At 47.9% G+C, this 142,038-nt stretch overlaps 2 protein-coding genes across 5 annotated transcripts; both read left to right on the forward strand.

Annotated features, from left to right (window-relative positions):
• Positions 1-11,347: 11,347 nt before the first annotated feature.
• Positions 11,348-75,663, forward strand: ALMS1 (ALMS1 centrosome and basal body associated protein). 4 transcript variants are annotated; one of them, XM_030492448.1, is made up of 19 exons: positions 11,348-11,498; positions 25,556-25,690; positions 27,648-27,843; positions 34,154-34,271; positions 35,533-37,729; positions 40,223-40,382; positions 41,365-42,741; positions 43,539-43,669; positions 50,875-52,591; positions 53,053-53,178; positions 55,373-55,543; positions 60,002-61,182; positions 63,272-63,383; positions 64,473-64,727; positions 66,398-66,642; positions 67,822-68,005; positions 68,214-68,271; positions 70,948-71,047; positions 75,183-75,663. In XM_030492448.1, exons 2-19 carry the CDS (start codon positions 25,646-25,648, stop codon positions 75,225-75,227), a joined length of 8,418 nt encoding a protein of 2,805 aa, XP_030348308.1. In that variant the 5' UTR covers positions 11,348-11,498; positions 25,556-25,645; the 3' UTR covers positions 75,228-75,663. The 4 variants fall into 4 exon arrangements, with proteins under 4 accessions (XP_030348308.1, XP_030348307.1, XP_030348309.1 ...); XM_030492447.1 differs by lacking the exon at positions 11,348-11,498 and adding an exon at positions 12,810-12,888; XM_030492449.1 differs by lacking the exon at positions 11,348-11,498 and adding an exon at positions 12,810-12,888 and having other exon boundaries at positions 64,473-64,595.
• Positions 75,664-82,875: 7,212 nt separating this feature from the next.
• ADAM33 (ADAM metallopeptidase domain 33) lies at positions 82,876-114,374 on the forward strand. The gene is made up of 24 exons (XM_030492451.1): positions 82,876-83,047; positions 85,825-85,907; positions 93,243-93,319; positions 96,182-96,257; positions 96,917-96,993; positions 97,324-97,510; positions 97,903-97,968; positions 98,073-98,144; positions 99,008-99,174; positions 99,287-99,371; positions 100,023-100,165; positions 102,252-102,429; positions 102,775-102,864; positions 103,190-103,385; positions 104,353-104,461; positions 104,966-105,170; positions 106,454-106,531; positions 107,778-107,886; positions 108,215-108,365; positions 109,125-109,215; positions 110,212-110,442; positions 110,746-110,909; positions 111,660-111,677; positions 113,228-114,374. The coding sequence occupies exons 1-24, from the start codon at positions 82,927-82,929 to the stop codon at positions 113,277-113,279; spliced, it is 2,826 nt and encodes a 941-aa protein (XP_030348311.1). The 5' UTR covers positions 82,876-82,926; the 3' UTR covers positions 113,280-114,374.
• The last annotated feature ends 27,664 nt before the right edge of the window (positions 114,375-142,038 follow it).

Consider the following 142,038-nt stretch of genomic DNA (forward strand, 5'->3'; position numbering starts at 1 on the left):
AGAAGCTGAGCAGACGGATGGATGCATGCAGTCATCAAAGCCTTGTTTCCAAGGAAGCCAGGCTCATAGATGTCTGAGGTAGCTCAAGGAATTAGGATGGACATCTTACACCTCTCAAGTGTTGATTCACAAGCCCCCACACTAGAATTGACCTGCCAGACAAAAGTCAACATCATGCTTTCTTGGTAACAGGCTCTGACAATGAGCCTGGGTGTGAAATACCAGCCTGGCAACATCGGAACAGGCACGAAAGGGAATAAAATGTACTTTTTAAAGCAATCCTTGGTTTAGATTTGTTTCTATATTGAAAGGAGTGGGGGAGAGCATGAAAAGGTTGAAGTAGCATAGGCAAGGTGATTCACCAGGAAAGTGAAGGTCAATAGGTGCGGATGGGTTCTACATTTAATCTGTGCTGGGCTTTCAAGGATATAAATGAGGAGCTGATGACTCTTTGGGACATAAGTGTATATGCGACTCCTTCTAAGGCTTCATTGTGGGTTTGTATTTTGTCTTTGCAACTAAAAATTACAGCTGAAAACCTGATTTGGTTCAGCAAACAGAAACTGCAAAGGGCAGTTACAAATTTAGGGGTTTTTGAAGCAAGTAGATGAAGTTCTATGCTGTTATAAACAGGGTCTATGTCTGTGGTCCCACAAACACCTGAGCTGCTCAGATGGTGTAAAGAAGAGCACAGCAAATGTAAGCACATTGCCCAGAGAAGCTGTGGCTGCCCCATCCCTGGCAGTGTTCAAGGCCAGGTTGGACACAGGGGCTTGGAGCAACCTGCTCTAGTGGAAGGTGTCCCTGCCTGTGGCAGGGGGTTGGAACTGGATGAGCTTTAAGGTCCCTTCAACCCAAACCAGGCTGGGATTCTATGATTCTGTTATCAGCAGATGTTTTCTACATGGGCCCCCTTCTTTTTCTTCAGTCTTGATCTACACCCCAGAATCTTTTCAGGTTTTGGATACAGATTCACTCTAGAGAAATCTAACAACAAAATAAATAGTTATGACTTGTCATTGTAAAAGTCATCCAGAACCAAAGTGCTGGGCGCTGCCCAAGTGGACGAAGGAGGTCTTTGCTGTACAGTTACCCACCAAAGACTGAGACAAGAAGTAATCACCAAAACTGGTGGGGACAGTCATCTCTCTGGGGCTTTGGCTGTAGAAAAGACCCTTTTGAACCTATGCTTCACCACCAACCTGCTGGAAGGAGGTTCCCCTGTAGTTCCCATCGTGAAAGCACTTATGAGCTTTTCCTGATGATCACCACACATTCAATCCCAGGCTTTTCTTTGTGACAGGTCACCTCTGCAATGGAGACAACAGGTTCTCATGGAGGACAGAGCAGAGCACAAGGACTTGGAACTGCTTCCCATGGTACCTAAGCCTGCCTTGAAGGCACACACCAACCAGTAGCTCTCTGAAAGGAGAGTTTGCGTGACAACACCATTAACTTCCCAACATCTTGAGAAGAGAGAAAATGATCCTTCTCCATCACAGCAGTTTGCCAGTTCTAAAGAAGAAGAATTACTGCTGAGGAATAGTAAATGTTTCCCATTGGCAGGTTTCCTTCTCACAGCCCACAGCTCCCTGTGAGGGTGGCAGCCACTTGCTTTGCCTAAGCTGAGAGCCAGCTTTGGTGAAGGAAATGATATTCAGGTCTGTGCTATCATAAGTTCTAAACCATTTGTGCCCATTTCAACCTACAGATGGGATTCTGGTTCAGTTTACAACATGGTCTCTTCACTGCCTGGAAGATCTCACTTCCTCATCTGTGCCATTGAGAGCCATCCAGTGACGCAACGTCCATGTAGATGGTGTGAGGACCGCCAGTCTGGAGCTGAAAGGTGATAAAAGAAAGATGAGATGAAACGAAGTGAAAGAGGATTGATAAAAATATAATTCCACTGATAATTCCATCTGTCAGTCTAATAACTCACTTGTAACGTTTTTCAATAATAGTAACTTGTGCTCGAATAACAGCTCCTGTATGTGGGGTTTTAAGCAGTTTTTATTAACTAAAGCCCAAACCAGGCATGTGAGGCAGGTGGGAATTCACATGGAATAGCACTAGCATCACTTCTTCATTCCACAGGCAGAGAAGTTGGCAGAGCTGGTGACAGCCTTTGCAGCACTGTGGGCAAAATACAGTTTGCTCTGAACAAAGTAGTTCCCCTCAGTAGTATCCAGAGACACAGGCATGGAATAAGGTTGGATGAGCAGGCAGCGGGGTTTGGGCCACCTCTTGCCATCACTGCTTCATTCAGACTTCAGGTCCCAAGGTCCCTGAGGGGAACCTCTGCTGTCTTGAACAGGCAGAAGCTGGGCAGAGCTGTGGTCACTGTGATGTTCAGAGTTGTCTTCACCTTGCTCGAAGCTCAGGTTCTGCTGCTCTCGGTAACCACCTACTTCATGTCTAAAGACAGTGCTGGCAATGGGCAACCCAGTGCTGGGTAACAATCTGTAACCAACCCGTAGAACCAGCACCCTTAATCCTAACCCCTTTTCAAGGAAATCCTGTTTCCTTCTTGACTGTACTGGGAATGACCAACTGGGACATCTGGATCCTGTAAAACCCTTGGAACTCAGTTGCTTTCATGCTATTCTCCCTCAGCCCAACCATCCCATCTGTGGAAACGTTCCTGTATCTGTTATTTGCTACACGATTTCTTTTAATTGCTGCATTTAATTTCTGATGCTGTTGCATGCGAAAATAGATAACCTGCTTGGCAGCATGTGTTCCTGAAATAATCAACTTCATTAATATGATTAGGAGCAAAATCTTTACTGCTGTGGGCAACCAAAGAACGAGCATTTAAAAAGACAGTTTCTTGTTTAGGACTTTTTATTTTTACATAGTATAAAAAGATCAGCTAATTTTAAAGTTTTTTAGCCCCCCAGAATAGTGCTGTATTTTAATAGTAAAGTCATAAAACCCCCCTCATTCCATGAATAAAGAAACAAAATATTAAATATTGTATGTTCTCACATATTCATTCCATGAGTAATACCTGAATGATGACTTTTGACCGGTCAAAACCCAAGATATACGGATGCTTTATAATATCAAACCATGAGAAGAAGATGATTGTTCAGTTAACACAGGCTGATGGTTTAGGATTTGTAGGATTTCAGCTACTGTGCTAAATTTACATCCTTAATTTGCTTAAATTACAATTTCTCAGTCTGCTTACAGCCTTTTCTTAGCCAAGCCTGAAAATGAGCTACAGTTGCATGTTATTAGTCTTATTTTGGAGGTTTATAAGCATAATGACAGTGATTTAAGGAGGTTTGGATGGTTAAAACTGAGGTAAACTGAAGAGGATTTGGGAAGGTCAAAGCTTGTACAAATTCAAGGCGTCTCCTTCTTGCTTGTGTGTGTCAAAGGCACATTATTGTGTGTTCAATAAAATAAACTATCATTTTATTGCACATTTATCATTAAAGTGATTTTAGCTCTACTCACAGACAAGGCCACGCTGTGCCATGCACTGCACAGACACAGAAATAAAAGGACAGTCTGTGTCTCGCAGAGGCTACGGTCTAAGGATAAGGGAAGATATAACAGATGGAAGCAGACAGATGGAGGCAAGCAAGAAAACAATGATACAATGTCAGCCAGCGTGACGGGAAGTCAGCTCAGCACCCCAGGACTCTGCTAGGCAGCTTTTTGCAGGAATCACAGCAAAAAAATGCTGGGAATGGTGAGGGGAAAGAGCATGAAGGTGCTTGTCTGTGTGGTAGGAGTGAGATAAGGAATGCTGGCACTGCTGGCAGAGAGAGCTGGCTTCCTGATGCTGATGAAAGGTGAGGGTTGCGCTGGGAGTAGGTAAAAAAGGCTTTGAAAATGAAGAGCAAGCCTTTGAGCTGGAGGCAACAGAGAGGAGGAGCCAAAGGATGCAGAGCATCAGAAGTAAAATGTTTAGGTTCGCAGCTTTCCCTTGGGTAATAAGTAGTTGTAAGTATTAACTAGAGCCCAAATCATGCATGTGAGGCAGGTGGGGTTAGGCTGTGATGTCCAGAGATGGGGATATCACAGCATTTGGGATGGGAGATGGTTGGGTTGGGTGACTGTATCTTCAGGTGGAAAGAGTCAGAAGCGTTTAGACAGCTTGAGCAAAAGGACTAAGAGGAAGACCTAAGGTGGTGCCCAAAGGAAAGGTCTAGGTGATGGCCAGCTAAGAAAAGTACAGGAGGGCTGGCAGGAGCCATTCAGAGCTTGAACTGACGTCCATAATATGAGGATACTAAATGCAGGCTGGGCTTCTGCTCCAGATGGAGGAGAGCAGGTGGAGTAAAGGGCTGGACTTGTGGGTTGCTATCATAGGGGCAGTACCTGGGTTTGTGTCTATGAGATTGTCCCAAAGGAGATGTGACAAGGAGACAATACAGCATATAGAGCCCCGTGAGACCTGCACAGAGAGCCTGGCAGCAAGAAGATAAGTATTCTCCCAAGTCTATACTGAAGAAGCCACAGGAGAAGTAGGAAGATGCCAGAGAAGGACAAGACTTCAAGAAGACCAGTGTAATTTCTGGAATTGATTGACAGGTCAGGGAAGGTGAAGATGAAGTATTGGTTTTGAGATTTAACTTTAAAGAAGTCATGAGGGGCGCTGGAAAGAGCATTTCTTAGGCATTGAAAGGGATGGACACTAAGAATCCAACATAGGTTTGGTATGTCCATCCTTGGAGATATTCACAACTTCACTAGATAAAGGCCTGAGCAAACTGGTCTAGTTGGATCTGTTACGTCCCTTCCAGCCCTGAACTATTCTGTAATGAATCTGTGGCAGCAATTGTTCAGTGTGTTCGTTGAGCTTAGAAGTGGAGAGGGAAGGCAAGGCGGAGCAGGGGTGGAGGTGGTGGATGGGTTTCAGAATGGAGCTGATTGGGATTTGGAGGAATGGGTTTGGAGATGATAGAACCTAAAGCACGATTGTACTGAGATTGTACTGAGGAGAAGTTAGCAGTGAAGAATGAGGGTGTAAGGAGAGAGTGGGAGATGGGATAAAAGTGAGTGCAAAGGAGACAGCTTGAGACATTTGAGGCAAGTGTGGGGAAGTTCAAGAAGCCCCTACACTGGTAACCACAGAGGAGAAGAATGAAAGACAGATGGAGGGCAGGGAAGCACAGAGGTAGGGACAGGTCACAACATATGTTGTCCATAAACTCTTAGGAGTATTAGGCAAGATCCTGTCCTTGGACAGAAGCAGAGCAAAGAAGAAAAGGAACCTCAAAGAGTGAACAATGCAAGAGTCTAACAGTGCATTAGCCAGGTAGAACTCGAGATTGAGTGAATTCACTCAAAAGAATGAATACACAAAGGATGAAGTCATCCTTGCTCTTCATCATTGCGATTCATCAGACCAAAGATAGACTTTTCATAGCACACATATCTCCATTTGAACATGGGTTCCGTTAAAGTCAACATAGAAGAACAGAAACTTTAAGGGCATGCTTCATCTCCTCCTAAAATAGACATCTAAAACAGATCTGCTGACTCACGCCCTAAAAGAGTATGATTTTTCCCCACAGATTAGAAAGGGAGCTCAAACACAGGAGTTCAGATTAGAAGCCTGTGCTGTAGGAATATAACTTTGATAACTGCTGTGCTGCTGATCCACCCCAAACACTGCAGTGTGGACATAGGAGCAGAGAGCTGGGACCAGGGAGGGAGCTAAGACTGGGCAACCTTGCAGTGGGAAAGAAGGGCAGCAGAATTAAAGGTAGAAGAGTTGGAAGAGTGGAGATAAGACAGAGGTGAGATGGCTGAGCATAGAAGACCATTAATACTGGTCATCTGGACATCATGGAAAAACTGACTGTGAGTTTATGGTCAATGCTGACACAGAGCAGATTGCTTCAGAAAAGGCCATCAGAGAAAACATGTCTCAAGTATTGAGTGTGCGGCTCCTCTTGAGAGTGTGAAAGTTGACTGAGAGTTGCAAGCACAAGGCTGGGGCTCCTGAAACAGAAGCATGTGAACATGTGAACTTCTGCATCTGAGCATGGTTTCTAAGCTTCCTTTACAGTCAACTAAAATCTGAGGATCAATTCTGTTGCCCAAGCATAGGCACTGAGTGCCACTTGAGATGCCCAGCAGTATCACATCTCCATTTCCATAAGGGCACAGGTCTCCATAGGTCTGGTGTCGGATTTACCATCTCTTCATGGATGTCTTGGGTACTCTGCTCCATCTCAGGTGGCACTAGATATCTGTGGGTAAGTAACAAGAGTTGAGCCCAGTGAAGTGCAGGAGTGATTGAACTGACCCTAGAGTAGATTCCCAAGTTCTGGCAGTTGAATGCCTCAGGAATCACTGAAAGCTGCTATTGCGGAAGCATGAGGGCCTTTCCCCCACCAGCTCCATGCAGATGTGGAGGCACCTCAGGCTGAACTAAATGCTATTTTTAGGCAACTGGATCCCATCCTGCATTGCTACCAATTGTAGAGGGGTTTAAACACACAATCCGCATGTAGAAACCTCTGTGTAGAGACTTAAACTCAGGTTTAAGTCCTCCATCAGCTGACTTTCACTCTTGGTCTGTAATTCAGATATGCTGAATGCCAGCGCCTGAGGGCATTGGTGTGGTGGGTGGACTAAACAGTTTGCTACTGAAGAAGACAGATTGAACACTTAAATAGACTCCTCAATGTTTCAAACATAAAACATGTCTTAGCTTCCACAGACACAGCCTCAGAGCCCTGATGTTACTGCAGATCTTATGGGGAGGTCAGTCTGAAGAACTAGGTAGCCCTGGCACAACCAGGTCCAAAATGCCTCAAAGCCACCAGCACACTTAGCAGAGATGAATATACTTCTGGCAGCCCCTTGCAGCACAGAAAGCAAGGTCTGAATGCGTGATGGAGCACAGATGATTCCACTGTCAGAGCAGAAGCACACTGATGGGATGGCACCGGCAGAGAGTGTACTGCAGGAGCTATTCTGGACCTGTGGGTAAAGACTTCAGTTCCCAGCTCATTTGGCATTTTTCATCCTCATTCAATTAACTTTATTTTCTTGTTTAAACTTAGCACATAACTCAAAAGAACGTAACATTTTAGCTTGGCAAGTAGTTTATTCAGGCAGCTGATTTACCAACTCAAAGGCTACTCCCTACTGACTCCTACCAGAAATGTATGTTCAGTCATAAACCTCTGATTTCATTAAAGAAGGATTTAGATCTCCACACATTATCCCAGCTGGAAAAATCTATAATTAGTTGTACACTTTTCCAAAGGAACTTTGCCCTGCTTTGCCTGAAACCTGGGGAAGGGCTCCATGCATCCATCACAATTTCCTACCACTTTAGAGACGCTGTGTGGGCAGATTTAATAGGTTCTCTCTCGCTTCCTGGTGAGGAGAAGGATTGCATAAGATGTGAGTCAAGACACCGGTCCTGAAGCTGTGCCTGTGATACTTGCAGAAGCTGCACTGTCTGCCTGGCATGTCAATAAACAGCACATTTTGCAGCAGTGAAATCAGCCAACTCTGGGTCACTGGAGAAAGGTGGACTCAGATGTTCTCCTTGTGCTTGAAATTGGGGGCTCAGCATTACCCACTCATTGGGAGGAAGGCATTGGGGTTCCTTTTCCACCCCAGCTTACCCTTTCACATTTCTAACTCCATCCTAAGCTTTCTGACATCATGAAGAAGCTTTCTCGGGTGATGAGTCCTCTTGATCACTCTCTGAAGGTCCCTGTTTATTCCTAGTACTCAATTTGTGGTTGTTTTTCACCCAGGACCAGAGCCTTTCCACACAGGGTTTTCCTCTGTGTATATGAAATTAGATTTTAAACAACTTACACACCATTGATAGCGAGAAACTCCAAACTTTCTCCATGTTCAGTCCCACAAAACTGAGTCTATTTCACCTAATTTTGGGTATCTTACCAGAGTTCCTAACTTAGATGTATAGTTATCCTAGGTACCTTCTGGGGTCACTGGAAGTAACCATGTACCCTCAAAGAATAGGTCTTTGGCATGCTGAATCATTTCTTCCATGTGAGGGTGCTGAGGCGCTGGCACAGGGTGCCCAGAGAAGCTGTGGCTGCCCCATCCCTGGCAGTGTTCAAGGCCAGGTTGGACACAGGGGCTTGGAGCAACCTGCTCTAGTGGAAGGTGTCCCTGCCCGTGGCAGGGGGTTGGAGCTGGATGAGCTTTAAGATCCCTTCCAACACAAACCACTCTATGATCCTACACCTCAATAAGGGACTGTTGGGCAACCATTGTCGCAGCCTAAATACCCAGTTAGGTGCCTGAGGTTGGCAGAGTGATGCTGGGCCCAAGTTCTGCAGGTCATTTTATCTCATTAAAGAGTGTTCTTGGTTTAATCCTGATTTGCTCTTTTGAGATTGGAAATGTCAGTTAAGCCCAGATTCTATTTATCCCTCAATCTGATTAAGACAGAATCAGCTAATAAACCCTTCTGCTTTCTCTGAAAGTATTTGAGCAGTTATCATAGGATCATGGAATGGTCTGCACCCCTCCACACATTTGGACATTCCATAGAATGGAAGGACTCCCAAGTCCTTCTCCTCAGGGCTGCTCCACCGCATCTCCCCTGGACCGTGTTTGTGCTGGGGTTTACCCTGACCCAAGGGCAGGACTTTGCACTTGGCCTTGTTGAACTCCATGAGGTTCACATAGTCCCACCTCTCCAGCCTGTCCAGGGCCCTCTGGATCCCATCCTTCCCCTCCAGCTTGTCAGTGTCACCACACAACTTGGTGGAGTTGGCAAACTTGCTGAGGGTGCTCGATCCCACTGTCCATGTTGCCGACAAAGATGTTAAACAGCACCAGTCCCAACACTGCGAGGAACACCACTCGTCACTGGTCTCCACATGGATATTGAGCCGTTGACCCCAACTCTTTGAGTGCAACCATCCAATTCCTTATCCATCAAGTGGTCCATCCACCGAATCCATGCTTCTCCAGTTTAGAAACAAAGCAGATTAGGGCAGATTGTTGGTGCCACTGCAGACACCAAGGAGAAAAATCTTTTCCCAGCTTTCCTCCAAGTCATATTGACCTACACTGGTTCTGTTCTACCTCTTCCAGCTCCTATTTCTCCACCTAGTAAACCAAGACATGTAGTGCAGCCTTCCCATTCACACATTCATTTCCATGTTCCCTGAGCAGCACTGACTCTTTGGTGCCTGTGCTCTATCATAAGCTCTATCATGAGCTCTACCTCATTATTATCATTATCTTAATGCCTGGTTTCATGTCCTGCACCCGCAGTTTGAACTCCTTCACTCACACTAATACATACACATTTCAGCTCTTCTTTTAATGGAGCACTCCCACTGTCCTTTCACTAATTGAATCACCTAATCAGGCTTCTCGTGTATGAGCATGTTCTTTCTCCGTGCTGCCCACCCTTCTACTCACTGACATACTTTATCTTCCCTTACTTGCTTTTTTTGACTCATTTTTTTTAACCAAGTCTAGGTGTAGAGATCACCTCGGTCTCTCCCACTAATCCACATACATTCTTTCAATCACAAACCACGAAAAGGCAGAGAAGAGCTGGTGCCATCAGGTGTAAGTGTTCTTGAGACACCTCAAGGGAGGGGATTCTCCCCATCCATTGTGCTCTGGGGAGACCCCCTCCTGCAGTCCTGATCCAGCTCTGAGGCAGCAGCACAAGAGGGACGTGGAGCTGCTGGAGCGAGGCCAGAGGAGGCCCCGGAGCTGCTGCGAGGGCTGGAGCAGCTCTGCTCTGGAGCCAGGCTGAGAGAGCTGGGCTGGGGCAGCCTGGAGAAGAGAAGGCTCCTGAAGGGGACACCTTAGAGCAGCTCCAGTGCCTAAAGGGGCTCCAGGAAACCTGGAGAGGGGCTTTGGACAAGGGCCTGGAGGGACAGGCCAAGGGGAATGGCTTTAACCTGCCAGAGGGGAGATTGAGATGAGCTCTGAGGCAGAAGCTCTTCCCTGTGAGGGTGCTGAGGCGCTGGCACAGACTTTCCCAGAGAAGCTGTGGCTGCCCCATCCCTGGCAGTGTTCAAGGCCAGGTTGGACACAGGGGCTTGGAGCAACCTGCTCTAGTGGAAGGTGTCCCTGCCCATGGCAGGGGCTTGGAACTGGATGCGCTTTAAGGTCCCTTCAACCCAAACCATGCTGTGATTCCATGAATTAGCACATTCAATTCTGTAGTTTAATACATTATATTTCATCTTTAATTACATTTCACCATTGAAAGCCCTTGGGCTGTACAGGGCTTTGGGGGATGCAGAATCCAGAAGGGCTGGTCAGGTCTGGATCTCTCTAAACATCTTCCACAGCGATGGCCTTTTATCAGAATTCCTCTCTGGTTCTCATGTCGAGTGACATTTCACTGGGAAGGATTTTCACATATTACATCTCAGACTGAGTAAGACTCTGGATATTGTTAGCAAATTAATAAAGACTGTGAACAGCTTCCTGTGTGATGTGTAAGTGATAAACACTCCGAAAACCCTTCCTCCTCCCCTCCCTGCCTGTGAATTGCTCTTCTAAAAATAAAGGGAATGACAGAATTCCTGTATTGTATGACAAGAGGGGCCCTTCAGTCACTCGCAGCGGAGAAAAGCAAATGTATTCTCACAGATGACATTTGGGACTGTTATTAGTGCTATGGGCTTAATCCTGCTCCCCGCGCTGCTGTAATGAGGGGGAAATGGCAGTGAAATCGAGCAGGCTATTCCTTGTGCTTCCCAGGGAAAGCAAACATGGAATCTCTGCTTCTTGCAGTGATATTTCCTTTCTCATTCCTTTTCCTCACCCCGTCACCCAGGCACACCCCCCCCATGTGTTGCTTTCTTAAGCCTCACTCCTAAATTATGAGGTGATGATTTTGGGGCTGTGCATAAACCAGGCGTCTGATTCCAACACATTTAATTACATTTGTAACAGGAGATGGGTTTGGATCTGAAGCTGCATTTTCTTGTCAGAGCTTTAATTATTTTAAGGAATGTTTTGCCTTGATGTACTTCAGCGGTCCCATTTATCCGCTGTGGAATTAACACCCGGTTCAGTGTGGAATTAATGCAGACAAAAATGAACATGCACGCTGCCTTTTGGGAGATGTTACGTTGGATACATGGCTGATAACTGCTACGAGGGGAATAAATAACTCCAGAGACAGAAAACATTATGGAGGAGCCTTCATTTTTCAGTCTGCTTCAGCTTTTCCCTGCTTCTACCTTATTTATTGTCTTCTATGGACAGTCTGGAGCTATATTCACATGTACAGCTGGATGTATTGCTTATGCCAACCCCACAAAAGCTTAATTGCTTTTGAGAAGGAGCTCAATAGCTTTATGAATGATTAAATGGTGTTCTGCTTGTGAAACATGGGTTGTGAAGCTGCCGTACATGACCCTGGAGACTCCTCTCACTCCTCTGTAGCTCTTGAGCCGTGGGGAAGGACTGTCAGTTCCATGCCAGATCAATGAGCTGCATCTTCTGCTGTTCCAGCTTCAACTGTCACCTGCTCTTAGTGCTTTAGAGGAAGGGTAAGTACATAAAACACAGCTGGATGATTGTGGTTTTAAGGGGAATTCCTCCCTTGCCATTGCTGACAGCCAGCTGAAACATTAAATGTTAGTACTGAATGCCCCAGGGAGCACATAATGGCTGTGTCAGGGGAAAAGCAGAGCTCCTCCTTCCTTCACGGCACCCAAAGGGAAGCTGGGGATGGCTGCAGGGAGCCCAGACACCCTGGCATAAAGGGGTCCTTGCAGAGGTTTATTTCACGTGCTCAGCCTGCCCAGGCAGCAGAGCATCTCCCCAAAACTGGGGCCTGTCCTTTACCAATCCGACTGGGAAAACAGTCCCTAACAGAGCGGCACTGACTCACAACCTCTGTGGTGGAGAGGTCTGGGTAAGGTGAATGGGCTTCCCGCTGAGAATTGCATCTTATTCCTTGGTAACACCAACACTATAGAATCCCAGACTGGTTTGTGTTGGAAGGGACCTTAAAGCTCATCCAGTTCCAAGCCCCTGCCCCGGGCAGGGACACCTTCCACTAGAGCAGGTTGCTCCAAGCCCCTGTGTCCAACCTGGCCTTGAACACTGCCAGGGATGGGGCAGCCATAGCTTCTCTGGGCACCCTGTGCCAGCGCCTCAGCACCCTCACAGGGAAGAGCTTCTGCCTAAGATCCAAGGATAAGATCCTGCAGAAGGATCATTTCTCTTCATCAGGGACTGTAGCAATAGGACAAGGGGTGATGGGTTAAAACTGAAACAGGGGAGATTCAGGTTAGATATAAGGAAGAAGCTCTTCCCTGTGAGGGTGTTGAGGCGCTGGCACTGGTTTGAATCTTAAGCTCCTTTCCAACCCAAACCGTTCTATGACCACCTCATTACCCCCAGCAATCACCCCTCCACTGCCACAGAGGAGCAGGGAAAACCATTCCCTGTCCCTGCAGCCACCACATTCATTTGCAAACCCCTCTATTCACATCCATCCCCGCCCACTGCCCGGCTGCTTCCACATCGCTCTGACTCAGCGGGCAGCTCCGAGGCCGGTTTCTGTGCGGAGACCCCATTCCCATTCCCATCCCCATTCCCATTCCCATCCCCATCCCCATCCCCATCCCTATTCCCATTCCCATTCCCATTCCTCTCCCCCCCGCCCCATTGCGCGCCAAAACGCCGCCGCGCGCGCTCCCTCAGCCCTTCCCCGCCCTCCAACGGCCGCTCGGGGCGCCATTGCGCACGCGCGGGAGGCGGGAAGGGAAAGGAAGGGAAGGGGGGGGGGGAACCCGGCAGCGAGTCCCTAACGACGGGGCGGGTTGCCATGGCGGCGGCGCATGCGCGGGGCGGGCTCGCCGTGAGGAGAGCCGGGGCGGGCGGGCTGCGGCCATGGAGCCCCGGGAGGAGCGGGGCGAGGAGCGGGGTCCGGTGAGTACCGCGTCTGAGGAGGGCATGGGGCAGGCGGGGTGCGGGAGGGGTGTCATGTCAGGGAGGTGCTGGCAGCTCTGAGGAGCCCCTCACGCCGTCTCCGGCCTGGAGGAGCGGGGTGGTTCGCTCGTGTTTATGCTTTCGCCCGGAGTGTGGTGGAAACTGACCTGGTTCTGCCGCGGGAAGGGGCTGTTGGTGGGTGGTTGTTGTGCCTCGCATAAGGGGATGAAACTGACCAGAGCCCTCTTCTTCTTCGCTGAAGAAAAGGAGGAAAGTGACCGGCTTGATTCCTCGCCATTCCCTGTGTTATCCCCTGGGAGAAGGATGGATGTAACCGGTCTGATTCCTCATCTCCTCATGGGAGGAGGGGGTGTGTGTAGCTGGCCTGTTTCCTTTGTGCCTTATTGTGCCCTGGAGAGGGTTAGAGACCAAGCCGGGGTGCAGCAGGCTTGGTCTGTGACCCTCCTGGAAGCTCAGAGCTGGGGCTGGAGTGGCCTCATGGAGACATTCCTCCCCTAGAAGGGTTGTTAAATACCTGTTTCTGTGCTCTTTGCTGTGTTCACATCAGTGCTGGAGATGGGGAAGAGATCTGGGGAGAACCTGTGTGTCCCATTGCATCCTGCCACATTCTGGAATTAGTGTCTTCCTGAACTTGTCCCGTCCGAGAGCAGTGGGAAGCTTGTTCCTGTGGTGTTGTGTTGTTCTGGCATCTGGTCTGAAGTGTCTCGCTTTTCTCATGGTGGTTTCCAGAGGTGCAAAGGGCTTGTTGCACCTGCACAAGTTCTCATTCTTGCAAACTAAGTGCAAACTCAGGCTGAGAGAGCTGGGCTGGTTCAGCCGGAGAAGAGAAGGCTCCTGAAGGGGAGACCTTAGAGCAGCTCCAGTGCCTAAAGGGGCTCCAGGAAACCTGGAGAGGGGCTTTGGCCAAGGGCCTGTAGGGACAGGCCAAGGGGAATGGCTTTAACCTGCCAGAGGGGAGATTGAGATGAGCTCTGAGGCAGAAGCTGTTCCCTGTGAGGGTGCTGAGGCGCTGGCACAGGGTGCCCAGAGAAGCTATGGCTGCCCCATCCCTGGCAGTGTTCAAGGCCAGGTTGGACACAGGGGCTTGGAGCAACCTGCTCTAGTGGAAGGTGTCCCTGCCCGTGGCAGGGGCTTGGAGCTGGATGAGCTTTAAGGTCCCTTCCAGTCCAAATCATGCTGGGATTCCGTCTAACTGTTGGGAAGCATATTTGTGCAGGGTACTTGAACAGCTGGTGTTGGACACTTGGGTTTGGAGATGTTTATGGATGTCAGTTCCACAGTTCTGTATTAGGAAAAATATAATAGGAGAACCCAAAATGAGAAGTTAGGAGGTGTTGATCACTCCAGACCTTTGTCCCAGAGCTCTGAAGGAACTTGGAGGCACAACAGCCGACTGGTAACCAGTGATAGATGCCATATCAAATTTTACAAGCGTTCCATGGAGGGGTACAGATTCAGTCTTAAAAGAAAAACAATAGGAACTGAACCAAAGAATGGAAACATCCGTGTGAGTAAATATGGCGTGTTAAACACAAGTCTGGCCTTAATGAATGTGTGAATATGGGAACTCAGAGTAGTCTTAGTTCAGTTTCCAAAAGCCTTCTGCTGAAGGACCTTCACCATGTGTTTTCAAGAAGGCTGATTTGCCACAGAGTAGAAGAGGGGGCTCTTTCACTAACATGTGTATCTTGTATCTATTCTAAGTGAAAAAGAAGTTGATTTGAGTGCTGATCTACAGACCAGTTTCACACTTTATGATTCAAAGTTGTATATGATGTTATAGACCCGTGACTTTGCCTCTTGCTTCTTACCATAAAGCTCATCCAGCTCCAACCCCGTGCCATGGGCAGGGACACCTTCCTCTAGAGCAGGTTGCTCCAACCCCTGTGTCCAACCTGGCCTTGAACATTGCCAGCGTTGGGGTATGTATCACAGGCCTCTTTGTTTTGATCCTTTTTAGGTGTCAGCTTGGCTGTTTCACAGTGGCCGTTGCTTCCTTGTCTGTGTTTTGCACTGGGGTTAATTGCTGCTCTGACAACCAGAGCTCAGCTTCTGGGAATACCCGATGGAGCCGAGCCAAGCTTGCTGCTAATGTGCTGCTGTTCTTCTGGGTCAAGGGGATGCAGGTGCAGACAGATAGTAGGCCAAACAGTCTTATTCCTGTTGTAGTATGGCTCCTCTTACACCTTTAGTGTCTATTTCTGGTGCAAGAGACTGTTTTAGCTCTAATTTCAAGGGACAACGAGAGAATAACACTGAAACACAATGTATCTTGTGCCATGCAAGGCTGTGGTTTCACGAGTGCCACATAAATCAGCAAGCCCCAGCTCACCTATGGAAAGACGTGACCTGTGCTGCTGTGCCTGAGTTACATGTTGTTGCCTCTGTGTAGTTTTGTCACATATTACAACAGCTAGGCCATGGACTGTGTAATTATGCTTAAAATTGCCTAAAGAAACACCTACTTAACGCTCACCTCAAGTTTTTGCTTACTGAAGACAGACTGGGATATTTTCCTGCCTGAGTCCCAGTTTATGATAACTTAAAGGCTTTATGGAACTTCTGGCTTCAGACTGCAAGAGTGAGAAGAAATTCTGTGGCCAGCACAGTGATACTTTGTACTGTGTGTGCTGTTTGTTGTTTTATCAGTGAAAATACTTTGTCTGTTTCCTCTTTCAGTTTGCTTTTGATGATGAGGATGATTTGAGCCCTCTCCTGCAAACTCATTGATCCTACCTTTAGCAAAGCATTAAGTATTACAAATAAGATCCAGGAGGATCAAGGTTTTGGTTCTCATTCTTTAATGCTGCAAATTGACAGCTACATCCCAGGAAGTCAATCATTAATAGAACTTCTTCTTTCTGCTTTCTCTGTTTCAAAGCTGAGTAGCAACATCAAAGTGCTTACTGACAGAGGCACCTTTTATTTCAGTGGCAGTTTAGTGTGGAAAAGATCCAGGAATGAGCATTTCCTTGAAGTTCAGAGGACAGCACAACACAAATTACAGCTCTTGCAAGTATGATCTAAACAAGCAAACAAAACTAATTCAAATATCTGCTTTTTCAGTGGCCCAAACCTGAGAATACAAAGAAGTAGTTGAGCTTCTCATTACATAAAAACACTTGGGAATGCTGTTAAATGTTCCTATTGGAGTTAGGATTTGGGCAGCAAGCTGTTAAGGGATTTTTGCCCAGGAATGGAAATAAGATGGCCAAGCCAGCTTGTGTTAAGCTGAATTTTGTCTTTAGTTGCAATAAGCAGAGAATAGGTTGGTGCTTGGGGGAAAATTGGAGTTTTCATTATTAGGTTGCTGAGGTGGCTGTAGCAGTGTTAACACGTTGGGAATTTTGTATGTTCTTGTAACTGGAAATTACGCTCTCATCTACACTGCCTTTCCCATGAGAGATTGGACCAGGTGATCTTTGAGGTCCCCTCTGACTGAGCTGTTCTGTGAAACCCAAACTAATTAGTTCTGAATTAACAGAGTTGCCAAGGAATGGGATAAACCTGTAGTTTCATTTTGATCTTCCTCCTTACTCTGTGTGCCTGGTAGAAGAGCTTGTGGGTGAGTAGTGCCTGGTGTGGGGGAGGCTTATGGAAGTCACTGCTGAGGTAAGATGGGCATACATGATCCATAGGGCTGGATGGGGTGTATCTGCTGGGGTGGTGGAGCTGGCTGGTGGCATGAAAGGCCCCTCTCTATCGTCTTTGGGAGGTTGTGATGACTGGGAAGTGTTTGTAGTAACTGCAGGAAGGTTGATGTTATGCCCTTTTTCAATAAAGCAGGGGAGAGGACCTGAAGAACTACTGCCCAGTTAGCCCAGTCACATGTTCAAAATCCAACTGGTGGTGTTCCTCTGGGGTCAGTCCTTGGCCTAGTGCTGTGTCGCATCACCACTGGTGACCCGGGGGATGGGGGGAATGCACTCCTCTTCAGTCTGTGCGTGACAGCAAGTTGGAGGCAGTGGATGGTACACTGGAGGATAGTGCTACCATGCAGAGGGACCTTGACAAGCTGGATTAATGGTCCAGGAGGAATCTCATGAGCTTCAGCTATGAAAAATACGGAGTCTTTCTCACCAAGAAAGAATATCCCTGGACATCAGCACTGACTGGTGGCCCTTTGGAGAAGAGCCTGAGGACCTGGTGAGCAGCAAGTTGAATGTGAGGTGACAGCACTCTGCAGCAGTGAAAGCTATCCATGCACTGGGCTGCATTGGTAAAAGCTTATTTAGCAGTTGAGGGAATTGAATATTCCCTCCTCTGGACCACGTGGATCCTGTCTACTCTTCTGGGCTGCCAGTACAAGCAAGAGGTCAGCAACGTGGCCTGAATTTGGTGGAGGCCACCAAAATGGTTGGGGCCTGGAGCACATAGTGCATAAGGAGAAGCTGCAGAGGTTGGGTTAATCTGGCCAGGGAGGAGGAGGGTGAAGGTGAGGGTCTGGAAGTGGTGCTTCCCTGCTGGAAGAGGGATTTAGGAAAGGCAGAGGAAGGCTTTTCTTGGAAGTGCACAGTGACAGGACAAGCAGAGCTGTGATGTGTTACAGTAAGAAGTTCTAACTGGGGACAGGGAAACTCTTTTTCATGAAGAGGATGGTAAAGTGCTGGACCAGGGCTCCACCTGCATCCTTGGAAATAGTCACAAGTTGACAGGATGAGGCCTGAGGAACATGATCTAGCCTGGAAGTTAGCCTTGCTTTGAACTGGAGGTTGGACTATATGACCTCCAGAGGTCTCTTAACTTCAGTTACACCCTGATTACATGAATAAAACTTCTGTTTCAGGCATTAGTGTGTATTACAGTAATCAGCTTTCAAATTGTCTTAAGAGTGCCCATGGCTGGGGTATGGCTGAACAGAGAGTGCTGCCAGCCTTGGAAGCCCTGCATTCCTGGGAGAGTTGTTGCAGATCAGCAATGATGAATTTTCCACTTGTTTTGGGACACTCCAGAAAGCTAATCACAGAATCCCAGACTGGTTTGTGCTGGAAGGGACCTTAAAGCTCCTCCAGTTCCAGCCCCCTGCCACGGGCAGGGGCACCTTCCACTGGAGCAGGTTGCTCCAAGCCCCTGTGTCCAACCTGGCCTTGAACACTGCCAGGGATGGGGCAGCCACAGCTTCTCTGGGCACCCTGTGCCAGCGCCTCAGCACCCTCACAGGGAAGAGCTTCTGCCTCAGAGCTCATCTCAATCTATTGATGTTATAAACTTGACAGTGGAAACTACTATTTTTAATAGATTGAAAATGGTGCAACAGCGATGTTTGCAATGTCAGTGTACGTGGTGTAAATATAAATTCCGTGTTTATTGTGTAACAAACCCACCAACCAAACCCCAAACCTAAATTTTATTATGTAAAATTCCTTTTCTGGAATGATTTCAGCACATCACACAGTTTATTGTGTGATGAAGCAGGGTTGATATTGACTATAAAGCCACAATGAGTGGAATTGTGGGGTTATTTTGAGATGCAGTTGCATTGATGTAGCATGAAGGGAACTCTGAGCTTGTACATAGCCTCTGAGGTGCTTTTTTTGCACAACAGTCACTTTGCTTTTCCTCAACCCTTCATTACAAGCCAATAACTGCTCCATGAAATAATCAGGTGGTATAAGACTGACCTACATTCTCTGGCACAATAGTTCCTTTAATCCTCAGGGGCAGGGTGCTCAGTTCCATGGGTTAGCTGTAAAGATGTGCCTGTTTCTCCCTGTTCCTTGCTCCTTCTCTGCACTGGGGCAGCCGTTGCCCTGCAGTGTTGCTGACTCCAAGTGGCATGAGGCTCACATTGCACTGTCAGTACATACAGGTGAGGGTTGGGAGCTCACACCTTGGCTTCCTTCTTCTTCCTCAGCCTTCCCATACCGGGGTAAGAGCCAGGCTACAGGCTGGAAACCTTCAGTTAGGTATTGTGACAGCTTTTTATAGTCATTACCCCATAATGTTTGAATATAAACCAATGGACAAAGGAAAACAAGAGCCTTTTAGAAGGTAATATGAGTTATGCAGCTCTGAAGGAACCTCCAGTGAGAGGATTTCAGTGGTACATCCTTTGGGTCCAGTTATTCAGCAAATGTGCCTGGGCTTTGTAGGATGGGGACTTCTCTGCATCTGTGTTTAAAACTAATCGTGTATAAAGTAAAATTCATCCTTGTCTCAAATATGTTTGTTTAATTATTCATTAATTGTGGTTGTTCTATCGTAGGCTTCTTTATCCACTAGGAATAGAACATAAAAGCTCAGAAATGCAAGAATTTAGCACGAACCATTTGAAACCACTTGAAATAAAGTAAGAAAATACCTGGTGTGACTGTTAGGGACAGTTCATTTCAAACCTGTTTGATGACCATCTCTGAGGGTCACTGATCTAGTAGCTGAAGGGGTGGTGGGGTATGATTGTATTGTGACCTTAGAAGAGCTTTTGGTCTTGGGATGAACTAAGAAAATATGCAGCATGATTGGGAGGCATTTCAGGTGCAGTTTTTGATGGTTTTTTTCCTGGCTCATTCCTGTTATGTGATTCATCAATGAAAATACTTTGTTAGTAGATGGTGAGACTTAGTGAATAACTCAATAGAACTGTGCTGAAGTGATAAATGCTTTGGGAAATGGTATCAGAATGGGGAATGTTCTTGGCAGATGGGGAAAAATAAGTCCTGAAGTTGGCAAGATGAAATCCAGCAAAGGCAAGATCAGAGTGGGATCTACCTGCACTGTTAGTGATCACCTTTAATTTGGTGCAAGTACTTCCTGGTGTGTGAAGAGCTGGTCCTGAGCACTGCTGCCTGTTTTTGCAGCTGCATGTGCAGATGGATAAGGGAAGTGAAATGCTGATTTATACTGAATTAACCATGAACCTCTGATTTTTAGGAGGGAGAAATGAGATGAAATGAAGTATTTGGAAGAAATTAGTGTATTTCATAGAATCTTAGACTGGTTTGGGTTGAAGGGACCTTAAAACTCATGCAGCTCCAACCCCATACCATGGGCAGGGACACCTTCCACTAGAGCAGGTTGCTCCAAGCCCCTGTGTCCAACCTGGCCTTGAACACTGCCAGGGATGGGGCAGCCACAGCTTCTCTGGGCACCCTGTGCCAGCGCCTCAGCACCCTCACAGGGAAGAACTTCTGCCTCAGAGCTCATCTCAATCTCCCTTCTGGCAGGTTAAAGCCATTCCCCTCGTCTTGTCCCTACAGGCCCAAATATATGATGTTTTGAGAAGATCACACTGTTAGAACTACTCATCTAGGGAGTTCTTTCCCATATAATGGGGCTTTAATGGTTGGACATGATAATCTTAAAGGTCTTTTCTAACCTAATTGATTCTATGATTCTATATCTCTCTAGGTCTTTTCTCTTTGTGGTTAGAATCCCAGACTGGTTTGGGTTGGAAGGGACCTTAAAGCTCCTCCAGTTCCAACCCCCTGCCACGGGCAGGGACACCTTCCACTAGAGCAGGTTGCTCAACACAAGACCTGTCTTTTTGTCGTGCTGTTTTTTGTTGTATGATATTTTTACTGTGATATTTCCATTGCTGTGTGGCTCAGAACAAAGTAAGGAGAGCTGAGGCTGGATACTCACGTTTCCAACCTGAGAAACATTCCTATTTCTTTCTATGAAAGGTAGCTTCAGTTAATGCCAAACAGTAATTGCCGTTGCTACCATTGAAGTTAATGGCACTGTGTTGTGTGGGGGTGGTTGTAGTTGTTCAGCTTTATTTTTGTCTTTTCCTCTCATTATGGATTTAGCAGCAAGATCTATCTTTGATGTATTGGATTTAAGGAAGAAAAACCTTGGTAAATGCTCTTCATTTGAGTTTAATTACATGGAAGCCCTCAGAGATGATTATACTAATTTACTAAACCCTAACTTCTTGCTTGCAACCGCTTTATGTCCCCTGGTACACACAGTCCTAATATGTAGCAGATTTCTTCCATTATGCTGATTTCTTAATATTGCTCTTTGGTATGAGGATTAAACATGAAATAATGAAGCAGAACATGCTGCTGTTTATTTACTTCCTTCCACTGCAAACCCACCAGGTCCCAGTGACCTGGTTCTCTTGGAAAAGGAGAGATTATTTCTTCTCTGGTGTTTGGTTAATGTGCATCAAGTTCCTTTAAAGAGCAATGCTAAATCCCTGAGGAAGCAGGAGAAGCTGCAGCTGAGGAGTGTGTGGGCCTGGAGCACTGCCACTGCTGGGGCATTTGTTAGGTGAAAACACAAATCCAGCTTGGGTGGTAGCAGGAGAATCCGAAATGTGTGGCAAGTATTTAACTTCAGGAAGTGATCCTCTTTCCTTAAGGTCCTCCTGTTATTTGGGTGGCTCAAGCATGGTTGGGTTTTGGTTCTCTTTGATTTCAGAGAATAAAATTTGGATATATGTAGTGGTGTAAAGCTTCCATTTGGTTGTTTTCTTTGAAGGAAATTTTGAAGGCATAAATTCCAAAGAAGTCTTTGCTTTTTTTCTGGGAAGATTCTATGAAATCATAGAATCCTAGAGTGGTTTGGGTTGAAGGGACCTTAAAGCTCCTCCAGTTCCAACTCCCTGCCACAGGCAGGGACACCTTCCACTAGAGCAGGTTGCTCCAAGCCCCTGTGTCCAACCTGGCCTTGAACACTGCCGGGGATGGGGCAGCCACAGCTTCTCTGGGCACCCTGTGCCAGCGCCTCAGCACCCTCACAGGGAAGAGCTTCTGCCTCAGAGCTCATCTCAATCTCCCCTCTGGCAGGTTAAAGCCATTCCCCTTGTCCTGTCCCTACAGGCCCTTGTCCAAAGGGAGATCAGGAAGCTCTTCCCTGTGAGGGTGATGGGAAGGTTGGAACTCGATGAACTTTCAGGTCCCTTCCAACCCAAACCATTCTATGATCTGATTTCATGTTCTCATTCATGCTTTAACCTCCTTGGCTCGTGATGCTGTAGTTGTTCTTTTTGACTTTCTCTCACTACTTGCAGACAAAGACAGATGAAATCTTAGAGCATCAAATAAGACAAGTGCCACCATGGGCAGATCAGACTGCTCAGGGAGTGAGCTGTGCTGCTGATTTGCTCTATTGCTGTACACTAAGAGAACTTAGTGTACAACAGGAAGATAAATATTTATCAGGCACACTCTAAAGTCATGCTGTGAATCAGTGCTGCTAAAATATTTTGGGGCCGTTGCATGGAAGGTGCTACGTGAATGTGCTCAGCAATAGTAGTAATACTTCAATTCCTTCCTGCTCTTTTGGGGGACTGAGTAGCTGAGCCTTTGGGAGCACTGGTTATAACTGTGCCTTGAATCTTCTAGAATATTGCTATTTGTAGGAATCGCATCATAACTCAGTAGAATTTCTTCTGGAGGATTCTGCATATGGTCCACTTCTGGTTCTGGTTCCCCAAAATAAGTCTGGTCCAACCTATTTGAAATTCTAATGGGAGATGAATGGGGTTTGAAAACGGAGTGTTGGGGAGGAGGAGGCACTTTTGGGGCAGAGACGTCCCCAAAGTAATGCTCAGTTGGACTTTATCCTTCTGTACTCTCATTTCAGCCCCGTTTGCCTAAGACTTGGGGAACTGTCAAAGGAAGTTTCTTTCTGACTCCTGTTGAGAGTGAATTGTGCTTTTCTTGTTCATTCTATAATAAAATATTTTAGTAAAAGATTAAGATATGAAGCTACAGGTAGAAGAAACCTGTTCAGATGATGGTTTTCTCATGTTATTTGAAGATACCACACCAGGCGCATTGAAACTGTATGGAAAAAGGCTCAGATGCAAAGTTTGCCTGTAAGGTTTAATGACATTGTTATCTTGGTCACCTTTTCTTTAGGTTGCCAGTTTCTCTCTGAGAGCTGGTTAATCAGGAGGCTTTGGGAAGTGAGGAATTCTCTTCATGCCTAGTACTTCCTCTCCATGCTGGTGGGTAGAGTGAGGGAATGCTGCGATGCCAGTGCTGCAGCACAGAAAAGGGATTACAACTGAGGTGGCTGACAGGTACATGAGTAATTAAATGCTTTGGAGAGGAATTGCTCACCACAGGCTGAAGAAGGTCATTCTAAAGGGGAGAATGAAGAGTAACCTGCACATAACATGCACAGTTGGCTTGTGTAGTGTTTTGTTCATCGTGTGCATCTTGAATGCTGTCATTACTCATCCCTTCTGATACCCTCTACAACACCCACTCCATCAGCTCTGCTCAGCATATCTAAATACAATCAGTACCTGCTTTTGGAATTGTTTTTCTAATCACACCAAGTCCTTTACCCAACGCTGTTCATTTCCAGTTGGATTAATAAAATTGCCCTTTTCTGAAGATGCACATTGTAAACCCAAATATTCTCTAACAGACTTTAATTAAATTACCAAACAGCTACTGGAATGCTTTTACCTTTGAAGCTATTGTCACACACACTTCAGTGCTCCTTTTAGCTGATCAGTATGAACAACAGGAGCTAGGGGAATGCAAGAGGGATTGAATATATGCAAACAGGCTGCAATTATTATGTTTAGTCCCTCTACAAAGCCCAAACAACCTTGTTTTGTGCAGGGAATTAATTTGGATGAGTAGTTTCTGCCTGGTTGAGCCCCAGTTCATTGGTGTGATTTGCCCGTGATCAGTAATAAACATTTTCCTTTCGAGTGCTACAGCTCTTCTCAACTTGGGCAAAAATATTCATGAATTTCAAGTAATCTACTTGACATTGACCTGTACAGAAAGTTGTGTGTCTATTTCTGTGATGCTGTTTTGTGGAAGGATTTAAGGTGGCAAATGGTAGTGAAATTTTGGAAGTTCATGTGAGCAGCAGGTCGAGGGAGGGGATCCTGCCCCTCTGCTGTGCTCTGGGGAGCCCACCCTGCAGTCCTGATCCGGCTCTGGAGCAACAGCACAAGAGGGACGTGGAGCTGCTGGAGCGAGGCCAGAGGAGGCCCCGGAGCTGCTGCGAGGGCTGGAGCAGCTCTGCTCTGGAGCCAGGCTGAGAGAGCTGGGCTGGGGCAGCCTGGAGAAGAGAAGGCTCCTGAAGGGGAGCCCTTAGAGCAGCTCCAGTGCCTAAAGGGGCTCCAGGAAACCTGGAGAGGGGCTTTGGACAAGGGCCTGGAGGGACAGGCCAAGGGGAATGGCTTTAACCTGCCCGAGGGGAGACTGAGATGAGCTCTGAGGCAGAAGCTCTTCCCTGTGAGGGTGCTGAGGCACTGGCACAGGGTGCCCAGAGAAGCTGTGGCTGCCCCATCCCTGGCAGTGTTCAAGGCCAGGTTGGACACAGGGGCTTGGAGCAACCTGCTCTAGTGGAAGGTGTCCCTGCCCGTGGCAGGGGTTGGACCTGGAGGAGCTTTAAGGTCACTTCCAACACAAACCACTCTGGGATTATTCACATAGAAGTCAGGTTTCTATGAAGTAATTTGCTTCTTTCTCTCTGATCCTCTCCTTAGTCTGTGACCTCTTCTGCCTTTCACACATAACTTGCCACATTTTGGGTTGTTGTAACTCTCACAGCAGGTAGATACCACCAGATGGAGGATACATAATTCACGGTACAGGAGTAGGTGTTGGGGAGCTTCCCCCTGCCTCTGCTTGCTCTTGCTGCAGTGTTCTTTGGATTCCCCTGTTCACTGCCTTGGACGCTAAAAAATACCTCTAAGGTTGGCTTGGCTTTAAAAATGTTACTATTAATGAGTTAAACTGGAATTGGAGTTGCCATGAGGAAGAGGAGGAGGACAGGGAGGGTATTAGAGGTGGGGGGAGCCACAAACCCTCCTTGTTGAGGCTTCATGTTAAATTGCTGCAATAATATTAGCTGATGTTCTCCTGTGCTAATCTCTGGGGGTTTTCTAAGCCAGTAGCTACTTTGCTGGAACATTTTTGTTTGGGCTAAATCTCAGCATTCCAAAAAAGTCTATTTTCACAGTTATAGACCATTGTGTTTGGAGCCGGCTTTGTCTTGTCTGTGGAAAGCTCTTACAGAGACCTCAGGCATGAGGTATTCTAGAAGAGAAAATCCATTCTCACTTCAGAGCAGCTTCCTCAGTTACTTCGTGGGGAGGAAAATGTTCCAGCTGCTTTTCTAGGCACCAGTCCAGTGGAACTGCAATTCCTGCCCTCCAAGTATGGCAGGTATTGCTGAATTACAGTATAGAAACCAACCTAGACTTGCTCTAAGCTATTTACATAAGGTGGCTCTTAAAATTTGGTTTAAAGCATTGATATAAGTAAAAACCTTTTGGTTTTAATATACTAAATAAATAAATTTGCTGTTAAACCCCCTGTTTTAACAACCACTGTTAATAAATCATCAGGACAAGTGGCAGGACCAGACTTGGATCATGGTGATGGGTCTCTGTGGTATGTCGTGATTTACTCAGAGCTGCATCTGTATGGGTTGGGAATGAGAAATACATTTGTGGCCCTCAGGAATGATTGGCTAATGTGCAGAAAAACACAATCCCAAAAAACTGGATTTTGGGATCTAAAGTGGTAAAGAACATCTCTTCTTAGTTAAGTTTTGGGACTCTGGATGGAATTAAGTCACACATGGAGGTAGACACCTCACTTTTAGCATTGGGGATGCCTTGAGTACCTAAAGTATTTCATTGCCTTTGACTTAAATATATACATATATTGAAATACCAAGAAATTACTTTGGTTTTAAACCCACGTGTTGTTTCTTTTAGCCCATTGCAACAACTCCACCACATCACGGCAGGGAAGAGGAAGCCTTGAGCTGCAGCAGTAGCGAGACCCAGGCATCAGCTACCAGTGGGATGTCCCTGGGAGAAGCAATACGTCAGGAAACAGCCATTAAATGGGTATTTGCTCTGTGCTTTCTTTTTGCTTATGGTTGAATGATTGAAAATAATAGGAAGTGCTTTATCTTTGTAATTTAGGCCTCCACTGTCCTCACCCTGTAAAGGTCTGTGGTTCTGTATCTAGGGACTGCAGAGAAATAGGACTGTTGTGAACTCTGAGAAGTCATCAATCTAGTCTTGATCCAAGTGCTGCCAAGCTTTTTGACATTTGGAGTGTGAGCAGCAGGTCAGGGAGGGGATCCTGCCCCTCTGCTGTGCTCTGGGGAGACCCCCCCAGCAGTGCTGATCCAGCTCTGGGGCAACAGCACAAGAGGGACGTGGAGCTGCTGGAGCGAGGCCAGAGGAGGCCCTGGAGCTGCTGCGAGGGCTGGAGCAGCTCTGCTCTGGAGCCAGGCTGAGAGAGCTGGGCTGGGGCAGCCTGGAGAAGAGAAGGCTCCTGAAGGGGAGACCTTAGAGCAGCTCCAGTGCCTAAAGGGGCTCCAGGAAACCTGGAGAGGGGCTTTGGCCAAGGGCCTGTAGGGACAGGCCAAGGGGAATGGCTTTAACCTGCCGGAGGGATGATTCTATCATCTGTTCTGTGATTCTATGAAAACTGAATCTCCAGTAGTTCAGTGATAACTTTTTGGGGTTTTTTTTTATACATTTTTCTTCCCTCCCCCCTTCACCCCTTTATTTTCTGGTTATAAACCTAATATATACACTAGTATAAACCTGGTGTAATATTTTCATCACAACAGGACCTGTAAGCTGTAATTTGTAATTTTTGCTGTAACCTTAGTTCTGCTACTGCCTCTTAAGTTGTTAGATCTGTCTACTTCCAAATAGAATCATAGAATGGTTTGGGTTGGAAAGGACCTTAAGATCATCCAGTTCTAACCCCCAATTTGGATGTTAACACAGAGCCCTGCTTCAGTTCACATGAGATCTGACTCCTCTTAGACCTTGGTTTTAATGATGTGTTCAGTGTGTGATTAAAGACTGTACTCACATCAGGATACAGTCGCAGTTTTACCTGCTGGATGTGCTTTCCAGTATTTAATTACTCTGAGAACTGTACAAAGTTGCTGTTTTGAAACAACTGAAATGATAAAAACTTGTATTTCCAAATAATGAGAAGACTCTCGTGCAAAACGTACAGTTCATTTCACAATTGTGGTGTGCAAAGTAACTTAGTAGTACTTTAAAAAGTAGAAGAGCTTGCAGCTATTGAGTAGTGATAGTGCTGTGCTACTGTCAACTCACTGGGACACTTCCTTGCTTATATTAACATATATGTAATTATAGATACTGATAATCATCGTTTGTCTTATCTTCTCAATATCTGCACTGAAGGCTGGTCTGTGCCTCTTCTGTAATTAAGATTTAGCTGGTTTAATTACTTCCCAGTAATCCCAATGCAAACTAATGAATAATGTAAACCAAAGATGCTCTATTCTGCTTGAGCATGAACTGGAAGTCTTTTTCTTGCAATATACCAAAGAGTTGGCTTGGATTCTGTGTGAACTCAGGGTTTTGTAACTAGAAACTTCATTTAGAGACAAATCAAACTGTTCTGCTTGTTAATCCCCATTTGTACAATGCAAACCGTCTTCACCAGCCAGTGCCAAGAGCTATGTTGCCCCAGCATCCTGCTGGAAGTGTTTGTCCTGGTCAGGATTTATCTTTCTAAGTGGGAGATTTCATTCTGGTTTGGTACAATGGCAGGATCTGGAGTTGGAGTTTCAGATGTGATGGGAAGCTGGTGGTCAGAGAATGACAACTCAGGCAGTAGTGAGAACTGACTGCGCACTTCAGCAGTTCACAGTGCATCATAATTCTTTTAAAATCTGAGTATTTCTATATTAAATACAATTTAGAAGCAATAATTCCATTGTTTTACAACATAGTCCTTTGGAAATACGTCTTATGAAGCTTTCTTCATGCCTGAACACTTCTGTTTTCCCCTACCTGTCCTTAGGGAATCGAGTCATGGTATCAGCTCCCTGCAGAAGTAGATGTCAGCCGGTTAACTGCTGCCTCAGAGACCAAGCTTGGCCTGACTGGTGATAGAAATGACCTGACAGAGTTCCCTACCCTGGAGGAAGGAGCATTGCCTTCAGCAGAAGCATCTAGAAAGCAGTCACCTGGAGAAGCAGCACATGGCTTACAGCTGGGTATGGTCAAAGCTACCTTGGTTTAACTGCTGAATGATTAAGATTTCACTTTTAAATCAGTCTCTAACCTGGATTTGACTGGTTTTAGTGAGAACTGGTGTTTACAAAACACATTCTGTGTAATTTGGGTCGGGGCAATCCCAGGCACAGCTACAGGTTGGGCAGAGAAGTGAGTCAGAGCAGCCCTAAGGAGAAGGACTTGGAGGAGAAGCTCCCCATGACCAAGCTTCAGTGTGTGCTTGAGCCCAGAACCCCCCTGTGTGCTGGGTGCACCCCCAGAGCGTGAGCAGCAGGTTGAGGGAGGGGATCCTGCCCCTTTGGTGTGCTCTGGTGAGACCCTACTTGCAGCACTGTGTGCAGTTCTTGTGTCCTCAACACAAGCAGGACATGGAGCTCTTGGAGCAAGTCCAGAGGAGGCCATGAGGATGATCAGGGGCTGGAGCACCTCCCGTATGAAGACAGGCTGAGAACATTGGGGCTGTTCAGCCTGGAGAAGAGAAGGTGCGTGGAGACCTCAGAGCAGCTTCCAGTGTCTGAAGGGGGCTACAAGGATGCTGGAGAGGGACTCTTCATCAGGGACTGGAGTGATGGGACAAGGGGTGATGGGTTCAAACTGAAACAGGGGAAGTTCAGGTTGGATCTAAGGCAGAAGTTCCTCCCTGTGAGGGTGCTGAGGCGCTGGCACAGGGTGCCCAGAGAAGCTGTGGCTGCCCCATCCCTGGCAGTGGTCAAGGCCAGGTTGGACACAGGGGCTTGGAGCAACCTGCTCTAGTGGAAGGTGTCCCTGCCCGTGGCAGGGGGTTGGAACTGGAGGAGCTTTAAGCTCCTTTCCAACCCAAACCAATAAAAATGCCCTGATATTTGTAAAGGTTTGTGTTTTAAATGCAACTGGAATTAAAGAGAAAGCAAAAGGCTTTTTAGTATGGTACAAAGATCTAAGAACTTTCTCTACTGCTTCTCTCTCATTTGTTGCTCTCTAGAGAATGTGCCAATAGCTACAGGCTTTTTGTAGACGCACTTAGAATTCCAGCTATGGGAGGCAAGGTGAGAGGGAAGGGAGAAACAGAAGCTATAATACTAATTTATTCCTTCTCCTCCTCAAAAAGTGTTTTGAATTTCATTTGGAGGGTGGAGGGGAGAGAATCACAATGACAGTTGTATCAGAATTGCTCCTGCTCCACTGTGGAACAGATTGACAAAGCCAAGAAGGTTTTGTTTTTGTTTTGCTTTCCTTTTTTATCTCCCACAAATGGCAGTTTGACTCTGGCATTCAGACTTGTCAGCAGGCTGGAAGATGAAGTAGCATGCCCAGCTTTGCTTGTGCAGGGAATTCAAGTGTGAGGAAGCTTCTGACCTTCAGAGCGACAGCGGGAAGAGTCACTGTTTTGACACGAGATGCTCGAGGAGTGTTGTACTGACGTCACTTGCTGCTTTAAGCATCCAGCACCTGCTTCTCTGCCTGCAAAACCTGGGTTATGCCTGAGCAAAACGAGCCCCTAAATCACAGCAAGTATCCGGGATATGATAGCCCTGATCTTTCTGCCTCCTGAATAAAAGAAGTTACAGGAAACGTAAGAGTTCATGTGCCGTAAGATTCAGAAAAGCCAGAGGATGTAGAGCATGTGGTGTGGCTGGAGTTATATTTTAGAATGATAGAATCTCAGACTCGTTTGGGTTGGAAGGGAGCTTAAAGCTCCTCCAGTTCCAAGCCCCTGCCACGGGCAGGGACACCTTCCACTAGAGCAGGTTGCTCCAAGCCCCTGTGTCCAACCTGGCCTTGAACACTGCCAGGATGGGGCAGCCACAGCTTCTCTGGGCACCCTGTGCCAGCGCCTCAGCACCCTCACAGGGAAGAGCTTCTGCCTCAGAGCTCATCTCAGTCTCCCCTCGGGCAAGTTAAAGCCATTCCCCTTGTCCTGTCCCTACAGGCCCTTGGCCAAAGCCCCTCTCCAGGTTTTCTGGAGCCCCTTTAGGCACTGGAGCTGCTCTTCAGAAGGTCTCCCCAGAGCTGCTCCATCCAGTCTCCCCCAGCCTGTGTTTGTGCTGGGATTGCCCCAACCCAGGGGCAGGACCTTGCTCTTGGCCTTGTTGAACTCCAGAAGGTTCACATGGTCTCACTTCTCCAGCCTGTCCAGGTCCCTGTGGAATGTTATATATATAATAATATATTATGTATTTTAAATATGTATTTTAAATGTATATAAACTTGTTTCTGTAGTCCCAGTTAAATGCCATCTATTGAATTCCATAAGGATGCTTTTTCAGGTCATTGCAGCAGGGGCAAGCTGGGAGAGAGGGTTTCCACTGAGGATGTGTCAGCAGTGAACCTTGACTATTCTCCTCCATCCTTTTTTTTTCTCCTTTTCCCTTTTTTAACTCAACTCTTCTTTCCTGGCCTTGTCACTCATCTGCTGCTTCAAGGCAATGATCACACCCACAGTTCTCCAACTGGAAACCTCTGGGGAAGGCAGGGAACTGTCAGCCTGAGGCAGATTTGCATGGCAAAGCCAGAACGTTCTTTGGAGAAGCCAGGGGAACAAGGCTGCCTGGAGTGGAGGTTTGTCTCAGTCTATTTAGTGAGCTAAAAGCTGCTACTGCAAAGGAAAAGCCTGGCTTTTCCTGGTCCTGCAAACTTGCTCCTGCTGCAGTCCCTGTGCTGAACCCACTGTGTGAATCAGTGCAGTCAGATCAACTTGCTGCTTATAGAATCCCAGCCTGGTTTGGGTTGGAAAGGACCTTAAGATCATCCAGTTCCAACCCCCTGCCACGACCAGGGACACCTTCTGCTATGCTTTGTTTCCAGGTGACCCCGAATGCCCTCTGTGAATGGTCTGTGCAGTGAGACTGGCAAATATCTGCCTCATCCATGTGTTTTCCCTGTAAGACCTCAGGGATTTCTGCAGTTTCCCATAGGGAAGAGCCAAGAGCACCCTTGAAAGGCCTCACTAGATGCAGTGAGGATTTCCTGTTTATAATCCTACTTAGAGAATCATTTTTCATCTCATTCAGTGCTGGGTTGACTTTAACACAAATGCTGAGTGGTACTTATGTGTTTGTTGATATAATATATCTTTAAAGCATTGATTTATCAGCCAAATGGTGTGACTTCCATTGCGTGTGTGTATAGATGTGTATAGGCACATTTATTTCACCAATATATGTGTAGATGCATTAAATTCTTTGGCAAGATGTATTCTGGATAGCATTTGACAGCTTTGTTTCAATTACACTTAGTTCCCTCCCTCAGTCTATTTTGTTTCTTCATTTACAAAGGCAGCACCCCCAGAATTACTGTGTGGAAAAGCTTTTCCTTTAATCACTCCTGATTTTAGTGTAGCTTTAAAGCACGTTTTCATTCAGAGTGAAGAAGTTCAGCTGAAGCTGAGGAAAGCTGATTTGCCTCTTCTATTACATGAATGAAAGTGAGATGCTGGTTCTGCAAACACAAACTGTATCATGATGTGAGATGAAAAGTCTAATTCAATAACAGCAGTTACTGTTGCCTTTGTTCACTAATACAATTTTCACTGTAAAACAAGATTTGGGAGTGCAATAAAGTCCATCTAACACAGTTATGATAGTTTAGTTCCAGCTTGCTTAATGCTTCTTAAAATACATGTTCTTGCATCTCTAATGCAATTCTGTAGCCAAGGTTTGTCTCCTTGGTCTTTTCAAGTGAGACAACAAAGAATTGTCTGAGTAAATGTACACTGAACAGAATAACCACATTGGAAATGCTGTGTACTCCCAATTAGCAGCTGGGAATAAGGAATCTAATGTGCAGCCTTAATTTGGTTCTAAGTATCAGCCACTGAAAACAACCCTCTTTGTGTTCTGTGAAGTCCACATGAAATAACAGATAGAGCAGTGAATTAGATCAGTCTCCTCTTCCATGATGCTAAATCGTGGTTCAAATTGCGATAAAATCACCTAAGTACCCATCAGTCTGGTGCATTAGATCCCAGTCTTGGTTGTGCCCTACACCAACAGAGCCTGAGGTGCTGTTATGTTATAAATGAGACATCTCTGACCTTGTTCCTTGTTTTCTTGGCTCCCTCTATGCTGATGCTGCCGTTTTCTCTACTTTTTTTACACTTCCATGTATGTTGCAGTTATTTTTTCCTCCAGCTTTACACAGATGCATATCAGTCTACACCGGAGCCCCTTCTGAATGGCTCCTCTTGTCAAGGAGTAGCTATTAATACCTTTTTATTTTTTTTCTTGATACATATAATTTCTCTTTCTATAACCTTCCAAAAAAGGAGGTGGCTATTTTTATTTTCAATCCTGTTTGGTATTGCAAATCATAGACTCACAGAATGGTTTGTGTTGGAAAGGACCTTAAAGCTCATCCAGCTCCAACCCCCTGCCACGGGCAGGGACACCTTCCACTAGAGCAGGTTGCTCCAAGCCCCTGTGTCCAACCTGGCCTTGAACACTGCCAGGGATGGGGCAGCCACAGCTTCTCTGGGCACCCTGTGCCAGCGCCTCAGCACCCTCACAGGGAAGAGCTTCTGCCTCAGAGCTCATCTCAATCTCCCCTCCGGCAGGTTAAAGCCATTCCCCTTGGCCTGGCCCTACAGACCCTTGTCCAAAGCCCCTCTCCAGGTTTCCTGGAGCCCCTTTAGGCACTGGAGCTGCTCTAAGGTGTCCCCTTCAGGAGCCTTCTCTTCTCCAGGCTGCCCCAGCCCGCTCTCTCAGCCTGGCTCCAGAGCAGAGCTGCTCCAGCCCTCGCAGCAGCTCCAGGGCCTCCTCTGGCCTCGCTCCAGCAGCTCCACGTCCCTCTTATGCTGCTGCCCCAGAGCTGGATCAGGACTGCAGGGGGGGTCTCCTCAGAGCGCAGCAGAGGGGCAGGATCCCCTCCCTGAGCTGCTGCTCACGCTCTGAGGGTGCAGCCCAGCACATGGGGGGGTTCTGGGCTGGTTAAGGTGGAAGTGCAGTGCAGTGGTGACTGGTGCAGTGCATTCATCTGGTAAGTCAAGGGGAGAGTTTGGCTTTAAAGAGGTGCTGGAAAAACAAAGACTCCCCACTTCAGTTGCTGTAGCATGTTTGTACCATCTGTATTAGAGATGCTTCCTCTAGGATGCAGTGGGCTTGACCATGTGTTGGAGACAGCTGCTGAGGTAGAAGGGGATCTCTATAACTCTACAGTAATCCTACTCTCATTTTTCTAGCTGCTGATGAGGTGGGAGTAAGGGACATCCAAATTTTGAGCCAGCTTTGCTGTGTTGATGTAGAATTATTTCTATCTCACTATGTAACCTTTTAAAGTCATTAAGAAAATGGTTATTGGAGATATTAAATTAAAGATGAATCAGATATTTCGCCTTGTGGTTGGATCCCACTCATCAGGTGATGTAACAGAGGCTGTAGAAAGCCTCAGGATAAAGCTGGTGTGATGTAAACTTGATTTTTGTATGTAATGGTCTTGTCTGATGTGATTATGGTTTTGGAAGTGATGCAGAGTATGGCTGGTCTGAGATGGTTGAAAACTAATGAATCTAAGTTAAATGAACACAGATTCTGGTTCTGAAAGTCATTTTCTTGACCACAAATAACTTATTTTGCTTTAAAAAAAAAAAAATCTTAGTAAAGTATTTGAAGTAATTTCCTTTTGCATCCATCAAATGTGTAGGTAGACATTTACACTGGTCACATCCCAGCTTATAGTTGTTTCTATTCTTGTGGTATAAACCATTTCCATTTGTAAGCAGTGAACTGAAAGTGCCAGCTCCCTCCAGGAATGAGGAAATATGGTAGAAACTAAGATTTATTGCTGGTGTGGCACTATTGTAATTGTGATGACTGGGGTTTATTACTTGTATCTTGAAACCCTAAAATAAAAACCTTATGCAGCCTTTGCTGTCATCAGAATTCATGGAAAAATGGAGACTGGGAAAGGTATTGCCTGGGATTCTTGGTTTTTAAAGCAGTGAATGGGGTAGAAGCCCTGTGGATATCCTCTGATGCATACAGACTGCATGGAAATCCCCAGGGAATGCTGACTAGTGCATGGAGAAGGACAGGGGTGTGCAGAAGGAGAGCTTTAAGGGTAAGAGAGTAAGTTGGAGATGTCAGTGTCACGTGGATTTTGAGGCTGACAAGAAGGAACCTGAATTTGATGCGTGATAAGAAAGCTGGATTTAATCCATGAGGGAATATGCTTCAGCAGGGGATTTAAGTGATGGGATTACATCATTTTCACTGCAGTTGGCATGGGTTTGGGTTTTGAAGGCTGGATTAGTTGGCAGAGCAGTTTAAAGAGGGATTGCCTGGCAAGCTTTTATTGCTATGTTCTTGTTTTGAACAGATGCTCAGGACACTCATTTCTCTCCCTGTCTTCCACGGCTGATGTATTTAACACAAGGCCAAAGATTTTCATGTGTGACACTTCTCCAGCAATCAGAAATGGATTTTATTCCCTTAAGGTAGGATAAAGTTACCTGGTGTCATGACAGAACATAAACCTTATTCCCTCAGTGGCCATAAATTATCCTACACTTGATAAATACTTACAGTTTTATGGTCACAGAACTAAGACAAACATCTGGTGTACTCCTTGTGTAGAGAAAAGGCATTGTCAGAGTTCAACTCATTTTGCCTTCAGAAGAGTTTGAACAAGGGAGAACCCGAACTTGTCATCCTAAAGCACCTGGTGAAAATGGGAGAATGAGGAACTCCACCCTCTCAGGCATCTCTTTAGACTCTGAAATAAACTTCATCATATGTTGCAGGCATAAATCAGATACATGTAATCTACTATGGTAAATACAAGTTGTATTTACAGTAAATACATGTAATAATACTGTGGTTTGTACGTGGTGGAGTAGTAGATGTGATGTCTAATTGAAAATGCATCTTTTTATACAAAATATGAACACATAAAGAAATAGCTATTTCACTAAAAGTCTTTGTCCCAACCTTCACTTCAAGGTGTAACAAATGGTTTCTTTTGTGCAAGAAATCCTCTGCCTTTATTAAAGAGAGAGAAAAAAGCAAGTGTGCCTATAAACACACATATTTCCAGTGCCACTGATATTTAGGCTTCCTTGTATTTTACTTTGGTCTCTGACAGGAGACAGGTTTGTTTCCTAATGGGATACGCTGTGACTTCGCTTTGTGGATCAGAACTTAGTTCCACCAGAGCTGGTGATCTGCTTGCATGGAGAAATAAGAATTGGTTTTTGATGATAATTTTCATATAAAATAACCATTAATTCAAAATCCCCAATGGTAATATTAGAAGTCTGTGGGAGTTTGTTACTGCATTCATCCAATACTGGCTTATTTTATATGCTTTAAAGAAATCATTAATATAATGAAACTGAAGTGATTTATAGTGGAAAGAAATGACACATAAACTTATATCTGGGTGAGCAACTCCTGTATTTTATATAACAAACATCCTGGGACTAAAAAATACTTCAGTCCTCAATGGGTTAAAGAACACTGACTAAGTAGAAACTGATGTGATTTTCCAACCTTTGTTTTATAGCTTTTTGATATTGTTTGGACTCTCTTTACAGTTCTTCCCATTTCAGCCCATTTGGGGGATGTGTTTCTGTGTGTGTTGCTAAACCCCAGTTATTCCAGTGAAGTTCTACTTTTGCCTCATACTAAAGCAGAGAATGTGGATGTTGAAGTGAAAGATCTGATCAGAAATTCACTTACTTTTCTTGCCTCTTGCAGAGGAGTCCCTGATGTTTCTGGTGTCTCCGAGGAGCATTTAAAGCCATCATACATCCGTGAAGCTCTCTCACTGATGGACACAGAATCCCCCTCCAATGCACCCAGTGACTGCTTTCCTTTGTCCCAGCATCCTCTTCCACTTGGACACATGGAGCCTTATGATGCCAGTTGTGGTGGTTTGTCTCAGCAAACCTCTTCTTCTGGACAACTACTTGTGAGCAAGGAGGCAAATGAAGACTTTAAACCTGGTACTCATGAGAGAGCATTGATCCCCTCAACAAGTGACACTTTAGCAAAATCCACGTCAAAGGTGATGCCAACAGAGGCAAAGAGACTGCACCAAATGGCAGCTTCTCTTGCAGAGCAGATCTGTGGTATCTCTGTAAAAGATGAACATTTCTCCCATGACAGCAATGTACCAACTATTGGTTCTGAGCTTGCAGAGAAAGAAAAAGGGTTACTGAGGCATAATGAGCTCTCATCTTCAGAAAGCTCCTCTTGTAAAACAGCACTGACTAAGAGCTTGGAAAAGAATGAGAGAGAGATGCAAAAGGAAGAGGTAAAAAGGGGTGAGAGTGAGTCAGAAGGGTGCACGAGGCAGCCGGAGAAGCTGCATGAAGAAGAGAAGGTTCCTGAGCTTGATTTATCTATTAATTTATCTGATGACTTGAGGAAAGACAGTTGTAAAAATTCAGATGCTCAACATGTTTTTTCTGCAAAGGCTTCTGAAACAGGCAAAGGAATGTCAAAGGAACATGGAGTGGATTTAAGTGGCTCTGAAAGGCTGAAGTTTGTAGCTGTTACTGAGGAGCTCCAGGGAGCTTTGCTAGATCATCAGCAGAAACAACCATCTCCTGCAGTGAGGTTTGAGAAAGAGGAGTTTATCCCTGCTGTGACAAACACCACTGATGGTGCACCTAAACAACGGGTTGTGACTGACACAGGAGCTCCTTCCTCATTCCATGAGGATGCCTCAGTGGATGTAGAACCTGGAGGAAGCAGGAGTGAATTAACCATCTCGGACTTCTCCATAGAAAGGGGCCATAAAGTAACAGGCATTTCCCCTTCCTTTAACCTTGTGAGTGATGGCTCATTCTCTGTCCACCTTCCTCATCCAAGCTATCAGTCTACTCCAGGGATACTTCTAAGGAAAAATATTAAGGCAGAACTTGGTGTCCTTATGATCAAATCAGGTATTCAGGCCTCTCCTTCCTGCTTAAATGAAGAAACTTCAGAGAACTCCTCTACCATCACACCTGCATCTGATGAGAAGCAACAGTCACTCCAGCGTGCTCAGAAAGCAAGCAATGAACATTTGGAGTCCTTAAAACATCCTCACACTGGAAGAATTCAGGCTCTGCCATCACTTAGTTTCATGGAGAAGGTAGGGGCTTGGAACATGAGCCAGCCAGAGGAGGCATCTGATGTGGTGACTTCATGTGAAGTTTCTCCAGATGGAGTTTCTCCTAGGAGAGCCTTCAGTGCAATTGCCAGTTCTTCAAATAAGATTCTATCAATACAACAAAGTGATAGAGACCCCAAAGATGACGTTGCTTCTTCTTCCAGAGCAACAGGTTCCTTGGGAAGTTTGCATTTCCACACTAAAAACTTACTCCTTGCTTACCCTCTTACCAGGTCTCAGTCTGACAACACTGTGAATGTTTCCAGTAGGAAGGCATCCTTGGTTGAAGTTCCTCTTCCAGCAGACTCAACAGAGGCAGTGCAGCCTCTGGAAGCCAAAAGTAATGTTTTAGGAGTGTCTGAAAACAGTTTAGGAGGCTCCATGATCCAAAAGGTTACAGCTGACGTGGTTTCTGGATCTAGCAGTAAAGATGCACAAGGTAACAGTACAGGGCAAAGTTCAGACCCAGATGTTCTTGTTTCCAGTGAAGGAGTTGCTCAGCTCCTTAGAGAGGATGGAAACTCTTCAGCTGATGACCAGAAGAATTGTGATGCTCTGGAAAATCAGTCTCACAAGTTAAATATTCCTACTGGCCTTGTCAGAGTGGACAATTTGGGAGATATTTCCCCAGATAGTTTGAATCTTCCCATTAGTTCTGGGGAAGGAAGGCCAAGGGGCTCTTCAGGGATTCCCAGGCACTTCTTTGCCAGTGCAGAAAACAACTTCATCCCTGTTGGAGCAACTTCTTTGGAAACTCCAGAGGAAGAAGAGCTTGATATTGAGGAGAGGATCCCAGTAAGTCGGTTTCAAAGGAAAAACTGTAACTCTTCTTTACCTTTTGATTGTGAAGAGATCAGAGAACACTTGGCTGTCATAGAGTAGGACACTAGTGTAGAGCTATGACAGGAAAGAGACACAAGCAAGCTTACAGTTAGTTTCTGATATTCCTCATGTTGGGAACATGTCATGCCATAGTTCATAGAGTCATAGAATGGTTTATGTTGGAAGGGACCTTAAAGCTCACCCAGTTCCCACCCCCTGCCATGGGCAGGGACACCTTCCACTAGAGCAGGTTGCTCTAAGCCCCCGTGTCCAACCTGGCATTCCATGGTAATGGAATGCAGAAGAAATGTAAAGGTTGGTGGTGGATGGTGATGGAACATAAAGGACACAAGAACAGGACATGATGATAAGCAGTGCAATCTGTTTGATAGCACTCCTAAAGGAATTGGTTCTAACTCTTTTAGCAGAGCATTGATAAGCAATTTTCAATCTTCCAGAGTCTTTCCAAAGGTCAGGTTATAATTATCCAACCATGAGGTTGAGACTCAACTGCTGACTAAGGAAACACTGGGCTGCAGAAGAGCTGAACCTCACCCACCCACCATCTGCAATAATAGCAAACCCAACACAGGATCCTGGCAAATCAAACTGCCTTTTTCTTCTATAAATACTCACTTTGCATGTTCACTTTGTTCCTGTATCCAAGGCATAAATTCCTGATCCTTTATATATTGCTCATAAAGGCTTTTGGAAGCCTCTGAATCCATTTCCTCCTTTAAATCTCACTTAATACAGATCCCTCCCTTCCCCATTTCAGGATGGTTGCTGGGATCGGAGGGCAGGTTGTGGGAGCCATGTGAACTGTGCTCATGGGTGCTGAGCGTTAGGGGAAAATGAGATGCAGATTTATGTTAATGATAAACGTGTAATTATCTCCTGAGTAAGTGGCTGTTCCTCTCACAAGATGACTCCTGTAATCATTGGGTCTTTGGAGCTGGGGTTTGGAGCACTCTTCACTTGGTTGTCTTGGCAGATACGTGGTGAAACAAATATAAATATTGTAGGGAGGCTATTTGAAGTGACATGTATGAGATGCAAAGGTTGTCTGCTCCCTCCTCTTATGACTATCATCAGGCCTGTTCTCCAGCACTAGTTCTGAGAAGTTCTGCTCTCATAAATCACTGCACAGCTAAAGGAGATTGGGTCAAATATATGGCTGTTATATGGAGGGTGTTTTAGATAACAGGAAATGAGACCCCGCTGGGAGCACTGTGTGCAGTTCTGGTGTCCTCAGCATGAGAACGACATGGAGCTGTTGAAGCAAGTCCAGAGGAGGCCACAAGGATGATCAGGGGCTGCAGCACCTCCTGCATGGAGACAGGCTGAGAACATTGGGGCTGTTGGGCCTGGAGAAGAGAAGCTGCGTGGAGACCTCAGAGCAGCTTCCAGTGTCTGAAGGGGGCTACGAGGATGCTGGAGAGGGACTCTTCATCAGGGACTGTAGTGGCAGGACAAGGGGTGATGGGTTCAAACTGAAACAGGGGAGATTTAGGTTGGATCTAAGGAAGAAGTCCTTCCCTGTGAGAGTGCTGAGGTGCTGGCACAGGGTGCCCAGAGAAGCTGTGGCTGCCCCATCCCTGGCAGTGTTCAAGGCCAGGTTGGACACAGGGGCTTGGAGCAACCTGCTCTAGTGGAAGGTGTCCCTGCCCGTGGCAGGGGGTTGGAACTGGATGAGCTTTAAGGTCCCTTCCACCACAAACCACTCTGGGATTCTATAATGTTTTCTGTGCAGCCATTATTTGGGGAAGAAAAAGGTTTTTAAACCAAACCTTTGTGTTCTTCCAGCTGCTAAATATCATTTTAAAGAGGTGAGGCTGAATTTTACCAGCCTCCTCTGAAGTATCAGATCTCTTGCTCATACAGTGTATGGAACATGTGAGTAAAAAGACTACAAGCAGTTGGTTATTGTCACAAGAACAAGATCTGTGACCTCTTTGTCAACCTTTTCCATTGTTTTTGGGTCCTGTGGAAAGGGCTGGCACTGATTTGGTGGCATCAGGCTGCTGCCAGTGTCCATCTTTGGCATGTGCTGAAGGAAAGGCCAGGAAAGCCCCAGGAAAGAGCTGTTGGTGAGTGCAAGCACAAGCTCTCACCACCAGAGTGGTTCTTACAACTTATTGCTGAATTGCTTCCAAACATGAATGAGGAATAGATGCAGGATACACCAGTTGTCTGCTGGGCTGCCCATGGCTTGTGGCATGTCTGCCACATAGCTTTAGTCATAATAGCTAGAAAAAAGGCTTGTCACTCATGATATAAAAGATAGAATAAGATGGAAATGTTGTCTCATGTTTTGGGTGAACTGATAGTGAGTTGAACATGATTTGGGCTCAAGATGCTTTAAAGCAAGTTGTTTGCATTTGTGATGATGCAGAAAATATGCAACTTCAGAATCTGATGTTCTCTAAGAGTGCCATGTATCTTACTTATTTCTTCTATTGCCAGGTATATCTTCACAACCTTGGCATTGATCAGTCACCTGGAACTATACTGAAGCCATTTGTGCCCCGAGGACCCATAAGAGAAGTTGAGTTTTCCCCGTCAGAGCTTAGAACACTGAAGGACTCCACTGACACGCTGGCATGGTCTGCTCCACAGCCACAAGGTATGGGGAAGGAGGGATGGACCTTGTGTTGTGCAAGGCTTGGAGAGCACAGAACTTCAGGTTCACCTGCGAGGTTGCTCTTGGCCTGGTAGATATCAAGTGTCTTCTTCTGTGGTGCTCTGTTTCATTCATATGAGTTGAGCTTCTCTCATCTCACATGAGATAGTTGGCATTGGTAAAAGTAAGCATTAAAACCATGGAAAACACACCTTCTCTCTAAGGAGTGAGGGCTGTGTGGCATCTTCCAGCAGTGCAGTGGTGTTTTATCTCTTTTTATCTTTATTTCTCATTTTATAAGAGGTCTTAAGAAGGAAATGATTTGTCTCCAGCCCTCACAGCAGCTCCGGGGCCTCCTCTGGCCTCGCTCCAGCAGCTCCACATCCCTCTTGTGCTGTTGCCCCAGAGCTGGATCAGGACTGCAGGGGGGGTCTCCCCAGAGCACAGCAGAGGGGCAGGATCCCCTCCCTGACCTGCTGCTCACGCTCTGGGGGTGCAGCCCAGCACACGGGAGGTTCTGGGCTCAAGCACACACTGAAGCCAGGTCACGGGGGGCTTTCTAACCAGTACTGGGAAAGAAGCTTATCCATAGCGTGTCCTTTGCCTGTTTTCAAAGGCATATTTTGGAAATGCTTCCCTAGGGATGCTCTTATAACCCAGGTGTTCATTTGGGTGTCCAGGCACCACTATGTCAGGTATTTAAGAGCATTTATTTAAAATATAGTCTAAGCATTTATTTAGAAGAAGGTTATTTAACCAAGTTCTGTCATTTCTTTGGCATTTATCCCAAATGCTCTGAGAGATTTTCAGTAGCCAATTCTCATGGAAGTCTTAGTTCAAGTCTCGTTCTAAATATAGTTTCCTAAATGTCTTCAGGATGTGGATACTTCCCTCCCTTTACAATCCCTTTACTACAAGAAAAAGTCTTTCCTGATGCAGCTGATTTTGGAGCCCCGAACTTACTGAATCTTCCATTTCTCTGTAGGTAAATTGCTGTCAGCAGTTGAAATCACTCAGACAAGTTTCAACTTCGGCACCTCCGCTCTCAGTGTGTCTGTACCAACGCATCCAGAGGTTGGCTTTGACACTCTGTCACCCCGTGAACTCTCTCCTTGCTTCTCAAGATCTCTTGGAGACAACCCAGTGAGTCAGTGCAGTGTGTCATGCCGTCATCTGGAGACAACAGCTCCCGAAGCAGAGTGTTCAGCTGTCTCCAAAGCAGCTGGAGCAAAGCTGCAGAGTGTTTCACCTCGCTGCCATGCTGACAGGGAGAGTCCCAGCCTTGCTGCAAAGAGCACTCAGGATCTGCTAGCTAAAAATGAGTCCAACGATGCAAACAGCAGCCCACAGAGATGGACGGCTGGTTCTTTGGCTGGAGTTAAAGGTGAAGTGGAAGTTGACAGAGGATCGCAAACTTCAAGTGTAGGGAGTAAGAGAAATAAGGATCAAGAAAGTGGGTCTTTGGTGGGATCTGCTGCATTTCAAGAAATACAGAAGCTTTTGGCAGAGGCAGAGGATATAGCTGGCAGGTGGAGTGAGCCTGTCTTCTCCACTACCTCTTGTAGAGAAACTGGTGAGGCTTCCCCAGTGCTGCATAGAAAGGAGGATGGCTCTGAAGGTTCCAGGGTAGGGAAGGACAGAGTCCCTGAGTTCCACAAGATACTGCCACAGGATGAGGCTGTGACCCAAAGAAATAGTCAAGAAGAGGGGTTGGTAACAAACCCTCTGGACTATAACACATGCAATTTAAGATGGGAAAACTCTTTTGATGTCAGTTTGCACAATAGTGAAGAGATGATGAAGGAAATGACCAAAATGCTTAAGACAGGAAAATCTGTAGGAAGGTCTGAGCCAGAAGGCTGTAGCAGTGTAACTACAGACAGAAACCAGCCTGGGTTTGTGGGTCTTGCACAAAGCAGTGGAAGCAGTGAAGTCAGCACTGGAACTACTTCAGAGGCAGGGAATCCTTCTTCCTCAGAGCCCCCGGGCAGTGTCACCGGTGTCCCAGGAGGGTTCCAGAGCACGATGTCTAATGCTGGTGTAGCTGGAAGCAAGGCAGGAGGCACACGAGAGAGCGACGACAGTAGCAGCGGAGATTCCCTAGCTGCCCATGTCAGAAACCTCCTGATGAGGAATCCTCGTTCCTTGGAGCCTTTAGGCAGCACCACCAATGTCCCAGGAGGCTTCCAGAGCACGTTGTCTAGTGCTGGTACAGCTGGAAGCAAGGCAGGAGGCATGAGGGATAGCGACAACAGCAGCAGTGGAGATTCCTTAGCTGCCCGTGTCAAAAACCTCCTGAGGAATGGATCACCTCTGACACAAGCTGTGAAGAGTGCAGATGAAGAGGAGAGGAAAGCACGAGGTAAAGAAATGTCTCAGTTGTGTTTTATGAAGTGTTAGGTTAGAATGGCACATCTTTAGTTCGTGTATGTTGAAGAGATGGCTTTAAAGTGGTTGCCCAGAGAAGCTGTGGCTGCCCCATCCCTGGCAGTGTTCAAGGCCAGGTTGGACACAGGGGCTTGGAGCAACCTGCTCTAGTGGAAGGTGTCCCTGCCCGTGGCAGGGGCTTGGAACTGGAGGAGCTTTAAGCTCCCTTCAACCCAAACCACTCTGTGATACTATGATAACCTTGAAGCGAAGGGATATGGATGTAAGACAACCCGAATCTGTTCCCCTGATTTAAAATGTATTTATATTACATTATTAATGATAAATATAAAGGGTCAGGGCTTAAATAATCAATGTTTTAGAGTCATCTGGTGTAGTATGATGGAATGGGATAGAAGTGGACTTCTCCAGTTTGAATACCTTCTTTTGCCTAACATTGGTGCAACAGTATTTTGTCCACATAGCTATTAGCCATGTGCTAGGTTATGGATTTGGGAAGGGATTGTGTGACAGAGTGATGACTAGAGTCTGACACTGTAAAGATGTTGGAACCAGGTGATGGGTCCTGGATCCATCTTTCCAAAGAAATATTCAACAGGCCCATTTCAAATTGTATTCCTGGTCAGTCCATGAGCTCTGGTGTTTGTGTTCTTTGTTCTCTCAGTCATGACAGCTAGAGCAAAGTTTGGATTTTAAGGAATAAACCTGTTCTCATACATGATGTAACAGAATGGAAAGGGAACTGCTTTCTGTTTCCTGTTCTTTGTGTAGCCTGGGTGAAGCTAAAACTGGCCAGTCGATCCCAGGAGTCCGTGTCAGACCTGAACCAAGAGGACCAGCAAAGGATCCAGGAAATAAAGGCAGAGCTGCTTCTGAGTGCCAGGAAATCTACACGTGCCAAGGTACAAACCAGCTGCTCTGGGGAGAACAGTTGAAGTGGGGGATAAATGCTACTGTCCTGCTTCTGATCTTAAAATGATGAGTTATATTCCTGCAATACTTTTGAGGATTGGTGGCTGCACAGGGAGAGGGGGATGCAAACAATGAGAGCTCTGGTTAGTGGAGATGCTTGTCTCGGCATAGCCAGTTCCTGTGTATGTTTTGGGACCAGCCATGACACATGTTTGTCCGCAGATGGTAGTTGGGTGTCTTGGTGGTTTGAGGTGTTGGGAGTGACACACAACTAAGATGTTCTGAAGGAAAGTGTGGAGAACAAGAGATGTGGTCAGTGATGGAGCGAGGCCAGAGGAGGCCCCGGAGCTGCTGCGAGGGCTGGAGCAGCTCTGCTCTGGAGCCAGGCTGAGAGAGCTGGGCTGGGGCAGCCTGGAGAAGAGAAGGCTCCTGAAGGGGACACCTTAGAGCAGCTCCAGTGCCTAAAGGGGCTCCAGGAAACCTGGAGAGGGGCTTTGGACAAGGGCCTGTAGGGACAGGCCAAGGGGAATGGCTTTAACCTGCCAGAGGGGAGGCTGAGATGAGCTCTGAGGCAGAAGCTCTTCCCTGTGAGGGTGCTGAGGCGCTGGCACAGGGTGCCCAGAGAAGCTGTGGCTGCCCCATCCCTGGCAGTGTTCAAGGCCAGGTTGGACACAGGGGCTTGGAGCAACCTGCTCTAGTGGAAGGTGTCCCTGCCCGTGGCAGGGGGTTGGAGCTTTAAGGTCCTTTCCAACACAAACCTTGCTGTGGTGATGCGATGGGACCATTGCTATTGCTGAGGTGAGAAGCTGCATACAGCTCACAATTCTTAACAGGTCCACATCCTTCTTCTTAAAATGAAAAATAGTGTTTTAAGAGTTTGCTTTTATAGTTTTTATAGTGTTTAAGTGTTTGTGCTTATAGTTTCTTGGGCATGAGCAATGTTCTTCATCCAGACATCCGCTTCCAAAAGCCATCAGACCAAACTTCTCTGTTATTCCCATTTTGATGTAATATTTGACTGGGAAGCAGGGAAAAAACCCCATATTTCAACCATTCTATTTAGTTTCAGAAATTCAGACCAATTAGAAAACCAAATCACAAATACATTTTTGCTTCAATCTCCTTGTCAAAAACTAGAGGCCTGAAGCTGTTTTTTTCCCCCCAACTTTTGTCAGGTCACAGCTTTATCCCTGACATTAACTTGTTACTGACTGAACCAAGTCTTTACCTTCATGTGATTGTGTCAAATATGAATCGCTTTATCCTGAATTAGAATAGGCAAATATCAATCACAGTTTTTTCAAACCAAGATTCCAAGAAACTGCTTTAGATCAACTACAACATTCTCTGCTTCGAGCTTGAAAATATCTTTGCTCCACGATGGCTTTGAGGTGAAAAGTGACTTTGAATTTGCAGCATGAAGGGGGTTGGTTTTTGTTAGATTTCAGCTCAATGTTTTTTTCCCTCCAAGCAAAACAACGTATCACTGAAAAATACAGATTATTGACAACTATTTAAGTGGGGAAAAAGATTGCACCCAGCTTTGTTGCTGACAAAATAATTGCTATGGATTTAATGGAACTGGTTCTGTACCATACCTGTTGAATTTACAGAGCAAACCCGGGTGCTGCCTTCAAACCCAGAACAAAGATTCGGGAAAGATATTTTCCTTCTTCTAAATTAGAAAGGCTGAGGAAGACAAACTGTTCCCAGGCACTCAAGCAACCAATTCTTTCGTCAGACCATCATCTTTATTTAGTGCTTCTGATGCAGGCATGAGATGAATGTTCTTTTTGGAAAGATTAGACTCTGCCTCTCATTTCTCTAGGTGACAACTCAAGAAATATAATGTACCACTGCGAGATGTTCTTGTTTCCTGCAGGAAGCATGTGAAGCTTCTCTCTTTAAAAAAAAAGCCAAGGCACTGAAGGAGTAGGACAGCTTGGGAGAGTTCTTCTCGGTGATCTTTTGCATTTCAAGATTGTTCCATCTTTCGAGGTAGTCAAGGAGCTGTTTGATAGATGTTTGTCACTGGTGATGTGTTAACAGACGCTCGGAAAGAGAAGCATCATAATGATTTCTCAAGTTCTAGCTGAGCAGAGTGTTTAAGGAGGTGATTGGGACATATGCACATAAATGGGCTCTAAACATGTACTCAAGGGCTCTGCCGAAAAGCGGCCCAAAATATTCACTAGGAAAATTGTGTTTTGAAGACTTTAAGATCTTAATTTTTAAGCTCCCCATGACCCCTCTTCAGTGTGCGCTTGAGCCCAGACCCCCCCGTGTGCTGGGTGCACCCCTAGAGCGTGAGCAGCAGCTCAGGGAGGGGATCCTGCCCCTCTGCTGCGCTCTGGGGAGATCCCCCCTGCAGTCCTGATCCAGCTCTGGGGCAGCAGCACAAGAGGGACGTGGAGCTGCTGGAGCGAGGCCAGAGGAGGCCCCGGAGCTGCTGCGAGGGCTGGAGCAGCTCTGCTCTGGAGCCAGGCTGAGAGAGCTGGGCTGGGGCAGCCTGGAGAAGAGAAGGCTCCTGAAGGGGACACCTTAGAGCAGCTCCAGTGCCTAAAGGGGCTCCAGGAAACCTGGAGAGGGGCTTTGGACAAGGGCCTGGAGGGACAGGCCAAGGGGAATGGCTTTAACCTGCCAGAGAGGAGACTGAGATGAGCTCTGAGGCAGAAGCTCTTCCCTGTGAGGGTGCTGAGGCGCTGGCACAGACTTTTCCCAGAGAAGCTGTGGCTGCCCCATCCCTGGCAGTGTTCAAGGCCAGGTTGGACACAGGGGCTTGGAGCAACCTGCTCTAGTGGAAGGTGTCCCTGCCCGTGGCAGGGGGTTGGAGCTGGAGGAGCTTTAAGGTCCCTTCAGCCCAAACCATTCTATCGTTTATTAACCTCAAGTGCTTTGCAAAGGGGCCTAAGAAGTATGACATTTCAGATTGTCCAGAGATGAGTCTTGTGAAACTGAAGATAAACTGATGTCTCTCTCCTATAAACTTGTGACAAGGGGTGCCAGAGAGTTTCCAAGATGTTCCTGTAGACCTTTTACTGTTTGGTCAATAATTCCTGCATCTGTGGTGAGGCTGGTGAGGTTGTGGAGATCTGGTTTTGCCTGAGCAGGTAAGTTGGCAGTACTTACTCTTTTGATAGGCTGAGCATTTTTACTGTAGGGATGGGTGATGCTTTCCAATCAAATGAGCCATGAACTACATATGATATTTGTTGGGATTTTAGGAAAAACATACAAAAAGCCAATCCTAAGCTCCAGATATCAGCCCTGTTACTGTTCTTCCACTGAAATCATGAGGCTCTTTCAGGATCAGAAGAATTTGAAGCATAACAGGGAAAAACCAAAGCCTTGTAGGTGCTCTTCCATTCCAAGAGCATTGTTTTTCACATCTAACCTTCTTCTTGCGCTGTATGTACATTTGCTTTGGTCCCCAGTTGAGATTGAGGGGTTCGAGTTGCTGTTAGATCTAAGTGCAGTTTCAGAGTATTAAACCTATGAATTTTCCTTCTCCATTGAGGACCTTTTTAACCTCACCTTTATTTTCATGGATTCCAAATAGTCACCTCTTGTCTGAGAGCATTCCCCCTTTGTAGACTGCATTCTTCCAGATTATGCTGTATTTTTCCACTCCTTGTACTTTCTCACTTTTTCAGGAAGTTCACTGAGTTGTAGCTCTAAATTTGCACTGCAATCTCTTGTGGATCATATGCCATACAGATCTTTTTTGGAAAGATGACACATAACAAGCACAATAAAACATGTGAAAGGCTCGGGAAGAGGAGTTTATAGCAACTTCTGTGCTTGCTTTCAGTAGTAGGAGTTGCTCGGTATTACTTAGAATCAGAATCATGGAATGGTTTGGGTTGGAAGGGACCTTAAAGCTCCTCCAGCTCCAACCCCCTGCCACGGGCAGGGACACCTTCCCCTAGAGCAGGTTGCTCCAAGCCCCTGTGTCCAACCTGGCCTTGAACACTGCCAGGGATGGGGCAGCCACAGCTTCTCTGGGCACCCTGTGCCTGCTCCTCAGCACCCTCAAAGCTCACTCATGGCCTCACTACTTCAGGCCATTGAATTGGTGTGTGGTTTGGGAAAGAGATGTCTCGGGAGCAGCCTCACCCTGGCACAGAGCTGCTCTGTGTCCTTGTGTTCTTCTACAGACCCTTGTTTCCCTCTTGCCTATAGGAAACACAGGTAACCAAATAAACTGGTTTAGTTGCTTCAACAAGATAAAGCCACTGAAAAGTGCTGCTTGGGAATAATAATCCAGACCTTGCTGGTAGAGTTCCCTGCTACTGACATCTGGGATGTAAAAAGGATAGAAAATCAGTTGTGGAATACTTGTTTATACATTGATTTACACCAAAACTGTTGTTGACTGAGTTTGCTATTTCCAACCTCCAACTAGCAGCTGAGCTATAATCATCCAGGGACCTGTGAAATACACTCTGCTGTTTCCACAGTTATTCCAAACCAGTAGGAATATATAAATATAGCCAAGATTTTTATCATTATCACTTTTTAAAGCAGCTTATCTGGCCCATCTCCATGGCACTGCATTTATCTGAGCTTTGCTCTCTGCAATTCAAGTATTGTGGTTTTTAATCACACTTAAATTAAGGAAGGGCAGATACTGATAAATTAATGCTGTCCACACTTAAATCCTCTCTAAGGAAGGCTGGTGGCCGTAGTTTCACATGCACTAACATGAGATCTATTGATTTGGGTGTAAGGTTTGGATGCTGCTGAATTGATTTGACTCTTATCCTGTCCATTCCCAGTGGTCACTAACCATGATGCTGCTTCTGATGCTAAACTGACCCATCACAAAGAATCGGGGTGGAATAACGTAAGAGGGAGCTGCTTTCTGCATGGTGTGGTTTGTGTCAGCGCTGGGACTAACTGTGTGAGACCTGGTTTAGTTAGTGCCCACCTAAGTGAGGGCAATCTCACTGTGTAGATAAATGTTCCTCTCTAGAATCAATACAGCTGCTTCCAAAGGTTAATGTTGTTGCCTCTCGTTGGAGGTGCAATGTTAAAGGACCAGGTGAGTAGTTGTCTTCATGTGCTTCAGGGTAAAATCTTGCAGTTTACAGTGAATAGTATCTTAAGGTTTTCCCAGTTGTACTTGCAAGGCTTTCTCTGTGTGTTCTTAGAGTGACAGGTTTTCTGCATGCATCTGGGAGTGTGATGTTTTATTCACTTGTTTGTAGTGTGATCTTTAATCTAGAGCTGTTTACATTTCTTCTCTTCCAAACTGCCTTCTCCATATGCCAGTCAGGTAAGTTGTTGCACGGATCAACTCTCAATATTTGGGAGCTTCTGCTGTCATGAGAAAAGTCTTAGAAGCAAAGGTCCTATCCATCCCTGCCTCCCGATCCCTCCACATGCACAGGGAGTTGCAGAAAGTAGGGAAATCCTAGAATCAAGAGAGAGGTTTGGGTTGAAGGGACCTTAAAGCTCCTCCAGTTCCAACCCCTGCCACGGGCAGGGACACCTTCCACTGGAGCAGGTTGCTCCAAGCCCCTGTGTCCAACCTGGCCTTGAACACTGCCAGGGATGGGGCAGCCACAGCTTCTCTGGGCACCCTGTGCCAGCGCCTCAGCACCCTCACAGGGAAGAGCTTCTGCCTCAGAGCTCATCTCAATCTCCCCTCTGGCAGGTTAAAGCCATTCCCCTTGGCCTGTCTCTCCACCCCTTGTCCAAAGCCCCTCTCCAGCTTTCTTGTAGCCCCTTTAGGCACTGGAGCTGCTCTAAGGTCTCCCTGGAGCCTGTCTCCATAGCAGAACAGTTTAAGACACAGCTTTTTATACTGCTGTGTAAAACACATGCCAGGGATGCCTGAAAACAAGTAGTCAAATAGTGGAGTCCTTAATCTAGTGATCCTGATATTGGAGGGATGGTACAGATGTGGCACAATTTGTATGGTCAGACAAACATGTAAATGTAAGCTATTTTAAAGAGACTTTATGAGCATAGACAACTGACAGTGAACTTCCTTATTTTTTGTGGGATTAGTGTGTTATGTGGGACTTCTCTACAGTACCTTCTCTTGCTTGCAGCATTGTCACCAGCATTAAAACCAATAAAAATCCCCTTTGTGGCAAACGTACCTGTTTTGATGGGAGAATGAAATGATCTGCACCTGAGAATGGGAAAGTTCTGACGAGTTCTCATTGACCTTAAAGAGCAAATCAGAGCTCTGATGGTTTTCAGTCACTTTTGAATTACTGTCAGCAGTGGGTTGGGACCTTAAAGAGATTTATTGCAGCTCGTGTCTGGGGGGAAATTGGCTTCTTTGAGGGAAAAGAGAAATATCAGTTATGGAAAATTAAAGCTTTTCTAATTAAATATTTTCTCATTATTATAAAGAGCAGCTTTTTCCCCCCCCCCCCCCCTTCTTCCCATATAATTGAGTTTCATTTTGGTTCTCCTTCATAAGCACTAAAGTCAAACAGTTCAAGTGCAAGGGAAAACCTTTGATTTCAAGTCGTGTTTCATACAGTGGTAGTTATGGCAAAGCAAAGTCAGCTGCAGAAGTATCCCCATAACCCTAAAATGTCCCATAAAGCAGCGCTTTGGTAACATGGACTTTATTTGGTCTCTAGTCCAAAGCAGAGGAGTTTTGGGGTGTGTGTGCGCACTGCTTGTTGGCTTGGAGGTCGCCAATACCTGGTTAAGGTTTGAGTACTTACAACTAGAAGTAAACATCGTTTTTGTGTTGGTTGGTATTTCCATGAAGCTATGAAGGGGATTCTCTTCATCAGGAATTCACAGATCACAAGTAGTTGACTCCCATGTGAGTTCTCCATCCTTGGACATTTTTGAGACTTGATGGGACAGTCACTCTTGATGAAGGTGCTGAGAGAAGCTGTGGCTGCCCCATCCCTGGCAGTGTTCAAGGCCAGGTTGGACACAGGGGCTTGGAGCAACCTGCTCTAGTGGAAGGTGTCCCTGCCCGTGGCAGGGAGTTGGACCTGGATGAGCTTTAAGGTCCCTTCAATCCAAACAACTCTGTGGCTCCATGATTCTATGATTAGTTCCATTACCAGATGAGTTCCAGAGAAAGCGTGTGCTCACACATGGTGACAGACTTTTGATTATTGACAGCACGAGTCCTCTGAATTCCACAGTCCAGATTTTGGCAGGGGCAGGGAGTTACCCACGAAATCTACATGAATTCTTCTCTGTTTTTCAGGCTCTGTGGGTCCGTGGTTTGGAAGCTGCTTCTGAGTACAGTTGTAATGGGGAACAGGACGTTGAGCATTTCAAAGCTCCAAGTAGCAGGAGATTTCAGACTGACAAGCACAGACAAGCCATCAGGACTGAGGAGCTGTTAGAGTCAAGTTTAAGACAAGCTGTGCAGTTACATGGAGCTGATCCTTCCGATTGTTGCCTGCTGAAGGATACTCAGTTTAAATCCTTGAGTACTGTTCCAACACCTACCTGCAGCCAACATCAAACAGGTCCAACTGGTCCTTCTGATGCCGCTGCTGAACTTCACCCACCATTGCAGATGGAATGGGATACATCTGCAATGAGGTCTGCAGCTGCTTCTGATGCACAAACAGAAGCCCATTTGTTGTCTCAGAAGAAGCTGTCGATGGAGAAGTGTTCTGAGGATCTGACCAAGCAAATCACTTCTATCACCTTTGCCTCCCGAAAACGTTTGCAGTCTCCATTGACTTCCATGGCACTCAGCAATAGCTTTACTAGAGATGGTTTTGATGGGATAATGCCTCTGGAGGTTGACTGTGCTAGCACTGAGGCACACAGCCATGACACACAACACTGGGAGAGATCTAAGACCTCTCCTCCAAGCGCAATGCTTGCTGGCTCAGTGTCTAGTAAGATTGCTTATACTGCTGAGAAAGACAGGTTTCATCATGTCTCTGCTGACAGTAACAGAGTTGGAGCTCGTCAAGAGACAGACTGTTTGTCAGATCAGGATTCTGAAAGCACCCATGTTGATAAAAGACAGACCCTCAGTGCAAAGAATTCTGGTGTTCTGCCTCAAGATGTGACTGACTCGGGCAGGCGAAGTGCCAGACTCTTGGGGCTTGGCTGTGATAGGAGATTTGGTCCAGAAATGAGTAGATTTAATGAACCCCATTCCATAAGCTCTTTCCAGCAGGAGAAAAGCAGCCCAGCTGGCCATGTCCAGTTCTCTGAGAGCTTAAAAGGTTCAGATCCAGCTCTACAAACTGATTTGATGAAGGACCATGTTCAGCTGTCAGCAGAAGAGAAGGGAAGTCCTTCTGATGAAGTACCTCTCATTCAGAAAGTGAGAGACCCCATCGATGCATCTCACCACTCATCTAGAGATGAGATTTTATCCACCACATCTGTATCTCCTTCCTCACCAACTAAGAAAGTATTGTCTTGTGTCCACATAACTCTTTCCTCAAAGTGTAGTAACTCAGAGCTGCATAGGGATGTGAACACTGAAAATGAGATGAGACTGTGGGATAAACCTGAAGTTAATACTCAACCAGTGTCTTTTAAAACTCCAGAAACTTTAATAGAAGCTGTTTCTAAGTTATCACCTCCTGATCAAAGATCTTCATCTTTCCCAATGCCAGTGTCTTCAGCAGATCCCTGCCTCATGCTCTCCTCTGTCACAAGCACAGCAGGGCAAGAGCTGCCTTCACAAAGCAGTGAGAGACCACAAGTCACTGTTCCAGCTTCAGGGCAGTGCAGTCTGAAGAATACCTTCAACTCAGTAGCTCCTGCAAGCACTGTGAAAAGCACTTCTGATGCTGCCACACAAATAACAACAGAAAGTCCTGTAAAAACCACCTTTTCAGCAGAAATCTATGTTAATTCACAAGACAGTGGAAATGATGTTCACAAACTGCCTCTCCAGAAAGCACATGAGCTTCCCAACAATACAGCTTCATACTCAAGGCATGGTGGTGAGTACATGTGTCTTATATCTAGATCTTCATCTATCAAAGTTTGAGATGTTGGATGGGGCTTGGAGCAACCTGCTCTAGTGGAAGGTGTCCCTGCCCATGGCAGGGGGTTGAAACTGGATGAGCTTTAAGGTCCCTTCCAAACCATCCCATGATTCTATGTTGATGTCTGAATTGGTCTTTTTACATCAGTATTTGTCACTCTAGCCAGAGATTTAACGTTCAATAGGTCAGTAAGCTGGTTTTGATGGCTGAACAACAGTCAACCTTCTAACCATTGGGTGGATATTAAATAATGAAACTAAATTAATTAAATAGCTAATAATGGCAACGTATTTTCCTAAAGCATAGGGGATTTCTTCAGCAGTCTCCTTGGGTCCTGAAGAGTTGCTTTTATCTTCAGTTGCGTTCAACGATTAAAGTCTGATTTCCATTAATTGCTTTGTCTTCCACCCCCACAGATCAGCCCTTATTGCTGCCATATAAACCTTCTGGAAGCACTGGGATGTATTATGTTCCTTACCTAAAGGCAGGATCCAAAACGTCTCCAGTTGGGTCAGAAAGCAGCGTGGAGAGCTCTCACTCAGGTACGTGTTTCATAGCATCATTTATCTGTATTTATCTTAAGTTTCCCAAGTGCAAACTGATGGTTGTAGCTCATGGATCAAAATATACCTATTTCATGTGCAGAACTGTCTCAGTGGAGCTCAGAACTCTTCTGTCCTTCCAGTTCAGAGTAAGTGCATTGATTTTTAACAGCAAAATGTCTTTGTTCATGTTCACACTGCTTTATAACACAAAGCTATACGAGTCCTGACTGGAGGCTATGGTTTCGATTGCTTTGATAAAAGGGATGGTAGTACTCCATTCTGGCCCTGAAAAGAAACAAGTCTTCATGTTTTACAGCTTGATAATTCTTTACTTTCCCCTGGGAATGACTATTCAGCTTGGACTCTTTCATATCTCTGCCAGCTCTTCTTTTTAGTTGCCTTATTTATGGACATTTTCCTCCCTTTTAATTAATTTGGTATGTGCGCTCTCTGAAATAGCTGCGTCATCCAATGTGCATTTCAGAGAACAGCTATTTCAGTACTGATTTTTCCCTCCCTGTCAAGAGATTCCAGTGTAGAAAGCTTCTCTATAAACAGTATAACTCAAAACTGTGATTTAAAGTACATGTTCACCTCTTCCCCACGTCCTCCCAGTAAAAAGCACTTCTCATTTAGTGGAGGAAAGGGTACTCAGTGATTCATCAGCTTCTTTTTGCTTTGCCTGCTGTCTGTTATTTGTCAGTTCTCTCCTATACGTGCAGAATGCACCACTTAAGCATTATAGGTCTTACTTGCAGGTTGCTTCCAGTCAAAGCTTTTTGACATCCAGACTTATTTGTAGACAAAACTAATATTGCAGAGATGTCCTGCCAGATGTGCCCCAGAGGAGTAGCTTGGTACAGCAGTGACAGTAAGTGCACAGGTTGGTCATTAGAGCCACAAATTGTGCTTGTAATTATTTATGCCTCTTTCCTCATCATCTTTGTCATAGAATCATGGAATGGTTTGGGTTGGAAGGGACCTTAAAGCTCATCCAGTTCCAAAAGCTCATCCACCTTCCACTAGAGCAGGTTGCTCCAAGCCCTGTCCAACATAGCCTTGAACACTTGGACACTTTTGTGGCCTTGAATACTTGGATACTTAAACACTTTTCCACTCTCTTTTGTAATATCCTCACAATAAATTCAAATATCCTTCAAATTGAAGGGAAACAAATGTGGTGTGAGTCTGTTGTTTTGCAGAAGCTATGCTGCTAGATATAAAATCTCAATATGCATAAGAGGCAGTGCAAGGTTCTAGAAAACATACAGCAGAATTTAAACATATATTTTGTCTTTTAAACTCCCTGCTGTAGTTGAGATTCTCAGCTCATGACTAGTAGCTGATGGTAATTCAGTTAAGCTCACTGAAGTAACCAGGTGGTGCTGACAAGGAGGATAATTCAGTTAGGGACTATTTTAGGAGACAGCGATATGATAGTAAGACAGGTCTGCTGGTGGTGTCTTGAATTCTTGTTTAGAGGTTATACAGCCCTGCTCTACTCTTCCAGTTTTCCTCCATTGCTATTCTGAGCCCAGAAAATAGATATTTACATCAGTCAGTAAAAATGTCTGGAATTTTGATGTGAGCAGGAGGGAATTTGGACATTTCAAGTCCTGTGTCTGCCTTTCTAGCAGGCCTGTCTAATACTCGTTTTCTTGGATTGGATTGGATTTACCTGTTCATCAATTGAACAGGTAAAACTTATCCACCTCTCAGGGAAGAACCTTATAATAAATGGCTTGAATAATAGAATGTTTTGGGTTGGAAGGGACCTTAAAGCTCCTCCAGCTCCAACCCCCTGCCATGGGCAGGGACACCTTCCACTAGAGCAGGTTGCTCCAAGCCCCTGTGTCCAACCTGGCCTTGAACACTGCCAGGGATGGGGCAGCCACAGCTTCTCTGGGCACCCTGTGCCAGCGCCTCAGCACCCTCACAGGGAAGAGCTTCTGCCTCAGAGCTCATCTCAGTCTCCCTTCTGGCAGGTTAAAGCTGTTGTCTCCAAAGATCATGGAAATCAAGGTGGCACAATGCCCATTGCTTCTGTATCACTCACTAGAACTGCTCACTAGGGATCACGATTGCTGCCTGGTGAACATCCCGGTGCTATTGCTTGGATAAGAGGCTCTATTAGACCATATCTTTTTCCTGCTTCCTCTTTACTCACAGTTACTGCTCTCTTTCTCTGCAGGGTCAGATGATGCTCTTCCTCCAAGATTTCAGGCAGATGTGCTTGGTTTAAGGGATGATACTCCTCCAGACAGTACGGCTCTCAAGCATCAAGAAGGAATCTACAGTAAGAGGGCCAAGCCCAAGCTGGCCTGGGCTGAGGACCAAATGATGCCACCAGATGCTCCGGCAGGTAGTTAAAGTGTATTTAATGTTACATGTGTTTTCATACGCATGAAAGAAAGTAGAGCAGAAGAATTACATTTCAGGATCCATGACTTGTGGCCTCATGATATGCTGATAGTAGCCTAAAGATGCTGAATGTGACTCAGTTTTCTCTTCCGTATCTTTCTGTTTCTCCCTGACTGCCCAAATACTTGGACATTAGTATTTGCTGGTATTCCTGGGGTCCCAGGGCTTATTGTGGCCTTTGTAAGACATTTTTGGGGTTTGGTGGGGCTTGAGTTGGTTCTTTTTTGGGTTGTAAAGTGCAAAGTTTGTTTTAAGTAAGTGTAGAAAGGATGCTGTTGTAGCAAATGACAGAAATTCCCTGGTAAATAAAACCAGGTGGGATGTGTCTGTGTATTGAATCACAGAACTATGGAATGGTCTGGGTTAGAAGGGACCTTAAAGCTCATCCAGTCCCAACCTCCTTCCACGGGCAGGGACACCTTCCACTAGAGCAGGTTGCTCCAAGCCCCTGTGTCCAACCTGGCCTTGAACACTGCCAGGGATGGGGCAGCCACAGCTTCTCTGGGCACCCTGTGCCAGCGCCTCAGCACCCTCACAGGGAAGAGCTTCTGCCTCAGAGCTCATCTCAATCTCCCCTCTGGCAGGTTAAAGCCATTCCCCTTGGCCTGTCACTAGAGGGCTGGGGTTGTGTTCTCACCCACAAATACACTGATGAGATGTCATGTAAAGTGTCTCTGTAATGTATTTAGCTGAGTTTTAATTTGATTTGACTGATGTTTCTCTCTTCCTCCCCTCCATTGGCCTCGTTGGATGGTAATCCTGAGGGATGAAGATCAGGGTTTACTACTATAGTAGCCTACTTAAAGGCTTTACTTGTTGAGAATGCTGACAAAATGAAATTACACTGAGCTAACTGATGTGGACACTGTATCTCCTGACAGCAGCTATTATTAATCCTGATGGATCCTCTTTTTGTACAGAACCTCATTCCATTCTTGTGAGTGGTTGATAAACTTCCTCAAGTCTGAGGAGGGATGAGGATTTTTGTTGTGTTTGAGAACTACATCTTGTTCCTGGACAGAAGTAACTGTGAACAGAAGGTTGCTGAGTGGTTGATTCTCTCCTAAATGCAGTTATTAATGCCTCAGGGAAGCTGTTTATGGCATGATCCAGTATTTTGCAGCATGTGCTGGAGTAAACTGTGAGCAAATTGCAAGGAGGTAATAATACAACTGTGGCTTTAGGAGGGATGGGAGAGAAACATGATCAGCATAGTGGGCTCTGAATTAGGGAGTTCATGCTCTCTTCTATGCAGTCACATATAAAGGGTTTTTGGGAGCCCATTTATTATTTTCAGCACCATGTAAAATTACTATATGAAGGACATTGAATGAAACAGATTTTTACTGAGTGCCTCAGTGTGATTATTGTTGCCCTTTTAAAGCAGGTACCTCCATAGACCTGAGCTAAGATCATCCCACACATGTACTGATAGGGATTCCTTCTGATGGTTTGAATTCTTCACTTTGAAAGGGGTTTTCTTTGAAGCTTTTCTCTTCAGAATGGAAAGATTTTAGTATTTCCAGAAGATAATGTAAAAAAGACACACTGAACTTCATTATTTTATGTTCATTTTACTGTTTTGGGGAGTGTACAATGACCAACAGTTGAATTAGTGCAACAGTGAAGACAATATTGTCTTAACCCGCGTTTTCTAATGGAAGAAATAATTCTCTGTGAGCACTTATAAAATGCAAGGATACAGAAGTCATGGAATCAACTAGGTTGGAAAAGACCTCTAAGATCGTCAAGTCCAACCATAAAATAAGTGGAATAAGGTAGGAAAATGCAACAAGAATCTGCAGGAACAAACAAAACATCATGTTGGAACAAAGATCAATGGGTGCATCTCTCTAAATAGCCTGGATAAAAATCAAAGGGGAACACAAGTGTTAATATCAAACCATCTAATAGTATTTTTCAGTAGTTGTGATGGTCTAAAGGCACAGACAAGAAAAGAAGTGTGAGTAGAAAGAACCTTTTGTTAAAGCAGCCAGTACAGTTGGAAGTTTTAAGGAAGCTTTCTGAAGATTTGAATGTCTAAAATCTTCCCTGGCTTCTTCAACTGTATTTTTAGATGGTCTAATAAAAGATTACCTCTACCCACAGAGCTTGTCTAGAGCTTAAAATCCTGCAAGTTATGGGATTATTTTAAAGTTTCTCTGTATAAACTTATTTTGATGTTTTGCCTCTTTGCATTCCTTCCATTTTGTTGGGAATGTTAAAAAAATAGAGAAATGGCAAAAATTCTGCCTAGTATTCCCAAGCCTGCCCTCATTTGTCAGGAGGCTGTGGAGGAATCTTCTTGCATCAGCGTATAAACATTAACCTTGTATGGGAAGACAAAGTCCTCCAGTTTCAGGGTTAGTGAGGCTGGGTCTGGTTATGCTGTTCATGATCTTGACATTACACTGAAGTGTCTCTGTTGGGAAGGGAAGAAATGTTTAAAAGTATAAGGAAAATAAATAATTAATCATAGAATCCCAGAGTGGTTTGAGTTGGAAGGGACCTTAAAGCTCCTCCAGCTCCAACCCCCTGCCATGGGCAGGGACACCTTCCACTAGAGCAGGTTGCTCCAAGCCCCTGTGTCCAACCTGGCCTTGAACACTTGCCAGGGATGGGGCAGCCACAGCTTCTCTGGGCACCCTGTGCCAGCGCCTCAGCACCCTCACAGGGAAGAGCTTCTGCCCAAGAGCTCATCTCAATCTCCCCTCTGGCAGGTTAAAGCCATTCCCCTTGGCCTGTCCCTACAGGCCCTTGTCCAAAGCCCCTCTCCAGGTTTCCTGGAGCCCCTTTAGGCACTGGAGCTGCTCTAAGGTCTCCCCTTCAGGAGCCTTCTCTTCTCCAGGCTGCCCCAGCCCAGCTCTCTCAGCCTGGCTCCAGAGCAGAGCTGCTCCAGCCCTCGCAGCAGCTCCGGGGCCTCCTCTGGCCTCGCTCCAGCAGCTCCACGTCCCTCTTGTGCTGTTCTGATGTTATTAAATAAAAGGATGGTTTCTCAGGCAGTACTAATGATAGGAGTTCATGCAATTGTAACCCTTCCTGAGCTTTTCTTGCATCTCTTTCTTGTATGTTGAAATGAGGTATTATTAAACCATGGCTTGTGATTCCTGGTGAGGTAGGTTGGTCTTTTCCTTCTGGCACAGAGGGAGGCTCAGTGTGGGACTTGCCATCCTTCGGCTGAATTGGTGGCAAAGCTGCCTCAAATGAAGATGTGCTTTCCAGTTCTGTTGTCACCAGTTGTCACAGTCACTGAGACAAGACTATTTAAAACAAAACAACAAAAATTCAAACAGGAAAACAAACTTGGGAGGAATGTTTGGGACATAGAGAAAAAACAGCGTGAGTGTGATCCCTACCGTTAATGGAGCTTGATACACATTTGCTGACAGCTCCCATTACCTTGTCGCTGCTGTTACCATTAGTAAATAGGCTGTTCTTTGTATTAACTTCTTAGTTTATATTAAAGCTATTAGTACTCTATGAGGCATCTTTAAATGACATACTTGGCTAAAATGGCATGAAATATCTTGCAGTCAGCACAGGGACTTGGGAAATCCTTCTGGCACTAGCATCTCTAATCCCTACTTTCAGCCTTCATGGTTCACTACATGATTCAGTCCAGTATACAACAAACATAACTTAAAACACATTTTTACCTTTTAAATGTAATTTTTTTAATAGTATATTAGAAACTATTTCAGAATTATTTAGGACTACATCCCTGCTAGTACATGCTGCAAGCTTATTTCATGTGTATCTACTAGAAATGAGTTTATAATTGCATTTTCTTTGCAATTTCAGATAATAGCATATTCTGGGGGGATTTCAGTGCTGCTTTGAGCTAGAATGTGTCCTCTGGGCTTGCGAGCAAAGCAGGGCTAGATCTTGGCATGTTCTGTCTGAAATGGTTCAAGGAGCTGTGGAGGAAGTGGTGTTGGTTGTGCTCTATGTATAGTGCTTTACTGAGTTAGTTAAGAGGTAATGTTCAGGTGTAGCCTTAGAGGACATTTGTACTCCACGAGCATTTGTCTGAAAAGAGGCAGAATGAATTGTGTCTGCTTGCCATGAGTTCCCATAAATATGAATAAAGTCTCAGATCAAGTTTTGGTCAGGGAAATGACCTGTGGTGTAACTGGATTCACCCTTCAGATTCAGTTGGATAGAATATTCTCTTGGATTCCATGTTACAAATGGCAGAAAATATCATTTATCTACTTCTAATAATGCTGAAACTTCATTTCTAAGTTTGTTGGATTTGGGAATGAGTACATTAATTCCTACTTTTAATCCCTTGAAGTGATTAGGAAGTGTTAGGATGAAAATGATCCTGGTTAAGATTTGCCATTTGCTATTTGCTTCACTGGAAAGAAACAAATTCAAGTGTTTTCTTCTCTTCCAGAGCACACAAAACCTGTGAAATCCACTCATTCAGCCTCCAAATCTGCACGATTCTACCTTCATCATCCAGTGCCAACACGTGAGAGCTACATCCTGTCTAACAGTGAGCTGTCAGAAGACAGTTCTGGTGTTGGACCTGCCAGACCTTCCTCAAGTGCTGTCCTGCAGAATAGGAGGAAACCACATCGTCATCACTGTGTTTTCTCTGCTCGTCATCAAAAAGATGGTGAAAGTGAATTCTTTCCACTCACTGCAGAAGCAGATAACAGCAGGAATGAGGATCTACACATCAGCACATCTTTGGGGAATGAAACATCATGGAGGGAGCTCCTTCACCACGGTAGAAGAGAAGCAGAACAAAAAGCAGCTAGAACTTATCCTTTGCCACGTAGCCAGACAACTCGCCTCAATGAGGATGGGAAGAAAGACCTGCCACAGAGACAGAGAACCCACTCCAGTGGTAGCTTAGATGAACTCTGGGTTAAGTTCTTGGAGTGCCAGAAGAGACACCAGCACCATGATTCTAGGAGTAACGGTGAGCTGACCCTTGTGGAACGCCTGGATCGCCTGGCCAGGGTCCTTCAGAATCCCCTTAAGCATACACTGATACCAACAACATCTGACAAGAGTGTTTCTGGAAGGAGAATAAAGGGAAGAGAACAGGAGAAAATAAGAGTGCCAGAAAAAAGCATGTCTGAAAGTACCTCAGAGCCTGATGCAACACATGTTGAAGGGAGACCACGCATCACCCATGACAAAAATAGCTTTGTTGAGCTGAGGAAAAACAGGTCAGGAGAGAAAATCATCTGCCACATGAAGAACGTTTTGGAGCAGCAGCAGTGCTTGGAAACTCCAAGTGACACCTCCTCAGAGGCAAGGCTTAGTGGAGATCATGGCACCACAATCAGTTCCACCACCTCAGAATCAGATGCAGTGACCCAAACAGAGATGGAAACTGTCACTCAGACTGAGGTGAGCAGTTCCATTTCCACCATCGATACTGCCAGGCTGATCAGGGCTTTTGGCCATGAAAGAGTTCGGGTGTCCCCAAGGCTCTCCCAGCTTTATCATACCATCAACCACCAGAGAAGTCGCTCTGAAAAGTGGGATAAGGGCAAAGCAGGGGGTGTGGAGTATCCAAAGGCGACTTCTGAGAGGCACAAGAAGAGGAAAGAGATCCAGGTATGTGGTCAAATAGAGCAAAAGACAATTTGAGCTGATCTTTACAGGAACTTCTCAACTGTTGGGCAGTGGGAGAGTTGGTTGTCTGGGGAGTCATTTTAACTTCCCAGAGTGTTGTTTGTATCACAGGCTCCTGTCCTTGGTCTAAGTAGCTCAAACAAGTGTCTCTGCCTTCCTAGGAATGAAAATGAACTATAGAATTATAGAATGGTTTGGGCTGGAAGGGACCTTAAGATCATCCAGTTCCAACCCTCTGCCGTGGACAGGGACACCTCACACTAGACCATGTCACCCAAGGCTCTGTCCAGCCTGGCCTTGAACACTGCCAGTGATGGAGCATCTACCACTTCTCTGGGCACCCCGTGCCAGCGCCTCAGCACTCTCACAGGGAAGAGCTTCTGCCTTAGATCCAACCTGAACTTCCCCTGTATCAGTTTGAACCCATCACCCCTTGTCCTATCACTCCAGTCCCCGATGAAGAGTCCCTCTCCAGCATCCCTGTAGCCCCCTTCAGACACTGGAAGCTGCTCTGAGGTCTCCACGCAGCTTCTCTTCTCCAGGCTCAACAGCCCCAACTGTCTTAGAACTGTTCTTTCTTTCCCTTGAAAGGTCCTTTTCAACCCAAACCAATCTGTGATTCTGTGATGTTGGTGGTTCCTGTGATGCTTGGCTGAACAGCAATCAATAGTTATTTACTTTTAGTTGCAAATATCTGTGCTTAAAGATTGATATTTACTTACAGTGAAAGCTCTTCTCAGAGACCACTGTACCATTCTTTCAGGCAAATGCTGATTTTTACAGCTTAGTTTCTGACAGCCTATTGTCAGCTCAGCTTCCCAAAAACTCCGCTACAGCTTTTTTTATTTATAGATGCCAAACCCATCATCCCAGAAGGATTTTTATCTATTCCAGTTTCTGTTATTTCTAAAGCACTCTTCATGCTGCCATCTGGTAGCAGGTACAAAGCTAAAGGTTGAGCTATTCAACTGCTGAAGGGCTTTGAAAGCGCTGTGCTGAATAATCGAGTCCAAATAGAATCTCTCTGTCTGTATTCAGCACTGAATGGCTGCTCATATTTATTTCTGTGGGCTGATATGCATGTAAATAGGTTATCTTGGTGTGGTTTTCCATGCTTTCTACTCTTTTCCCTTTAGCTGAGCACATATTCAAATCTGCTTCTGTTCTCTGAATGACACAGATCTACTACATCTGTCTAGTGCACTTTACTAGTGCTAGAATAGTTATATGAAACTAAAAACCCAGTTCTTTACCAGTGCATGAGAGGAAAAATTGCTTCTTTTTAATGCTGAAACAAAACCCTGTGGAGCATTGAAGTGCTGCTAGCAGAGCTCCAATCAAAAGGTAATAAAAAAAGCCTCTGTTCACTCCTGGGTGATGAGTTACTAACAGGATACTAATTGCTGTGCTCAAGGAATGAAAAAGTAAATCCGTTCCATAATTAAACCCTAAATCCAGTGGAGTTGCAGAGGTGGGGCTGTGCTGCACTGTTGGGTTTGGAGCCTGGGGCAGCACTCGCAGTTAATGGCTGTTAATAAAACACTCTACAATAGAGAACCCAAAATCCTCTGGATTAGATAAGTATGGTATTACACTTAGAGTTTATTCCTTGTGGAATGGCTGTGAAGTTATAACATGGCCCTGCTTGTTGCAGGGGTGTTGGACTAGATGAACTTTGAAGGTCCCTTCCAACCCAAACTGTTCTATGATTCGATGTCATACAATCTGAATTCATGTAATGGGTTTAAACTTAAACAGGGGAAGTTCAGGTTAGATCTTAAGCAGAAGTTGTTCCCTGTGAGGGTGCTGAGGCGCTGGCACAGGGTGCCCAGAGAAGCTGTGGCTGCCCCATCCCTGGCAGTGTTCAAGGCCAGGTTGGACACAGGGGCTTGGAGCAACCTGCTCTAGTGGAAGGTGTCCCTGCCTGTGGCAGGGGGTTGGAACTGGAGGAGCTTTAAGGTTCCTTCCAACCCAATGATTCTATACCTCTTTTTGCTGTTTAAACCCCACTTTCTGTTCATTTTGGTTAGTATTCCATCAATTTCTGTTCTCTTGCCTGTTGTTTTTGTAGACTGCCATCTCCTTTTCATCAGATTCAACTTCTGCAAGCAGCACGTGGGGACCCAGCTCTGCTCTTAGTAACAAGCGACGGGCACGGATGCTCAACAAAGGTATCCAAGCAGGTGAGTTGTGAATTCCAGACTTTTCTCTACCTGCTTCTGCCTTTGATCTCTTTGGAAACCATTCTCCAAAGTCTGATGCACATTTCTGGTGATGGGTACATATAAACAGCATTCTTCAAATGCTTTTAGAGCAAGATGTTGTGTTGTAATCTAAATGAGCTGTTTAATTTCATTCCTTGGGCTGCTTTAGTAGCCAGTTTTCTCACTTAGCAGTTTAATAACCCAAACTTCTGACCCATTTCAATAGCAAAGGTGGACTAAGTGTGTGTTTTCTATATTATTTTTCTCCACAAGACATCTGTTACACACAGAACGTATTTGTGGGCATATGCTATTTCAGAAGGCAACTGCAGTGTTTCTTATTCTTCTTGGTGATATTTTAGTTGTTATATTCTATTTAAAACATAAGCCGATCCTGGGCTGGTGCAGTGCTGCATCCCATCGTCATCTGATGCATCCCATCATCAGGTTGAGTAATGCGTGTTTTATTCATCACACACATCCATTAGTTATTTATTGCTGCTTCTTTTCGCCATGTGCAAGTGGATTGAATCAGAAAAGTCTTTTCATGGCTTGTTTTCAAGATCGTGTTACAACATTTTCAATGTTAGTTGACACCTTTCCACTTTATATGCTTGTGTTAAATATTTGTGGTGGTGTTTCTGTTAAATATTTGTAGTGCTGTGGGCAAACCAACCTTCTGTAGCTAAAACGCAGTTTTGGATGGGACACACTGAGTAAACTCATGCGGTTCCATTGTCCAAAATGCAGAGCTGTATGTTGACCTGCCACTGTGTCTTTTGGCAGGGGGTTTGAAGTAGATTTATAGACTCACAGAATGGTTGGGTTGAAGGGAGCTTAAAGCTCATCCAGTTCCAACCCCTGCCACGGGCAGGGACACCTTCCACTAGAGCAGGTTGCTCCAAGCCCCTGTGTCCAACCTGGCCTTGAACACTGCCAGGGATGGGGCAGCCACAGCTTCTCTGGGCACCCTGTGCCAGCGCCTCAGCACCCTCACAGGGAAGAGCACCCTCACCAGGATCAGCTTCTGCCTTATATCTGATGTTTCTGTTTCGTTTTCAACTACAGGAGACTTGGAGATTGTCAACAGCGCAACTAAGAAAAACACTCGAGATGTTGGGGTGACTTTTCCTACCCCGAGATCAAACCAGGCAAATGAACAGCCACAGGAACCCTGGCGCTGTGTTGATGGTAATTTTGGAGAGTCAGATGGTATGGTCACAGCTCAGCAGGCAGCAGCAAGCAAGGGGAAGCAGAAGGGACAGCCAGGCCATGTTTTCATGGAGAAAAGGACAAAAAAGAGCAGGCTGCATTTACCACAAGGTCAGTCCAACATGCACTTTCTCTGCGCACCAGAAAAGTTGTACAACTCGACAGCAACCAGCCAAATAGGTGAGAAGGGTCAGCTAGGACACAAAGTAGTCTGTCCTTAGTACAGTCAGTCCTTATTCTGGTTTTAATCCATGATTTTAAACAAAACCACTATGTCAAGTGCACTATTATAATGGTGTTTTCAATGAAGCTGTTAGAGGTGGCCTGGCCAGTGAAGGTAGTAAAGAATAAGCAATAGATAAGCAAGGAAAGGTGGGTGAGATGGGAATCATGCAGGTACTTCAGTTTGATTTTCAAGCTGTAAAAGGTTCTATTAACCTCTGAGTAGTCACTTACTGGTTCATGTCCTGAGGCTTAAAGGAACAAGTATGATTTCAGGAGTATTGAGGGAAGAATGTGGCACCAGAACTAGACTCATCTCCCTGTTTCAGCTGGAGTTGCATTTTCGGGCTGATGCTGTAGCCTCCTCCTGGCTTTTTGTTTTTCTTTCTTCTTTTAAATTTCCTGTCAGTTTTCACAATGTCATAATTAAATGTTTAAAAATATTTTCCTTAGTCATCACTGTTGTTGTTGTAGGGACAAATCATTCTCTTTCATACTGGTTTCATTTAGTACATTTAGAATATCTGCGTGGAGTACAAGCTGATGTATTCAAATCCCATTATGTGTGTAAACTGTGAGTAATCTAATTCTTGCATACACATTTAACATTTAGAAGATGTAAAGCATTTCATCTCCAAAAATATCTATAAAAAGGCATAGGGCTTAGGACAACAGAGAGGCTCTTTAAACATGTGTAATTGCTGATTTCTATAGAGAGAAACTTGCAAACTAAACCATTTTGGGCTTTCCCAAAGTGTTGTTTGATAAAGACTTGCTGGTTTTCTGACACTTGGCAAAGGAATTCTTTTCAAACTGCCCAAGGTGTCTGCTACAGAGTCCCACTGTTGTTAAACTAAAGTGAGTATTTATTGCAGTGTAGTGTTAGGCCACTAATTGGATTTAGCTAGAACCTTGGGTGTTGTGGTTTAAACCCAGCCAGTAGCTCAAGTACCACGGAGCCATTTGCTCACTGTCCCCCTGGTGGGATGGGGGAGAGAATCAGAAAGGTAAATTGAGAAAACTCATCAGTTGAAATTAAGACAGTTCGATAGTAAAGCAAAAGTTGTGCACACAAGCAAAGCAAACCAAAGAATTCATTCAGCACTTCCCATCGAAGGCAGGTGTTGGGCTCCATCACCCATAATGGTGTCTTGGGAGGACAAACCCCATCGCTCCCAACATCCCACCCTTCCTCCTTCTTTCCCCAGCTTTATATGCTGAGTGTGATGCCATTTGGGTTGGAATATCCCTTGAGTCATGGCTGTGTCACCTCCCAACTCTTTGTGCCCTGCCCCAGCCTCCTTGCTGGTGGTATGGAGTGAGGAGCAGAAGAGGCCTTGCCCCTGCGTAAAAGCTGCTCAGTGGTAACAAAAACATCCCTGTGACATCAACACTGTCTCCAGCACAATTCCAAAACATAGCCCCATACCAGCTACTGGGAAAGAAATTAACTCTACCCCAACCAAACCCAGTACAGGCATCAAGGGCCATAGATGGGGATGGAAAATAGCACATGTACTGTCTACAAAGCTTTATTCTCTCCTGTGGTCTTTCAACAGGGATTTCATGGTTTGTGCAAGCAGGAGACTTGAAATCTGAATCTAGAAAAGAAAACCATTCCAATTCCTTTTCTGGTCCTGGTCCATCTTGGTTTGAGCCATTCACCAGCACAAAGCCTTGGAGAGAGCCTCTCCGTGAGAAGAACTGGCAAGAGCAGCAGCACAGCAACGTGGTTCAGGCAGGAGGTCCAGGAAGAGACCCTGAGAATAGGTCCACATGGCCCTATGTGAAGCTCACGCTGCAGGTAAAGGCACACTGCACTGGGAGGCTGCTGGGATGTCAGTGGGATTTCAGGAGTTAGGCTGAATCTTGTGGAAACACTTAGTGTCCCTGCCTGTGGCAAGGGCTTGGAACTGCATGAGCTTTAAGGTGCCTTCCAACCCAAACCAGTCTGGGATTCTATGATGCTTGTTCTATTATTTCACCATTATAATAATTTATACTCATTGGAAAACCAAGAAATTCATCAGTCCTTTTTGCTTATAGTAATCTGGCTTTCCAGAATAGCCTATTGGAGCCCCGGAGCTGCTGCGAGGGCTGGAGCAGCTCTGCTCTGGAGCCAGGCTGAGAGAGCTGGGCTGGGGCAGCCTGGAGAAGAGAAGGCTCCTGAAGGGGAGACCTTAGAGCAGCTCCAGTGCCTAAAGGGGCTCCAGGAAACCTGGAGAGGGGCTTTGGACAAGGGCCTGTAGGGACAGGCCAAGGGGAATGGCTTTAAGCTGCCAGAGGGGAGATTGAGATGAGCTCTGAGGCAGAAGCTCTTCCCTGTGAGGGTGCTGAGGCGCTGGCACAGACTTTTCCCAGAGAAGCTGTGGCTGCCCCATCCCTGGCAGTGTTCAAGGCCAGGTTGGACACAGGGGCTTGGAGCAACCTGCTCTAGTGGAAGGTGTCCCTGCCCGTGGCAGGGGATTGGACCTGGATGAGCTTTCAGGTCCCTTCCAAACCAAACCTTCCTGTGGTCTGTTCATGTGCTTAGAGACTGCCCTGTGAGGGGAAACTGAAGTGTGGCAAACAGAGATATGGGGAGATCACTTTCAAAATTCCACTTCTGATCCAAACCAGATTGCTAACATTGATGTGCCACTGATTTACAACAAGGGAGATTGTAATAAGCTATAGAATCTCATATCCTATAGGATTAACTTTATTTTGTGTTTTTGAGAAGAGGTTTGTGTCCCTTTTACTAATTATTTTAGCATTTTCATCTCTTTCTGGCCAGTTCTTTGTCAACAACCAGAAAATGAGTTTGTTAAAGGATGTCTCTGAGGATCTACCCAGCATTAGGGCTACAAGTTTATTGTATTTTATACCAGAGAGTACTTTGATAGGCTTTTTCCCATGCTTTAGTGGTGGTGTTAGATACCTTCCAGCTGCAGGGAGACAATCTGCCCACTGGAGACTTTGTTTTGTGCCATCCCATCTTTAGGAGGCTCTTGCAGTGCATCGCCCCGACTTCATCTCCCGCTCTGGAGAGCGTGTGAAGCATCTGAAGCTTGTCATGGAGGAGAGGAAGATCCAGAGCGTGCTGCAGTCCCAACGGGAAGAGCTGTTTAACCCTCCAGAGAAAAGAAAGGGCTACAGGAATGCAAGCCACATGCTGTCTGACAGAGGTACCTTCATGCTTCTGCTTTGTACCTTCTACACAAACTAATGAATTATCCACATTAAACTGAAGAGCGTGTGTATTTTTAATGAAAGCATTACAACTCCTTAACTCTAAGAATCCATAACTTCTAAAGGAGTCGTATTCCTGCAGCAGTATTCTTTGTGAGAAGTAGATTTGTTCACCATTTTCTTCTCTCAAACTTTTCCATTTAGGTATTAGAGAAAAGAGAAGAACAATTCCAAGGGATGAAATGGTTCAAAGATCTAAACGGTGAGGTTAAGAACATGTTGGTTTGGGTGGTCTCTTCATCATTTTTGGTTTGGTAGTCTCTTCATCAGGGACTGTAGTGATAGGACAAGGGGGAATGGGTTCAAACTTAAACAGGGGAAGTTCAGGTTGGATCTAAGGCAGAAGTTCTTCCCTGTGAGGGTGCTGAGGCGCTGGCACAGGGTGCCCAGAGAAGCTGTGGCTGCCCCATCCCTGGCAGTGTTCAAGGCCAGGTTGGACACAGGGGCTTGGAGCAACCTGCTCTAGTGGAAGGTGTTCCCTGCCCCTGGCAGGGGATTGGAACTGGAGGAGCTTAAGGTCCTTTCCAACCCAAACCAGCCTGTGTTTCTGTGATTCTATAGATAAGTGATCTGGGTAGTGAGATGGATAAATTGTATCTGGAGTCCAAGAATTGAGTCTTGGAAATAGCTCAGCTTTTTCGCTGCAAGATGTAGGCACCTCATCAGATGTTTGTGAGGAGAAGCTGTGGAGGTTGGGTTTGTCTGGGTGGGGAGGAGGAGAGTGAAGGTGAGGATCTGGCAGCAGTGGTTCCCTGCCAGAAGAGGGGTATAGAGAAGGCAGAGGAGGACTCTTCTTGGAGGTACATGGTGACAGGACAAGTAGTACTGGTGATGTGTTACAGTAAAAGTTCTAACTGGAGACAGGGAAATCAGTTCATGAGAAGGGTGGTGATGTGCTGAACCACGATCCCACAGAGCTGGTGGAACCTGCATCCTCAGAAACAGGCATGAGTTGGCAGGATGAGGCCTGAGGAACCTGATCTAGCTGGGAAGTTAGTCCTGCTCCGAGCAGGAGGTTGGACTAGGTGACCTCCAGAGGTCCCTTACCTTCAGTTACACCCTGATTTACAAAATATCCATTGGAATTCACAATATATAAAATAAACCTCTATGATGGGAGAGTCCAAAATGTTTTATTTCAATAGCCTTTGGCATTTAAAAGTACTTTTAGGATGTCAACAGGGAGGTGGCAGAAGTGGTGACTGTGGTAAATACAGCAGTTCCCCAAGGAATCTCCACATGTTTTAGCTGAAGTAGTAGGATTGAGGTTCAAGTCACTTGGACTGTGAGATGGATGGGTCTGAACTTGTATATTTTAAGAAACCTGATTTCATAAGACCCAAAGTCAGCAGGATTTCTATGGAGACTGGTTCAGGCACTCTCGCTTGGTGACTTTCTGTTCTTGCTGCTGTCATGCTCCAGCTCTCAGTTGGAGCCGAGAAGTAATTTATTCTGTACCATTCTTCTTAAATCCACACCTCTAATGAGAGCAGAAGCTTTTCCTTGTTCTCTGGGAGGGTATAAATGGAATTTCTCATGGCAAATTACCTACAGGCAATGGAAACAAGTTTCTGTTAATTTATGTGCAGTTCTGCATTGCCCACCTCTTGCTCCAAACATCTTTATGGTGGGATGAGTTGTGAGGGGTCATCTTGATCTTTTTCACCTAGGATGGTGAAAGCCTTTAAAGAATGGCGAGATGGTATTAAAGCAACAACACAAATCATGTATCCAGAACAAGCTGAAGGTTTTTGTTCTATTTGCTGATTATCAAAGCAGCATCTTAAGAGATGAGTTATAATAAGATGTGTCTTGCTTTAAATATTACAGGACTGACATTTTTGGACATCATTCATTTCCACCTCCTGCAAACCACAGTGTTTTTAAAGCTGCATGTTTCTTGGCAACCACTGCCATGAAATTAGGGAAGCTTTATGATCTTAAAGGAAGATTTGAGGAAAGCAGTGGGAGCGATACAGTGCCATCCTCACCTTCAGGTCCCTCCTTCAGGTGCTAGCCCATAAACCAGACTGGAATAGCACAGCTTTTATTCATAGAATCCCAGACTGGTTTGGGTTGAAGGGACCTTAAAGCTCATCCAGTTCCAACCCCTGCCATGGGCAGGGACACCTTCCACTAGAGCAGGTTGCTCCAAGCCCCTGTGTCCAACCTGGCCTTGAACACTGCCAGGGATGGGGCAATCAGTTCCAAGCATCCCTTGCTGTTTGGCTCTGGAATGGGAGGAGTTCAATGCTGGAGAAGACAAAGCCTTCACCTAAACAAGGCAACATTGCTGAATGCTGAAAATAGCAATAGATGCTGAAAATAGATGCTTAAATAGCTGAAATCAGGGTATTCGTTGTGATAATGATATTGATGGATAAATATGTTACTTGGGATCAGTATCACCAGTACAGCAAAGCAAGAGGCTGTTCTGCACTGCAGATATTGAAGCTCTACCTTTTGCAGCTGGGTAGTCATACCAGCTGTATGGTCATTTTCATGTTTTAAATGCTGCTTTTAGGAGGTGCTGCTTGTGATAAAGGCATTATGGGATGTGGGAATTTCCAGTATCACACCTGCTGTGTATTCCACAGTTGAGCAACCTGCTCTAGTGGAAGGTGTCCCTATCTATGGCAGAGGGTTGAAACTAGATGAGCTTTAAGGTCCCTTCCAACACAAACCAGTCTGGGATTTTCCCTGTGTGACACTAGGAAACCCCCAAATAAATATTTCTATTATAGACCAGGAGCCTTTAATAGAATGTGAAGATAAAACAATGGGTGTTTTATTTATATATATATAGATCAGTATTATTTATGTGTATGTGTCAGTAAGTTCCTTTCAAGTCACTATTTTTGACCTTTTTACATTGAAGGATCTATGAGCAGCTGCCAGAGGTGCAGAAAAAGCGAGAGGAAGAGAAGAGGAAAATGGAATACAACTCCTATCGACTGAAGGCCCAGCTTTACAAAACAGTAGGTGTTCTGCTCAAGTATTTACACTGCAACATTTTAGACCTCTTTTTGAGGTCACAAACACTATAGAACTATTTACTACATGTTAATTCTGTGGTATTATTTTGCAGCTTCTAGGTGGTTGGGATATATTGACATTTAATCAGGGTCAGAGCAGTCAAGCTTAACATGACTTGGAACATAAAATCCCTCTGAAATCCTTTCCATATACAGGGTGTGTGGAAAAAAAGACAAGAAAGCCTGTTCCTGATTAAAGTGCACAAAAAAGGTCAGGTGGGGAGTCTGGAGGGCAGCACAGTGGGATCATGGAGCATGTTTAAAGAAGGATCATGCTTCCTTGAACTGAAGGTTGCTGGTTTTGGTCACATGTGTAAGCTAAATCTGCCTACAGCAAGAGCACAATTCCCAGCTAACTTCACAGCCGTGGCTAACAAAGCCTGGAGTTGTCATTCCTAATTTTGCTCCAGTGGAGAACTGGCAGTCCTGGTGGGAATTTGTTAACTTTGGGGGCTGTGGATTTCACCATTAAGTGTTTGTTCAGCTCATGGTGTGATCTTACCACACTGGCACTGATCAGCCAGGGATCTCTGCCTGGCAAGTGTAGACTAAACCAGTTTCCTGCAGCATGATATGACTAACTTTGAACCACACACACTTACCCAGCAGTCCCAGAGCAGTTTCTGTGCTGGGGCCTCACCACACAACCAGCAGCAGAGCAAAGGTGGGGTGAGCACTCCAGGGTTCTGGTGAGCAGGAGAAGCAAACAGCAGGGCCCATTTTGCTGGGTTACTCCTGGACTCTGCTGAATCCTGCCTCATTCTGCCATGAAGCAGTGAGATCCCAGCAGGGAGCTGCTTCTGTCCCAGCTAAACTGCTGCTGCTGCTCTTCCTTCCTGATTGTCCAGGCTGTGCAATATGTGCTTTGTGCCTGTGTGTTAAACAGGTTTAATTAATGGCAGAAAGATTGAAGAACCCTGTGCTAGAGACTCATTGGGGTTAAGCACTACCAGTATCAAGGAAGAATCTTATCTCCCAGACCCTCCCATGTGCACACATCTCATTGTCTACTACTTCTGTGTAACAAGCAGTATCAATTTATACACAGTGATAAGTGCCCTGATAAAACACAGGAGGCCCATTTGTCCCCTCTGAGAAGTGCATCTCCAAAACTGACCAGTGTATCACTTGGAGCTGTTATATATGCTTAAGCTTTCTCTTAAGACTTATTCATGACCTAAAGATGAGAAACAGCAGTTTTACAAACACTGGGGTTCTAACCTGAGTTACCTTCTGGCTTTTCAACTAATCCATACACCATAAAATGTGGCCTTCTGGCAGCATGCAATAAACTGCATTATAAGCCTCGGTGCTTTAAGGACACACATTAAAAACTAAACCTGATTTCCCTCTGGATCTTAAGCTTGCACTTCATTTTTAGCATTGCAGCTCTTTCCTGGCTGAGTTGTCCTACCAGAGCTGCAATAATGGAGTTAGTTATTTGTTGGAAACAGCAGTGATTGGATTTATCAAGTCAGGGATTGTAACACAATGCATTATCCAGAAAACCTAATCTGATTATGGGTATTTACCACTAGAATGACTTGATTTTGATGCTATACTTCTGCAGGGTATATTCAGGAGGTGTTTTTTTTCACTAGTCTGACAATCCCAGATGCTGTAAAGTCTTAAGGGTTAATGAATGCTCTCAGGCATTGACTTGAAGTAGCGTAGTCAGCTGGAATCAGATCAGGAGTTTTGTGTGTAAGTGTGGTTTTGATTGGAAGAGGGCTGGCGATTCAGTGCAGTAAATATTGTAATCTCTTTGTCTGCTGCAGAATAGCTGTAGTGAGTAGCTGTAAATAGAGTGAATGGTCTGCTTAGAATTTGGTTAATGTGTTGCTGAGAGCATCACTTTCGAAGCAGATCTGATTGTGCAGGAAAGAAAGGACCACAGATTTTGTGGAATGATTCCAAAGATGACACAGAGTATTAGGAGAAGAAAACAGCTGGTACAAAAGCTAGATAAAAACATGTAATCTAGGGTGGTGTCATTGAAATGATGTGTAGCACTGTACCCAAACTGTGGGCTGAGTATCTCTCAGTGGCAAGTTGGTGAACTGCGTGTAAAACAGCAGGTCCATACTCTGGAATAGATCTGGCTGTTGCTTTAATTGTGGTCACCTAGAAGAGTCCTTTTGTGCCTCATCCAAACCTAGCAGGGGACATTGCCTTCCAAAATCATTTGGCATGTTCTGACTCTCACTGCTCATGTTCTCTGACTCTCATTACTCATACTCTGACTCCCAGGTCAGTGCTTAGTGGCATGAACAGTCCCTAATGAAACCTCTCCACCCATGCCAGGGGGTTGGAACTGGATCATCTTTAAGGTCCCTTCCAACCCAAACCATTCCATGTTTCTATGATGCTTTGTCCTTCACGCTTTGACAAGCCAGCACTTCCTCATCACCATGATGAGGAAAGGATGTACTGTGGAAGTGTGTGCTCAGACATCCTGTTCTGGAGCGCCTGAGGCTACACTTGTATTTTCTTGGCTGGCTTTCTGCTGTGAAAACGTTCATAGCTGGCAGAGGAGCACTGGTGAAACAGCTGGGGAGGTGGGGATGTCTCTCTGTCACAGTGAAGGAGGATCTGAGCACTTCCTTGTTCCATTCCCGAGGCTTTTCCGTTAGATGTAGTGAGTTTGTCAGTTCTGTAAATAGGGAGCATGGGAGAAACTTCCATAAAGGTGATAGAAAAGTTCTGTACTTGCCTCTACCTATTAAAAAATATAAGATATTAACATTCAGCCACATCAACCGCTATTTTATTCAGGGCTGTCCTTTAGAGCCTATTCTAGGCAGGAGCCACAAGGTGTCACTACCCCAAAGGGAAAAGCCCAGGCTCCTAGAGGTGTGAAGCTGAATTGCACTCTGCTTCCTCCTTTACACTACTTCATTTCAGTGTTTGTTTTCCATCCCCTTGGCTACACGTTCCTGTCAGCAACACTTGAAGGTTTTTGTTGATCTGTAGTGGCTTCCTGGAGAGAAAAGAGGTGAGATAGAATCTGATTCTAGCAGGTTTGCTTATTAGATTGCAGAAAGGCTTAGGAGATAGAAGGGCTGATGCGAGGTTTTGTGGTGTGAGGGGTTTTGAGCCCTTCTGAGCCTTTGTGAAGTGTTGGGGGCAGATTCCACACTGCAATTTGTGTGTCTATATGCTATGTGTATGTACTATATACACACTGCATACTCTGTGTGTGTGTGTGTGTGTGTGTGTATAAAAGAGCTCAGCTGCCTGTTGCATTCATCTGTGTGATGCAAAAGGTCCCATCAGCTAATGACTCTGATTCCCAAAGCTGTGAGTAATATGTGAGTTACCCAAAGCTCTTACTTTATGTTATACTTGTCTAAAACTGTGTCATATGTATTCCATGTTTCAAAACATCAGTGGGCTGTCGGCTGAGCTAACAGAATGATGTGGTGTTGCATTGCCTCATGGAGTTCAGCAAGGCCAAATGCAAGGTCCTGCCCCTAGGTGGGGGCAATCCAAACACAAACACAGACTGAGGGATGGAGCAGCCTGAGGAGAAGGACTTGGGGGTGTTGAGTGAGGAGAAGCTCCCCATGACCTGGCTTCAGTGTGTGCTTGAGCCCAGAACCCCCCCGTGTGCTGGGCTGCACCCCCAGAGCGTGAGCAGCAGCTCAGGGAGGGGATCCTGCCCCTCTGCTGCGCTCTGGGGAGACCCCCCCTGCAGTCCTGATCCAGCTCTGGGGCAACAGCACAAGAGGGACGTGGAGCTGCTGGAGCAAGGCCAGAGGAGGCCCCGGAGCTGCTGCGAGGGCTGGAGCAGCTCTGCTCTGGAGCCAGGCTGAGAGAGCTGGGCTGGGGCAGCCTGGAGAAGAGAAGGCTCCTGAAGGGGAGACCTTAGAGCAGCTGAAGTGGTGAAGGGCAAGACATGCATCAGGATTACCTAGGAAAATAGTCTGTCAGCAACTGTCAAAGTGTGTTCTGACTCTTTAGACTTGTTTCTGACTTTCTGAGACTGATATTCTCTTCAGAAAACTTCACATCATCGTCAATGGTTTTAATACTTAGAGGATCAATACTCATCTCTCACTTTGTTTTTATCTTTCAGAAGATCACCAACCGTGTCTTGGGGAGGAAGGTGCCTTGGAACTGATAAAGATCTGTTCAGATGAAGTTGTCTGGTTCTTGGTAACCTTGCAGCAGGCAGGAGATTGTGATGTGACAGAGATAAAGCAGTAAATACGTGTGCAGTGGATGCTTTGTGGTATTCAGTTGTGTGGTTTTTGTACTAGTATCATCTCTCTGTATTTAAGAATCAATGTTTTGATACGAATGGCAGGTTTTAAAATAAAGGACTGGTTTTGTAGTGGTGTTATGCACTTCACAAGTGAACACAATTTGGAACTACTCAGTTCACAATGTATTTATAACTCCCTGATTGTAAAGCAGTTTTATATGTATTTATTTCAAATTGGTTTTGACAATTTTTTTAGGGTTTTTATTTCCTCTCTCAATGTAGAAAACACACTTGTAATGTTTTGTACTGCAAAAGCCCCTTAAATAAATAACATCAAATCTGTTTCTAGTAATCATTGCAGCAATCATGAATGTATCTTTGCTGTCGTATGGGCAACATCTGGGCTGGAACCATCTCTTAAGAAGAACTTAAAGGTAACTGTAATGGCTGTTTAAGCTGGACGTTAAACTGAAAGGGTGGAAGAGTCATGATTTCACTGCCCTTTCACTTGGTTTTCTGTCTTTCTGTATGAATCAGGAGGGTCTGATCAGAGAAAATGTTTTATGACGATGGGGAGTTTTAAACCTCTCCCCTTTGCTTCATTCCATGTTTGCATTCTGACAGTATTCTTGTTGTACGCTTAACTAGCAGCTCAGGGGCAAAAGATGATATATAAAGCTTCTTGGTGATAGCAGCCTGAAGTCTCAGTTTCAGTTGCTTATCACAATGGATACATCTGATGTATAAACAGGAAAAGACATCTGAGGAAAAGCAAGTGGGTGCGAACAGTGGTTTCCTATTTTCTGTTCTTCAGATGTGCACAACAGTTCAGGGAACAGCTGTAACCAGTGGTGCACCCGATCCTGCACAGGGGGAGGCACAGCTCGGAGGGTTTGACCTCTTGTGTTCACTAAGGATGTCACAGACCTTCTTGTTTCACCCCATGGCTAAGCCATCCAGTGGTGGGGCTACAGTCCAGCCCTAACAGTCACCCCTCTCGTTCACATTGGGGTGTAAGGAATTGGATCTTTAAATGATGAGAAATAATGTGATTCCCTTGAAGGTCGGTAGAACTACACTGGATTATATTAGACAAAGATTTCACAGTGTGGTTTTTGAACTCTGTCCTGTGCTGATGCTGCCACATGGTGTTAAAGCTGCTGTTATATCCCACCCCAGAGTCAAGTGTAAGATTTCTATCGTATATGGGAGTGCAAAACCCCCAACCACCACAAACCCATGATCTAACTATCAGAAGGCCCACAGCTTGGTCTGGTCTTAGAAATCTGAAGTTAAAAGTGCAGCTTAAAACTAATACAGCATCACATGGCTGTGATAAATCAGCTCAGGGAATGGCTTATCTCTTTAGACCTCTTCTCAAACTCTGTTTTTACCTATTTGCTCCTTCCACTATCTTGTCCTTGGATGCAAGTCACTGCTTTGTCTTTCACAGGCTCTTCTGGGGCTCAAAAGCAGCTCTGCTGAAGCAGATGGTGCTAAAACTCGGTGGTGCTGAGATTTCTCCTGCGATTCTCTGGTATACATGTGAATAGACTCGTTCCTTGCGACGAGAAATCCAGTTGTGTTGGAGTGGTGACAATATCTTGCCTCACTGAGTGCTTGTTTAAAACCAGTTAGCTGCTTAAATATGCTTTTAAGCTTTCAACTGATGAAAAAACAGAGCTTGAGGGCCCTGCCGCTGCCTCAGGGGGTGCCTGGAAGTCTTCTTGCAGGCAGACAACACAGCTCTGATGGTTGTTTGTATTTAAATGTCTGTCCTGTGCCTGTTGCTCCCTAACAACAGCAGAGAGGCCACTAATCAAGCTCATTGCAGATGGAAGAAAGGCAGAAGCAGTCCATTTCAACTGCTTGAGCACCATCCTCAGCTGAGGAGGGAACTATTCACTCTAAACCCTTCCAAAACAAAGAGCTGCTGCGGTTATTTAATGTTTTACCTTGCTTCACAATGTTCACCAAGTACCAAAGTTATCCAACAGCCATTCTGTGAGTTAAGAGGTGCAGCTCGAGAGCTTTAGCAGCAAGTAGTTCCTCACTTGGTGATAATACTGTAGCATTCTCCCTTCCTAAGGGTGGAAGTGTTTGCTTCTGTTAAGGATTTTCTGCTCAGGCATGCTTTAGTAGATCAGTATGTGATCTGGAGATTGTGCTTGGATGTTTTACACTGGTCTGGGGCCTCACAAAGAGTTTACACTCTGCTTTCTGAAATATAAAGCAAATATTCTCTTTGCACACAGGGAAAAGGAAAGTTTTATAGAGGAGCAGCATGAGATTGTTTGACTTTTCTCCCCAGAGGAGTAAGCAATTCCAAAGGAAATCAAATGAACATCAGGCCAGGTTTAGAGGAGGCAGGTCTCCTCCTCAGCCCTGTGTTCTCATCCATCCTCCTCTGGATCTCTTCACGAGGGATGCTAGCGAAGCTGACTCACCCCCATTCCTTGTTGTCATCAGGTCAGATAAAGCTCCTTCTGGCTGCAAAGCCTCCACTGTTTATAGTTCTATGGAAGGAGACTGTTGACATTTGGAGTCAGTGGTTCCAAGTCTCAAAACCTCTTTCCAAAAACTCAGGAAATTGTGCTTGTCTTGTGTGGATTCCAGCGTGGAGTCATCTCTTCTTCATCTACTGCTACACAAAGACTTTTAGGGTAAATCTGCAGATCTTGGGAAGCTTAAAGAGGGCAGAACTGTTTAACCCTTTTGTTGTTGGTTAAGCAGGAATGGTCATTGTTCATTTGTACCTTGTTCATCATCAAGTAAATGCAATAACAGCTCTTTGGCTTTGGATTGCCTCTGGATGTGCTGTCTGCAAACTGAATTTGAGGTGAGAAGCGTGGTGAACGTGTGGGTGAGGTAGACAAGGCGAGGAAATGGGTGGAGTAAAGAGGTGTAAAAAGCCACCTAATGCTTTGAAAAGTTCCTCATTTTAAAAGGAGAGGCTTATTTGCCCTTCAGAAGCACCTTTCATTTCCTCTTTCATGACCATTTCCTCTTTCATGACCATTTCCTCTAGTTCTACATTTTGTGCTGTAAATTCCATCCCGATGCACTTTTTATAATGGCATAGCAAGTCCTGGGGTTCTTGGTGGATATTTTTGGAGGCCTCTCTATGAGGAACCATCCTTAAGTTGAAAGCTCTGCCACCTCAGGCAGTGATGGGGCTCGAATGGATGTTGTCTGGGACATGTTCTTTCATCTCTGGTAAGTGGAAATATTGCCATGGAAACCAATTGCAAGGATGATATCAAAATACAGTTGAAGTGCCATCCACAGGGACCCTGACAGGCTGGAGAGCTGGTGTGAACCTCAGGTGGTTCAACAAGGCCAAGTGCAAGGTCCTGCACATGGGGCAATCCCAGACCAAACACAGGGTGCCCAGAGAAGCTGTGGCTGCCCCATCCCTGGCAGTGTTCAAGGCCAGGTTGGACACAGGGGCTTGGAGCAACCTGCTCTAGTGGAAGGTGTCCCTGCCCGTGGCAGAGGGTTGGAGCTGAATGGGCTTTAAGGGCCCTTCCAAACCATTCCATGATTTTATGAGCTTCTTGGAAGTTCCCCACAGAATGTAGTCATGTTACTGTACATCTAAGTATGGCCTGCTCCAGAGTGGCTGATTCCTGGAGAAGTGCTTCCCAGAAGGAATTCTGCTGTCTGCCTCTGTCAGTGGTACATTTGTTAGTGGTTGTGCCTGTAGGAGAACACAACTAAATGACTTTGAAGAGGAGGAGGCTGAAGAAAGAGCTCTGTCCTGTGCAAAAGCAGGTAAGCTGATCACTTCCACTTATCCATCCGGGTTTATAACTCACTTTTCCTGAATCAATGAACCTAATGTAGGAATTACTTCCCTGTAACTTTAATCCAGTAAAGATGATCTTAATGTATCAGTTCCTTTAGGCTGCATTTCTTAGTTGGTCAGTGTAGTGGCTGCGCTTCCATAAAGCTTGGAAGTGTCCTTGGACATGTTCATCGTGGCCTTGGAGAAGGATTTCTCCTGAACTGCTGTAAATGGAAAAGCTGGGATTCTTTCACACAGGCAAGGTTTGAAAGTCCAACTTTTATTACTATTTTCCTCCCTCCATCAGCAGATAAAGGGAATTTTCAGAGCCAAATTGGACCCTGCGGGAGGGTGAATGGCCTCTGCGTGACAAATGAGAGCCATGCTGATTAATACGCTTCTGGAAGGCACCCAAATTCCATGCTGATGAGGACAATTGTGAGAGGTCTTGACAGGAGAGAAGGCTTTAATGCAATCTCATTTGATCCATGTTCTGTTGCTTTCTAGATTTATCAGGAGCTACTTCAAACTTCATGATGCAAAAGAGAGTCCAACTCAGCTTCCCAGAGCTGTGCTGGCTCCTTCACTCAAGGTTGGTTCCATACATCCCAGGAATCATTGGAATCTGACTTGCTGGCCTCTGCCAGGTCCCATTTGAGTCATCTGCTGAGTAGCCAGCCCAAAGCTGCCTCCGGAGAGGAGTAAGTCCCTTGGACTCTGAGGTAACCAAGTGGATCTGGAGGAAGCAGCATGCCAGCCACATGATGAGGCCTTGAGGAGCTGAGTTCCTGTGGTTATGTGCAGGTTGAGTAGTCATTGTAACAGGACATTATGTGACATTTGGTCACATAAGAGGCTTTTTAGGGTGTTCTGTAGGGGCATAAGTTCCTATGAACGTCATAGAGCTGCCATCCTACCTTACAACTGTCCTTGTCCTTCACAGAAAGACTCATAACAGGCTAAGAGCAGTGGCATTTGTGGTGTATGACGCAATGTGTGGGTACCCACAACCTTCCTGAGTGCTTGTGGACTCCATGTGCTGGTTGTCACCTCCATGGCTATGGACAGTGAGTGCCTGGGAGGACAGGAATGCCCTGGAAACAGACACCAAGGGCTCTCCCTGTGCTTAATTCCCCAGTTGTGAGTGATCCTTCAGCACTACTCACACGTGCTGCTCTTGGCTTACTCCGGACACGCAGATCCCGGCTCCGGGCTCAGCTGCCAGGCTGTGACCCAGCTGCAGACCACAGCAGCTTCTGAAGGCTTTTGTCAGCAGAGGTATCAAGTGATGGGGGCTGTGGTCAGGGGGAGAACGCCTGTTCCTTTGCACAAAAAGACCTTTTGTAAGTTGTTCTGGAAAACCACCAGCCATTGGCAGCTCCATGCGGGGCCACGCACGTCTCTGCAGCCAACAGCTACACTCAGGTTCCCTGTGCTGGTGGGAGGCAGAGAGACCTCTGCCTTCGACTAGAATCAGACTGGTTTGTGTTGGAAGGGACCTTAAAGCTCCTCCAGCTCCAACCCCCTGCCACAGGCAGGGACACCTTCCACTAGAGCAGGTTGCTCCAAGCCCCTGTGTCCAACCTGGCCTTGAACACTGCCAGGGATGGGGCAGCCACAGCTTCTCTGGGCACCCTGTGCCGGCGCCTCAGCACCCTCACAGGGAAGAGCTTCTGCCTCAGAGCTCATCTCAGTCTCCCCTCTGGCAGGTTAAAGCCATTCCCCTTGGCCTGTCCCTCCAGGCCCTTGTCCAAAGCCCCTCTCCAGGTTTCCTGGAGCCCCTTTAGGCACTGGAGCTGCTCTAAGGTGTCCCCTTCAGGAGCCTTCTCTTCTCCAGGCTGCCCCAGCCCAGCTCTCTCAGCCTGGCTCCAGAGCAGAGCTGCTCCAGCCCTCGCAGCAGCTCCGGGGCCTCCTCTGGCCTCGCTCCAGCAGCTCCACATCCCTCTTGTGCTGTTGCCCCAGGGCTGGATCAGGACTGCATCCCCGAGTGCTGCTCTCAGCACTTTGCACTGGTTGAGAAAGTGGAGGACTGAATTAAAAACATCCCCTAACACGCAGTAACTTACGGGCTGCTGGGGGATGAGTGGAGCCTGTTGGCTGCCCAGGGCTTCCTCTGGCTCTTGATCCCTGCTCCATCCCACCCCTGGCTCACCCCTCCACAGCAGTCCTGGCCACCAACTGCCCTTTCTTGGAAAGACATTGGCAGGTCCCTGCAGCTCTTCACAGCCTTGTCCCTCTGGACCTTGCTGTGTTGGGATCTCTCCTGAGCTGTGTGCCAGGCTGCTGATTTACAGCCACTGCTGAACCTCTGCCCGGACCTGTGCAGGGCCAGCAATGTCCTCTCCTTCTCACCACCTTTCCACAACATCTATTCTTTGGAGTGACTTTCTATTTTGGCAGTGTTTGTCCTCTCATGGAAGCAGTGGGACCTGCACAGCTTTAGCAGGAGATGGTCTTCAGGGAGTCCTTCCTGGTGCTCTGCAGAGCTTGACTTAGGGCAGAAGATGCTTAGAAGAGCTTGTGGTGACAGTGAGGTGCTGCTAAATGGCATTAAGCCACCTGAGGAACAGTGCATCTGGGGCTAATGGGGGCTTCAAGGTGCTGTGGGAAGCCTCACTGACAGTGTCCATGTGTTTGCATCTGCTGCTTGTGCCCAAAGACCCCATTACCAGGACCTCAGCCCATGGTTGAGTGCCAGGAGGGCTCTGGCTGTGCTGCTGAGATTGGCTTTTTGGGCTGGAGAGGGGCCTGTAGGGACAGGACAAGGGGGAATGGCTTTAACCTGCCGGAGGGGACACTGAGATTGGATAAGTCCCCTGTCCCTTCCTCTTCCACAGTATCATCTTGTGCAGGGTTCCCCAGAGGTCCCCCAGAGCATGTTAGGTGTCTTCTGTCCTCATTTCTAGAGTAAAATCATTTGCAAAGCTTTAATTATTAGCATTAATCAGTATTATTATTTGGACTTTAAGAACTATTGATGAATCCTCTCAAGAGGAGAGTTGGGTGGCCCCAAGAAAGGACCTAAAAGAGATAGTGCCATCTGTGTGTGTTTGTGTCTGTGTGTGTCCATGTGTGTCTATGTGTGTCCGTGTGTGTGTCTCTGTCTGTGTGACTGACTCCATGTGTGTCCATGTGCATCCGTGTCTCTGTGTGTTCACGTGTGTCCCTGTCTGTGAGCATCTGTGTTTATGTGTGTCTCTGTGTGTCCATGTGTCTGTGTGACTCTGACTCTCTGTGTGTCCGTGTGTCCCCATGTCCCTGTGTGTCCCTGTGTCTGTGTGACTGACTCTATGCCTCCATGTGTCCGTACCTCTGTGCCTATGTGTCTCTATATCCATGTGTCCCCATGTCCCTGTGTGTCCCTGCATCCCCGTGTCTGTACATGGCAGCACCTCAGCCCCCCCTCGCTGAGCCGAGCCTCCCTCCTCTTTGATAGCCCTAAAGAATGAATTACATGAACATTAACCCCAGCCCCGCCGCGTCCCGATGCTCACAGCCACGTCTTTGCCCCCTCTCCCCCGCCGGGCTGGCGGATGTGGGTTCCCAAACGCCTTTTCCTCCCCTTCCCCATCCCTCGTACCCCGTGTCCCGCCGGGATACGGGCTGGGGGAGCCCGGGAGCCGCTCTCGCCTCCGCTCTGGTTCTCATTACGCGGCCGGGCTGGGCCAAGAACCGCAGCAATAAATAACGGCGAACAATGCCGGCCCCCTCCCTCCGTCCCTCCCTCCCTCCGTCGCCCGCCCCAGCAGCCTCCAGCCGCCGCTCGGGCACGGGGGCTCCGGCCCGGGGCGGGCGGCGGGCGCCACGGTGACGGCCGCGGGCAGCGGCATGGCCTGGCCCGGCGCCCCCCGCCGCGGGGACAAGGTTTGGGGGAGCCCTTGCTCCGTCTTGGGGTTGCTGGTGCTACTGGTGCTGCTGCTCGCCCCGGCGGGGGCCGCGGGACCGGCAGGTAAGGGGATGGGGGGTGTGTGAATGGATGTGGAGCTGATGGGGGGGGGACTGTCCTGGGCTTCATTGTGCTCCCCAAAACCTCCCTTCCCAGCCCCATCCCGTTCTAGCGCTGCGGTATGACTCTATATGGTCCGGTCGGGATGGGAGGGCTGGGATCGGCTCCTCATCCTCGAACGGTGGGGACCCCCATGTCCCCATCCCCAGCCGTCCCCACCGCGAACCTGGCTCCGAGTGGTGGCACTCTGAAGGAGCTGGTGGTGTTTATGCTGCTGATGTGTGTTTTGGGGCAAAACATGGCTTTTTCTGCTGTTGAGGAAATACATTATTCCCTCCCCGAGGTTCCTATTGCTTGGGGGGGGGGGGGTTCCAGGTTGGCGTTATCCCCCTGTATCCTCTCTTTTCCATCCCTCTTTCCACCCACAACCCCAGCACGAAGCTGGGGCTGATGCTTCTCCATGCAAAGCTCCCTTTTCATGATGGTTGTTTTTCACTTCCGAGCTTTGCTGGGTTCTCTGCTCCGGCTCAAAGTAAGTTTTCCAGCAACTCCAGAATAGACCCGTGTGAGCAGGGAGAGGAGCAGGGAGGGTGGTGGGAGCCAGGATCTGTTTGGGTAAGGCGGAGAGGAGGAATGGATGGGAATGCTGCCCGCTTCTTGGGGCTCCGGCATCCTCCGAACGCAACAGTGCAAACATCCCAAACACCAAAGCAATGCTGTTCCCGACACAGAATGGGCTGGGAATGAGTGTTTTCCAGGAAATACAAGAGAAGGGGGTGGTGGGAGACCCCCTCTGCTTTGTGTTTGGGTTTGTTTGACTTAGATTGTTAAGGCCTTATCCCATGCTCCGAGTCTTTTTGATTCCCAGCAAAAAGCTCTAGTCAAAACAGCAAGGAAATATAAGAACCAAGAGGATTTTAGGATGTGGCTCGAAGCCCAGCCCAGTAATTCCTGCAGAACGGCTGCCCCTCAAGTCCCGTCCTCTCCTTGGACAGCGTGGGAGAACGATGGGATCTGCAGCAGGGAAAATAGGATTTGGGTTTTCTTTCCCCCCCTTTTTGCATAATGGGAAGGCAGCAAATCCCACCGGAGCTGAACACAAGTCACATCGCAGCCGTGCCTCAGTTTCCCCATCAGTAAATGAGGGTGGTTGTGGCCGGGGGGTTGGAGGCCCCTTGTGCCTGTTCTCAGGAGAAGAAACCTGGGATGGTGCCACCACCTTATCTGCAGTTATTCCCGGAATCTGATTGCATGCTATATATAAGGAAAGCTGATTAAATGCCACTGTGCGATAGTGGCGGGCACGTCGCGGGGTGGATGTGGCCAGGCTGGGTACCTTGGTCATGTTAAACACTCCATCTGCAATTCCCAGCCTGCAATTCCATCTCTTTTTGCTTCTTTTTTGTTTTTCTTTCCAATAACTTTCTCGTTCCTCAAACCAATGGTATTCCAGTGCCTAAAGGGGCTACAAGGAACCTGGAGAGGGGCTTTGGACAAGGGCCTGCAGGGACAGGCCAAGGGGAATGGCTTTAACCTGCCAGAGGGGAGACTGAGATGAGCTCTGAGGCAGAAGCTCTTCCCTGTGAGGGTGCTGAGGCGCTGGCACAGGGTGCCCAGAGAAGCTGTGGCTGCCCCATCCCTGGCAGTGTTCAAGGCCAGGTTGGACACAGGGGCTTGGAGCAACCTGCTCTAGTGGAAGGTGTCCCTGCCCGTGGCAGGGGGTTGGAACTGGATGAGCTTTAAGGTCCCTCCCAACTCAAACCAGTTTCTGATTCTATGATTAAGCCAAATCCCCCCAGATCATTGCACAGGGAACCAAAACAAGCACATAAAATGATAAAGCCCTAAGCCCTGTTATTCCACTCCCTTAGTAAATAACTTCACCCTTTGCTGGGGAAGATGATTTGATCCAAGTGTTCTCTGACAACATTTGGCTTGGCGAGATGGTCCAACCCAGGACAGTTTTGCTAAACCTCATCTCTCTGCAGCATCACTTTTGTTTCTGTTGTTGTCCAGATTTAAGCCCCCGGTAGCTGCTCTCTCTGCTGCAATCCAATACAGCCACATTGTTTAGGAAAGAAAAAAACCTCTTTGAAAGTCTGTCTGTGTCTAATGGAGCCAAGGAATTGCTTGTTCTGCTCTGCCCGGGGGAGCTGGGATGGCTCAAGAGAAACCCATGATGGGCTGCAGCTATTTTAGCTCCTCAGTTCTCTGCCTGAACCCAGCGCTGGTTGGGAAGGTGATGGCTCGAATTCTGGGATGTTAAACTGTGCTTCCTCACCCCATAAATGATGATGATTAATGATGTGAAAGCACAAAGCTAAATGGAAAGGGCTGAAATATAAAAGCCGTGTGTGATTTGGGAGTGATGGAGCCAGGGGAGGATGCGCTGCCACCCTGCCCTTGCCCTGGATGCTTGGTGGGGTTTGCCTGCATTGGTTGGTGATGGCAAAAGGGATGGACCTGTATGCTGGCTGCTTCTCCAGGGTGGGTTTTAGGGCATTTAGGCCACTGGTTTGGGATATGGGTTGGCAGAAATGCTCCTGGAGGCTTCTAGGAGCAAAGCTGGGTCAGCAATGAGGGTGCTGGCCTGGGGAGAGGGCGATGCTTTGGCTTCATGCTGGTGTCCATCCCCCAGAAACACCTAAGAGGTGGCCCTGGTTGTTACCTGGAGTCCTCAGCTCTGTCCTTTGCCCCCCTTGAGGTGTCTACGGAGGAGCTCCCACTCTCAGGGGCTGGCACGGTCTGTTCATGTGCTCACCAGGTCTTCTCCTTCCCAGGGCCACCATCCCATGGAGAGCGGGTCACCCCACACTGGCTCCTCAGGGGCCGGACCAGACGAGCCGTCAGCCTGGGTGAGAAGGTAAGAGCAGAGATGGTTCCTCTGCCCTGCCCTGTGCAGATGGGTTCTGTGCATGGAGGTCTTCATGGTGGGACTCAGATGGAGGTGTTGAGCTTGCAGGACCTGTAAGCTGGATATTGGGCTTGTTCAGCCTGGAGAAGAAAAGGCTCCTGAAGGGGACACCTTAGAGCAGCTCCAGTGCCTAAAGGGGCTCCAGGAAACCTGGAGAGGGGCTTTGGCCAAGGGCCTGAAGGGACACGACAAGGGGAATGGCTTTAACCTGCCAGAGGGGAGATTGAGCTGAGCTCTGAGGCAGAAGCTCTTCCCTGGGAGGGTGCTGAGGCGCTGGCACAGACTTTTCCCAGAGAAGCTGTGGCTGCCCCATCCCTGGCAGTGTTCAAGGCCAGGTTGGACACAGGGGCTTGGAGCAACCTGCTCTAGTGGAAGGTGTCCCTGCCCGTGGCAGGGGGTTGGAACTGGATGAGCTTTAAGGTCCCTTCCAACCCAAACCACTCTGGGATTCTATGTCAAGTGTTGTCAGGACCCAATTAAATGTGGTCTTTACTACTGGGCTCTAAGAAGGATGGGCAAGAGCTACAGGGTGAGCAGAAAGGAGCTGGGCATTTTGGAGAGAGGAGATGGAGGTAATCTGTCAGACTGATGGTTTGGCTGGGGGAGATGGAGCAGTGGTATTGCCTAAAGGGAAAAATCTGCAGGATTTAAGCACGATGTCCTTGGGAATGCTGTGGGAATGAGGTGCCATCTCTTCCCATGGTTTCTCTGCTGGCTGCCACCCTCCCCACCACCCCACTGTCTCCAAATCCACTTTCTGAGATGCTCTGGAGCCCATGGCCTGGGTTTGGTGCCTGGCTCTGAGTCCATCACCTCCACAGCTGCCCATTGCAGCTGGTCCCTGTGCTCAGCAGCAGGGAGGTGCTGGGGGCTGTGGTCTCCTTTGGGATGATCAAATCACTTCCCAGCACAAGGAACACTAATGGGATGGTCGCAGGATCCTGCTTTGTGTTGGGGCTGAGTAGATCTGCTGCTGAGAAGACTCAGTGCTGGGAAATGACCTTCTCTGGTGGCATCTCCATGGAGCTCTGAATCCACCTGAGATGCCTCCATGTGAGACTTCCTTGCTCCAGGCAGCAGATACCAAAGGCAGAGTGAGAAACGCTTCTCAGCAGTGAAGCAGAGAGAGGCTTTGCACTGCCCTGCCTCCTCTGAGGAGGATAAGGAGGGAATAGGACAATGCCTATTCCCAGTGGAATCAGGAGTGCTGCCGGGAATTGCCCTTCTCCGGTAGCTGAAATAGCCCATCACATTGAGGATGCTGCGGTCAGCCTGCTGCAATGTTCCCTCCCTTTTAGCAGCCCCACATTGGTGTATATTTAGGTTGGAGGGCAATTGGGATGGGGAACACGTGGCAGCAGGAGGTGTATTTATACTCCCAGTGTCCAAAATGGTGCTGGGTGGGTGCAGATAGTGGGCATTTCGGGAATCACCCCGGGAATCCTGGGCTGGGATGGCTGGGCAGGACCCGGAGCATTTCCTGGCATCTGCTCTGCATCCCCTGGCTCCCAGCAGCCTGGAACAAGGAGGCTCCTGTTCCTCGGAGCGGGGGAAAGGAGGGGAGAGGAAGGGTGGTCGCAGCAGGGGAGGCTTCATGCAGGCAGGATAGTGACAACCAAAGGATGGGATAGAGGTGAACGTGCTCCCTGCTTGTGGGCAGAGCCCCATCCCAACCCATTCTGTCCTTGTGCTGCTGCTGTGTGTGTGTATCTTTAGGATCTATTTAATCCACCCCATCCCCACCCTGTCTCCTCCTGCTCTCCAGCAAAGATCCTGGCAATAAACAGGGCTGTGTGGTTGCTGTCAGCAATCCAGGCTGGGCTTTCCGGGTGGGACCCTGCCAGGAGACAACATCCCTGTGCATGGAATGATGGGTTGTGAAGCATTGTGACAGCCTCAATGCTCCTTTATCCTCAGGTGGGATGCTGCATGGTGGCCTGTGCCATGGTCCATGGGGATATCACTGTGTATCCTTTCCTTCCTCCCAGTGGGACGAGGAGGAGGATGGCAGTGGTGGCCCTGTGGTCCCATCGTGTGCGGGCTGGCACAGTGCTGCCTCCCCCCACGACACCCTCCTCTCTCCCCATTGTTCAGGGCTGAGCTCCCTGTGGGCTCTTTGGCTCCCAGCACACATGGAAGTGATTTGGGAGAGGCCACAGAGGAGGTCGTGGGGACCCTGATTGCAAACAGCTCCCTTGTCGCTGCTGGCTTGGGGTGGGATCCTGCCCCACTGCATCCTCCTCGTGTTCCTTCCCTCTGCTTGGGATGTGGAGGGAAGGATGTGGAGCACTGACCATGGGCTTTTCCAGCCTTTCAGAGCTGGGTGCGGAGGTTGTGCCCAACATCCTGGCTCGGGTGTCCCACCAGTATCCAGCCTTAAAGCACAGGAGTCCTCTGCCCCCACCATAGGGACCCACCAGCCTGTCCGTGATGTTCTCTGCCACATTTCTTCCCCCTTATAATTGTGTTTCCCCAAGTAGGGTTTCTTCCTGCAATGGCTTTAACCTGCCAGGGGGGAGATTGAGTTGAGCTCTTGGGCAGAAGCTCTTCCCTGTGAGGGTGCTGAGGCGCTGGCACAGGGTGCCCAGAGAAGCTGTGGCTGCCCCATCCCTGGCAGTGTTCAAGGCCAGGTTGGACACAGGGGCTTGGAGCAACCTGCTCCAGTGGAAGGTGTCCCTGCCCGTGGCAGGTGGTTGGAGCTGGATGAGCTTTAAGGTCCCTTCGACCCAAACCAGGCTGGGGTTCTATGATAAATAAACCCCGGGGAGCATCACTCGTGTGGGACCACAGCCCAGCTCCGGAGGAGGAAGGGAGGAGAAGACGCCCATGGGTTGGGTGGGCTGCAGGTGCTAAGGACACGTTCTGCTGCCATCTGTTTCCTTCAGGGAAGCCCTTTTCCCCTTGCAAGGTGTGGCAGCGCTGAGCAAACCCTGATGTGGTCCCCGAGCCAAGTTGGCTTTGAAACAACCAAAATCCTGCCTCTGCCCTTGATTCCCCCGGCTCCTGTGGAGCTGGCTGCTCCTGGGATGCTTTTCCAGTGAGCAGCTGGAGCCAGAGGCTTGTCCTTGAGCTCTTGGATCCCGATCCCGGTGTGCATTTAGTACAAGCTGATGCAGTCCTCAAGCTGTGCTATAGCATCATAGAATCACAGACTGGTTTGTGTTGGAAGGACCTTAAAGCTCCTCCAGTTCCAACCCCTGCCACGGGCAGGGACACCTTCCACTAGAGCAGGTTGCTCCAAGCCCCATCCAACCTTGTTCCAAGCCAAACTTTGCAGCTCGGATCCAGCTGCCTGGAGAGGACCTGGCTCATCTGTTGATGCTCCAGCTGCAAAACCCATCTCCAAATCCTCTGTGGAGCATCTCCTGGTAACTCCAGTCCCCGTCTTCCTCTTTACACCCAGGCTTGTATGTGCTTACTTAGGAAATGAGGGCTTATGGGACCGAGCAGATGGCCGGGCTGTGATTTGAAAGTGGCTTTTGGAGTTTGGCTTAACTAGTGATGTCCCAAGGAGCTCAGTGCTCTCTGAACCCGCTCCTGGGGGCTGCAGGGCAATGGGAGCTTTAGAGCAAGGATGGAGGAGGGAAACAACGATCATTTTCCCCCTTGAAGAGCAGCACAACCCCTTGGCCTCAGCTCTGCAAACATCACTGTGGTTTTTGTGATCAGTGGATTGAAACAGGAAAACAGAGTCAAGCTGAGCCCAATGGCTCTTTAGGCTGCTCCAGGCTGAGTCAAGGCCAGGGCACACTCATCCCAGCTGCTTTTCGCCTCTCCCAGCCCCTGGTGGGACTGGGCTGTGCTGGGATGCTCTGGAGAGGGACCACCACATCTGCATCCAGCCCCCAGATGGGGGAAAGTTGCTCCTGCAGCCTGTGGTGGGGACCTGTGAATCCCTTTGGGGCGACTGGAGAAAGAAGGTGGTGTTTGGGTGAGGGAGGAAGGTGCTGGAGCCCAGGATGATATTGGAACTGGGATGATGATGGAGCTGAGGAGGGTGATGGAGCTTGGGATAGTGATGGAGCTTGGGATGATGGTGGAGCTTGGGATAGTGATGGAGCTTGGGATGATGCTGAAGCCCAGAATGATGCTGGCGCCCAGGAAGATGCTGGATCCCAGAATGATGCCGAAGCCTGGGATGATGCTGATCCCTGCTCATTCCTAGTGCATTCCTTGCCCAGCAGGTCTTGGGGACCCAACTGCCCACCAGTTATGCTCAAGGCAAAATTATCAGTGTTTAACTCATGCAATGACTTTTCCTGGCCTTAGCGTTGGGTTATTTGGCTCCTTCCTGGCATGAGTGGTGCTTGTACCCTCCTTCTCCCTCTTTCTCCTGCTATTCATGCTCCCCACCACCTCTCCATGTGCCCTCAGGGGAAACTGAGGCACAGAAAAGGGGGAAAACTTCACCTCGCAGGGACTGAGCACGGATCCCATCAGAAGCAGTTTGTTTTCCAGCCTTTGGCAGCTTGGGATATGGAACGGTGCTTGCGAAGGGAGCCCGGGAATGCCGGGATAACCTTCTACACACACATATCCCTTTAAGACAGCAGCTGGGAAAGAGCATTTTGCCAGTAAAGGCCCTTAAGTCGAGGCAGGGAGTAATTGCTGGGGAATTCAAACTCGGGAAGGAGCCGGCAGGGATTGGGAAGGAGGAGGAGGAGGAGATGGGCTGCGGGGAGTTGGAGTTAGGGAGATCAGAGAGGGGAGCAACAGGCCTGAAGAAAGGGAGGGCGAGAGCGGGGGGGAAGAAAGGAATCGGCAGGAAAACCGTCCCATGGCCCAGACCATGTTTGGCCACGGAGGGATGTTTGGATAAGATCATGTTCTAAAAATACAGCCCGTTCCCACCATGGCTGCAGGAGGGAGCCCAGCGCCTCCCTCAGCACACAGGGCCCCTCGCTGGGATCCAGGACCAGGGCTGTGCCGGAGGGGCTCATTGGGAAGTGTCACAGCATTGGGCTCCGCTGGCTTTGCTGCTGGTTTCTGTAAGGACAGTGTCTGGTCTCCTTTACTGGAGCTGGGGTGAAGGTGTTGGAAGCAGCGGGAGGTTTTGGTTCTGTCACTGTGTCCCCATGCTGCTGAAGGCTGGGGTGATGGTACCTCCTTGCCCTTGGGAAATATGGCCATAAGGACTCAGAGCTACAGGTCTCCATGGGGCAGAAACATCCCTATGGGCACTTTGAGCTGCTTAATGGGGTGCTTCCATGTCTAGACCTCAATTTGGGGTGGATGTGGAGGAGCATCCATCTGGGAACATAAACCCCATGTCCTGGGGTGCAGTATCCAACTGCTCTACACCCCAAAACACTCCATCCAGTGGTGATGCCCTTTGTAAGCATGATGGTCCCCAGGAGGGTGGCCCTGGCTGCCAGGCTGGGGGTCCCCAATCTCCCCAGTACCCCGGGCATGGAGTGGGGACTGGGCTGCATAAGGAGCAAAGCTTTGCTGCCCATCTCCATAGGGATTAGCAGGGACAGCAGGATTTGACCTCTGTTTTAGCCCAAGCTGGGAATCACCCAACTTTACCCCCATCCCGCTGCATTCCTAGAGACCGACTGCAGACCCCGTGATGTTCCGAGCAGCCGAAGCCAGAGCCTTGTGGAGGCAGCTCCTTCCTCTCCCCTTTCCCTCTGGAGCTGGGAAAACCTCATCAGCTCACAGCCAGGGCCCTGCAATGGATACAGAGCACGGGGCTGAGGACTGGCAGCCCGCCGGGCTCCCTGCATCCGTTATGGATGGGGAGGGATCAAGGGATGGAGACGGAGCCAGCCACGCCGGCTGGGCCATAAACAGGAGACAGGGTGATGCTTTAGTGTCCTGGAGCTGGGGAAGAGACATGGGGACATCAGAGGAGGGCTCTTGGGCTCCAGCCCATCCTGTCACATGCAGATGGCTGTGCTGGTGTGGATCCCTGCGTTGAGTTCCTATTTAACACCCTCCAAAGTGAGGGAGTGAGTAAAACCACCAGCATCCTGGGGAAGCTGAGTCAACCGTTTCCTCCCACTGCCCCTGGTGTTTATAACGGTGTGGTTATCCGGTGCCTGGGTGGTTGCTGGTTATAGCCATACCCCCACAAGGGTGCACGGAGGGGCTGAGCCACCCAGGGACCTGCTGCTGCAAGGATGAGGCTCTTTCCCCTGGCTCAGTATCTCTGGTGGGATGGAGCACGCAGAGACCGCGCTCAGGATGCTTGTGGGGATGCTCCCCATCCCATATCCCACATAGAATCACAGCGTGGTTTGGGTTGGAAGGGACCTTAAAGCTCATTCAGTTCCAACCCCCTGCCACGGGCAGGGACACCTTCCACTAGAGCAGGTTGCTCCAAGCCCCTGTGTCCAACCTGGCCTTGAACACTGCCAGGGATGGGGCAGCCACAGCTTCTCTGGGCACCTTGTGCCAGGGCCTCAGCACCCTCACAGGGAAGAACTTCTGCCTCAGAGCTCATCTCAATCTCCCCTTTGGCAGGTTAAAGCCATTCCCCTTGTCCTGTCCTTACAGGCCCTTGCAATAGCCCCATATCAGTTCTCTCTTGCTGCCTTTCCCTGGGGAAGCTGCCAGCAGAGTTGGGATTTGCTGTCTCACCCCCATCCTTGCAGGGTGAATCTCAGTGTGAATCCTCTTTATCCCCTATTAGGCTGGGAATTCACTGGAAATCAAGCTGGAAGGTTTATTTCTCACCTTCCACGGGCTTGAGTCAGGGGATGGAGTATGTGGAGCAGATTCACAGAGGAGAGGCTGGGATGTGCCCTATGCTGAGGAGGATGCTGGGGACGGGGATGTGCGGAGGAGATAGTGTCCAGTGGGAACAGCACAGTGTGCCCTGTGGTCTGTTACCATCTCAAATGAGGGGACTGAGCTTTTGGGAGGTGAGATGTGGTGTGCTTGAGTGTGTGCTGTCCCCTGCAGAGTGACTGAGGGTGCTTGGGGACCTCCTGATCCCCATGTCCCCACTGATGCCCTGTGGCACGCAGCTCCCACTGCGTTTTTCCAACTGGAAAGCTTCTGCTTTCCCAGACAGGGCCTTGAGCAACCTGCTCTAGTGGAAGGTGTCCTGGCCCATGGCAGGGGGTTGGAACTGGATGAGCTTTAAGCTCATAGAAGGCAACCCAAATCGTTCTATGATTCTATGATGGCGCTCAAAATCCATTGCACCCGCTGCCCTCTGTGTTGCTAATGGAGCAGTAGGTCCTACAATAATAAAGCAGGATGGGTAAGCACTGAGGTGACTGCATCCCAGGCTCTGCCTTTTCTAACCTGATCCCTCCTTTGCTTCCTCCATAGATGCCTGCGCCTGCCCGGGCAAAGGTGGCCGTGAAGGCTGAGGGCAAAGAGCTCATCCTGGTGCTGGAGAGGAACCAGTAAGTGTTGGGGCTGCGGAAGGGCCATTGGGTGTCCCTGGCATGGTCCTGCTTGGAGTGGTTGTATCCTGGCTCTCTTTTCCATAGTGGAACGGACAGCCCCATGTGGCTTCCTGCTGGCTGCAGCTGATAGGGCTGTTTGGGCTGAAATGCTCTTTTTTCCACTGCCCACACCCATGTTGTGTAAGAAACAGTCTATGGCACCCAAGACATGGCACCTAAGAACTTCCGTGGCACCCAAGGCAGTCCATAATGGCACCCAGGGTAGTTCACAGCACCCAAGGCACCAAGGCTGGCTTGTGCCTACTGGGGAGACCGTTGCAGCCCTGGCTATCTAAACTGCTGTGCCATGCTAAACACCTTGTGCCAGCTAACAGGTCTACCTTATCTCTGCTAGCTCATGGGCCAGTGAGGCCATGCTAGACCTCAAATCTTCTTTCTTCTGGTATTGGGAGACATTGTTGGCTTCCAAAAACATCCCTGTGGTGTTTTTCCTCCTCCCTGTGCTGGAGGAGAAGACACATCTTGCCCTTGCTTCCCTGGGGCTCCTGGTTCTTGATCTGCCCTGGTGAGGATATCCCAATGACCTGAGTCATATTGGGACTCGCTGTGCCCATGGATGTGACTCGCTGTATGCCTGTTTGCGGGATCCGCTCAACCTTCCCATGTCCCCCATTCCTCAGGCATGGAATGGAGGCTTTTGCCTCTTCACTGCCTTCAACCAACCCATCCCCATCCCTGTCCCCATCCTGCACAGGCAGCTGCCCATGTACCCCCACACTGGCCAGGTGCTTTTCCTGCCTGGCTGCCCATGGATCCCTTTCCAGGAGCCCATCTGAGCTCCTGTCTCCTTCCTGGGCTGCAAATGGAGTTCCTGGTGCCAGGCACCCTCTCCCAGGCGGGATAGGAAGCCAGGAACGTGCCCACAGAGACATTTCTGGGGCCAGCCTGGCTGCAGAGCAGACACCCAGGGGCGGGAGGGGGTTATTCTGGGTTTGTTTGCTTCTGCTGCAGAATAAAGCCCCTGGGACAGGGCCAAAGCCCAGGGATCGAGGGCTGAGCCGGCAGCAGGGGCAGGCACAGCCCTGCGCTGGGTGGCTGAGTCCCTGCACACACCGTGTCCTTCCCATGGGGACCTGCCGTCCCCACGATGGCTGCAAGCTCATGGTGGGAGCCCATCACCCTGGTATCTGGGCGAGGGTGTGCAGAGTCGGGGGGTGTGGGAAACCCCCAGCCTTCTCTTTTCCTCTTTTTCCTCAATCCTTCCTCTCTTTTTTCCTCTCTTTTTTTGCTCCCTTTTTTGCTCCCTTTTTCCTCTTTTTCCTCTTTTTCCTCTTTTTCCTCTTTTTCCTCTTTTTCCTCTTTCCTCTTTTTCCTCTTTTTCCTCTTTTTCCTCTTTTTTTTCCTCTTTTTCCTCTTTTTCCTCTTTTTCCTCTTTTTGTTTTTCTTTCCTCTTTTTTCCTCTTTTTTCCCTTTTTTCCTCTTTTTTCCTTTTTTCCTTTTTTCCTCTTTTTTTCTCTTTTTCCCTCTTTTTCCCTTTTTCCCTTTTTTCCTCTTTTTTCCTTTTTTTCCCTTTTTCCTCTTTTTTCTCTTTTTTCTCTTTTTTCTCTTTTTTCTCTTTTTTCTCTTTTTTCTCTTTTTTCTCTTTTTCTTCTTTTTCTTCTTTTTTCTCTTTTTTTCTCTTTTTTCTCTTTTTTCTCTTTTTTCTCTTTTTTCTCTTTTTTCTCTTTTTTCTCTTTTTTCTCTTTTTTCTCTTTTTTCTCTTTTTCTCTTTTCTCTCTCTTTTTTCTCTTTTTTTATCTTTTTCTCTTTTTTTCTCTTTTTTTCTCCTTTTTTCTTTCTCTTTTCTGCCTTTTTCCTTTCTTCTCTCCTCTCTTTCCTCTTCTTTCCTCTCTCCTCTTTTTTTCTCCTTTCTTCTCTTTTCTCTTCCTTCTCCTTCTCCTCCTCCTCTCTCCTTCCTCTCCCACCACCCCTGGGATCATCTCACTCCGAATCCCCCCTGTCTGCTCCCACCCCCCCCAGCCCCAGGCGCTCCCTGGCTGTGAGCTCAGCTCCGGCTCTTCCCTGTGGCAGGAAGCACTTTGTCAGCGTGGGATGGGGCTGTGCCACAGGCGCTGGGACCAGCCTGGGTGGGATATGGCAGCGGGGGAAGCTGGGACACACGGGGACCCCCTGCCCTGTTGCTGGGTGTTGTGTCAGGAGCATCACCCTCCTGTGCTGTCAGTGAGGTGAAGTGACATGACCAGGGCTGGAGGGGGTGTTGGGGACCCCAAATCTCCCACATCCCCAGCTGGACCCTGAGCACGGGGTCGATCCCTTCTTCTTCCAGCAGGATGCTTCCCATGGGGACTTCGGTATTCCCAAAGAGGGGTTGGTCCCTGTGGGGAAGTTGTTCCCCTGTGTGGGCACCCCATAGAGTCATAGAATCAACCAGGTTGGAAAAGACCTTTAAGATCATCAAGTCCAACCTTCACTCAGCACTGCCAAGGCCACCACTAAACCATGTCCCTTGTCTACATGGGTTTTGAACACTCCTGAGCCCTCTGGCAGGGGATGGGTGGGCAGCTGGAACCCCAGTGCAGGTCCCCCACCCCAGACCAGCAGGACCACCACTGTGGGTAGTCCCTTCCTTGCTGAGATGCAAAGGAGAGCGTTGGACTGTGATTCATGACCCCACTGGTTGGGGACCAGCCCTGATGCAGCAGTGATGGTCATGCTGCCAACTCCACTGCCTGAAGCTCTGTAAATGGGGCTGTGAAGAGGAACCATGTATGTCCATATGCTGGGACACCCAGAGCAGATCAAGGGTCCTCACCCCTCTCCTCTGGGTCCTCACTCCTCTCCTCTCTCCTCTCTCCACAGGCTGTTGGCTCCAGGCTACACCGAGACGCACTACACCATGGATGGGCAGCCCGTGACAGTGTCCCCCAATCACACGGTGGGTGTTGAGGCACTGACAAAGCTCATCTCCAGTTTTGGGGTCCCTTGTGATGGAGCCGGAGCCCCACCGGGCCGGGGTGGGATGTTTTCACTGGCAGCATCACTGGCTCGGGAGGAACGTGGCAACACGTGGCTCCTGTAGCTCTTGGCTGTGGTACGGGGCAAATAAACACAGGCAGCGCCGGCTCTTCCCGACGTTCCCCACCGGTCATCTGTCACCCAGGCATGGGGTGTCTGTGTCCTGGGCTGAACTGATGGAGCCTGCGGCTTCCCGGCTCCATCCCTCCTGTTCTGCAGTGCAGAGGGATGCGGCTCGCCTGGAAAAGCAAAATGAGACAAGCACATGGGTTAGTTGCTTCCCAGCCGTGTGTGGTGGTTTCTAAAGGAGGTCTCCATCACAAGAGGGACGTGGAGCTGCTGGAGCGAGGCCAGAGGAGGCCCCGGAGCTGCTGCGAGGGCTGGAGCAGCTCTGCTCTGGAGCCAGGCTGAGAGAGCTGGGCTGGGGCAGCCTGGAGAAGAGAAGGCTCCTGAAGGAGAGACCTTAGAGCAGCTCCAGTGCCTAAAGGGGCTCCAGGAAACCTGGAGAGGGGCTTTGGAACTCATGAGCTTTAAGGTCCCTTCCAACCCAACCACTCTGTGATTCTATGATCTCTCCAGGACCACTGCTACTACCACGGGCATGTCCGGGGCTATGGCGGCTCCTGGGTTGTCCTCAGCACCTGCTCAGGAATACGGTATGGAGACATGCAGGGTTGGGTGGGCTTGTGGGGCTGACAAAGGCGGGGTGTAGATGCGACTGCCCCTTCCTCTCTGCAGGGACCCCCTTGGGCACCCCCAAGCAGCACCAATAGCCCCGCAAACCCAGCTCTACACGCTTCATGGGCTGGTTTTCCATTGCTCCCTTTCTCCCATCCTTGAGATGTCCAAGAGACACCCACCTCATGTCTCTGCCCCAACTCTGTGTACGGACCAAGCTGCAACGAGTTCATGGGTCCTCATCAGGGCCTGGGAGAACCAGAGTGAAAGCACCACAGGAGCCATCAAGGGCTGTTCTTCATTGTCAGGGGCCTCATAGTGCTGAACAGCAACACCAGCTACTACCTGAAACCGCTGGGGACCCCTGCTCCGGACCACCACATCATTCACCGAGCAGAGCACTTGCCCATCCGAGGTGGGACCTGTGGCCACGGTGATGACCTTGGGAGCACCATCGCTGACATCACTCAGCTCTTCCAGCCGGTGCCTCGCCGAGTAAGTCCATCCTGGAGTCATTTGCTCATGAGAGGGATGGAGGGCTGGGAATGGGGCTGCCTGCACCCCTGCTAAATCCTTCAGCTTGTGGTGGGGTGCCCATCACCCTGGCATCTGGGCAGATGGGACCTGTGTGAGTTTGGGCAGGAGACCTTGAACGGAGGGTGTACGGGTTGGGTATGGGTGATGTGTCCTATGGTGTGGGATGTGATGTGAGGTGATACTAGGAATTGTGCTGTAGCCCCTCGGCTTTTCCTTGTCTCCTCGTGCCTCAGTTTCCCCTCTCAACTTTCCTTCCTGGGCAGCTCTGCAGGGTCTGGGAAGCCTGAGATGCCCAGAGCCATGGGCTGCTTGGTTCTTCACTCCTCTGAGCCTTGCTGTCTCTCTTGCAGGCCAAAAGAGATGCCTGGAGGACCATGAAGTACATGGAGCTCTTCATTGTTGCTGATCACACACTGGTGAGCACTCTGGAGGGCAGAAACATGGTTCCCTGGCAGTTCCCCCTCTGCCTCTCTCCCTGCTCTTCCTTTGGTGACCCTTCCACATGCCCATCTCTCTGCAGTACAGGAACCAGCACCTCAACCTGGGCCACACCAAGCAGCGCATCGTGGAGATCGCAAACTACGTGGACAAGGTAACGGCTGGAGAGTGGGACCTGCTGCTCCCTTGGGACCAACTCCACCATTCCCAGTGCATGCGAAAGCACCTGAGCTTGGGGCCTGCCTGGTGGTGGCCCTCAGGGACTGTGCCCATGTCACTAGGGCTAGGAGTTTAGATGGCAGATGTGGGAATGTGGTGGGAAGTGCTTTGCCACCCGTTGGCTGAGCTGCAGCAGTGAAGTGTGTGCTGGCTCTTGTCCTGCTGTGGTGATGGGGACATATTTAGGTGTTGTCAAGTGATGGATGGCATCATGCCACCACGATTTGGATGTGGATTTAGAATCATAGAATTGGGACAAGTGTGTCCCCAAGTCACCCACCTGGAGGGAAATAGAGTCATAGAATCCCAGAGTGGTTTGTGTTGGAAGCGGCCTTAAAGCTCATCCAGTTCCAACCCCCTGCCATGGGCTGGGACACCTTCCACTAGAGCAGGTTGCTCCAAGCCCCTGTGTCCAACCTGGCCTTGAACACTGCCAGGGATGGGGCAGCCACAGCTTCTCTGGGCACCCTGTGCCAGCGCCTCAGCACCCTTAGAAGGAAGAACTTCTGCCTTATATCTACCCTGAACTTCCCCTGTATCAGTTTGAACCCATCACCCCTTGTCCTATCGCTCCAGTCCCTGATGAAGAGTCCCTCTCCAGCATCCTTGTAGCCCCCTTCAGACACTGGAAGCTGCTCTGAGGTCTCCATGGAGCTCCTCATCTCCAGGCTGAACAACCCCAATGTTCTCAGCCTGTCTTAATCATGGAGACCCCCCAGCTGAAATGCCATGGCAGCGATGAAGGACGTACAGCAAATGCTATTCCCCATCCCATCCATCCCTGTCCCCTCCCTGCAGTTTTACAGGTCCCTGAACATCAAGGTGGCCCTGATCGGGCTGGAGGTGTGGACAGAGCGGGACCAGTGCACTGTGACCAGCGATGCCAACGCCACGCTCTGGTCCTTCCTGCAATGGAAGAAGTCGCTGAGGGCACGCAAGAAGCACGACAATGCCCAGCTGCTGACGTGAGCATCCCTATGGACCTTGGGACATCAGGATGGGGGGCTCCTAGCTTGGACCAAGGTATCCAAACCACCCCTGGGATCTAATGGCTCCTCTGTTCTCCTTTCCATGCAGAGGGAAGACGTTCAGGGGGACAACCATCGGCATGGCCCCGCTGGAGGGGATGTGCAGCATGGATAACTCTGGAGGTGTCAGCATGGTAAGAGGGGGATGGTGGTCTCCACTGCTTCTCTCAGGCTGGGGCACCCCATCTTGCTAGGGTTCTTCACAGGCTTGGAAGATCAGACATCCAGGATTGGTCCTGGGATGCGGCCTGAAAGCAAACAATGATGCTGGAAGCTCCTTATCCCTCTCAGATGTTAGCCAAGTGAGAAAGGGCTGGTTTAAAGGTCTCCTGCCCCATGTACACCCCTGGCACGCAGCTAGCAGCAGCATTGGGATCTCCCATGTTGCTTCTTCCCCTCATATTGAATGCCCCTCTTTGTTCCCTGCTTGTGCTCTCTGGTTTTGTAGGGTCATCTCTGCTGCAGATAACTCTTACCCTCCTCCTGATGGGGTGATGGTGGCCCTAGTGACCTGTGGTCCCTTGGCAGGGTGGTGACGTGGGGCACAGAGGTTTCTGGGTTTTGGGATGCACCTTCCAAGGCCCAGTTGGCCCAGCAAAAGAGCTTCCTGACAGTCCCATGCAGGACTTTTAGGAGACCAAGCTCCCCTTCTGCCATGAATCCACCTCCATCCCTCTGTCTGTCCCTCCCATGGGATCCAGCTGCAATCTTGGGGATGCTGCAGTCCCTCCATCACCCCAATCCCATTCCCTGCTGTGGTATGACCCCTCTCCATCGCTGTGCAGGACCACTCGGAGCAGCCCATCGGAGCAGCCGCCACCATGGCCCATGAAATCGGCCACAACTTCGGCATGAGCCACGACAGCTCCGGCTGCTGCGTGGAGGCCACCCCGGAGCAAGGAGGCTGCGTCATGGCAGCGGCCACCGGGTAAGTGGTGGGGATGGGATCATGGAATCATGGAATCAACTGGCTTGGGAAAGACCTTTGAGATCACCAAGTCCAACCTTTACCCCAGCACTGCCAAGGCCACCACTAACCCATGGCACTGAGGCCTCGGCTACACGGTGTGTGAACACTTGCAGGGACGGTGACTCCAGCCCTGCCCTGGGCAGCCTGTTCCAATGCCTGAGCACCCTTTGGGGAAGGAATTGTTCCTCATCTCCATCTAAACCTCCCCTGGTGCAGCTTGAGGCCGTTTCCTCTTGTCCCATCCCTTGTTCCTTGGGAGCAGAGACCAGCCCCCTCCTGGCTCCATCCTCCTGTCAGGCAGTTGCAGAGAGCGAGAAGGTCCCCCCTGAGCCTTCTCTTCTCCAGACTAAACCCCCCCCCAGCCCTTGATTCACCCCCAAAGCTGTATGAATATGAAATTCCACTGGTTGGTGCCACTTCCCTTCCAAAGTCCTTCTCCTCTTGGATTTTCCAGCTCCTGGCAACACTTATCCCAGATTTTTCCCTGCAGAAAAGCAGTGATTTATTCCCCTTTATTTGAACTGACCATCTCTTCCCATTAATAATAACAGTCAAACCCCACGCTGTGGTTTCAGGGTGTCCTCAGGCTGTTTTCTCCTGGCACTCAGGGCTGTCACACCATGGCACTGTCCCTATGGGGTTTAGTCTCTGCATGGGTGGGTTGTGGTGGGGAAAAGCACTGGCTTTCTGGGATGAGGCAGTTGTGCACTTGTTTAATTACCCTAAATATATTAACTATATATATTATATATATAAATATATTATATAGTATATATTATATATCCTTATTAATTATCTCCCCTGCACCGGAGCTGGATGCTGATGCAGCGATGCAAAGCAGCAGCAGATGCTATAGCTCAGCTGTGCCCCTGCTCACCCCATAGGCAAAGCTTTCTGAGCTGACATCCTGGGATGCAGCTGACATCCTGAGTCATTTCTTCCTCCTTATTTCTGCTGAAATATGATGTTTTTTTCCCACATGGACAGGAAACACATTTTTGTCTTCAACCTGTCCCTGTTTGCACATTCACGTACCAGCTTATTAGGTGTATTTTGTTCACCTTCCCATAACTTGCTTGGACTTACAGCTGAAGAGATTTCCCCTAGACATCAAAAATAGCTTTAGAAAAAGCCCTTTGTGTCATCTCAGAAATGAGATGTCTCATGTGAAATAAACCTCTTGTTTTCAGTGATAGGAGGAAATGAAACCAGCTCTGAAGCAGACAGAGGTGCCCAGCTCTTACTCTCTGCTTCCTCCTTCTTAGTACAGCACACAAAAAAAGCCACAAACTTGTGCAAAATGATGGAAGGAGCATGCTCAGAGCTCCAGAAAATCACTGTTCCTTCTCAGCTCCGTATGGGAAAGGCCAGTTGGGTTGCGAGAGAAATGACCTTACATGTTGTAGTCTCTGATTTTAGTTCAAGCTTAGTGAATGATTTAATTTGAGGCTTTTATTTATGTTTCTTTTCCCTATTTCTTTGATTTTTAAAACTATGTTGGTCCATTTCAACCTCAGAGGTATTTAAATAACCCCAAATGGGTATTTCCCATCAGTGATGACAGACACATATTTAGCAGACATCCTGAGCAGATCATCACTGCAGATGTGCGTTGTGGTTAGAATGGGGGGGTCTGCGGTGTCCCACGTGCAAGGGACCGAGGCACAAGGGTGTCACCTACACCAGCAAAAACCTGTAAGCTCCTGGGCTTTGAGGTGCAGACCATGGGGTCTCCAATCTCCAAGAGGTTTCTTGATGGAGGTGGTGTAGAGCAGCTCTGATTGTCCACTCCATCCCTTTCCAGAGAGTATTTGGGTTCAGTGGTGTCCCAACTGATTAGTTGTTAGTTTATTAGTCTGGTTGTTGTTCTGGTGCTCTTCTGTGAGAGTTGCGCTGGGAGATATTCATGGTCCTGATGATTCTGGGTTCTGCTCTTGGAAGGGTTTGTGCCAGTTTGCCCATGTCCTTATTTCCCGGTTCTGACTGTTGTTTTCCACCTTCTCCTGGTCCTGGTCCCCATCCCTCCCCATCTATCCCCTTGCAGACACCCTTTCCCTCGCGTGTTCAGCTCCTGCAGCAAGAGGCAGCTGGAGAACTACTTCCAGAAGGGAGGTGGGATGTGTCTCTTCAACCTGCCTGACACCAAGGACCTGGTAGTGGGACGGAAATGTGGCAATGGCTTTCTGGAGGAAGGAGAAGACTGTGACTGTGGGGAGGTGGAGGTACGGTGCTGGCTCTGCATCACTTTCCTGCAGAGGCTTCTGCAGCTCAGCTCAGGGTGGCAGCACATGGACCATGTAATTCCAAAGGAAAGGGGTTTGCTGATCACCGCCTGGACTCCATCCCAAGGGCTTTTCCCAGTCCCACCTTCCTAAGCCCATTTAACTGGTCCTGGCTTTCTTCTTGACTTTGCCCTAAAGTGCTCGGTTATTCCTCACTCCCCTGTGCCTCAGTTTCCCCAAATGAGAAGGGCAATGCTGTGGTGGGTGGAGAAGGAATTGGGGGCAGCAATGGGGATGGGATGGAATCACTGACCATGGTGGTGTTGTCTTCTCCTCCCCACACAGGAGTGCACCAACCCGTGCTGCAACGCTCACAACTGCACACTGAAGGAGGGGGCCCAGTGTGCCCATGGTGACTGCTGCCAGAGCTGCAAGGTAAGACCTCCACCGTGCCCCCATCATGACCACCCATGGGATGGGAAAGGAGATGCAGCCTCCACCATTCCCTTGGGATTCATGTGCTGCATGTCCATAAGGTTGAACCCCCCAGTGCCAAATGAGGGCTCTGTAGGAGAGTCTCAGCTGGCTGCTTTGTGGCTGGGGTCCAGCCTAGGGAAATGGCTTTATACCTTGACAGCCCCATATAGTCCTACAGGGGACATTATAGATGGTTTATGGCCCCAGGCTCTGCCAGAAGGCAGCAGCAGTCCCAGTTTGGCCTCTTTGATGTTCAGTGCTGATGTTTCTCCTCCCATGGCAGCTGAAGGTGGCTGGGACGATCTGCAGGGATGCAGCAGGATCCTGTGACCTCCCTGAATACTGCACGGGTGCCTCACCTTACTGCCCAGCCAATGTGTACCTGCTGGATGGCTCTTCCTGTGCCTATGGCGAGGCTTATTGCAACAACGGCATGTGCATGACCCACCACCAGCAGTGTGTCCAGCTCTGGGGACCAGGTGAGTCTCATCAGCCCCAGCCCTGCCTCCTGCCACCCCTCTGTGGAGCAAGAGCAACCTGGTCTTTTGAACAACCTGCTCTAGTGGAAGGTGTCCCTGCCCATGGCAGGGGGTTGGAGCTGGAGGAGCTTTAAGCTCCCTTCCAACCCAAACCACTCTGGGATTCCATGATTCCATGCTGCACATGATCCATATGCTGTATATGACTCCATATTCTGTAAGTGACCCCCATGCCGTAGTGTAGCCCATAGACTACCCATGGCTTCAACACTGCATGCAGCTTGGACCCTGCATAGACTGTGACTCCTGGCTTTAGTTAACCCACATTCTGCATATGTCCCCACATTGCCTACAGACCTTATACTGCATACGGCCCATAGGTGATGTGGCTCTTAACCTGCAAATAGAATCGTAGAATCGTAGAATGGAAGAATGGTTTGGGTTGGAAAAGACCTTAAGATCATCCAGTTCCAACCCCCTGCCATGGGCAGGGACACCTCCCACATGGCAGAATGCTTTGTATGGTTGTTACACACTTCATATATGTGGATTTATGTATATATATATACACATACATGTGTTGTGTGGTTGCAGACTGCATACAGCTGTGTATGGCCCCCATTCCACATACAGTCCATAGCTCATATGCTCTATATGAGCTGTCAGTGTTCAAGGCCAGGTTGGACACAGGGGCTCGGAGCAACCTGCTCTAGTGGAAGGTGTCCCTGCCCGTGGCAGGGGGTTGGAACTGGATAAGCTCTAAGGTCTCTTCCAACACAAACCACTCTGGGATTCTATGATTTCATCCCTCTTATGCTGTTCTTGGCCTGGCACCCGCAGCAGCAGCTCTGCAGGAGGCTTTTCCATGATGTTTTGTCTCTGAGCATCCAGCTGCTGCTCCCAGTTTCAGTATTTCTCCCCACTGGCTGCTTTCCCCATCCCACATGGACCTTTCCTCCCTCTGTAGGTGCCTGGCCAGCCCCAGATGCCTGTTTCCAGGACGTGAACATGGCTGGTAACACCTACGGCAACTGTGGCAAAGACAGCCAAGGGCGCTACGTGAAATGTGACAAGAGGTGGGTGCAGCGCTGGCACCCATGGGTGCCCCATCTCCATCTCCTCCTCCTGCACCCTGTGAAGGGACTGGCAGGATCCTACCCCAACCTCCTGGCATCACCCCTTGGGCCAACTCCATTTTGGACCTGAGGAAGCCACCAGGTCCTTCCTGGGCTCCATCACTGCAGGGAGGTTGTCCCACCACACATCACCTCTCAGCCCAGCCTGAAGGGAAAATCAAAGCCAGCATCAGGAGGATGCTGTTTAGGGAGCGTGTGCTCTCCAGTATTCCCAGTTCGACCAGGGATGTTACAGGGACTGCCCTTGCCTGTTCTTTCCAGCATTTCTCTGCGATGTCCATGATATCTAAGTCCTTTCTGAACCTATTGAGCCTCTTCCGTCATAGCCTAACACAATCATAAATCAGAGGGAGAGGAGCCAGCAGGCAGTGGGGCAGATGGGGCAGGGAGGGTGAGGTGGCTGGTACCCACATCTGTCCTCACCTCTCTGTGCCCTGCTCCTAGGGATGCCATGTGTGGCAAGATCCAGTGCCAGAGCTCAGCTAAGAAGCCCCAGGGGACCAACACTGTGTCCATTGACACCACCATCCGCTTCAATGGGCGGGAGGTGAAGTGCCGCGGTACCTACATGTACACTGCGAAGGATGATGAGGAAGACCTCTCTGACCCCGGGCTAGTGATGACAGGGACTAAATGTGGAGATGGGATGGTGAGTACCTCTTCCTAAGGCTTAGGGTCTGCTACAGAACGACATCTCCTTGGCTCGTATCCCAGCTCCAATGTGGATATTGGCTCTTCTCTGCATTACAGCCGGTGCATAGGATGTGGTTTCCTCCACACTTGCAGACATTTCCCTGGTGACATCTCAACCAGAGCATTTCTACACATCACCAGATGCTTGTGTGTAGGCCACCAAATTCTTCTCTCTGGCCTCCATGCTTCTTTACTGATTTCGTGCGTAGTGGAGTGACCCCAACAAGAATTGCATGCCCCAGGGCTTGATGGATGAGGATTCCTTCTATGAATACATAGTTTCCCAGGGGAAACCTTAGAGAATGTGTTAGGGAAGTGTTAAGGATCAAGACTAGAGATCCAAACAGATGTTGCTAACTAAATATTAGTCTCTTTTCCAGCCTCTGCATCTCCAAGTACTTTACAGAGGCTCAGTTCAGCTGAGAAAGGGCAGAAGGCAGGTAGACAACATGGTATCAGGGATGCGCGCCAGACAGCATTGGCCATGGAGATGTGCCCTTTGCTGTTTGGCATTGTAACTGTGAAATCTTCATCCCAGTTTGGGGTGGAAAGCCAAAATGTCAACATTTTCATGAGAAAGGATGGCAGGGTTTGAAATCCAGTGTTGTTTTGTCTTGGCTGGTGCCTGGGTTTTAGGGCCAGATGGGAAATGCCATCTCCAGGAGCTGCCAGGAGGGTTGTCAGGGGAAGGGGTGGGAATGGTGGTGGCTGGTCTCCTCCGAGCCATCCTGGAGGAGGGAATGTCAGAGGTTTCCTTGGCTGTGCTGAAAACTGGAGTGAAATGCACTGACTTGGCACAGTGTGATTTAACCAACCTGCATTTTGGATGCTGGAGAGGGACTCTTCATCAGGGACTGGAGTGATAGGACAAGGGGTGATGGGTTCAAACTGAAACAGGGGAAGGTCAGGTTAGATATAAGGAAGAAGTTCTTCCTTGTGAGGGTGCTGAGGCGCTGGCACAGGGTGCCCAGAGAAGCTGTGGCTGCCCCATCCCTGGCAGTGTTCAAAGCCAGGTTGGACACAGGGGCTTGGAGCAACCTGCTCTAGTGGAAGGTGTCCCTGCCCGTGGCAGGGGGTTGGAACTGGATGATCTTAAGGTCCTTTCTAACCCAAACCAGTCTGGGATTCTATGATTCTACATTTTCCAGTTGACAACATCCTTCCCGAGCATTCCCAGCTGTAGATCCCCGTCCCTCTCCTGGGTCTTTCTCTAACCACAACTTCTTGGCTGTCCCTCAGGTTTGCAAGGATCGCCGGTGCCAGAATGCCTCCCTTTTTGAGCTGGAAAAGTGTGTTTCCCGGTGCAACGGCCATGGGGTGAGTTACTCCCTGAGACCTATAGCAGGCTCCTGAGATGAGACACATTCTGAAGCAAAACCAAGTGTCTCCCATAGGGATGACCCTTGCAATGCAGTGGGCATCTGCTTTTCATAGTTGTCTCATGCATCAGCTACGGGTGAGGCTGAGCTCAGATCTTTGCTCACCCATGTCCAAGTTAGAGGAAGAAGATCATTTGTGATGTAAGGACCATCTGCAAAACTTGGATCAGAGTCCAGTTTGAACTGGAGAGTGTTTAGTGCTTGGAGCAGGTGCCTGTTCCCTCTGAGAGCAAAACAAGAGTTAGAAAGACAGTTGGGACTGCAAAAAGGAGGGAAGTGGTTCAGTGAATAGGAAGAACCACTGTCCAAAGCTTAAAACCTACAGAGATTTGACCTCTGCAGAAGGCTCTGCCAAATAAGACAACAACAAAGTGCTGTGGAAGAATCACTGCTGGATTATTTAGAGAAATGTGATATGTAAAACACCCAAATTTACCCTTCCTTTCTGCTCAGTGTTGTTAAGGCTTTTGGGTTGGATTCTCTGCTTCAGAAATGCTGTGATTTAATGGGAAAGACCCTGAGGGGAAGATGTTTAACAAACCCCTGGCCTAACATAAAGTGTTAAGGACATACAGTTTGTCCAGTCAAGCAGTGTGAAAGCTGAGATTGTAAGATACCTGCCTTCAGGGTTTCTGCAAAGAGCAGGGAAATGAAAGTATCAGCAAGGAAATATCTCTGTACATCACAATCACAGATTTGAAGGCAACACAAGCACAATCCAGGTGATGTTCAAGGGGTGATTATTGGCAGGGCCTAGGTTCCTTCAGCCTGGATTCCTGCCACTGGCTGTCTGCTCTCATCCCCACCATACGGACCATCATTCCCAACATAAGGACATGGAGCTGTTGGAGCGAGGCCAGAGGAGGCCCCGGAGCTGCTGCGAGGGCTGGAGCAGCTCTGCTCTGGAGCCAGGCTGAGAGAGCTGGGCTGGGGCAGCCTGGAGAAGAGAAGGCTCCTGAAGGGGACACCTTAGAGCAGCTCCAGTGCCTAAAGGGGCTCCAGGAAACCTGGAGAGGGGCTTTGGGCAAGGGCCTGGAGGGACAGGACAAGGGGGAGATTGAGATGAGATCTTAGAAAGGTTGGAACTGGATGAGCTTTAAGGTCTCTTTCAACACAAACCACTCTGGGATTCTATGACTTCACCACCTCCCTTGTGGTCTCTAGCCCTTCTCCTCTCTCTGCAGGTCTGCAACAGCAACAAGAACTGTCACTGTGATGCTGGCTGGGCTCCCCCCTACTGCGAGAAGCCAGGCTTGGGTGGCAGCGTGGACAGTGGCCCTGTGCAGCGTGACAGTGAGTTACAACTCCATCCGGTGCCTTGTGACACTGGTGGGGCTGGAGCGATGCCATAAGAGGGGGAAAGAGGGTGACAAAGCTGCTGACAGCTCTGCTCCCAAATGTGCTGGATTGGATCTATTCAGCAGACATTCAGTGCCCAGCTTGGTGGCCACCCATCAGAGACCACCGGATTGTGCTACTCCCTTTTTGGTGGTTGATCAGCAATGATGTCTCTAGTTTGGGTGGCTGAGAATGGGCAGATGGGACCAATGTTTCCATTGAGTGAAGCCAGAGGCTGTTTGCTCTCCCAGCCCCACACTTATCTTAGTGTTTTCCCTGCCAGATCATGAAGCCATCTTAATCACCCTTCTGCTCATCTTCCTGCTGTTCCTCCCGGCCCTGATGATCATCATCTACTTCTGGTACCGGCGGGAGAACTCACTCCTGAATAAATGGATAAAGGAGATAAGGAGGAGGAGCCAGGAGACTTATAGGTGGGTGATTCCTCCTAAATCCCTTCTCTCTTGAAGACCCAGTGAGACAGAAACCTTGTTTTCTTGCCTCTGGCAGCATCCAGCCTGGTAGGAATGGTTGTGGGGTAGCTGGTGGTGCACAGGGTCTGTTTCAAACTGGTTTGAGACCTGGTTTGAGATGTGAAGAGCTCTCTCCTGGGAAAATCTGAGGCTCTCAGCTCTTCCCTGAGCAGAGATCAGGGATGGTCCCATGGACAGGACAACCTCAGAGAGTGATGATGAAGGTGGCCTGGTACTGAGGAGCTTTCCTTCCATCTCCTCCTAGCAACCTGCAAGAAGTGGAAGGGCTCTAAGGAAACACTGGATTTAGATACTCTCGTTTTGTGAGAGTATCTAAACAACCTGCTCTAGTGGAAGGTGTCCCTGCCCGTGTCAGGGAGTTGGAACTGGATGAGCTTTAGAGTCCCTTCCGACACAAACCAGTCTGGGATTCTGTGACTCTATGATTGTTTCCCCTCCCAGTACAGGAACAGACACACACATACCTCAGAACCCCAGCAATAGTCTGAGAAAACCAATCAACCACCTTCATCACCCTCCTTATCTCATGAAAGACTTGACAGACTTGACAACCTTGCTCACCCAGCACTTATCCCTTAGCGTCATGGCTTAGTGGTGGACTGGACAGTGCTGGGGTGAAGATTTGACTTGATGATCTTAGAGGTCTTTTCCAACCCAGTTGATTCTCTGATTCCGATTTATGTTTGTGATCTTGAGCAGGAGCAAAACCATCAGTCGAAAGTCAACCAGTGGCCATCCCAAAGCTGCTTTCACCTTGAGGAACATTTCCACCTCCAGCCACACTAGTAAAGTAAGTAATAACTCACCTCCCACGTTTGCTTTCCCTCCCTGGTGCTTTATACTTGTGGGTGACCACATCTACCTCTAGCAACTGGGCAAGCAACTGATGCTCCTTGATGGTTGTGCGTTGTGTCTACACTGTGAGCCCTTGCTCAGTAATACACACCCCTCCTAAAAGTGAGTCTGTTGAGCTCTGCCTGCTCAGAAAGACCCTGGTGATTGCCAGGAGCCTGAGCTGGGAAGTTGCCCACCACCACAGCAAAGCTTAGCAGGGTCTGTGCAATCTCCCTGATGACTTTGTGTTAGGTTTCTTGGAGGCAGATGTTTCTGCTGTGGTTGTGTCAGCTCTGGTGAGCCTGGGATGGGTAATTCTAGGGCTGAATTTGGGAAGAATTGAAGTTTTTTGAGCATGGCCACAGTGGTTGAGAGCAGGGCAGATGCCTTCTTGCTTTATTAGGGACTGTAGCAGTAGGACAAGGGGTGATGGGTTCAAACCGAAACAGGGGAAGTTCAGGTTAGATATAAGAAGAAGTTCTTCCCTGTGCGGGTGCTGAGGTGCTGGCACAGGGTGCCCAGAGAAGCTGTGGCTGCCCCATCCCTGTCAGTGTCCAAGGCCAGGGTGGACAGAACCTTGGGAGACATGGTCTAGTGGAAGGTGTCCCTGCCCATGGCAGGGGATGGGCGCTGGATGATCTCAAGGTCCTTTCCAACCCAAACCATTCTATGATTCTGTCTGTGGAAATGGATTCAGCAGAGCTGACCCTGCTCCAGCTGTCCCGACACCAGCACCCTTCCCATCCCTGTGTGCTCTCATATGGTTATCAGGAGCAAACATGTTCAGTTTTTGGGCTGGATGATGAAAGTGGTGTTCCCAGAACGTGAATAAATACCCAGTGCTCCTCCTGCTGCTCCCTACACCCAGATTCTGGGGCCCATCTGCTTTCCAGCACCCAGGAAAACTCACCTAAGGATTTTCTCCATGCTTCTGCTTTTCTCATCCCTGCAGGCCACACGGGCCACGTTCCCCCCCAGACCCAGCTCTCAGCCTGTCAACATCGTCCACCCTCTTCGCCCAGCTCCTCACTCCATCCCTCTGCGTCCAAGAGACCCCAAACCTGCCAGGCCACCACCTCCAGTCTGCAGATCACCCATGGTGCCCACCAAAGCGGCCGTGTCCCAGGCTAAGCTGCCACCTCCGAAGAGACCTCTTCCCTGCAGCCCTGTGAGGACCCCACTGGTGAGCTTTGGCTGTGCTTTCCTTCTGGACTCATAGAAATTCCATGGGTTTTGGCTGCCTGTGGCTCTTCTGGATTGGGCACTATTAAGGAGCTGACATGCCAACCCTAAGAGATGAACCTGTTGTGCTGATGAAGAAAGCTCATCAGATGAGAGTATTAAAATGAGAACATTTTATGGTAGTTTGGGTGTTATTAGACGCTTTGAAGCATCTCAGCTCAGCAGCAGCGCAGAGAGATTTGGAGGAGGTCACTGGATGCTCCTCTAAGGTTGTTGTCTCTTACCATGCACTTTGTGATCCCAGGTTGCCCCAAAGCATCAGCCACCCCGTCGGCCGTTGCCTGGAAGTCCTCTTATGGCCAAAGAGCTGCCTCCTGCACATGGACAGACCCTGCTGGTCATGGTCCCTCCTACCAACTTCAAGGTGTCGGGTACAAGTGCCATGAGCCACCCCACGAGGCCATTAAAGTAAGTTAGGGGAGGAGTTGAGCTGTTTCCCACCACTGCAGGTGGACACAGCAGGGTGTCTTATGGATCGTGTCCGGGTGGGACATCCCAAATGTCACTGTGGTGTGCTCTGCTCTGCCTCTCATGGTGTCTTCACCGTGGCCTGGGTTTCTCTTGCTCCTCTCCAGTATGGCTGGTGTGTACAAGACAGGGTGCTGAGGAGAAGGAGAGATATTCTGTGCTCTGGGGTATGTGAGTTTGTTCACTGTACCTACAAAGGAGCAAAAAGCGAACCAAATTCAGGGGAACTGGCCTGTAGGCCATTGTAGATCTTTGATGTGGGGCATTTGTGGGCAAAGGTAAGAAGGAAATCAGAAGACATCCCAAATTCTAACTGGGAAGTAACTATAACCAAAGCATTTGTCCAGATGGGGATGCTGTGTGCATAGACAGTCCTGTGCCCATGCTCCTTCCTGCATGGTGCAGGAGAAGAGCCTTCCCACCCAAGCCAGGTACCTGCATGTACCCAGGGTCTGCAGCCATGCCTCCACCAGGCAGGACCCCACAGTGTTTGGCCAAGATTGGCCAATGATGACCAAGGTTGGGACTTTGGGTCTTGTAAGGTCCTGATGGGTTAAGGGTGATGCCGTCCTTTGGGGGTGCACGTGGCCTCCCATCCCAGGGCATGGAGGGAGCTGTTGCTGTTCTGCTGGGGGGCACTGGGGTGAAGGGATGGACATTGATGCTCTCTTTCTTCTTTCTTCCCTGCAGGCCGATGCCACCTCAAAGGTGAGCCACAGACACCCTGCAGGACCATGGGGACTGCTGGTGGGGGGATGGCCTTTGGTTAAGCAGTGGAATGGGAACCAGGACACTGGGGATTAAATACCAGCCTTCCCAGAGGCTCCTAGATGAGCAGGACATAGCCCCTCTTGGTACCCCAGCAAAGGGTCCAGAAAACTGAGGGTTTTCCAGTTTGGAGCTGGGAGATTAAGTCCAAGTCCTTCACAACATCACTACAACCTTCAACTCTACTCTTGCTGTACTGCTACATCCTCTAGATACGGGTCAGTGGAGCCTCAAGGGATCACACTTGCATCCACTCCTGCTAGCCAGGCTTCTGGGCTGTATCCAGCCATGGAGAGAAGGCACTGTGCTGAACTGAAGTTGACCTTCATCTCCAGACAGTCTTAATGACTGCTTTGACCCTCCTGCACTATTTTAGGTTCACATGCCTTTGTAGTTGTCACCACAAAGAGGCTGAACACGCCCCAGCATTTTTTAGTGTAACTCAATCCCTGCAGCTCATCTCTTCCAGTAGATAAAACAGGCCTGTTCCGCGGTCTCAAAAGAGGAAGACTTGGCACATCCTGGCGGCCAAACCCAGCTCCATTCCCCAAATGGTGTAGTTTCGTCCTTGCTGCCCACTGGGAGCAGTCCCTGGCCATCCTCTCTTGAAACAATGCCCATGTCAGGAAGTGTAGACTGGCAGGGCCAGACTTGAGGCATAGAGCAGGACATACCCGTGTCCTGGTCTGTATTCATTACCTGGTGCTGCCAACATGCTAGGAGAGGGCCAGGAAATTGTCTTTCCTGGATGGATGAAGGGAGAGATTTCATGAATTCAAAGGATGGACCATAAGGTCCATATCAGGTTGTTGATTTGGTGATGTCTCTTAGTAGTGCTGTAGCAACAGGACAAGGGGCGATGGATTTAAACTGAAACAGGGGAAGTTCAGGTTGGATATAAGGCAGAAGCTCTTCCCTGTGAGGGTGCTGAGGCGCTGGCACAGGGTGCCCAGAGAAGCTGTGGCTGCCCCATCCCTGGCAGTGTTCAAGGCCAGGTTGGACACAGGGGCTTGGAGCAACCTGCTCTAGTGGAAGGTGTCCCTGCCCGTGGCAGGGGGTTGGAGCTGGATGAGCTTTAAGGTCCCTTCCAACACAAACCATTCTGTGATTCTGTGATTCTATACTACCTTGGCTGTACTTAGGGAGCCAAGAGCAGTAACCCTTTGGGGGACATCACTCCATAGCTGGTGGGCTCCCAGTTCTCGCTGCTGGTTACTGCCTGGTGTCACCATGTGCTTTGGTGGACTCTTGTGTCCTATCAGGGTTTTGAGGGTAGGCCAAGCAAAAACACTTCAAAATGATACAGTTTGGGGTTGTATCTATGAGAGAGGACATGGGTGACCATGACCGTCCCATGTCCCCTTTGGTCTCAGGGATAGCAGCTGGTCTGTCTTCCCTGAGCTGTGGAAGGATGGTGGTGGTGGAGGGGGTGGATGCTTGTTCTCTGCGCTCAAATGAGGTTGTCTCCTTTTTCATTCCTCTCGTTCCAGGCCAGTCCCAGCCATCAAAGTCCAATCAACCTCCTTCCCCTTGAAGAAGTGACAAACCAAGGACACCTTAAGCCCATCCTTCCTGAGCTGGCTCTCCTGATTTGCACTGCTGCTGGCCACAGGGGTCTTATTCCTCTCTTGTTTTATTTGTCTTTTGATACCAGAGGACTATTTTTATAAGACAGAATATGTATTCAGCACAAAAACTGTAGTTTTGGTGGGGGAGGAGAGGGAAAATTGGTACCATGATGTAACTCAAGGGTTGGGGTGGGTTGGTGATGGGGTTATACCATGATGGAGACCCCACCACAGCTCTGGCCAATTTACCCCCCAGCTTTAGTTTCTTCTTGACATTGCACATGGGCTGAGATGGGGTGAACATCCAACACTGACAACAGTGGCAGCAAAAGCCTTGTAATATCCTTCTAGCTACCTCCTCCTTCTCCTCCAGGCCTGGTGAGACCTCACCGCCACCCATGCCACCAGAGTTCAATGCTGGGCATTGTCTCCGGGGAGACATTTGCCATCAGAGCAAAATGGTTTCCAGTTTGGACTGTGCCATACAATGTGCTGGGACATTCCCATGAAGGATCCAAGCTCTCAGGCTCCTCCTGGCCTCCTGCCTTATTGCGCAAGAAACAACAGTGACAATGCTGGGGTCGTACCTGGATGGAGAAGCTATATGAGAAGCAGTTCAATGTCCAAAGTGCTGGTGGCAGCTGGTTACCAGGGTGCTATCAAGGGGCTCAGGAGCCCCCCATAAACATTGCATACTCCCTGCTCATGGGGCAAGCCAAGCAGTGGCTCTGTGAGCTGCTCACACTCTGCTGTCCAAAGGGGGAAGGAGCCACAAGCTGGGAACAAGAGCAAGGAGACCTCCTGCCTGTGTCATTGGCTTGCCAAAAGGCCTTGGCCAAGCCATTGCATTTCTCTGTGCCTCAGTTTCCCCCCTGTCTGTAATAAGGGGGGTGATACCTACCTCACAGGGGTGTTGTGAGGTTTAACAAACTCATGTCTTGAAAGGGCTTTTACAATCCTCAGATGAAAGGTGCTGTTGACCTGCACAGTATTACACCGTGCCACTTTCCTATGACTTGACATGCGGCTCTGTCAGGGGCTGAAGTGAGAACAAAGGCTTTGTACAGTCCCCTGGCTCCTCTGCCTCTTTTCTTGCTCAGAACTTCCCCCAGCCTACAGACACCAAGGTCTCTGGGTGTCCAACCACACTGGTGCACACAGATCCCTGGAGACCATTCTGTTAGCCCTTAAACCTGGGATCATTGGTCCAACTGGTCAACTACCCTGGGGTAGATCCCCTCTGACCTGGGGTAGATCTTCCTGAGATGTGTCCAACCAATTTAAAGGTTGTTCATGGTGCGGGCTCTGGGACAACCCTCAGGAAACTGTTCTGGTGTTTCACGATGCCCAGTGTTAAAAACTGGGCTGCTAATTGCAGGATGTGGTTATGGCCAGCTTATCCTAAGCTGTCCTTAACTCTCTTATGATCAAGCTTCATTTCAAAGTCTTTGGTCATGCACATGGGTCTTCCTTGAAGCATCTCTGGTATCTCTGTATCTTGCTTGGTTGGTGGATATCCAGGCTGGATCTAGGATCCAGCATCTCCTCTGATAACAAGTCACAAAATCAGAGCCATTTAGGTTGAAAGGAACCTCTTGAGATCATCCTCATATGACCTCCAGAGGATGGTATAAATGAACTGGTCCTTAAATCTTCCCAAGGTCCCATGCTTTTTAGTGGTCTCCTATCTTCTGACATAGTCAGACTTGAGGAAGAACCTACGGAGCTCCTGGAAAGGGGAAACCTTATTTCTTGCCTATGAATGCCCTCCATTCTACTGTCCATTATAGGTGTTAGCAGAGGGTTAAACAGTTGGAGAAGCAAAGGGTTGAACAGTTGAACAGATGATGAAGTGGCTGGAAGAAACTTTTCCCAATGATTTGGACCATTTAACTTAATAACAAAGTGAGGGGTGACAGCACAGCAGTCAAAAACCCACCTTACTGTGACACCACCAATTGAATGACCACATCAAGCTGATGCAATGTCCCTGGGCTTGGATTCTTGCCCACTGCTGTCACTTACCTGGCCATCACACTCCCTTTCATCTCCTCCTGTTGCCAATGGGGAGAAATGGGAAGTCCACAGCTTTTGCAACTATCCAAGAGAGCAGAGCCAGGACATGCACATCTAGGGCTAAATTTGAGCTATTCAGGCTAAAAAGGAAGTGATAGAACCCCAATTTCTGATCTCAGGCATCCTGCAAAGATATACTGGTTTAATCACCATCCCTGGAAGTGTAGACAAGGCCCTCAGTGACATGGGTTAGTGGTGGCCTTGGCAGTGCTGGAGTAAAGGCTGGACTTGGTGATCTTAAAGGTCTTTTCCAACCTACTTGGTTCTATGATTCTGTTCTAAGGCTCTGCTCAGCAGCACAATGAGTACTCAGAGATAGTTTTGCCCTTCTCAAAGCCCCTTTCTCTGCCTGGGAGATGTCTTTGCATCTACCAGTGGGTTTTTCTTGAGGCGGATTAGCTTTGCTATGGTGCAGAATGACCCATGACATCCCTTTTCCTCAGGCAGAGCAACAGTGCTGAGAAGAGCCCTCCAACATGCCCAGCCCTGATCCTCTGCCCTTGGGCTGCAAGCTGGCTCCCTGCTTGGAGCAGAGGTTGGAATTTAAGGGTGAAGCACAATGGTCTGTTTGCTGGCTTTGTCTAACCTGAGATGGTCACAGGGAGTGCATATGGATGATGTCCATCCTGATGTATCCACAAGTATAAGATGTGTGTGGGGTCCCTGACATGGACAGGACTTGAGGCTTTGAAAATGCTCTAAGGACTGGACTGGAGCACTTTTATGGAGCCAGGCTGAGAGACCTGGGCTGGGGCAGCCTGGAGAAGAGAAGGCTTCTTAAGGGGACACCTTAGAGCAGCTCCAGTGCCTAAAGGGGCTTCAAGAAAGCTGGAGAGGGGCTTTGGACAAGGGCCTGGAGGGACAGGAAAAGGGGGAATGGCTTTAACCTGCCAGAGGGGAGATTGAGATGAGCTCTGAGGCAGAAGCTGTTCCCTGTGAGGGTGCTGAGGCGCTGGCACAGGGTGCCCAGAGAAGCTGTGGCTGCCCCATCCCTGGCAGTGTTCAAGGCCAGGTTGGACACAGGGGCTTGGAGCAACCTGCTCTAGTGGAAGGTGTCCCTGCCCATGGCAGGGGTTGGAGCTGGAGGAGCTTTAAGCTCCCTTGCAACACAAACTAGGCTGGGATTCTGTGAGTCTATCAATTCAATCTTTTGGGTGTCCAGATGACACTAGATGGCAGCAGATAACCATGAATTCCTCTGCTCTGCCTTATCGCTGGATTGTTGCTGGGATTTCTAGGGACCAGATCCTCAAGTCCTTGACCTTTCTCCCCTGCCCCATCATTTGCAAATCCATTAAAAGGATGAGTTAGGCATAAGAGCTCCCGAGTATCTCTCATGAATCGTTGAGCTTGCAGTGCATCTAAGTGAACCTTTCCCCATTATAAAGGGGTCTGCTGCCAGTTTGGATATCTTTAGAAAGAGAGTAGGAGAGCTGAAAAACTGAAGCCTTTCACCATACCACGTCTTCAGCTTAAAAGGCACTTTCTTGGCTAATGGAGCCTTGCTCAGACTGCATGTGCTTGTTGAAGGAGAAAGGGGAAAGCTCCCATGGTGGTGGTCCTGTGCCTCAGTTCCCTTCAGTTTGTGAAATGGAGCCATCAGTCCTTCATCTGTCCCACTTGTGCCCTGTCCTGCCCGGTCACCCTGGGAAGCAAGAGCCACAGCAAGAGACCAGATCTTGCCCCACAGCATCTCCACAGGCTTCTGGCCTGCTTGGTGTCTGCAGGGTTTCCAAGGGATGAATGGGGACATAAAGAAGAGCTGGGCAATAGGGGGGACATGGGATTGACCCCAGAGATTGAGTGGCTTCCAGTGAGCTTCAGATATTGGGGGGCTTTTCTGTGGAAGTTACCTTGGGTCGAGAAGCATCCTCCTTGGCTCCATGGGCCTGCATTTGGAGGTACCCCAAGTTTGCACTGTGTTTGCTGTGGGTGTTGTGGCATCAGGCAGGTTCTGCCCCTGGGATGCAGCACGAGGTGACAAATATAACATGTAAAACCATCTTCTTTTTGTTTTTCTCATCTAAAGCTGCATTCTGGGGTGGGAGAGAGGAGGGGGATGGACACCTGAACTGGGACCACGCGGCTTCAGGCAGACAGACAGATGCACAGAGCCAAAGGGAAAAGGAAAGGGGGGAAATAAAAGGCAGTGGAGCAGTTAATGAAGAAGAGGCTCCTGCAGCCAAGGAAGTTGAACCATTCATCATCTTTCAGGGCCTTTTCTTTCCTTTTGCTGTATTTGTCTTTGGCAGAAGACAATTGCTCTCTCCACCCGCTCCTGCCATTCAGAGGCTGATAGCTCTCGCTTTGGAGCCAGGAATGGTCCCATCACAAATGGAAGTATAACGCACAGCTTGATTTTAATTCGCTGCATCAACATCTCTATATACACAGAGAGGTGGAAATACATCTGTAATATCATACACACGCACGCTGAAGGCTGGAGTCCTGTTGAGTGCTGTCACTGACATGTTGCCTAAAGCTGATGTCTTATCTCTCTCATTTCCAAGTATTTCTTAAAGAAAAGTGTCTTTCAAGTCTCATTGCTATGAAGTACAAAGCGAAGTTGAAGATGGAGCACGCTTGTGGCAGCAGTGTCAAAGCAGGAGGCAGCTCTCCCTCTCCAACTTTCCGCTTGAAATCCTTGCTTGGAGAAGCAGACGAAGAAATCAGAGTAAGTTTGGACAACATTTGGAGCTGAAGAGAAGCCCTGCTCTGTGGCGATGTGGCATCTTGGTGCAAAGACACTGTTTCTGCCATCCACTGTGATTCGAAGAACATCGGTAAGTGGAGGAAGGTTGTACCTGAGCATCAGAGAGCGTGTGCAACATGCCTGTTTTCGTCCTAGGTGCTCAGATTAGATTGAGATGAGCTCTTAGGCAGAAGTTCTTCCCTGTGAGGGTGCTGAGGCGCTGGCACAGGGTGCCCAGAGAAGCTGTGGCTGCCCCATCCCTGGCAGTGTTCAAGGCCAGGTTGGACACAGGGGCTTGGAGCAACCTGCTCTAGTGGAAGGTGTCCCTGCCCGTGGCAGGGGGTTGGGACTGGAGGAGCTTTAAGCTCCCTTCCAACACAAACCACTCTGGGATTCTATGATTCTATGAATTAGGAAGTTAGAGAGTATAGAAATGGAGGTTGAGACACCCCAGTGTGGCTTTAAACACACTGTGTGTGACCTCCTTTTTCAGTGGATGAGATCTGTAAGTGAAGGAGAAGCTGTTCTGGACTAATTAGCAAAGACAAACCAAATCACTGCCTTGAGAAACACATCTCAAAGCTCTTTCCTGGCTTCCTTTAGACAGTGGCCACTGATGATATGCTATGAGATGTTTGCAGAGGACAATCATGACTGGCCTGACCCTAGACTAGAGAGTGAATGGGGCTGATGGTGCACAAAAGAGTAGCTGAGTTTGCTGTCACTCTCCTAGCCCACACTGAAGGTCAGGATGTTGCTCACCAACCGTCCTACTTGGACAAGGAAAGCTGGTGGGACTCTTGCTCAGGGACAGAAGGCTGTTTATTGCTGTTGCTGCCACTTCTTTGATACCCAAAGCTGCTTTAAAGAGATATAAGATGATACTTTTGTAATAAAAAGATCATTTTATCTTTACTGGGTTTGCATAGAAATAAATAAACTGTTTTAGTCCAAAGTAACCTCCTGTGACAGAGGGACTTCATGCACTTTGTGATCCCCAGGCTTGCAGAGCAAGGAGCTTTGGGCATGTCTGTGCTTATAGATTAAAATGTGCTTGGGAATGTTTTGGGGTCCTGAGGCCAATGGCACAGAGCAGTCTGCATCTGTGTTATTAAACTCTCCTATCTTCAAAGCAAAGTGGCCATCAGAAAACTGTCTGAAGGGATGGTTCATGGACCACATAAGTGGCTGACCCACGCAAGAGTCATATAGAGCTTTGTGCTAAGGCCAAACGTGTGTCAGGATGGACTGAGCTTGAGTTCAGTCCACTGTTCAGTTCATGAGTTCAGACACAGCTCTTGGGACTAGGCTGAGAAGGAATGTGTTTCATCTCTGTGGCTCTCCTCAACCAAGGATAGTCCATTTTTCGCTCCTGCTTCTGGCTGTGGTTGGTAGGGAATGGGTGAAGACAAAAGAAGAGAGTCCTTAAGTCATCTTAGACAACATTAGTGCAAAAGGACTGATCTAAGATGTACTTTGAATTGTGTAGATGAGGAGTCCCTGGTGCCATCGTCCACTTCCACTGTGAGAAGCCAGTTATTCCTGTGGTCAGTGGTGTATATGAGGAACAAGGAAAAGTTAGCACCCTTGCAAGGCCCTTTTCATTTATGAATAGTCACCATTCGCAGCTGGATCACCTTGATAGAGCTTTTGGTCTCATTTCCTAATGAGGTGTGAATTTACCCTTTTGGATTCATACTGAGCTTCTGCTAACACGAAGAGGGGCAGAAAGCACAAAGGAAGGGAAAGGTGAGAGTTTATAGCTGCAGGACAGGACTTACCATGGTAGGACTGAAATAAAGGGTCTCCAGAGCCTCTTGATGAGTTGCCCCACCAAGACTGGTTGTACTCTGCAAAGGTCTCCAGCCATAGATATATGTGTTGGAGCAGGACCTCAGATGAGTATATACATCGGGTCAAACACACAGGAGAGGAGGTACAGGTTGTCATCAAGGGAACATGTGACAGAAAGTATACAGTCTCCATTGAACCTGACATCCAGAGTCCAACCTGCCAAGCCATTCATGGCTTTTCTTAGTGAATCCAAACTGAGCCAAGTTTGGATGAACAGCCTAATTTTCTCCAGGGCATAAAACCAAAGGTAGCTTTTCTAACTATCCTTTCTTCTGCTTCATTTTGTTGGGTTTTCTCCACCTTCTTGCCCTTTCCAGAAATAAAAGCCATGACTGCAATACAAAGTTCAGTGATTCTTTGAGTTTCAGATCATTCCTGGCTTGACTTTTTCACCAACATTTTCCCCAACAGAGTTTTTCCTAGGGGGGTTTTGCGTGTTTAAAGTTTTATATTAAAGCATTAAGGTATTATCATCCATTCTTGTGCCTTTTCTCTACAGGACTCTGTTCCCAGGCATTTTATTATCATCAGTTTGCTCTTCACATGGTTTTGGGTTTATACCAGCAGTGAAAATAGCTCATTTCTTTTTGATGTTCACTTGCGTGGAGCTCTCTTTTATTTTTCTTCCTCTTTTAGAGCAGAAGCAGAAGAAACTCAGTTTAAACAAGGTACAGAAAGCTCTCAAAGCACAGTCTTCATCAAGTCAGCTTTGCCTTCAGTGTTCTTCCAGCTCAGCTCTGAACCACTCCCCAAACCTGGCTGTTAATGACAGAAGAAAATCGGTGATGATACACTCTGAAATGCTTGGCATGAATGACGTGAATGATAATTCCATCCATGAATGATATGAATGACAATTCAATCCATGAGTGACATGCACAATACTTCCAAAAACCCCTCTAGACACTTGGCTGGAGAACTTTCTCCACTGAGCTTCAAACCCCACATTGTTTTTTGGGATGGGAAATGCTCTTTTCTGCTCTGTTTTGTTAGAGAGCAGGTCCTACAGTATAACTAAATGAGCTCTGTTGTATCTTCAGCAGGAGGTCAGAATCTTCTCCAGGATTTGCAGAGCTGCGACTACCATTCCAAACATCCAGATGATGCTGCCCCTTTCCTGTGGCAGGGATTAAGGATGAAGAGCACAGGTACAATTGGCATGACTGCCCTTTTGGATGTCCATGTGCTAGATCTCCACCAATATTCAGATAAAACCTTGGTGTAAAAAGAGCTTTGAGACCTCCTGGCCCTTTTTTTCTGTTAAATAGTGTTGGTAGCTTCACACCAAGTTTGAATTGTGCTACCTGGACCCTTTTAACCTGCAGAGAGCAGAGGTCCTTGCAAGCTCAAGTAGACCTTGCAATGCTGGTGTCTCCTTGAGAACCAGGGAATGACCACGGGGTTGCTGGCAACTACCCCAGGGCAGACCCTGCCTCTGATGGGCATCCCCTGGTGCTGCAAAGCTCTGTGATGAGACAAGGCGCTCTCTTGACTTGCAGAATGTGAATTTCATCCATTCCCAAGAACAGCAAAGGTGCTGGTTGGAAAGGACCTGGAGCATCTGCTCAGGGCCTTTCCTCTTTTTCTTTCCAGGAAAAGGCTGGTGGTGATGGCACTTACGTCTGGTCAACTCTAACATCCCTGCCAGCTTCAACAAAGGAGTCTTATAAGACCTGGTCAGTGCTGGAGAGACAAGTCCCATGCTGAGTAAGAGCCAGTCCCTCCTTGTAAGACTCTTCAGGGCCTCTTTCAACCTCTGTCCCCTGTGTGACAGCTGCATGTACATGTGTGTGGGTTACACCATCTCTTATGGTCTGGTTGTTCCAGCTTTGATGGTGGTGATACACTTTTTTACCATCACAGTTCTGCAAACCGCACAAGGACTCTGCCAAACGCTGAACCAGCCCCAAGGCTTGGAATATGTAGCACATTACCAGCTTTGCCACCATCCACCCCCCAAACAACATCACACTTGAATTCTTCATGACCCCAGGGCTGACTAAGCCTCTGTCCCAGTTATTTCCCCTCCTTACAAGCACACAACAGGGGTTATTGCAGTTAGGACCCTGCTTGCTTGCTCTGTCGATGAAGGACTGATGCGAGGTGGACTCTGTATTTCTCCTTGATCCCTAATGACCACCAGAACTCAGCCTAGAGTGAAAGCAGGAGATGGATGCTCTGCAGCAGAATACCAATTTTGATGATTACACGCTGCACCGACACACCATCAGAATAACAGGGCCAGCTGATGGATTTGGTAGCACCGGGCGCTGTAACGTTCTGCCTTGTTTTGCCTCCTGTCATTTCATGGTGCTAATGGCTTCTCCTTGATTTGCTAGATTACATGACCTCAAGGACACCCAGCTCCCTCCTTCTTTTCTCTTCCCTCCTTCTCTTCCCACATGTGTAGACGTGCACTTTTGTTTGAATAGGATCTAAATGACATGTCTCTGCTTCAGACAGGGTTCAGGAAAGCCATTGCAAGGACAGCAAAACCACAAGCATCCTAGGAATGATTTCAGCTCTCCCTTGATAAGCTGGTGACTTGTTGCAGTGATGAAGATGAGGGGCTATTGATTCAGCTCAGGGCAGGGTTGTGCTGAATTGGCTTGTCATGTTGGCTGGAGGTTACATCTATTTCATGGCAAGAATGAGTCACTGCTGTGCTGTTATGTCTGATGGTACCAAGTGGGACCAGGAGTGAAGGAGCTGCTCTGGGAAGTCCGGGTATCAGACAAATACTTGACCTTAAATATTAGACTTTACGGTCTACGGCTTTAACACATTAAGACCTATGGTCTTAAGTCATAGACCTTACTTCACCAGCAGCGGTTCGTGGGATCAGAGATGGTGCCTGGATTGGGGAAGCCAAGGTCTTCCTAGTTCCCAGAGTCATAAAAATGTCCTAGCTAAATCCTCTTGTCCATGTAGGAACAAGACCTGAACACGCATTGTGCCAGCTGACAGCCCTACCTTGCTTTCCTATAGCACAGAAAAGCCTCTTGCATGGTTCAGGGGGGAACCTTGTGTGACTGCAGTCTGCAGGAATGGTAGAGGAGGACCCTAGTTAGTGGCAGGGGCAGCAGGACACCTTGGCTGTGTAGGTCCAAACAAAATGGACCCTCCAGCCACACAGCATCCTTTGCACTTGTGCTGCCTCCAGGTCATCTCCTGCAAAAGAGTCTTTTAAGGGGATAAGAAATAGAGACAGGGTCTCTATTTTCCTCTAGTGGTACCCTGGAGGTAGTTCTGGATGCTACGATGAAGCTGCCAGACTTTGGGACTCACCTGGGTGCTCTACTGAAATCACTGAGGCAAGTTCTCTGCTGAGATGACACTGTGACAGCAAACGGTTTTGCTCCAGGGCCAGTCTGAATGGGGCAAAGCTGCCTCCGTGTGAGGAATCAAGGGCTTCTGCACAAACCATGGAGCTGGACCATGGTACAGACAGCTACTGAGGGGAATCTGGCTCTTGTCCCATCCCTGCTGACCCATCTGGCCTGGCCTCACCATGCTCTTACCCTCCTGCCCCAAAGGCTGGGAGGAATCCAGGAAGCAGGTGTGCCTCTTCACTCTGTTTGGGTTGACCATGAGCAAAGGTATCTCCTTTTCTCCTGCTGCTCTGCCCAAATTTTGCATCTCCTTCTTAAACCAAGCTGGGCCTGTCTCTTTTGGAGGAAGTTGGGTAACTGGCATAGAGAGGAATTGCTGTTTAGCACACATTAAAAAGACTAAGCATAGAATCAAGTAGTTTGGAAAAGACCTTTAAGATAATCAAGTCCAACCTTTAGACAGTCATTATCCATTGAGAAGCTGGTGTCTCCCGAGACCAATAATCTAGGTCTTGTGTTGATGCCCTGGGGTAACTTGTGTGTCCTCTATGTTCTGCTCCAGAAGGATGCAGGTGTCTTGCATGCCTTTGGGCATCTTGGATGCTTAAATTCAAGTAACTAAACCAAGACTTTGGTCTCCACTGGCTGTGACAGGAGCGTAGATATCCATGCTTAGACACTGAAATTTATGTGTTCCCATCTATGAGTTAATCCTGCCTAGGGATTCAATGTGGCTGTTAATAATAAGTGTCTAGCAGGGCAGGAGGGAAGTGTCTCAATTATTAGGCTTATTCAGCCTTGAAATATATCACTGCTGCACTGCTGGGCACCTGCAGTGATGGAGCTGCTTGCAGGATATCTCAGGAGATGCTGGATGCTGCAGGTCGGCTATGGGGCACATTGCCTTGAGCATCTTGAATGGGATGAAACACTGATGAGACCTTACAGCTGGCATGGAGGCAGCAAGGGGAGGAGATGGAGAGCCCGTAGCTGGGCTTTGTCTTGTCCAAGGTAGGCAACGCACATGCTTGAGGGGCTGACTGGGAAGTGGTGGCTGCAGCAAAGAGAAGTGGTCCCACACTGCAGACCTGCTCCATTCCGCTGGACCAGCTCCACTCTCTGGTCTTCCTTTTCCCTACAAGAATCGTAGAATCCTGGGCTGGTTTGGGTTGGAAGGGACCTTAAAACTCATCCAGTTCCACCTCCCTGCCATGGGCAGGGACACCTTCCACTAGAGCAGGTTGCTTCAAGCCCCTGTGTCCAACCTGGCCTTGAACACTGCCAGGGATGGGGCAGCCACAGCTTCTCTGGGCACCCTGTGCCAGCACCTCAGCACCCTCACAGGGAAGAGCTTCTTCCTTGTATCTACGCTGAACTTCCCCTGTTTCAGTTTAAACCCATCACCCCTTGTCCTATCGCTCCAGTCCCTGTTGAAGAGTCCCTCTCCATCATCCTTGTAGCTCCCTTCAGATACTGGAAGCTGCTCTGAGGTCTCCACGCAGCTTCTCTTCTCCAGTCTGAACAGCCCCAGTTTTCTCATCCTGTCTTCATATGGGGTATAATCCTGTTGCTTTTGCAGCAGGACTCACTTTACTCCCACTCCCATTTCATCCTCGCTTTGCTCCCTCCCTTGCAAGAGGAATTATTCAGTGGCGAATAGTTGCAGACGACTCTTCTCCAGCTTGAGCAGCTCAGCCCAGTAACAACAGCCCCCTGTGTTGTTTCCTCCTGTGGCGTGGGGCTTTTTCCTTCCTCTTTTGTCTTTAACTTCCAGATTCCTCTTAAGCTTCAAAACTGAAAGGTCCCTGTTCTCTGTCCTTATCTGCAAGGTGAAAGGAGGGAGAAATTGTCTTCTGCCTTTGGGAAGATAAGTCACGTTGGAGTCTTCCTCTTTAGAAAACTCTCTAATGCCATTTATCAATTAATTACGTTGGGTTGCATTTATGCCCATTAATTCCCCCTGCTGTCTTTCATGTTTGGGAAGGTCTGTGATGCTCAGGATCTAATTGTCTTGCTCTTACACCGCTTTCTTTCTCATTTTCAAGTTAAGTGGATACCAGCGCTTTCTATAGCTGCTCTTTTAATTCCCCTGCAGATTTCTCTGCTCCCCCTCCTTTTCCCTTCCACCCCTGTTGTGTTCAAAGAGGATTTGACTGGGTTTGGTGGGGAGTGGATTAAACTGTGTGGCCCAAGCTTGAAATCCTAATTCTGCTCATGAATCAATTGTTGCTGGAGCCAGGAAAAACATTTTCACTTGGAACGTTTTACACTGAAAGATCCACTTTCAGGTCACCTGCAACATGCTGTGGTTTTATATCAATCCGGGATCATAGTTTGGGTTGAAATAATCAAAACAGACAATTCTGAAAAGGAAAAGCTTCAATTTACTGTTTTCTTCCCCCCAACCAGTTTGATGTCTCCATTTGAAACAATATTTCACTTGCTTCATTCAGCTTAGAACACAAAAGTACTTATTTTAAATGGAAAGACGTTCCCAAGTAAACAAAATGGGCTTATTTTCTTCAGATGATTTGCCAGTGAAAATTGCAAAGTATACCTCTCACATAGGCCCAAAGGAATGCTTTCCTTCTGTTCAATCACTTAATCGTGGAGCTTTACTTGCCACCCCACAATCACCATCCCTGATGTCACTGAGAAGAGCAGAAAAGCTGCCATTTCAGCCCTGTTTCAGCAGGGAAGGGGTTTGTAATCCTTTGGTGTTAACTAAGGCAGCTTTTTAGAGGCCTGAGCAGGGTCGATGCCCTGGAGAAGGGGCTTGGTATAAGACTTCAGCAAGAGCTCAATGTTTCAGGACCCTTTTCCCTATGCATTTTGGAGGACATCACATAGAAAGCCAATTAGAAGAAAATCTTTTGTACCCCCCACCCCAGCTTTGCTCAAAAAGAAAAGGGATGTGATTTTTCTAATGCACCTAAACCCCATTGGTTCCTGCTGAGATACAGATGTGTCTGGTGGGCACAGATGTGGTTGTGCTAAAACCAGTGGGGTTAAAGCCATGTGAGTTCTCCTATTGCGATATGTCTCTGGAGACCAGGAGGAGATGAGCTGTAACACAGGGAGAGGGCTTTCTTTCACGGTGTCTTCACCCAAGGTCACGGGTGGGATGTTGCTTTTGTTGTCTTCAGCAGGTCACGAACCTATTTATTTTGAGCACCCTGGCAGTGTTCAAGGCCAGGTTGGACACAGGGGCCTGGAGCAACCTGCTCTAGTGGAAGGTGTCCCTGCCCGTGGCAGGGGGTTGGGACTGGAGGAGCTTTAAGGTCCCTTCCAACCTGAACCATTCCATGTTTCCATGACTGTGAGTCATGCCATCACACTTCCAGCTTTATGACTGGTACTGGGTTCCTCCCCTATGTTGCTTGATGAATGGAGACCCTTGGAGGACTCAAAGCCAAAGCATCTCATAAACATCACCTTACTGTTATTTTTGATTATGAAGAAGCTGATACGATGAGGAGCTAAAGCTGGTCCTCACCTCTGTGCCTCCTTGCTAAGTGATGGTCAGCTTTTGGCTGCTTTTCAACCATCTTTCTGTTCATTTATAGAGAATTAGATCATTTTGCTAAGCTGTGGCTGTGGCTGCAACTGGGAGACTTTAGCAGACTCTTTGAACAGGAAAACCAAACCCAACAGTATCTGTTCCTGCTCTGAGTTTGGGGGGAAGTGTGAGAAAAGGGGTGTTAAATGGTGACAGCTCAGTTCCTCCAGGGTGGAGAGTGAAAAATGAAGTAACTCTGGCACCATATAGCCACACTGCCCAGAGAGCCATTAAATACCCTTCATTGTCTTTGGCTTCTTGTGTCAGGGTGGAGTAAAGAGTGGACACAGCAGATAAAGCCAGCTCTCACGCTGGGAAAATGGAATTTCTTGTTGTTTTGCAGGATGTTTGGGAAATGGTGGGATGAAAAACAAACAGGACCAAAATCTGGGGAATATACTGGAATTTCCTTCTATTTTGTACCTCTTGGTGGTAGAAGAAGGGAGAGAGGCCAGTGGGATACCTATGGGGTGAAGACAAGGTGAAAGGGTCAATAGACAAGTGGGTGCAGCTTCTAAACTCTCTGGCCTTTTTGAGGTATGTAAAGAAGACAAGAAGGGATCAAACACCTGCAGTTTTCAACCCCTTTCTCTGTGAATCCCCAATATGCCACGACAAAAAGGCAAAACCATAAAGCTCTGCCTGTTGACCCTACCTTTCTTGGGCATCTTGAACAAGATCCATAGGAAACCACAGGTCCCTGAGAATCTGTAGGTTGGAAATGTCTGGCGGACACAGAGAGAAGGATGGAGAGAAACTTGTGGGGCAGATGGTGGAAGGAGAAGACTAGAAGTAAAACCAGAAGCAGCTGCAGCATGTGTTAAGCTTTAGCAAAGCCTTTTTCCTTAGTGGGCTGCCAGGAGCTTAAATAAATCACCTGGAATGCCAGAAAGAAGCGGGACTGTGCTCTGCCTTGCTCAGAGCAAGAGAGATTCATGATGCAAGGGCAGGTGGATGCTATTTACGTAGTTGGTTAAGTGCTCTCCATCCACCGAGGCCGGGGAGGTGCAGCTGGCCAAGGAGAAGCTCATGGGGAACTATGGGGAAGGTCCTTTGGGGACAGCATCAGCAGTGACATGGAGGAGCAGGTTAGTGAGGGAGATATCCTCTGCACCAGCACACCTCAGCCCTGCAAAGGTGGGATGAGGAGTCATCATAGAATCACAGATTGGTTTGGGTTGGAAGGGACCTTAAAGCCCATCCAGTTCCAACCCCCTGCCATGGACAGGGACACCTTCCACTAGAGCAGGTTGCTCCAAGCCCCTGTGTCCAGCCTGACCTTGAACACTGCCAGGGATGGGGCAGCCACAGCTTCTCTGGGCACCCTGTGCCAGCACCTCGGCACCCTCACAGCTTGCACCATGCCTTAGTGTTTTCTATGTGCATGTGAGGGTTGTGCTCTTGAGTCATGACGTCTTATAGCTGGAGTCATGACCAGTTTATGCACAAATGCCCAACCTGGAGGGTTAGAGAAAGGTGAAAAGGTACCATGTAAGGTTTCCTATTACCGTGCATTAAGCCATAGCAAAGCCCCTTTCCTAGTTGGCTGACAGGATGGTCCTACTAAGACATCCGTTCCACTACCACAGCCCCAGCTTCAAGCTGCATGTAGATCCCACCTTCAGCGCCCAGCACTCCCAAAACTGGATGTAAGGTTGGCAAGGGATGGTTATCTTTCTTAGGAAGGTGGGGAAGGCCAGGTACCACCTTTGCCTGATTAACGCTGCTTTCAGTCACCTCATCACCTGGACTTTAATCTTCTTTTCCAGACCCTCAACCACCAGTTCCTTCTTCCCTCCAGGTGGAAAGGCCAGAAAGCAAATTCCACCCTTTGTGCTGGCCCCTTGCCATTTGTATTTTGCAGCAGCAGCTGTTGTCCAGCTTTACTGCACAAACCTTTGCTTGCTTTCCTCTTCTCATTCACAACACCCCCTTCCTGCTACCCCTGCCCTTCGTCCTTCTCCTCTGGCCATTTGCCAGTGCCAAGCCAGAAGCCTGACATCCAAAGTGACATCCTAATTTTCTCTTGGCAAGGGAACTGCAGAGGTCTGGGTTGTGTGAGGACATACACAGCAAAAAAGGGGAATGAAGGATGGGACCTGCTTTGTAAAGCTCACAGGAGTTTGGTCTGCACAGTGATGCGCTGGATTGTGGTTCCTTCTGGACTGGAAAGCAGCAGATTTGGTGATGGATGCTCATCTCTGAGTGATCAGTATTGCCCCTGTTTTTTCCATGTCCTCCCTGGAGGTGCTGCAGATGTAGCTGTGCTGCAGCTCCATGTGTGATCTCCATGGGGAGGTGGTTCATGGGGTCCTGAGGGCCATGCATGGCTGCTTTTACGGTGTGGGGATGAGAGGCTGTCCTCTTGTCTCCAACAGTGCAAAAGGGGTTGCAGTGATTAATGCACATTCCATTTACCAGACTGACACTTGTTTGGGGCTGGGACTGGGACCATGAGGCCTCCTGGGATGGTGTGAACCTCCTGTGCCCCACCACTCTCAACCCATCTAGACAAAATCATCACAACCCTCCTCGGTGGGCAGCATTCCTCTCCATTTCCTGCAGATGATACTCACTGTCTGTTAATGTCCACCTTAAATAAATCGCAGGGTGGCTCTGCAATTCCAGTAACAATGGAATCACCATGTGTGAACAGGGGGAGATGGAGCGAATGTGTAATTGGGCTTAATCTTTCCACACTCAAGGAAGCAACAAAACACCTCTCTTGGTCTATTTAGTCAAAACACGGCCAAATCATTGCTCTACTGCTCAGGAACAATAAAGATGCAAATAACGTCAACATCTCCCAGGCTTTTGCCAGGACAGTTACTGGGGAGAATATTATTGTGTTCTGATTACTGTGTATGAAATTCACTATCAGTGCCTCTGTGTGGCTTTGCTTCTTGAGGATGCTGAACTGAACCGGAATGAAAATGAGAACCAGCATTGCTGCTGCTTGGCCTCCATGCTCAGACTTGTGTTTTAGCTCTGGAGGCAGAGCTAGTGTCTTTAGCAGTGCTGGGGACAGAGAGAAGTGCACATGTGGTTTGTGTTGTGTGACTTGTGCACGTGTGTCAGGGGATCGAAGGGTGTCTGATGCACGTGCTGGTGAATGGATGTATGGTGCAGACTGGAGGGAATGCAGTTAATTTTCAGTCTCCTTCCAGTCTCCTTGGCTGCACTGTGAGTAAGTTTAACATGTATGTTCACAGGATGACCTGGGATTGTCACTTCACAGAATCGTAGAATCAATTAGGTTGGAAAAGACCTTTAAGATCATTGAGTCCAACCATTACCCCAGGACTGCCAAGGGCACCACTTCGTCCCCTTCTCCTCAATTTCCTGAGGATGGGGAGTCTGATATGCTTTGAGATTAAAAGTAGATGGAGCCTCTCCACCTCCTTACCACGACCTGGGGACACACCTAAGGCAGGTCTATGCTGCAAACAGGAGTATGACATAGGTAAGGATAAGGTCTGTCCATTCCTGTGTGTTGGAGGAGCTTATCTGCAACAGGAGGGAGAGAGGATGGGATCTTAGACTGAGAAACAGTGATGGAGCAAATTATCAGCATTCCTGAGCTGCATCCAGGTTTTCCTTTCACTGGTGGGGTACGATTTTTTGGGGCCTAGTTTTCCTTTTGGCGGTCTGTAGGACATGGTGCTTTGGGGACTTGCTGGAAAACAGTGGTCTGTCTTCTCTTCTGTGTGCAATGCAATTAAGCTTCCCTATATCTGTCAAATACATATATATGTATGAAGAGATGCATATTTATAGCTGTCCAATATAGAACCAGAGTGATGGGATAAACAACCTGGGCAGAGGGAGATGGGTTGTGTTGGATGGGGATGCATGAGGTGGTCGGGGTGGGAGATCAGTGAGATGGAGCTGGAAGGTCAGAGGACCTTTAAACAAGAAAAAGCAGAGCTTTTCTGGACTTCGTGCTGGGTGAAAGATGTTGAGGTGGGGAAAGCACCACCCTGAGGGTGAGGGTGACCTTAGTAAGCCAGGTTGCACTGCCAGCTCCAACATCAATATCTTCTACTGAAGCAAACGAATAGTTGCACCCCAGAACAGCGTGATGGTGAATCCCAGTGGCCTCCTTGTCCTGGGAGGACCCAGGAGCTGGTGGTGTTTATATCAGCACAGTGACTGTCAGCTCCTTCCCCAAAAGCATTTGCTACCCATCAACAACATCCATGAACTGCTCATCCCCTGTGATGCTGTGAGCTGCCTCTTATGACTTTAATTACTGCTGATAGGAGACAGTGACAGATATTTATCCCAAAAAAGAATCCATTGCTCCTGAATGAAATATTTAGCTGAGAAGTGACTGGCATCTCTGATAGGGGAGCTGAAAAATATCAGGAACAGAGGTAAAATGATGCATAGTAACCAGACATCTGGTACATGCATGAGGTTCATATTCTGATATCAGTGTGGGAGGTTTTCTCAGTGTCAGCGTGCTCCTCTGGCTGTGCCCAAGGAATCACTTCTCAGTAGCATGGGATGGTTGATAAACTGGGGTTTCCAAACACATTCTCCTCAGAATAATACTGATACAAAAGTTGAATTAAACTTTCAATGGAAAAACTTGATGTTTTGCCAAGAAATGTAGAAACAAAATAAGATGTGCTCTTTGGTTTGGCTTGAGTTGGATTCTTCTGATTTTACTTGTTGAAAAGGGTTTTTTGGGGTAAAGTGAAAGTCAGAAGACTCATATTTGAAATGTAAAAGAGTTTCCCTGGGTATTTCATGAATTCCCAGCACAAGCATAAGAAAAGATAAGATAGGAGAGCTCTCCTTAGAAAACAAAATTACAACGAGATGTTCATTTCCAAACATTAATGTGTTTGTATCTGAAACCCTGTTTGGCTCCAACAGACAGATCCTGTGTCTGCCCCTTCCCCCCTGGCTTCAGTTCATGTTTCTCTCTTCCCCTTTTGGGGCAGGAATTGCATGATAAATATTTTACTCAGTCATACCCCAAACTGGTGATTTTCAAAGGGACTGTTTGGTTTGTTTTCCTTATGCACTGCAGGAGCTAAAGGTTGTGCTGTGGCTTGTGTCTGCACTGAAAGCCAGTTAAAAAGGTCTTAAAATCTGAAGGAAAAAAACAATGTAGTTGCCTACATCTACTTTGAAAAGAGACTTCTGCTCCTTAGGTCATTCCTGTGCCTTGAACCTGAAGTCTTTTGCTGCCTACCCATTATAAATCACAACGGCCCCATTGGTACAGCCTGTCTCAGATGGTTTCTACCTCTGGCATTGCTTTCGTGCCTGTTCTCTCACCAGTTCATACTCCAGACTTTGTTTTTCCTTCCTTCTTCTCACTCCCTGGTCCTTCACTTCAATCATTTACCTCTCATATGAAACCTTTGAGATGCTCTTTGAGAAAAATCAGTCTGAGAGAGTCATTTGCTTCCAATGCCGCGGTAGAAATGTCTTCAAAGACGCTTGACAAATCACCTAAGTGAGACCTCTTGTCCCTGAGCTTGCACTGCTGTCTTTAGTCAGGGCAGGGTTTGATCTGGTTTTTCCATTGTCCTCATGGCTTTCAGTGGTGTTTAACTCACTGAATGCTATGGAGGGGTGTGAACTGAAAAGTGAGAGAGGTGGGTCATTTATTTCACTCTAAGAATGATGTCCAGCTCTGGGAGGAGCACACAAAGGGTTTGATAGCTTCCTACTGGCTCCAGGGTTACCAAACTCTGTAAGGATCAGGGACCTGCCTACCGTCTCCACCATTCCTTACCTCCCTATCACGCCCTGAGCCCCACAACACCTCTTCAGCCATCAGTGCCTGACACTTCCTTCCTTCACTGTCCTGAAGGAGGAAGAGTCCAGCAACTCTGGAGGTATTTAAAACACATGCAGATGTGGCACTTACCAACATGGTTTAGTGGTAGACTTGACAGTGCTGGGTTAACACTGGACTTAATGATTTTAAAGGTCTTTTCCAACCTAAGTAGACCTATGATTCCAAAGTCTGCAGTGTGTACTCAAACCCTTGAATAACTACATGGAGACTTCTAAAGGTGGGCATCGAGATCAGTGAATGAAATCCCACCTGCGGTGAGTGGGGAGTGAGCTGTACTTGACCATCCACACTCCCATCCTGAGCTGTAACCTGGCAATGCCTTTGCTAGGCTGGAAGTGAAGAAACACCCTCCCCACCATCTCCACCTTCCATTGCAGGCCACAATGACTAACAGAGCTGGGAGCCTTCCAGAAAGCTTGGACAGATCAAGCTCTTGCAACACACTTGAAAACAATTGAGCAATTGTGCTTTAATGAGGTACCACCCAGTAGGAACTGATCTCGCACATGTTAATTTAGGATATGCTGGTTTCAGCTGCTGGGAGCAGTTGTGGTTTGCTCATGGTGAGTCATGATGGACAGACCTCTATAACTATGAAAAGCACCCTGGATTGTCTCAAGAGCCATTGAGGTGGAGAACTGGTTCCTTCAGTCTCTGTAGAGCTTCCCAGCACAAAGCATTTCAGTTATTTAAGGAATCACTTGAGTCCAGAGGGAATATGGATAGCTAAGCCTACATTGTCTCACAGCATTCCAGGCAATGAGGGTCACTCCTGTAGATATCAAGACGGGTTTAGGGATACCTAGCATTAGCTCCAAGTGAGGAAGCAGGTGCCTGATGTTACTGGGTCTTAAATAGGTACTTTGGCTTATCCAGAGTGAGGAACTCTTCATCAGGGACTATAGTGATAGGACAAGGGGTGATGAGTTTAAACTGAAACAGGGGAAGTTCAGGTTAGATATAAGGAAGAAGCTCTTCCCTGTGAGGGTGCTGAGGCGCTGGCACAGGGTGCCCAGAGAAGCTGTGGCTGCCCCATCCCTGGCAGTGTTCAAGGCCAGGTTGGACACAGGGGCTTGGAGCAACCTGCTCTAGTGGAAGGTGTCCCTGCCCATGGCAGGGGGCTGGGACTGGATGAGCTTTAAAGCCCTTGCAACACGAACCAATCTGGGATTCTTAAACCCTTTGGCACCCACGATTTTCCATCTCTTAATGTCTCCCTCCATCCAGCTGTTCCCTCTCATGACAAACCTTCCCTGCCCTTGCACAGCCCCAACAGGAATGTCCACACTGGTAATTGCTATTTGTCCTCCAGCAACACTTGAGCAAAACATCTTGAAATGGATGTTCTTATCTGGCACCGATTGTGTGCAGGAGGGAGCAGGTTCCTTGCCGCTAATTGCCAATGCTCTCTGCAATTTGTTGCACATTATTTCTTCTCCCTCCTTTAATTAACAATTGCTCTGTGTTCTCTCTGCTTTGTGCCTCTCGCTCTCTTTCCTCAGCTCAGTCTCTTTGCTGTGTTTTTCCTCTGATGCTCCTTCCTCCCCCTTCATCCACCCCAACATCATCTGTGTGCTCTCTTGGGACGGCTCTTTCCAGCTAAACTGCTGCTGTTTCCAGCACACCAAATTTTTCTTTTCACATCTACTTCTCTTTTGTTGTTGTTGTCCTCTTGATTGCTTTCTCCCTGTTTCTTTAACACTCCTTGTATTTCTGCTCCCAGAGTGCGCAGAAATTGTCCAATCTGCTCCAATTTGGAATTGGCTTTGCATTTCTAGAAATTGCCCTGAGTTTTCTGGGTTGTTTTATTCTTACAGAGGCTTCTAGCTGTGTTTCAGATCATGGATGGGGCTGGCGAGTCCTGAGGGACCTTCGATATATAACAAGAGAGTATCCAAAGGGTTGAATGCGCCATCCCTCTCCAAAACTGTTGACATAACTGGTTGAATATGGAGTCCTTGATTCAAAAAGCACATTGACCATTTGGAAAGCGTTCAGAAAAGTGCCACTAGAAAGATCCAAGTTGTGGCAAACTTGCTGCCCAGGGAAAGACATGGGTTATATGTCTGTGTGCATTTCACTCTGCTCATTGTTGGACAACTGCAAGACAGCTTCGAGGCAGAAATGAAGTGGGTTTGGCAAGCACAATGGCTTTCTCAGGGTGTTAAAGCTCAGCAGTGCTCAAACTAAGCTGTGATTTGGGTCAGACCTTGCTTGGGCAGCTGTGCTGAATATGGACACAGTGAGCTCAGTTATGCCTTGGGGAAAATACCCTCCAGATCTGCCAGTGGTGGCATGGAGCCCTGGGCAGAGGACTTCCACCTTGTCACCAAGTTGCCTTCCCTAGACTATGGCAGATATGCTTCAACCCCAGGAGCAACAGCCCTTGCACCCTATGGTTCTATGACTCTATGTAGCTGGCCAAGCAGTCATCTCTGACACATTCTGGTGTGGATGGGGAGGAGAGGTACCCCATGGGTCACACTTTAACCCCTTATCGTAGAATCACAGAATCATAGTATCACAGAATCATAGAATGGTTTTGGTTGGAACCATAAAGCTTAAGACATGGGCATTAAACGTGAAATCACGGATGCTGACATCAAGGCAGTGATGTGATGGTTAGGCAGAACAGATCTACTCTTCCTGGGGGTTTTCTCTTTGCACAATGTACCCCAGTTTCCTAGGGCATTACAGAAAAGCCTGTTTCTGCTGCTGTTATGAGAGAAGTATGTTTTTAAACATTAATTTTCACTTTTTCTTATGCCAGAAGCACTCCAGGAGAGATTCAGCTCCAGATTCACACCCTGGCTTTAGCTCTGGGCTTGCATGTCCCTCCTAGGAGTGAGGCATGGGAGCTCATGTTGTGATCTGGTGGAAGTAGTAGGTATAGTCCAAGGAGCTTGGAGAGCAATTTTGCTCCCTGTGGAGCAGACACAGGCTCAGCTGAACTGCTCTGCAAGCTCAAATGTGTGTTTATTAGGGGCTTGACTCAGTTTCTTAAAGACAGATGTTTAGTGGTATTTGGGATGTTCAGTGTTGTCTGGGATGCAGGCGGTCTGCACAGAGTGGGTACAGGGATGGTTGCATGAGGACTGTAGACCATGGAAGACTTCATAGACTGGGTTGTGCTGGGAGGGACCTTAAAGGTCATCCAGTTCCAACCCCCTGCCATGAGCAGGGACACCTTCCACTAGCACAGGTTGCTCCAAGCCCCTGTGTCCAACCTGGCCTTGAACACTGCCAGGGATGGGGCAGCCACAGCTTTTAAATCTCCCCTCTTTCAGTTTATCCTCTCACCTTCACAGCCTCTCTACAAACCTGATCTTCTGTGGGGAGGAGCAAAGCTGTTTCTTGCAAAGGAACCTGACCACCAACATGGTTTTTGACCTGTGGCTTCTGCTCTGCGCTCACTAATAGAGGCCATTATGTACCCTGCCATGCTGTGGCAGTAATGAACTGTGGCAATCTAAGCACTTCCCTGGGTTAATGTTCAGCATTCCCATCTGCTCCTTTAAAATAATGCAATTTAACCTAATTTTTGGTGTCAAGGCATTTGGGTAGGGAAATTACATTCTGTTACCAAGGTGTCAGCCTTGTCTGGCTTTTAATAAAGCTGTGACACCATTTGCAAGACAATAAATTAGTAGTTCCCGTGTTCAAGCCCTGCCTCAGACCACTGATGTTTCCTGCAGTCCCAGAGTAAACACTAGGTGACAGTCCTGCAGGAGCAAAGCAAATTCATTGTGGCTAAGAATCACCTGCACATGGCTGGGAACAGTGAGATACAAATATGCTTCGGTGTTGGCATCAGGTCCTAACCCAGAATGGGTTTCTGCGAGTATGTGGCTGGGCTACTTGGAAGTGAGTTATTCTTAACCCACGCAATGGAAAAGGAAAAGAATAATTTCGGGATGTTTGAGCTAGGAGTGCATTGCCAAATCTTCAACGTGAGAAAACCTGGAAATGGCTAAAATCTTGGTTTCTGCTGGCCGTAGGGACAGAATGAAATGCCTTGGGAAGCTTAAGTGGAGCATTTAAATAAGATCTCTTTGGGCCTTAAAATTCAGGTTAAAAATAAGGGTTTGGAATTCAGGTCCCTCTCTCATTGTGGGGACAACCTGAACCTGTGGAGCTGGAGCACATGGGCTTTCCATCCCTGGCTTTCAGCCATGGGAAGGAGAGTTCCTGCAAAGCCCCTCTTCAAATGGGGGGAGAATAAAAATGTTTTTGTGAAAAAGGAAGGAATTTACTGCACTAACACCACAGTGGAAGTCACTGGCTCATATTTTGACTGGCAACTCAGTCCCAAACCTGGAAGAGAAAGCAAGCCCTGTTTGCAAAATATAGATCTATATTCAGCCCAGAGGCTTGACCAGTCTTGTCTCCTGCAGCATGGGGGGCAGACCTACTGCTGAGCATGCTGCTCACATCCATCTGCTGCTCCCAATGATGCTCTTACTGCGACTCCTTTTTCACAGAAAACAAATTGTGTCAAGAAGGAACATATGTTAAATAAAATCCTATCGCCCAAATGGAGATTTAATGCATGTTTGGATACACGGCCAGCTCCCTGCTGGCTGTGAATTGGCATTGTCCCACTGGCTTTCTGCTGCTTTACACGAGAGAAAGATCTCACCCTCAATTACACTTCGTTTTGGAGCTAATGGGCTTTGTATTGCAGTGTGGATGGACTGTATTTCCCCATCAGGAATCCCCAGCCAACACTGAAGTGCTCCTTAGGATAGGGTTGGCTCCATGGCTGGGTGGCCAAGCAGGATGATTGTGCTGGAGCGGCGTTTTCTGGGTTACCCCATTTCAGGTTTGGACCACGAATCTGTGTTGCACCCCTCCTATAGCCAAGGCTGCCCATATTGCACTTTAACTCCTAAACCTGACCCAGGATTCCCAGTTTCACGGAAAAAGCTGAAATTCCCATCTCAGAAAGGCTATTTCCTGCTGTTTGCTGCTGAAAATGATCCCATTTCCACCTCTGCTCCTCCCAGTTCTGGTTTGAACCCTTTTTCCCTCCAATCTATCACTCACAGAGATATCGCTGCTTCAGGGAGATCATGAGAATTCAGAGAAAACTAAGATGGAAAGGATTTCAGACGTCTCTAAGAAATAACCCTGCAAATCACAGCAAGTATCTTCCTTCTTTTTTGGGTCTTTCTTTTCCTTATGACTATTCTAATATGGACCCCTTGAGGAAAAATGGAATAAAACATATGTACGTTACAGGGGCCCGTTGCATTGCCAGTGCTCTGCTTGCTCAATTAACTGGAAAATTCAGAATTCACATGCAATTTTTCCATTGAGGGGGAAAAACCATCCCTGTCAAGAGAGTAATACTGCTTAATATTAGTGCTAAAATAAGGCTGGTAAACAAATAGACAGTGCATCTGCAAGGGGCAGGGGGGCACTTCCTAGAGAGGGGAAATCTTCCATTATGAATGGTTCAGTTTCCAAAAGGAAAGGCATCCAGATGCGGAAGGGTTTGAGATGAATGTGCATACATAAAAATCTCAACATTCAGATGAGATCTTTATTGCTGTTTTGTAACAAACCCCTGGTTTTCATCATCCAAAATCCAGCTGTCTTGAATATTGGCTCTGCTGAGCTGAGCCCTTCTCCTTACTGCTTCTGAATTGGAAGTGCAAACCTGAATTCACAAGGTGAAGGATTTGTTTTACAGCCACTGGGGAATCACAGGGTTCACAGGCCATAATAAAGTCCTGTGTTAGATGCTTAGCATTTATCCCACCCCCAGCTACGAGAGTGGGCAGTGTGAGGTCCCACATGCCTCTGAATCACTGACCTCTCCCAAAACACTGTATTTCAGATCTATATTTTTGGGGGGTTTTGTCTCTGCACAATGTCACCCCAGTTTCCTAGGGCATTACAGAAAAGGCTGTTTCTGCTGCTGTTATGAGAGAAGTATGTTTTTAAACATTATTTTTCACTTTTTCTTATGCCAAAAGCACTCCAGGAGAGATTCAGCTCCAGATTCACACCCTGGCTTTAGCTCTGGACTTGCAGGTCCCTCCTAGGAGTGAGGCATGGGAGCTCATGTTGTGATTTGGTGGCAATAGTAAGTACAGTCCAAGGAGCTTGGAGAGCAATTTTGCTCCCTGTGGAGCAGACACAGGCTCAGCTGAATTGCTCTCCAAGCTCAAGTGTGTGTTTATTAGGGGCTTGACTCAGTTTCTTAAAGACAGATGTTTAGTGGTATTTGGGATGTTCAGTGTTGTCTGAGATGCTGGGGTCTTCACAGAGTGAGTCCAGAGACGGTTGCACAAGGATTTTAGACCTGGAAGACTTCATAGAATCCCAGGCTGGTTTGAGTTGAACGGACCTTAAAGCTCATCCAGTCCCAACCCCCTGCCATGAGCAGGGACACCTTCCACTAGAGCAGGTTGCTCCAAGCCCCTGTGTCCAACCCGGCCTTGAACACTGCCAGGGATGGGGCAGCCACAGCTTCTCTGGGAAAAGTCTGTGCCAGCGCCTCAGCACCCTCACAGGGAAGAGCTTCTGCCTCAGAGCTCATCTCAATCTCCCCTCTGGCAGGTTAAAGCCATTCCCCTTGGCCTGTCCCTACAGGCCCTTGTAAAACATATTGCATGGTTACCCTATGGGTAATCTACAGCATCTTTCATGTCATATATTACATTCAGGCAACTGAATCAAGCACCCAGACCACGCAGGGATGCTTATGTTTAGGTGTCTGTATCTGTGTGCAAAGCCTCTCCCTCCAACATGTGGTGTGTTTGCAGGCATGGAGGTGCTGAGATTGCGGAATGACAAGAGGGCTCCGCAGGGAATTCTCGATGCTCTCTGGCATTTCCACCCAGCGCTTTTATTCAGATGAATGGGGGAAGACACCGAAGGACTGCGGGGCTCTGATGTGTAACAACCATAAGGGACCTTTTTGAATCACGGAGCAGCTGTGTGCAGCAGCTGTGTGGTGACAAAAGGCCATTTGAGTTCATAACTGTTTCCATCTAAATGCAAATGCTGTCATGTTCATGGGCTGGCGAGGGGAGGGTGCATCCCTTGGCTCAGCGCTTGGGGCATCCTGGATCACTGGTCCTTCCACACAGGTACATCCAGAATGCGTAAGTGGGGGCTATTAACACAGCTGTTACACAGCTATTCCCAACATCCTATTCTCTATCATTTGTCTTCTCATTTGACCTCCTGCTTTGGGGAGTCTTTCCCTAACTTCAGTGCCAAGAGATTGGGCTGGGGGAAAATGCCAAGCGGGATTTTGGCACTTACTTAGACACATACCAAACCACACTGAGCTGAGCCTGGCCTAATCACCATCCCATGTAAGTGCTTGGATAGGCCAGGTTGGACACAGGGGCTTGGAGCAACCTGCTTTAGTGGAAGGTGTCCCTGTCTGTGGCAAGGGGTTGGAACTGAATGAGCTTTAAGGTCCCTTCTAACCGAAACCATTCTATGACACACACAGCACAACCCATTCAAGCATTGCAATGACAGAATTGAGACTGAGAAGGATACAGCCTGAAAAGCTTTCAACAGACTTGGGAAAGACAAGAAAAGAGACTGGATGGCTTCAGCATTGATTTAGGACCTTACAAAAGCAGGAAATTTGTTGAATGGAAAAAAGCCCTCTGTAAAATATCATTTCAGTTACTCACCTACAACATCCATCAAACAGTTCCAGTATAGTGAGCTCAGAGCAAGGCATTGCTCAGCAAAAAGGGTCTTTCTAATGGAAAGTGTTTGAATTTCCCTTGACTTGCTCATCCCTGGAGGTGGAGCAGAGGGATGCTCAGTCCTGGGCATTTCAAGCCTGTGTGGGAGCAGGAACTCAGCAGCTGTGTGCTTTGCCCTGTTGTTTTCCATGATTCTGCACAGATATCATACACTGTCAAATTAATCTTCAGCTCCTGCCCTACTCATCCTTGTCCTCCTGGTTGTTCTGGGCCTATCCACTCGTGGCTGGTTGTCTCTGGTCCAAGAATTTCATCGTCCTTGAGGAACTGGAGCAGAAGAATGTAGTTGTACAAGCATTTTGTTCTCAGAATAAAATGATACTTGTTTTGGTCCCAAAGGCTCACCTACATATGAGTCTTGCTCTGGGGGTCCTACGTTCTCTTAGCTGTTACAGGCCTACCAAGAGCTTTGGCACCTGAGTTCACCACCCTTCTGGTGTTATGCTCCCTTGCCAGTGTGACATCTCTGACCTACATGTTCAAGGTCCCCTTGGTAAACACAAGAGCCAAAGATGACAATCGAGCTTTGTGGGAACTGGTTTGTCTATCTTTGCTGTTGGTTTATTTAAAGGTGTCTTGCGTTTGAGCAGAGATGCAATTCTTTACACAACCCCTTTTCCCAGTCTGTCAAACCAGCTTAGCCTTTCAATCATTCCTCTATCCACGACCAGAGCTTGGTGAGGAAGCTTTGAATGATTTTCTTGCAAACAAGGAGACAAAGATAAGGCAGTCGTATATTTGGCTTGGTAAACACATGTTACCTCAGCAGGAAAATCAGCCCTGCAGACAGGACACAGGACTGCACTAATAATCCATTGCTAATTCATCAGCATGGTTTCGCCTCCATAGGAATAATCAGCACACTCTGGAAAGGAGTTTATTAGTCAATCAGTCCCAGTGATTATATTTATCTTCTGAGCACATGCACAAAGTTGCTTTTTAATAGGACTCTTTCAGTCCCTGCTGATACTGGATGAAAATGAGAAAAGATTCTGTTGGCACAAAGATGTGACCAGGTTTAATGGGATGAGGTCAGGTCAATGGGGAGATATGTCAGATGGTTTTTGCATTGGTCTACTTGGGTCCATCATTCTCCTGATAACAACCTGATCCTCCACCAACTTTTGTGTTGATTTATCATGGGCCACCAGGATGAAGCACGGATGTTACCAAAAGAGCCCTTTCCTGGTGGATTCCTGCAGATGAGCGTCCTTTCTGCATGACTATGGAGCCCCAGCATCAATTCTTGGGGATCTTGGGTGCTAGGTTTGCTTCAGCTGAGCCATTTAATGGGACTAAAAGGCTGTTCCAAATCAGTGATTCAGTCATTAAATCCCAACTGTGCTGGTCAGTTAACCAAGTGGTCCAGCACTGGCCTTGCAGGGCTGGGTATCTGTGGCCACAAAATGTGTGCAAGAAGAGAAAGGAAGAAACCGTCTAATAAAATAAAAGTTATAAAAGAGGAGTATCTCAGAGGAAAAAACTCTGAGATGTTGAAAATCTCAGGTGATGTAATGTCTAACTATCTATGTTGCAAGAGTAACATCTATTGACAGGGCTGAGAAGCTGGCCCACAGTCTTCTTGTCAGTATCTGTGTCATTATTGCTTGCTTTTAATTGCCTCTGACATTCAAGGTCCTTTGGAGATGGCTGGTGT

The sequence above is a fragment of the Strigops habroptila genome, chromosome 7 (genome assembly GCF_004027225.2).
Source record: "Strigops habroptila isolate Jane chromosome 7, bStrHab1.2.pri, whole genome shotgun sequence".
Classification (NCBI taxonomy): domain Eukaryota; kingdom Metazoa; phylum Chordata; class Aves; order Psittaciformes; family Psittacidae; genus Strigops; species Strigops habroptila.

Coding starts and splice junctions, on each gene's coding strand:
- ALMS1 (XM_030492447.1), top strand. CDS start 12,850: ATGGAGCCCCGGGAGGAGCGGGGCGAGGAGCGGGGTCCG. Junction 27,844..34,153: donor AGCACATGGCTTACAGCTGG/GTATGGTCAAAG, acceptor TGTTTTGAACAG/ATGCTCAGGACACTCATTTC. Junction 68,272..70,947: donor ATGGTTCAAAGATCTAAACG/GTGAGGTTAAGA, acceptor TTTACATTGAAG/GATCTATGAGCAGCTGCCAG.
- ADAM33 (XM_030492451.1), top strand. CDS start 82,927: ATGGCCTGGCCCGGCGCCCCCCGCCGCGGGGACAAGGTTTGGGGGAGC. Junction 96,258..96,916: donor CAGTGTCCCCCAATCACACG/GTGGGTGTTGAG, acceptor TGATCTCTCCAG/GACCACTGCTACTACCACGG. Junction 97,969..98,072: donor TTGTTGCTGATCACACACTG/GTGAGCACTCTG, acceptor ATCTCTCTGCAG/TACAGGAACCAGCACCTCAA.